The sequence below is a fragment of the Bos mutus genome, chromosome 3, assembly GCF_027580195.1.
Source record: "Bos mutus isolate GX-2022 chromosome 3, NWIPB_WYAK_1.1, whole genome shotgun sequence".
Taxonomy (NCBI): domain Eukaryota; kingdom Metazoa; phylum Chordata; class Mammalia; order Artiodactyla; family Bovidae; genus Bos; species Bos mutus.
In genome coordinates, this window is record NC_091619.1 from 15,468,972 (window position 1) to 15,613,150 (window position 144,179).

General features: G+C 41.9%; 1 protein-coding gene across 1 annotated transcript; it reads left to right on the forward strand.

Moving 5' to 3' along the window:
* Positions 1–9,769: 9,769 nt before the first annotated feature.
* On the forward strand, positions 9,770–85,318 carry LOC102285057 (hornerin). The gene is made up of 4 exons (XM_070368734.1): positions 9,770–9,907; positions 11,305–11,528; positions 12,156–15,136; positions 85,173–85,318. The coding sequence occupies exons 1-4, from the start codon at positions 9,770–9,772 to the stop codon at positions 85,316–85,318; spliced, it is 3,489 nt and encodes a 1,162-aa protein (XP_070224835.1).
* Positions 85,319–144,179: the final 58,861 nt, after the last annotated feature.

A 144,179-nucleotide genomic window follows, 5' to 3' on the forward strand; every position in this document is an offset into this window, starting at 1 on the left:
CAAGATATAAACTTAACTCACAAGATTTTTAAAAATAGAATTGCATTAAAAATTTGGTTGAAATATAACCACACCACATATTAATTACACACAGTTCAGTGATAGTTATCTTGAGTGATAGGGGTACATGGTGCATGGGTACTTAATGGGTCCCAAGAGAGGAAATGTAACATAATGGGAGAAGAGTTGGATCCCAGGGAATGAGGATGAAGAGTTTTGATGAAAGGAGAAAGATAGCCCCAAACCTCTTAAAGAATACCCCTGAGGGAAGAGAATTCACCCTGAAGTAGTGAAAGAGCCTGGGTTCCACATCACTTTCCTGGTATGCTCAACACCACTGGGGATACCACTAAAACATCTGATCCAGTGTGAAGGGCTTTATCCTCAGTTGATCAGAAAATCCTAAAGTAGAGCTGGGAAACTACAGGAAATGGTAAACACAGTTCAAAACTGAGATGCTGATGAAGGAATTAAAATGCTGATGGAGAGACTGAGCCAGACTTCACCATGAGATCAGCGCGGCTTGAGGACGCTATTCAACATAAAAGGGTGTCATTGGTGACACAAGGTCATACTTGAAGGACTTTTGGAACTGTATCTCAGTGATTATTCTGGTTTTATAGAGGTTCACAGCCCAAGATAATTTTTATACTATTGTTATTATCTGCTACCTTTTGAATAATCTCCCCCAATTTATGTGGGCAGAAAATTGCAAATAATATGCACTGTGGTGCACAGAGTCTTGTGCACAAAGCTAGGTCAATAATCTTGAAGATAGGGATGCTATTTTATTTCTAAACTCAGATTTTAACATGTATCACATTTAGCACTATTAGAATGACCTCTGCTAAATTTTTACACCATTTCTTTCTGAGTCTATATCTTCAGTGGTGTTGAATCTTACATACAACATATTGGCCATCTATTCACATTGTAGTTCAAGTTACTGATTAAAATGGAAACCTACTTACAAATCAGGGAAGCAGTTTTTCAGCACACCAGCTAACCACCCTGCAAACTGGTAGCAACCCATGAGTCAACAAGATTCAGATGCCCTTTCATCCATAAGGACAGAGCCTGCCACCATTCCCCTGAGGGCCTCAGCCACCTCATACATTTCCAGCAATGTGGCTAGAGTCATTAAGTGTCGAAAGCTTCTGAGAAGGGGCTTCCCAGGTGGCTCAATGGTAAAGAATTCACTTGCCAATGCAGAAGACATAGGAGATGTGAGTTCAATCCCTGGGCTAGAAGGAGCCCCTGCAGCAGGAAATGGCAACCTATTCCAATATTCTTACCTGGAAAATTCCATGGACAGAGGAGCCTGGCAGACTACAGCCCATGGGTTCACAAAAAGTTGACATAACTGAGCGCACACACACAAATTGAGGAGAAATTAAGAGGAGTGAATGATTTAAAAAAATGGATTTTTTTGTCTTTTTATTATGCTTCAGAGAGTGTTTAACATAGGGAAGCATTTCCCTTACTATCTTCCTAACTAATAATGCAATCTTCTTCAAAACAAGAATTCCAAAGTAAAAAAACATTTGGGAAATCCTGGTTAGACAAGGGTCTTAGGTGCAGCACCTCAGAGTCAGAGCCTTTCATAGTTTACTGCACATGGTCCCTCCAAGAGAACAATGTGTGCCTTCCCTAATGGTCCCAAATACTGTAGCTTAACTGGTGGCTCAGATGGTAAAGAATCTGCCTGCAATGCAGGAGACCCGGGTTCAATCCCTGGGTCAGGAAGACCCCTGGAGAAGGAATGGCAACCCACTTCATTATTATTGCCTTGGAAATTCCAAGGCAAGAGGAGCCTGGTGGGATTCATAGGATCGTAAAGTCCATGGCCTCAGAGGAAGTCACAGAAAGCATATAAGTGATGGCATTTCAGGCAGATCTTATAGTATATACAGGAAAACTTGTTGGACAGAGAATATATGCAGCAGAAAAAATAGCATAGGCAATGACATGAGATTAAGAGTGAGGGTATGATCAAGAATAGTTTTAACATTCAAAAGGACAATCCCATAAGAGACAGTGGTAGGAGAACAAGCTAAAAAAGTGGATTCCTATCCAATTTCAAGGAGGCTTGTGGGTCCAAATTTCAAATAATTTGAAAGTATTCTATAGGCAAAAGAGAGACACCATGAGCTTTAAAGCAGGAAAATGACATGATAAGGTTTGTTTATAGGAAGATGAACTGGGCAGCAATATAGAAGGGGTAGCAGGAAGATATCTGGGTGGCAGAGAAAGACTGATTGCAAAGCTGCTGTAAAGGTCAGGATGCAAGGTGACCAGGGTCAAAATAAAACCAGCAGTGCTGAAGACAGAGGAGAGCTGGGCCCAGGAGAAAAGTCTGAGGAAGGACTAACAGGATCACACACTAAAAGACAAAGGTTCTGGATCTCACTCCCAACATCCAAGGTCTCATCTTACCCCCTCCCACACAAGAAGTTTCAACAACCCCTCCACTGTCTCCCATGCTAGCAGGGTTTTTATGCCACCTCTGTAACACCTGGAGAATCCCTAGGGAGCACTCCCAATCACCCTCCTTCACCTGCCCACATTGACAGACCAGGAGTACATGCAGAAAGCCTCACATGGTTAGGAACTAAGGGTTTTTAGGCTATAAATGGCCATGTCAATAAGAGAATCAAATAGCAAGTTAAAGAGATAGAAAACACACTCGTGAAAGATATCGACAGAATAAATAAAAGGATACAAGTAAGAATGAGCACTGGATTCCCAGTATATGGGGTGTTTGTGAGCACTTCAAGGAGAAAAGTGAGAATCAGTTCAGTCGCTCAGTTGTGTCCAACTCTTTGCAACCCCATGGACTGCAGCACACCAGGCTTCCCTGTCCATCACGAACTCCCGGAGCTTGCTCAAATTCATGTCCATCAAGTCAGTGATGCCTTCCAACCATCTCATAATCTTTCCCAGCATCAGGGTCTTTTCCAATGAGTCAGGTCTTCACATCAGGTGGCCAAAAAGAGAGAGAATACTGAGACAGAATAGGAAAAGGAAGGCCAGTCTTCAAGCAGAGATATTCCAGGGCCTGGGACTGGAGCTTAAAGATAGATCAACATACCATACAAAGCTATAAAATTATATAAGATCCATTGTTTATTCTTTTGAGATAAGAGAACAAATTAACCCTGTACCTAGGGAGAATATGAGGAGAAAGCCTTCTTGGCCAGTTTTATATTACATCTGACTTCTTTTGATTCCATTTATCCCCTAATCATGACCAGAAACACTCTCTGCTGTTATTCCCCTGTTTTTACACAGTCTCCTCATTCAAAGACACTAAACTTTAAAGAATGCTCAGAAATTACTTAAGGATTTGAAGGTAAAAGAAAGGACGAGGCTTTCCCTAACATTTCCATCAGACTCAGCAGATGGCGCCATAGGAACAGCGCGCCTTTCAGACAAGGGTGAAAATGTGACTGAACAGGGGTGGAAAGAAAACTCACTGTTTATCCTCACCGGTCTTATTTGTGTATTTGTCGTTGTTGTTGTTGTTGTTGTTGTTTTTAAGTTAAAATTAGAGTCCTCATGAACTGCCCTTCACACCCTTTCTTTTCCAAGAAAAGAAAAGAAAAAAAAAATTTGACTTTGAATCTTCCTTCTCCACTTAATAACTGAGTGACTAGAAACAAGTTTTGTTTTTGAACTTCAGTTTTTTCATCTGAAAAATGGAGGTAATATTACCCACATCATATGGTTGTTGTGAGGATTGATAGAATGAAGTACATAAGGGCACGGCAGATAATAGGTCCGTGGCGGATTCATGTCAATGTATGGCAAAACCAATATAATATTGTAAGGTAATTAGCCTCCAGTTAAGATAAATAAATTTATATTTAAAAAAATAAAACAGTTCTAAAATTTTTTTGAAATGCAAAAAAAAAAAAAAAAAAAAAATGGAGAAATCTCTTCTCCTGAATCCTGTCACCTCCAAGGGGAAAACCAACAACCAAACTGATGGTGGATGGGGGAACAGGACTTCATGCCCACCCTGTTAATGTAAAGAACCTGCTCTGGTAAAATCACAAATCTCAGTTTTAGAAAGGACTTCTGTGACGATCATTCCAACTCTTACATTAGTAATTCTCAAAAGGTAGACAAGAGGCCAAAAGGCACACTCAACGTGCCTGTTTTCTCATGACAATAAATTGAGAAGTAAAGCTCATCAAATACCAGTTGTTGATTTTGGAGGAAAATCAGAAAATAAAGTACTGAAAGGATTAAAACTGCTACATGATACATGAAAGTTCCTTTAATACCCCTGACAATAAATACAATTACTTTGTAAAAAAACTCACTGCACTTTCAGCCAACACAGATGTTAAAAGTTTCTCCCTTATATCAAGTCAAAATTTACCACCCTTCAACAGTCGCTTGTTCCCCTTCCTGCCACCTCATGTATGCTGATTTTCACAGACATACACACTTTTCTTTCCCAACTGTTTGTGGTTCCAAGGTCCCACACTTCCCAGCCCTTCTCTTCCCTTTATTTTTTTTACTTTACAATATTGTATTGGTTTTGCCATACATCAATATGAATCTGCCATGGGTGTACACATGCTCCCCATCCTGAACCCCACTCCCACCTCCCTCCCCATACCATCCCTCTGGGTTATCCCAGTGCACCAGCCCCAAGCTTCCTGTATCCTGCATCAAACCTGGACTGGTGATTCCTTTCTTATACGATATTATACATGTTTCAATGCCATTCTCCCAAATCATCCCACCCTCTCCCTCTCCCACAGAGTCCAAAAGACTGTTCTATACATCAGTGTCTCTTTTGCTGTCTCACATACAGAGTTATCATTACCATCTTTCTAAATTCCATATATATGCATTAGTATACCGTATTGGTGTTTTTCTTTCTGGCTTACTTGACTCTGTATAATAGGCTCCAGTTTCATCCACCTCATTAGAACTGATTCAAATGTATTCTTTTTAATGGCTGAGTAATACTCCATTGTGTATATGTACCACACATTTCTTATCCATTCATCTGCTGATGGACATCTAGGTTGCTTCCATGTTCTGGCTATTATAAACAGTGCTGCGATGAACATTGGGTACACGTGTCTCTTTCAGTTCTGGTTTCCTCGGTGTGTATGCCCAGCAGTGGGATTGCTGGGTCATAAGGCAGTTCTATTTCCAGTTTTATAAGGAATCAGGCAATGGCACCCCACTCCAATACTCTTGCCTGGAAAATTTCATGGATGGAGGAGCCTGGTAGGCTACAATCCATGGGGTCGTGAAGAGTCGGACACTACTGAGCGACTTCACTTTCACTTTTCACTTCCATGCATTGGAGAAGGAAATGGCAACCCACTCCAGTGTTCTTGCCTGGAGAATCCCAGGGATGGGGGAGCCTGGTGGACTGCCATCTATGGGGTCGCACAGAGTCGGACACGACTGGAGCGACTTAGCAGCAGTAGCAGCAGCAAGGAATCTCCACACTGTTCTCCATAGTGGCTGTACTAGTTTGCATTCCCACCAACAGTGTAAGAGGGTTCCCTTTTCTCCACACCCTCTCCAGCATTTATTGCTTGTAGACTTTTGGATCGCAGCCATTCTGCATGGCGTGAAATGGTACCTCATTGTGGTTTTGATTTGCATTTCTCTGATTATGAGTGATGTTGAGCATCTTTTCATGTGTTTGTTAGCCATCTGTATGTCTTCTTTGGAGAAATGTCTATTTAGTTCTTTGGTCCATTTTTTTATTGGGTTGTTTATTTTTCTGGAATTGAGCTGCAGGAATTGCTTGTATATTTTTGAGATTAGTTGTTTGTCAGTTGCTTCATTTGCTATTATTTTCTCCCATTCTGAAGGCTGTTTTTCACCTTGCTTAGAGTGTCCTTTGTTGTGCAGAAGCTTTTAAGTTTAATTAGGTCCCATTTGTTTATTTTTGCTTTTATTTCTAATATTCTGGGAGATGGGTCATAGAGGATCCTGCTGTGATGTATGTCGGAGAGTGTTTTGCCTATGTTTTCCTCTAGGGGTTTTATAGTTTCTGGTCTTACATTTAGATCTTTAATCCATTTTGAGTTTATTTTTGTGTAAGGTGTTAGAAAGTGTTCTAGTTTCACTATTTTACAAGTGGTTGACCAGTTTTCCCAGCACCACTTGTTAAAGAGATTGTCTTTAATCCATTGTATATTCTTGTCTCCTTTGTCAAAGATAAGGTGTCCATAGGTGCATGGATTTATCTCTGGGCTTTCTATTTTGTTCCATTGATCTATATTTCTGTCTTTGTGCCAGTACTCTCTTCCCTTTAGATTCTCTTCTCCTGTGAATAATTCTCCTCTCCTTTCTTGGCAAGCAAATACAGAACAGGGCCAGTAGGAGGCAAACTACAGCCCACAGGCCATACATAGGGCATCACCAATTTGTTAAAAATGACACACAAGCTAAGAATGCTTTCTACACTCTTAAGAATTGGGGAAAAAAATATTTCACATGTGAAATTATGAAATTTAAGGGTCAAGTCAGTCAACAGGTTTTATTGAAACACAGCCATGCTGATGTGTTTACACATCGTCTATGAGGCTTTCACACTACAAGAACAGAGGTGAGTAGTTGCAACAAAGTCCACCTGGTCTACAAGCCTATAATATTTAACACCTGATCCTTTAAAGAAAAGCTTGCCAACCCCTCCTACAGGAGAGCACTGGCCCCAAAAACATGTTTCACCCACAATGCTTTCTTCCCTCTGTGGTGACAGCCAGCTCCTGCAGGAATTAACCTTCAACAAATTCCACCTCCCCTGCAATTCCACAGTCTCAGTCACACCTCTGATGAAGCGTGACAACCCGGCCCAAATCAGGCATCCAGAGGAAGCATGGCCACAGAATGGATACTGACTCTGTAGCCCTCTGAGTAACACCTAGAACAAAGCATGCAGCCTAATAATGGTTGAATTTGGAATCATATAATTTATCATTTCCCAATAGTTGCTACCACTCCTTCCCAATTCCTGATGATCATATTGTGTAAGTTGTAAGTCTATGTCACTTCACCCAACTTCAGTGAGACTTGTGCTATACATTTCCAACAGATGCAGTGTAGAGAAAAGTCTTCAGGGATGATTCCTAATGTAAAGGAAGATTCAGTTAAGATTTAGTTTATATCCAGGTAAAATCATGTTCTCTGAAGCGAACAGAGGAAGAGAGAGGGCAGACCCTAACCTGCGAAAAAACAGAAGTGATCAATGCAGATACTGCAGTCATGAGCCTTACTCCTCTTTCAATTCAATTTGACAGACATCTATGGGGACCTTTATGTGCCAACCAATGTGCTGTGTCTCCAAATGACACAGGGATTATATAAAGCCTGTTCTCTCTTCTAAGGTATTCATAGCCTGGAAGTGACAAAGGCACATGAACAAATACATACGTGTGTGTATGAATGGATATGCACCAAATAATTAACAGCAGCTATTTCTGGGCAATAAGAGTAGATGCATTTTCATTAGCCTTTCTATATTTATCTATATTTTCTAATTTTATTAAATATTAATTACATAGTAAGACAATTTTAAAAGGCTATGATAGTGTGTGATTAATGTTAAAATTATGAATAAGAGATAAAATTATATCTCTCTGTTAAGTAATTCAGGAAAGATTTCCTAGAGAATATGAAAGGTAGGGTTCAAAAATAAATAGCAGTTTGCCAAGCAGATAACAACAAAAGATATTCCAAAATATATATATGAAATAGTATGATATATTCAGAAATGTTTATGAAGTTAATTATTGGTTGAGCACAAAGAATAGGGGTAAACAGATGTGGTTGTAGAGTGGCCACAGTCCAGATTATGAGGAACCCTGGATACCATGCTAGGAAGAGCTTGGATTTCTTTCCAAGGTTAAATACTAGTTGAGTGAAAGCTGCATTTATGAATGGCCACCAAGGTTTCAGACAGTAAAGAATCCACCTGCAATGCAGGAAACCCAGGTTCGATCCCTAGGTCAGGAAGATCCCCTGGAGAAGGGCAAGGCAACCAACTCCAGTATCCTTTCCTGGAGAATTCCATGGACAGAGGAGACTGGTGGGCTACACTGCATGGGGTCACAAAGAGTTGGACAAAACTGAGCAGCTTAGCACACACACATGCACACACTAAGGTCTCATAAACAGACTTAAGTAAAGAGATAAAAGAGCCTCTGCAGTCATTATCCATTCCAAGAGGTAATAACATCATGGGTGACACCTTGACTGGAATCTTCAATAAGAAAACAAGTATAAAAAAGACAGTTTGACTAGATGATCATCGGGGTTCTTTCTAAAGATCTGATTTCATGATTTATCAACATTTGGTCTCTGATGTCCCTGCACACACTCCACTCAACTTCAATTAAAGTTGATAATTCATTATCAACACATTATGCTTCATACCTTGTTGAACATCAAAGAGGTCTCTGGCAGGTGGGGTTGATACTAGCCCAGATTTGGGAGCTGCTAACGCAATCTCAGGTGGGTGGGTAGGGAAGTGACAAGGTGGAGATGGAGGTGGAACTGGGCTTGTTTGGGAATGATGAATTGGGACATCTCAAAGAGAGCAGCTCCTCCCTAACATGGACCATTATTCCTTCTATAAAAAGGCTACTATTCCCACTAGCAGCACCCTGTAAGCTACTTCAGCCTCCATCCCACTTGTTCCTCTGGTGAACCAGGTAAGTGAGGAGCATTTAGGGGTATAAATTATGAGAATCCATGACACGCTCTAAGGCTCTGGGTACCAGGCTCCTTTTTAATATACGTACTTGGGGGAACTTTGGTATAAGTTTAACTTTGTTGAGGAGGAAAGTAAAGACTGAGACGAGTAGTACCTCCTTCTTTGTGGTCATTTCCTTAAAGATCACAAGGCTCAAGTTATCCACCAGGAAAGTTGCCTCCTTTGAGATTTTTCTCTCTGATGTAAAGCCTAAGAGTTGTGCTCATCATCCACAGTCACACTCAACTCTTTGCTACCCCATAGACTGTAGCCTGTCAGACTCCTCTGTCCATGGGATTCTCCAGGCAAGAATACTGGAGTGGATTGCCATTTCCTCCTCCAGGGGATCTTTCTGACCCAGGGATTGCACTCACATCTCCTCAGTCTCCTGCATTGGCAGGAGGATTCTTTACCACTCACTGGACCACTTGGGAAGCCCAAAGCCTGACGGTCAGTCCTGCTTAAAGAATAAAAACAGAAGCTGAGCCTCATAGCCAACAGCCCCTAGCTCCATATTGCCTAGGCTTATGCTTGGCTTTGCCTACTTTGTCTACTTCCTCTGGCCTAGAGTCTTGAGCATCCAAGTGAGTCCTGGTGCCTCTCAGCTAGAGTCAGGCACAAAGATGATGGGGCTGTCCCTCCCTAGAGTGAGGATTTGGATCCAGAGAGAAACTGAGGAAGTGGATAGACTAGAGCACCTAGGATTCCTATAGCTCCACAACAAAGCTCTTAAAACTACCCCTGGTAGAAAGAGAGAACCTGAAACAGAAAGTGATTGCTGCTGCATTTACTCAGGCATAGAACGAAGAGACACTGTTCCTAATTACATTACTTTCTTGCTACTTGGGTTGAACCAGTCATTCAACTCTGGATTGGTTCTTGATTGCGACAGGATGAAATTAATTATGGCTGACTAATGCTGCACAATTATTACAAATGACTCTACTTATCTATTTAAACATGAGAAAAGGATAATAGTAGGTGGATCTCTGTCCTTATTTTCCCTCTAGGTTAATTTGAATTTACAAAAGGATGCCAAAACTCCTACAAAGCATTGTTACTGTCATCGATATTTTCTACCAATATGCCAACCAGGCTGGGGAGTGTGACATGTTGAACAAGGCAGAACTGAAAGAACTTTTGGAAAATGAGTTTGGTCAAATTCTGAAGGTAAGAACTCCATGTCAGGACTGAACACAGCTGCAATTCTTTTCGTCACCCCTTCCTACCTTTTTGTCATACATGCCAAACTCATAGAGGACTTTTCCTACTTGGTGATAAAGAACAGAGTTTATCACAGGCTTGCAGTAAGGTCAAAAGTTGATCCATAATTTTTCCATAACATGTCCAAGGGAAGTGATCCTACTAAACAATAGGGGGAAAATCAATGGATTAAATAATGTCCTGTGTGAGTAATTCTTCTGGAAAGAAACTGAGCTGTTTCTCAGAAAAACTGCAAAATAGATGAAATTTATCTTCTTCCCTTTCTTTGCCTTTCTTCAGATATCCTGACCACTGTCCATTTCTGAGATTCTGGCATAATAATGCTTCTGAGTTCAGGAAATTAGCATGTTACTCCTAAATCATAAAATAAAGTAACGACTACCCTCTAATGTTAGCTAAGGAGTAAATATTTGTAAACTTTGATCTAGCTCTTGATCTTCAATTCATTAAATCAAGCTGTGTACTGAATAGTTTTTATTCCTATGGAGGTCTTAAATTTGATACCAGATGGAAAACTCAGCATCTTCCCCTCTAAACTCCTTACTCCTCTTCAACCAAGGCATAATCTGGTGCCATTCCTGGCTTTCCCTCTCAGCAGGATCCTCCACCCTCCAACCCCATAAAATTCACCAACAGTCTCTCAACAGCTCATTTCTCTCCATCACTATTGCTAGTCCTTGGGTTCAGACCACCTTCTACTTCCAAGCTCAACATTATATGCAAATCGAATCATTTCACAACTCAACTCAAAATCCTTCACAGTTTCCAGCTCTAAAATTCCAAATTTCCTTAACACAATTCAAAATGCATGATCTAGTCCTAATTTATCTCTCCAGCCATATCTCTTGACTGTTGAGACTCCACATTTAGCAATCCCGAATCTCTCAGTTCCTTGTATGAGCCATGCTTCTTTTCAACTCCAGCTCTCTGTTCATATTGTTCCCTCTGTCTGCAACAACCTTTCTCCCCTCCCCTTTCCCTACCTCTTCATTTGACTAATCCAACCCATCATTCAAAAGACATCACTTCCTCTCATTAACCATCCTTGAACCCCCCGTGGTTGTTATTATTTATACATTAGCTAATCATATTCATTTGACCCATTCCTTAAAAAATAATTCCCTGTTCCTTGTCATCCCCAGTTGCATCCTCTTCTAGGTCTTCACTGCATATTCCTTTCTCTCTTTCTGCCCAGAATAGGGCAGTCCAGCCTAAAGGACTATGAGATTGAGCTCCACTTAATTAAGCTAAGCACTCACATTTCTACAGTCTTCTTTCAATTGGTTAGCTCAGTGTGTGCTGCACACTCACAGAGCTTCCTTTTATACTTTGTTCCTATACAGAATCCAGATGATCCAGACACTGTAGATATCATCATGCAAAATCTAGATCACGACCATAACAAGAAAGTAGAATTTACTGAGTACCTTCTGATGATATTCAAGCTGGCTCAGGCCTGTAATAAAATCGTCAGCAAAGATTACTGCCAAGCTTCAGGGTCAAAGCAAAGGGATCACAGTCACCAGGACCAAGAGGAACAGAGTGAAACAGAAGAGGAGGATGAAGGGCAAAAATCGTCTTCCAGTAACTTAAGTTGGAGTGAAGGAGAGAACGATTCCCATTCCAGAGGCTCGGGAGGTAGCTTTAGACACAGGTCTGGGTCCAGCTCCAGAATAACTGGGCATCAAGGAGGCTTGTCTCATTCTAGGGACAGGCAAAGCTCTAGGGAAAGAAGGAGGGAGTCAAATTCAGGCCACTCCAAGGGTAGCAAGAAAAACAAGCATGGCTCTCATCAGCACAAAAGGTCTAGGAGTGAAGAAGTTGGTTATACTCATTCAAGCAACCACAGAACAAGATCAAACTCAGGAAATTGGTCAGGTACTTATGGAGAAGAAGGGCATGTGAGCCACTCAGAGGATCAGTCTTTCAGTTTTGCTCAAAACTGGTCTGACTCAAATGAATCTCTGGGGAATAGACAACATAAGAAAAAACCAAGCCAGTCACCTAGTAAGGAGCATCATGGATTCATCTCAGGGAGTTGTGGAGGACAAGACCACTGGTCAAATTCAAGTGAGCCTGCTGGTTATGGTCATGGCTATGGCTCAGGCCAGCCTTCTCAGCAGAGATGGCACGAATCAAATGAAGGATATCAATCAGGAAATTGTGAAGAACAAGGAAACTGTTCTACTTCTAGTTCGAGTGAGGTATCTAGTTATGGCCAACACAGGTCAGGCTCAGAACAGCCATCTAGCAGTATCCAACATGGGTTTGGATCAGGTCAATCCTCTGGCTATGGACAACATAGATCTAGCTCAGGTCAGTCTTCTGGCTTTAGTCACCATGGGACTGGCATAGGTCAATCCTCTAGCTATGAACATCATAGTGCTACTTCAAGACAGCCATCGAACTGTAGCCAACATGGACCTAGCTTAGGTCACTCTACTAGCTGTGGTCAATATGGATCTGGGTCAAGTCAGTCATCCAGCTGTGGCCAACACAGTACTGGATCAAGTCAATCTCTTAATCATGGCCAGCATAGGTCTGAATCAAGTCAGACATCTAGCTATGGCCAACAAAGGACTGTCTCAGGTCAGTCTTCTGGCTATAGACAACACAGGTCTGGCTCAGGAGAGTCTTCTGGATTTAATCAGCACAGAACTGGCTTAGGTCAATCCTCTAGCTATGAACAACATGGTTCTACCTCAGGACAGTCACAAAACTGTGGCCAACATGGATCTAACTTAGGTCAGTCCTCCAGCTATGGTCAACATGGCTCAAGTCAGTATTCTGGTCACAGTCAACACAGGTCTGGCTCAAGTCAGTCTTCTGGCCACAGCCGACATGGATCTGGCTCAGGTCAGTCTGCTAGCTTTGGTCAGCATGGTTCTAGCACAAGAGAGTCATCTGGCTTTGGTCAACATGGATCTGGCTTGAGTCAGTCCTCTAGCTATGGACAACACGGTTCTACTTCTAGACAGTCATCAAGTTGTGGCCAGCAGAGATCTAACTTAGGTCAGTCCTCTAGCTATGGTCAACATGGCTCAAGTCGATATGGCTCAAGTCAGTCTTATAGCCACAGCAGACACAGATCTGGCTCAAGTCAGTCTTCTGGCCGCAGCCAACATGGATCTGGCTCAGGTCAGTCTTCTAGCTGTGGTCAGCATGGTTCTAGCTCAAGAGAGTCATCTGGCTTTGGTCAACATGGATCTGGCTTAGGTCAGTCCTCTAGCTACGGACAACAAGGTTCTACTTCAGGACAGTCATCAAGCTGTGGCCAGGAGGGATCTAACTTAGGTCAGTCCTCCAGCTATGGTCAACATGGTTCAAGTCAACATGGCTCAAGTCAATCTTCTCGCAATAGCCAACACAGATCTCGCTCAAGTCAGTCTTCTAGATTTGGTCAGCATGGTTTTAGCTCAAGAGAGTCATCTGGCTTTGGTCAACATGGATCTGGCTTAGGTCAGTCCTCTAGCTATGGACAACACGGTTCTACTTCAGGACAGTCATCAAGCTGTGGCCAGCAGAGATCTAACTTAGGACAGTCCTCCAGCTATGGTCAACATGGTTCAAGTCAATATGGCTCAAGTCAATCTTACAGCCACAGCAGACACAGATCTGGCTCAAGTCAGTCTTCTGGCCACAGCCAACAAGGACTTGGCTCAAGTCAATCTTCCAGCTTTGGTCAGCATGGTTCTAGCTCAAGAGAGTCATCTGGCTTTGGTCAGCATGGCTCAGGCTTAGGTCAATCCTCTAGCTTTGGGCAACATGGTTCTACTTCAGGACAGTCATCAGGCTGTGGCCAGCAGAGATCTAACTTAGGTCAGTCCTCTAGCTATGGTCAACATGGCTCAAGTCAATATAGCTCCAGTCAGTACAGTCAGTATTCTGGTCACAGCCGACACAGGTCTGGCTCAAGTCAGTCTTCTAGCTGTGGTCAGCATGGTTTTAGCTCAAGAGAGTCATCTGGCTTTGGTCAACATGGATCTGGCTTAGGTCAGTCCTCTAGCTATGGACAACACGGTTCTACTTCAGGACAGTCATCAAGCTGTGGCCAGCAGAGATCTAACTTAGGACAGTCCTCCAGCTATGGTCAACATGGTTCAAGTCAATATGGCTCAAGTCAATCTTACAGCCACAGCAGACACAGATCTGGCTCAAGTCAGTCTTCTGGCCACAGCCAACAAGGACTTGGCTCAGGTCAATCTTCCAGCTTTGGTCAGCATGGTTCTAGCTCAAGAGAGTCATCTGGCTTTGGTCAGCATAGCTCTGGTTTAGGTCAGTCCTCTAGCTATGGACAACACGGTTCTACTTCAGGACAGTCATCAAGCTGTGGCCAGCAGGAATCTAACTTAGGTCAGTCCTCTAGCTATGGTCAACATGGCTCAAGTCAATCTTACAGCCACAGCAGACACAGATCTGGCTCAAGTCAGTCTTCTGGCCACAGGCGACATGGATCTGGCTCAGGTCGGTCTTCTAGTTTTGGTCAGCGTGGTTCTAGCTCGAGAGAGTCATCTGGCTTTGGTCAGCATGGCCCTGGTTTAGGTCAGTCCTCTAGCTATGGACAACATGGTTCTACTTCAGGACAGTCATCAAGCTGCAGCCAACAGGGGTCTAACTTAGGTCAGTCTTCCAGCTATGGTCAATGTGGCTCAAGTCAATATGGTTCAAGTCAGTCTTCTGGCCGCAGACAACATGGATCTGTCTCAGGTCAGTCTTCTAGTTTTGGTCAGCATGGTTCTAGCTCAAGAGAGTCATCTGGCTTTGGTCAACATGGATCTGGCTTAGGTCAGTCCTCTACATATGGACACCATGGGTCTACTTCAGGACAATCATCAAGCTGTGGTCAAAATATATCTGGATCAGGTCAGTCTTCTAGCTATGGCCAATGTGGGTCTGGATCAGACCAATCTTCTCGCTATAGTCAACAGAGGTCTGGATTAGGACAGTCTTCTGGCCATGTCCAGTGTGGCACTGGCCCAAGTCAGTCCTCTAGCTGCAGCCAATTTGGGTCTGGATGGAGTCAGTCTTCTAGCTATGGCCAACACAGATCTGGTTCAAGTCAGTGTTCTACCCAGAGTCAACATGGATCAGGCTTGGGTCAGTGTTCTACTTCTGAACAACATGGGCCTGGCTCATGTCACTCATCTAGCTCTGAACAATGTGGTTCTGGATCTGGTCAGTGTTCTAGCTATGATCAATATGAATTACAAGGGAGATGTAGGTCAAGTTCAAGTGGAACTCATGGTGGGTATAGTAGACCCCAAATAGGCTCAACTCCCAATCAATCAAGAAGAAACAGCCAGGAATGGTCAGGATACAGTCAAAAAGAAAGAAGTAGGAGTTGTAGCCCAACAAGTAACAAGTCTGATGGATATGAGAGTATTTGTGGACAATCAGAAACATGTAGGCAACAAAGCCAAGGATGCAGCCAGGGTCAAACAGAATCTGGCTACAGCTATTCAAATTGTAATGAAGGGAAACCAGGAGGTAGTTATAGACAAGAGGAAAGCTCCTCAAGTTGTGGCTTTAGACAGTTTACACCGTCCTATGGAGAATCTAGATCTAACACTAGCAATACATTGTTAATTTGCAAGGAGGATAACAGACAAGGTGGCTATTATTACCAGAGAGAAGGAGGTCACAATGGAGGGAGAGATACAAACTCAAGTTTCTACAAGTTACGGACCAGCACTCCACTCTATGAGTATGTTCAAGAGCAGAGGTGCTAATTCAAGTGATGAATAGTAAATAGAAGTGAAGTTAACTCAATTAGTAGTTTAAGAAATATGAAACTTACATACAAGCAATTCATTACAAAACTTCTTTCTAAAAGTAGATATATCTATTTCTGTCTTTTCCTTTTAAACATGTAACTGTACTTAATTCCTTATTACTGTGTTCCTTCCAAAGAATGTAGGGTATGGGGACTACTTTGTTAGGAAATACAGAGTTGAATAAATGATGTATGAAAATAAATTCAGAAGAATAATGCAAAACATTTAAGGAGCTTGGGGTTTAGTTGAAGTGTCTTTTTGACAGCTCCTTACTCACCATATGATGCCAAAACTAATCTTTCATCTCTAAAGAGCAAAAAATTATCAATGTGTTACCAGTTCTGGAGCCAAAGCTTCTCTTATAGCAACATGGACCATAATTTTCTGTATGCTCCACAATGGATGGTGGCAGAAAAGACCCTAAAAGCAAAGATGTAGCATCAATAGCGTCTTTGCTTATCAAAACCACCAAGCTCCTTTTCTTAGCTACATTTTTAATGAGTAAACTAACAAGAGGCATTGAACATTGGCACCAGGTGCTTCTTCAAGCATTTTTTTCTTAAAGGGCAGGGATGAATCAGTTCAGGATTGAAGGATCTAAATGTTAGCTCTGACTTGGTTTCAGCAAGAAAGATTTTGACTCCTACTACTAAGAATTTCCTCCAGGTTAAAAAACAAAAATTAGAAGAGCAAGAACATGAAAACGCAATGGCTTCAAACTACCTCTGTAGTTCACTGGCCTTCCTCAGAGGAAAATATCATTTATACAGCAATGGAACAAAATACTGTCAGCAACTACTTTTCAGTTTCTTAGTTTGACTGTAGTATATTTGTTTCAAGTCTCTGGATTCAAATAACTGACTGCATTAAAATTGACAATAAATAATGATGATGAAATACTGAGGTTTGTCTCATCTCTGCTTCAGTTCACTCTCACACACAGGTGGTCATACTAGAAACTAACTTAAATAGTTATTGTCCAAGACCCTGTCCTTCACAAATAACCCAGAATATACAAATATTTTTTAATTCAAAAACAAGACAAACAACTCAGTTTTAAAATGAACAGAAGATCTGATTCAACACTTACCAAACAAGATGACCAATAAGTACCTGAAAAGATGCTCAATGTCCTTAGTCATCAGAGAAATGCAAATTAAAACATAATAAGATACTACCACACAAACACTAGAATGGCCAAATTTTAAAATGTGGGCAATACCAAGAGCTGGTATTACTGGTGAAAAGTAAAATGACATATTCACTTTGAAAAATAATGTGGCAATTTCTTCAATTCAGTTCAGTCACTAAGTTGTGTCCGACTCTTTGGGACCCCATGGACTGCAGCACGCCAGGCCTCCTTGTCCATCGCCAACTCCCCGAGTTTACTCAAACTCATGTCCATTGAGTTGGTGATGCCATCTAACCATCTCAACCTCTGTCATCTCCTTATCATCCTGCCTTCAATCTTGCCCAGCATCATGGTCTTTTCAAATGAGTCAGTTCTTCCTCTAATTTGATATTTATAAGTTCTTTGTACGGTGATGGTTCATTATATGGTGGGGAAAAACAGGAAAATTTATAAAAAGAAAGTTCACCAAAATAGAAATTTTAACAGCCAAGTGGCATTTTTAAAACAATGCTCAGAGAAACAAAATTAAGATATAATGAAATATCATTTCATACCAATCAGATTACAAAAAAATTATTCTGGCATAGAACATTGGAGAGGATACTGAGCAATGAAGATCTACATTGGTAAGCACTTAGGAAGCAATTTGGCAATGACATGAGAGTCAGAAAATGTTGCAAATAACTTAAAAGTTCAAGAGAAGAATAGATAAATCAGTTGTGATATATCCATACACTAGAATGCTATACAACAGTTAAAAGTAATGAGATATACCTGAGGCAGTGGTGGGGGGAGTACAGAATACAACACCAAAAATAATGCTACATTGGCATATGGATTATTCTGAGCTGAAGGTAATCAAGGCCTAGCTGACTCAGGAAGAGCTTCTTTTCTGGAGTTTGTTTGTTTTTGCCTCTCTTTAACTGCCTAAAAGAGTTTAGGTACACGGCCTATTGGGGCTTCTTGAGTGGCTCAAATGGTGAAGAATCTTTCATAATACAGGAGAACTAGGTTTGATCCTTGGGTTGGGAAGATCCCCCGGAGAAGGGAACAGCAACCCACTCCAGTATTCTCACCTGGAGAATTCTATGGACAGAGGAGCCTGGTGGGCTACAGTCCATGGGGTCGAAAAGAGTCAGACACAACTGAGTGACTAACTCTTTCACTTTTCGCAAGGCCTATACTAGGATCAAAGCTATTAGCAAAGATAACTTTTTGTATCAGGAAGACTTATCTACACGGCCTGGAAAACATTTGTTTACCAAACATTTGCTCTTCTCATCTTCTTCCCTGATGGTTCAGACGGTAAAGCGTCTGCCTACAATGCAGGAGACCTGGGTTCAATCCCTGGGTCAGGAAGAAAATGGCACCCCACTCCAGTATTCTTGCCTGGAAAATCCCATGGACAGAGGAACCTGGTTAGGCTACAGTCCATGGGGTCGCAAAGAGTCCGACACGACTGAGCGACTTCACTCACTTTACTCATCTTCTTATGAATTGTCTTCCTCCCTTTGAAGTCCCCTACTGTCATCTCTGGGGTTCCCTGGTAACTCGACTGGTAAAGAATCTGCCGCAGTGCAGAAGACCCTGGTTCGATTCATGGCTCAGGAAGATCCCCTGGAGAAAGGAACAACTACCCACTCCAGCATTCTTGCCTGGAGAACTCCGTGGACAGAGGAGGCTGGCGGGCTACAGTCCATGGGGTAGCAAAGAGTTGGACACAACTGAGCGACTAAGCACAGCACAGCACAGCACCCTCTTCTCCTTTGCTCAGAACGGTTATGTAAGCCTCAACTGCCTGACTGCCTTTGAGTCTCATATTTTTATGGAACTCCCATATGTATGAAATTAAAATTGTTTTTCTCCAGTTAATCTATCTTATATCAACTTAATTATTAGGCTAGCCACAGAAACTAGAAGGGAAGAAGTTTTCTGCTCCTAAGTGTATTCAAATCTTCCTCAACTTACGATGGGAGCTACATCCCAATAAAATCATTGTAAGGTTAAACACATTACACTGAAAATGCATTTAATACATCTATTCTACCAAACATCATAGTTTAGTCTAGCCTACTTTAAATATGCTTAGAACACTTATATTAGTCTTTAGCTGGGCAAAATCATCTAAAACAAAGCCTATTTTATAACAAATTGTAGTACATGTAATTTATTGTACTACATGTGATTTATTGAATATTCTACTGAAAGAGAAAAACAGAATGGTTGTATCAGTTGTTTACCCTCGTGACTGCATAGCTTCCCAGGAGCTATGGCTCCTTGCCACTGACAAGCACCTAGAGAGAATTGTACCACATGTCACTAGCCTAGGGAAAGATCTAAATTCAAAATTCAAAGAACAGTTTCCACTGAAGGCTTATCATTTTCAAACCATCACAAAGCTGAAAAAAGTATAAGCCAAACCACTGTAAGTCAGAGACTATCTGTGTATCTCAATATGGAGAAGTCCCCAAAATATAAACATTACATGAAAAAAACTGTAAAACATCTATATACTGTGTGTTACCCTTTATAAAGTTTTACAATATACATCATAATATCTATATTATTATTTGTGGTGGTGGTTTAGTCGCTAAGTAGAGTCTGACTCTTGCAACCCATGGACTGTAGCCCACCAGGCTCCTCTGTCCATGAGATTCTCCAAGTAAGAATACTGGAGTGGGTTGTCATTTCTTTCTCCAGGGCATCTTCCCAACCGAGGAATCGAACCCAGGTCTCCTGCATTGCAGGCAGATTCTTTCCCAACTGAGCTATAAGGGAAGCCCATTATTATTTGTCAAATATGTGTTAATTATTATTTGTAGTTAACACATATTTGGTAAATATAAAAGTCTTTATGGGAATGTAAAACACCAGATTCAGAACCTCTGGAGGTTACCTCTGGAGAGAGGGAAGAAAATGGGACTGAACAAAAAAACAAGTCCAAAAGTTTTCTTAAGTAAGTTGATATTTATTCTTATATTACTCCCTACACTTATTTATAAGCCATAATTATTCAATATTTCACAAAAAGAAGGACACAAAGATCAACGTGAGCATGCCATCAAAGACCATTCAAGGAAGAAAGTGTTCTGACAAGCTACTCAACTGACATATGGTTGAAATAAATGAACCAGCACATCAACACCTAATGAGATTCACCATCCAAATCATACAAGCACCTGTGTGATTTAGACTTGAAACTCACCAGGGAGACTTCTGAAATGCTGGCTTCCTGTTATTTCCCCCAAAGGAGGAAGCATTGACTAATCAGATTAAAAAGGACACCTAGGGACTTCTCTGGTGGTCCAGTGGTTAAGACTCCATCTGCCAATGCAGAGGACACAGGTTTGATCCCTGGCCCAAGAAGATTCCACATACTGCGGGGCGACTAAGCCAGTGTACCGCAACTACTGAGGCCTGTGTGCCTAGAGCCTGTGCTCTGCAACAGGAGAGCCGTCACAATGGGAAGCCACCACAATAGGAAACCCATACACCACAACTAGAGAGGAGCCCTCACTCTACAACTAGAGAAAAGCCTGAGCAGCAAGAAAGACCCAGTGCAGTCAAAAATAAATAAATAATACATTTAAAAACTAAAGACAATCAGTGTTTCTGATAGAACATTTCTGATTGGAAATTAATAAGCTGGCATTCTAGTTTCATATTTCAGACCTGGTTAGGTTAGTTACAGAGAAACAGCTTTCCTGAATCTAAGTAACTCTTGAGACACCAACATCAATGAACATCTAAGTCTACAAGGATGAGGACCAAATCTGACCTTTTTACCAGGCAATATCTCAACCTCATTCTTTACCTCTTCTAAATTTCAGGGTTCAGGAGAAAGAAAATTAAGATAAAGCAAAATTTTTCAAATAAATACCTCCTTGTATACCTAAGTCAAATTTTTCATACTATTCCTCTTCTCCTTGTTATGACTCCAAAATCTAATGATTGTAATATTTCACCTAGGAAAAAAAAAGAAAAGGGAAAGCAGTAGACTAACTCTTGAGGGTAGAATCTTACAGGATCTCAGTAACTTATCCAGGGTCTGCATCCCAATTCAGAAAATAAAGTCAATTTTATTCTGTGCACTCATATGTAATCAATTTTTGGAAGACAGATTCATACTAAAGCAAAGTCTTAATGGTCCAGTTTTTTTTTTTTTTTTTTTTTAATGCAAGATAGATATGCATTGAGAACAGGAACCAGTTGTCTATCTTGGGAACTTCCATCCCACTGGGTGGGTTCATTTAAGAAACAGCAGAGATTCTTCAATGAGCTTTACAGCAAAGAAGCTTGATTCTCAAAGAGCTGGCCTACCATGATATGGTAAACTGATGATTTTAATAATCTGTCTTAAAAGGTAAAGAGTATGAAACTAACATTTTATGAACTGGGAATATGAAATCATGTGCTTTACATATATTATTAATATATTACTTATTGCTTAATTTCACTCTCATAGAAACCCTATGACTAGAGGAACTACAATCACTTTATTGAAGAGAAAACTGAAACCCTGAAAGGTTAAGTGACTTGCCTATATTAGTAGAGCCAAGATTTCTACCCAGTCTGACTCAAAAGCACATGTGTTGTTACCATATGTCGTCCACTCTAGTAATATTTTTTTTTAAGCAACTACAGTCAAACACCTAGGACTGGATCAGCCCCATGGTCTAGACACTGCTGGAGACACACCAACTGGTATTCATCCTCTGACTCTCTTTTTCCTACCCTCCATGCAAAGATACTTAATGTCCTTAAGGAACATTTGAGAAACACTCTTGCTCATCAGCAACACACCTAAGAACAATCCTAAGGGAGGATCCCTGCTGCACATAACTCATCTCCTCACATTTTATTTATCTCATCACAATTGATGGTTCTCATTAGCTTCAATTCCAGAGGGTGGCATTTCTGACCTAGTCCTCCCTAGTGCAAGCCTCATTTAAGGGGCCCATTAGTCATTAAGGGATTAATGATAAACAACCTCCCACACTCTAGCACTCTTTAAAAACAATGATCCAAGGTCAATACCCAGAATCCCCTGCCTCAGCCCTGCCACCATCACCCCCTCCTGTGTCCTCTGACTCCCCCACCCTGTATGCTCTATCCTATATATGAAAGATCCCTGAGCAGCCCTCCCAGCTCCTGCTTGGTCCTTGTCTACAACTCTTAGTCAGAACATTCCAGATGTTGAAGATATTAAACCATCAGGTACTCTGAGACACAGCTGTGACAATCTGCCATACAATATACTCTCAGATTGCATAGGCAGAGAACAAAACTCCATGTGCAAAGACATCAAAGAGGTAGTGTGTTCAGGGAACAAAGAGTAGATGTCTTTGACTGAAGCAGGCAGGCAAAAAGGATCAGGAACTGTGGCTGGAAATGCTAGTTAGGAAAGACTTAAGTGGACTATAAGGAACACAGAGAAGAAAACTCAGTGAAGAATGGTGATAAAGGTGAATAGAGGAAGAAGGGGAAAGGGCTGCTTTCAGAAGCCAAAATAGAGAACTCCAGTAAGTAACAGGCATGAATATAAAATGTATTTTATAAAGTTACAGTAAATAAAACCAGAGAGAACTAGGAAAAGATTAAACAAATAGATCAATATATCTGAATAAACAGTCCAGAAATATATATATACATGTATGTGTGTGTCTGTGTGTATATATATACACACACATATCGGAAAAGGCAATGGCAACCCACTCCAGTACTCTTGTCTGGAAAATCCCATGGATGGAGAAGTCTGGTAGGCTACAGTCTATGGGGTAGCAAAGTTGGACACAACTGAGCGACTTCACTTTCACTTTTCACTTTCATGCATTGGAGAAGGAAATGGCAACCCAATCCAGTGTTCTTACCTGGAGGATCCCAAGGATGGGGGAGCTGGGTGGGCTGCCGTCTATGGGGTCACACAGAGTCAGGTACGATTAAAGTGACTTAACAACAACAATACACACATCAGTTCAGTTCAGTGGCTCAGTCGTGTCCAATTCTTTGCGACCCCATGAACTGCAGCACGCCAGGCCTCCCTGTCCATCACCAACTCCCGGAGTTCACTCAGACTCACGTCCATCGAGTCAGTGATGCCATCCAGCCATCTCATCCTCTGTCGTCCCCTTCTCCTCCTGCCCCCAATCCCTCCCAGCATCAGAGTCTTTTCCAATGAGTCAACATTTAGCATGAGGTGGCCAAAGTACAGGAGTTTCAGCTTTAGCATTATTTCTTCCAAAGAAATCCCAGGGCTGATCTCCTTCAGAATGGACTGGTTGGATCTCCTTGCAGTCCAAGGGACTCTCAAGAGTCTTCTCCAACACCACAATTCAAAACCATCAATTCTTCGGTGCTCAGGCTTCTTCACAGTCCAACTCTCACATCCATACATGACCACTGGAAAAACCATAGCCTTATATACATACAAATATATGCATTTTTTAAAGGACACAGAGTATCTGCTACATAGTTAACATATGTAAAGCACTTAGAAAAGTGTCCGGTCCACAGTCATCCTCCAAGTGTTATTGTTAGGCTACCTTGTTACTATTTGTTGTTGCTGTTATGGTTATTACAAGTCAGTATGGAAAGGAAAGATTCTTTCAAGAAGTCTGACAGGAAAGAGAAGTACAAGAGTAGGCAAGGAAGAGAGAAGAAGCCTTTACAAAGAAGGAAATTAAAGTATGTGTTGAAAACCTAGGAGACATCCAATAAAGTTTACTAAATGAGTGAAAAATATTAATAACTGGAAATATTTGAAAAAATATTAATATTTGGAAGCCATATTTTCAGAAGGAGACTGAAAAGAAAGAGATAGTCGATGCCAGAAAGGGGTTTCATTGCTGGCTTAAGGACCTGGAAGAAATGACAGAAATGGAAACAAGAGCACATATACCGAAATCGGCCTTAGAAAAGGGTAGGTTTCCCTATACACTTGAGGCTCAGTTCAGTTCAGTTCAGTCGCTCAGTTGTGTCTGACTCTTTGCGACCTCATGAATCGCAGCACACCAGGCCTCCCTGTCCATCACCAACTCCTGGAGTTCACCCAAACTCATGTCCATCGAGTCTGTGATGCCATCCAGCCATCTCATCCTCTGTCGTCCCCTTCTCCTCCTGCCCCCAATCCCTAACAGCATCAGGGTCTTTTCCAATGAGTCAATTCTTCACAGGAGGTGGCCAAAGTATTGGAGTTTCAGCTTCAGCATCAATCCTTCCAAAGAACACCCAGGACTGATCTCCTTTAGAATGGACTGGTTGGATCTCCTTGCAGTCCAAGGGACTCTCAAGAGTACACTTGAGGCTAAAAGAAGGTAAAAATGAGTGAATACATTCTTACCTCGGTGTTACTAAAAGAGGTTCCTAGGATGAGAATAATCACCTGAGGTACTTATTCGAAAAGCCAATTCCTGGATTCTATCCCAGACCCATTGAGTCAGAATTTCTAGAAGACAGGATCCAGCAATCTGCATTTAAATGATCTGTGATCCAGTGGATTCCTTTGAGAAGAATGGAGGTTAGAAGAAATCACATCTATTGTCCCTATGGAGGGGCTTCCCAGGTGGCACTAGAGGTAAAGAACCCACCTGCCAATGCAGGAGACAAACAGATGCAAGTCAGGAAGATCCTCTGGAGGACAGCCTGACAACTCACTCCAGTATTCTTGCCTGGGGAATCCATGGACAGAGGAGCCTGGCAGGCTACAGTCCATAGGGTTGCAAAGAATTGGACACAACTGAAGCAACTTAGCAAGCATGCATGCTCCTATGGAGAAAACAAAACTCACCCCTTGTCCATCACTATTACAACCAAACATATTCAGATACCACTGTTGCAGATGGAAAAAAATCTTTATGCCCTGAGATAACCTGAAAATAAGGAACAAGATTCTACCTAGAATTAGTTTCTTCAAGTCAATGAAATCTTGAGCCCTTTCCTATAAACTGCAGACTCCCTAATGTAAAAATGTTTCTCCCTGACTTTCACAATACTGATATCTACAAGTATGATAATTAATCATGTGGGGAAATTGCTGTTTTACCCACAAGAAATGACCAACTGTAATCCTGGTAACCTCAGACCTTTTTTTTTTCCTTTAAATGTCTTCCATTCATTTATTCAAAGAAACATTCTTCTCAAGAATGGACCCCTAATGCTTTTTTAGGCATGTCTCCCTCTTAACAAAAAAGGATGTGAAATAATCTGCTCAAAGGAATATGGGGAGGGAGGGAAGGAAGTTTGAAACAAGTGGGAAAGGTGTGAAGCACTGGAGAGGTCTGGGAAGGGCATCAACTAGGAATGAGGAAAGAGATTGTCAGGGAGGATTCAGAACTGAAATAAGATGGAAAATCACAAATGTGTAGAGAACAGCGAATGCACCACAGTACATGATATTCACCAACATACAAAAACCTGGCAGCGCAAGCATAGAAAATAAAGTGAAGTTAACGGCAGGTATGGAATTGGCAGGGCAGGGGGAAGGATAAGAGAAGGGTCCCAGACACTGAATGAGCCCTAGAGAGGGTTACAGGAATGGGAAAAAGGGACAGGACCTCTTCTGGACCCAAACTGTGTACCTGTGAAGGTAGGGATAATTTTGCAATCAAATTTCCCCCTAATTCCATTACTGTGGTAAAGACAGGCCTTCCAAGCAGCAGCAGCAGCAGCTTTTCAGGTAAAGCTAAAGTAACAATATGGAATATACCAGGACTGATGTATCAATGCCGGGTCACTTATTCCTTTTTAACCTCACAACTCTTTGGAGCAGAGATCCTTAAGCTTTTCTGTGTGCTAACTGGGGTTCTCAGAAGTGAACTGTGAGTCCAGGGACACATAGCTCAGCCAGGATGGGTAGGTCAGATGTGACCTACAAAACAAAACTCATTCTCAATCCACCAGCCCACACTGCCTTCACTGGGAGCAGCAGGCTCCACTCCACAGAGTAAAGAGAAACAGCATCACAGAAAACCAGATGTCTCACAGAACATGGGGCTGCAGGGAGTTTCCAAAGGAAGAATTAAAGATATAGGGACCTTTCTTGGAAACAGAACTAAAGAAAATGAGACAAGCAAAATATAGAATTAACAGTGACAGGAAAGCAAGTAATAAGCAATATGCATTTGTAGATATTATATCAGATTGCTGATTGAAGGAATATGCTCATGGAGGACATGAGGGAGAGGACAGGGAGGAGAAGTAAATGAGAAGAAAACAAGCTCAGTGCATCACAGTCATTATCTGTGACATCTCTCAGTGGAGGTGGAAGCCCTGTCTAGATGAGGAGTCATCAAGCTTAGCAGGAGGAGCTGATCTCAATGCACCCTTAATCCAATCCTTCTCTTCTGCCCACTCTGGGAGCAACTGGGGTGATCAGATTTGCACCTCTTTGAGATGCTTACCCAATGCTGACAATACTCATAATGCATTATACCATGACTGAGACCCATACTTTCAAAAGTGTGATTATGGAATCCAACCCTTTCAATTACCCCATGAGAGATAATCCCATATATCCATTTTACTGATGAGGACAGTGAGGAACAGCAATTAAGTAATTGGATGTGGTCACCAGAGCTAGCATTTGAACACAAGTGGTGTATTCTGAAGTTTTTCTTCTTAACACAAGGCACCACCTACAGCTGTAAAATCTGTCCACTGTCCAGAAGTACCCACAGGGAGCAAGTCCAAGAAATCCAATCCATGTCCACTTAACAACCCATGTATCCTTAGCAAAAAACTATATATATCTGAGTACTTTTTTCTTTTCCCAGGGACCCCCTATTTGCCAAGTGATGTGTCCAGAGAACTAGATCCATGCAAAGAGGAAACTTTCTAACTCACAGAAAGATGCCAAAGTCTAGCTGTGGTCCTACCTACCTGCCACAGGCAGTAAAATACTCAGTCCTGGGAAATCAAGTTGGCACTGAAAGAGTGAAATGACAGGAGGAAGAAGACAGAGGTATTTCAGAATATTGTCAATAAAGAGATGACTCCAGTTTAGGAAGTGGTTCTGGCTCTGGAAACAGGTCTAGGAAAGTGTCAAAGGATGAATGGAGAGAGGGGTCACATATGAAGATATTTGAGGTTGAGTCTAAATGGACCCAAATGGACAAGGTGAAACCATATCCTAAGACTTCAATTTTTTTCAAAATAGAAAAGTGACACGGTCAGAATGGTGAAGAGGAAGACAGACAAGTATCCAGGAAAGGAAGAGGAATAACTGGATGGAACTTGCAGGTGTCCTTTGATGCCACTTTGGGGCTAGGAGAAACTCAGCCCCCTTGCTCATCCCAAGACATGTCAGGCCACATTTGTCCTCCACAGTCTGAAAGGACTGTCATCTTAGTAACACTAACAGAGGCATGTGTCCCCTCAGCTCTAAGATGCCCACAGTAGAGAGACAGGACTATGCACTGACACTGGAAATGTTTATTTAAAGAGATTCCTTTATTTCTGGGCAGAGTACAATGTGTTACACAAAGAACTGCTTACCCTGATCAAGGTCTTATTCAGAAAATACAATGATGCCTTTCTGTTAAAAAAAAAAAAAAAAAAACTCACCATCTTTCACACTAACTCTGGGGCAAAGAAAGAATACAGACCCACAAACTGTATCCTACTCTTTATTTTTCTCCAACTCCCCTCCATCTCTGTTTAGGCAGTCTTTTCTCTATTCTGTATAGAGGCAGAGTAGGAAAAAATAAAGGTTCCTTGCAATAGCAACATCTTTCAAATTTGAACATCTCACACCTACACCTTGCCTTCTGCATTCAGAAGAAAGGGATGCTGATATCTTCGTCCTCAGGTCCCTCAATATGGACTGTGTGGCCCTCAGAGCACACCTGTGTGAAGCCCACAGTGGGCTGGGAAAGACCTCATTAATATTGCACATGGCTGACCACAGATGTTTCTGTACCTAAAAAAAAAATCTTTCATTTCCAAGTATTCTAAAAGTCAGTACAATAAAACTCACTAGACAGTGAAAAATAACTGGTTAACAAATCCATCTTTGCTCTGTTTGTACGGGAAGTAGTAAGAGAATTAAATGCTTGATACTGCAGGGAACCAGTACTCAGTGGTGAAAAGTAACGTTTCACGGTTGACCAGTTTGGAAAAAGCACCAAGCCCTCTGGTCCACCTCAACACCACCACCACTCTTGGAATGAAGTGTCCAGCTAAGCTCACTGAACTGGAGAGTCACTTGAGGAAGGAGAGGATGGGGAAGTAGAGCAGGACTGCGATGAGCCCTAACACAGTCTTCAGAGGGGCTGCCTTCTCCTACTACAAAGCAAAACCAGGACAGACCAGAGATCTGTCCATCTCTGTGCAGCACTGTGTATACATGGCTAGGCAGTAACACTTCCTTCACTGTGTCAGGGAATTACATGCGCATTCCACCTGAAGTAATCCCGTCTGGACCTGGGACCTCCCTCTGTGCCCACTGTCATCTCCTGCAGGAAACCACTCCTCACTCAACAAATTCAAACATCTCTTCCTACCACACCCTTGGCCACATCTTAATGAGGCGAGGCCACTTGTCTCAGAGCAGCAGCCCAAAACGGCAAGAGACATAAGCTTGTCTCAATGGCCCATTAAATACCCAGAGCGAATAATTATAGTTAAACCTTGCTGAGCATTAATATGTGCCAGCACTGCTCTAAGAACTGGATCATGGCAACTGTGAGGGAAGTATTATTCACACCCATATTTCACACAGGAGAAAACTGAGCCATAGGGAGGTTACACAGCTTTCCCAAAGACACACAGCTGGTAAGTAGCACAACAAAGATTTGAGCCCAGGCAATTCAAGGCTATCAGAGAAGGCAATGGCACCCCACTCCAGTACTCTTGCCTGGAAAATCCCATGGACAGAGGAGCCTGGTAGGCTGCAGTCCATGAGGTTGCTAAGAGTTGGACTCGACTGAGCGACTTCACTTTCACTTTTCACTTTCATGAATTGGAGAAGGAAATGGCAAACCACTCCAGTGTTCTTGCCTGGAGAACCCCAGGGACAGAGGAGCCTGGTAGGAGGCCGTCTATGGGGTCGCACAGAGTCGGACACGACTGAAGCAACTTAGCAGCACAATTCAAGGCTATGGTTCTTCCAGTGGTCATGTATGGATGTGAAAGTTGGACTGAAAGAAAGCTGAGCGCCAAAGAATTGATGCTTTTGAACTGTGGTGTTGGAGAAGACTCTTGAGAGTCCCTTGGACTGCAAGGAGATCCAACCAGTCCATTCTAAAGGAGATCAGCCCTGGGTGTTCTTTGGAAGGACTGATGCTAAAGCTAAAACTCCAGTACTTTGGCCACCTCATGCGAAGAGTTGGCTCATTGGAAAAGACTCTGATTCTGGGAGGGATTGGGGGCAGGAGGAGAAGGGGACAACAGAGGATGAGATGGCTGGATGGTATCACCAACTCAATGGACGTGAGTTTGAGTGAACTCCGGGAGTTGGTGATGGACAGGGAGGCCTGGCATGTTGCAATTCATGGGGTCACAGTCAGACACGACTGAGTGACTGAACTGAACTGAATCTGATTCCAGAGCCCATACTCTTGACCACTGCCCTTTGGAAGAAATCACAACAGCTAACATGATGGTTACCTGTAGAAATATGTAATTTACAATTCACAGCCCTGCTTTCCAATGAGTTTTTACTCCTATCAATGTTTAAGTTTGAGGCTTTCAGCCTTCACATCTAAAATGCACTTGTCATAATGGAGTAAAAAAACAAGGTCTCAGTGGAATTACTGTCTCCATGTCAAGTTCAGGAGCAGCCAGGTCCTGTGCTCATGTCTTCACCAAGATTGACTCCAAGTTTCCAACTTTGCAGGCCGGATAGATTATGTCAGCACTAACAGATTTGAGCATTGAGAGGGCAGAGAAGCTTGGGTGCGTGTGTGCACACGTGCTAAGTCTCGTCAGTAGTGTCTGATTCTGTGCAATCCTTGGGAGAAACAGATATTTAGTTTCTTCACTCAATCAACAAGTATTTTCACAGCATTGAGTATCTGATACTGTGGGGGCCTCTGGGGACACAAAAGGAAACCAGAGTCTGGCAGCATTCATTCCAGGATACGCTAGAGGAGACTGAGAAGAAAACAAGCAAATAGGTAAGAAACAGGATGCCATGAACAAACAGCCCAGGAAACCTCTTTTATAAGCAGCATTTGGAAATGTTGTAAATTTGAGATCCTCAAAGATAGGCAGATGGATATATAGGTCCTAATGACATGCCCTTCTTATGACTTTATGTCAACTTCCCAGGAAAATCCCTATTTAGAATAGTTTGCTGCTACTGCTGTAATGCAAACTTCTTGACCCGTGCTCCAGGCCTGTTCCGGCCCTCCCCTACCTACCTACCTCTTCACACCACCACTTCCAAACACACCGTCTCCATTCCATTAGGCTAATGTCTCATTGTCCCACAAAACCTCATGTTCAACCCCCTCTGTTCTCTCACTAAACCTATTACTTCGACCCACCCTTCAAGACCAAGCTTCCTCATTTTTATCTACTGCAGGCTTACCAAGCTCCCTCTCCTCTACATTGATGCTGCTGCTGTTGCTAAGTCACTTCAGTCATGTCCGACTCTGTGCAACCCCATATACAGCAACCCACCAAGCTCTGCCATCCTTGGGATTCTCCAGGCAAGAACACTAGAGTGGGTTGTCATTTCCTTCTCCAATGCATGAAAGTGAAAAGTGAAAGTGAAGTCACTCAGTCGTGTCTGACTCTTTACGACCCAGCCTACCAGGCTCCTCTGTCCATGGGATTTTCCAGGCAAGAGTCCTCTACACTACTAGTTCTCAAACACTTAAATACCTCAAAGTTTGCTGAGTTTCACTGCTGTTTCACAAGAACCATACATAACCAAGGACTTTAACAAAGACAATCACAATCTCCTCACAGCACATGTGGGCAGGAAGGGAAGGGGATTCAGTATACGACCAGAGTTCTCAGGGTCAGAGGCTGAGAAAACTGACTCAGGCTCAGAGAAGCAGCTTGAAGGCACCAAGAACAGTGCACAAGCCCACAAACCAGTGTCCAAGAAGCACAATTTCCAAACAGGAATACACGAGTCTCCAATCAAGTGAAGAGATTTCTACAATTGTGAATAAAAGTGACAGACAGTTCTGGCGGGGAGATGGCAGTGGGGAAGAGGGATAAAAGCCCAGGTGGGGTATGTAATTACAGCCTAGCAGTAGAGGATAAAGCATAAGCCTTGTCTCATAGACCTGGTCCAACACAGGCTAGAGCGAGTGCACTCTCTGACCAGGGGATACACAGGGGCATCATTTATCAAGAGGCAACAAAAAGGATCTGGGGGAGAGTTAAGGAACCTAGACACCAAGGCTGGGGGACTAAGTTTGATCATCTGACTCAGTTCTAAGGTTAAGCTGTAGACAAAGATTATCAGTGGATTTTTGTGGAGAAAGTAGATGAAAGGGAAAAAATGAAGAGCAAAATGTTCATGGATAGATTATTAGGCCCTTGGGTGCTGGAACCATGCCTCAATTCTATCCTCCACAGCATGAAGCACATAATTATTTATTACATAAAAAAAATAAAGGTCACAGAGAGGTTCAGTTCAGTTCAGTTCAGTCCCTCAGTCATGTCCAACTCTTTGCAACCCCATGAACTGCAGCACGCCAGGCCTCCCTGTCCATCATCAATCCCCGGAGTTCACTCAGACTCACATCCATCAAGTTTGTGATGCCATCCAGCCATCTCATCCTCTGTCGTCCCCTTCTCCTCCTGCTCCCAATCCCTCCCAGCATCAGAGTCTTTTCCAATGAGTCAACTCTTCCCAGGAGGTGGCCAAAGTACTGGAGTTTCAGCTTTAGCATCATTCCCTTCAAAGAAATCCCAGGGCTGATCTCCTTCAGAATGGACTGGTTGGATCTCCTTGCAGTCCAAGGGACTCTCAAGAGTCTTCTCCAACACCACAGTTCAAAAGCATCAATTCTTCGGTGCTCAGCCTTCTTCACAGTCCAACTCTCACATCCATACATGACCACAGGAAAAACCATAGCCTTGACTAGATGGACCTTTGTTGGCAAAGGAATGTCTCTGCTTTTCAATATGCTATCTAGGTTGGTCATAACTTTTCTTCCAAGGAGTAAGCATCTTTTAATTTCATGGCTGCAGTCACCATCTGCAGTGATTTTGGAGGCCAAAAAAATAAAGTCTGACACTGTTTCCACTGTTTCCCCATCTATTTCCCATGAAGTGATGGGACCAGATGCCAGGATCTTTGTTTTCTGAATGTTGAGCTTTAAGTCAACTTTTTCACTCTCTTCTTTCACTTTCATCAAGAGGCTTTTTAGTTCCTCTTCACTTTCTGCCATAAGGGTGGTGTCATCTGCATATCTGAGGTTACTGATATTTCTCCTGGCAATCTTGATTCCAGCTTGTGCTTCTTCTAGCCCAGCATTTCTCATGATGTACTCTGCATAGAAGTTAAACAAGCAGGGTGACAATATACAGCCTTGACAGACTCCTTTTCCTATTTGGAACCAGTCTGTTGTTCAGTCCAGTTCTAACTGTTGCTTCCTGACCTGCATATAGGTTTCTCAAGTGGCAGGTCAGGTGGTCTGGTATTTCCATCTCTTTCAGAATTTTCCACAGTTTATTGTGATCCACACAGTCAAAGGTTTTGGCATAGTCAAGAAAGCAGAAATAGATGTTTTTCTGGAACTCTCTTGCTTTTTCAATGATCCAGCGGATGTTGGCAATTTGATCTCTGGTTCCTCTGCCTTTTCTAAAACCAGCTTTAACATCTGGAAGTTCATGGTTCACGTTAGTTTGGTATTACCCAATTGGGGAAATACGCCAAGCAAATGTGAGCCATAACTTAAGCAAGCTATGTATTACTGCAGATTTACAAGAAGCCTCCATCACCCTGGGAAACACAGAGTGGTAATGTCTGTGTGAGGTAATTCCTATCGTGAGGAAGATGGGGGTAGAAATGAGGAGGGGAAATTACACCAACTTTGCCAGCAACCTCCTATAAAACCTCAGACATGTCATTTCACTTCTCTAGCCTCAATCAGAGTAAATGTAACTGTTACAAATAAAAATACTCTTCACCCAGATCTCTGCTTGGCTAACTTCATTTCTTTCGAATCTTGCTCACATCCTGTCTCCCTAACTGGACCTAGCTATCATATTCAATACTACAGCCAGCCTATCCCAACAACCTCACTCCCACAGACTCTGGTTTATACTTTTCTTTTCTATAACACTTCTCTGTGTGTTGTCAGTCATGTCCAACTCTTTGAAACCCTTTGGACTGTAGCCTGCCAGGTTCTCTGTCCATGGGATTTTTCAAGCAAGAATACTGGAGCAGGTTGCTATTTTCTTCTCTGGGGGATCATCGTCATCCAGGGATCAAAAATGTATCTCCTATAAATCCACACACATATGGACACCTTATCTTTGACAAAGGAGGCAAGAATATACAATGGATTAAAGACAATCTCTTTAACAAGTGGTGCTGGGAAATCTGGTCAACCACTTGTAAAAGAATGAAACTAGAACACTTTCTAACACCATACACGAAAATAAACTCAAAATGGATTAAAGATCTAAACGTAAGACCAGAAACTATAAAACTCCTAGAGGAGAACATAGGCAAAACACTCTCTGACATACATCACAGCAGGATCCTCTATGACCCACCTCCCAGAATATTGGAAATAAAAGCAAAAATAAACAAATGGGACCTAATTAAACTTAAAAGCTTCTGCACAACAAAGGAAACTATTAGCAAGGTGAAAAGGCAGCTTTCAGAATGGGAGAAAATAATAGCAAATGAAGCAACTGACAAACAACTTCCTCAACTCCAGAAAAATAAATGCCCCAATCAAAAAATAGGCCAAAGAACTAAATAGACATTTCTCCAAAGAAGACATACAGATGGCTAACAAACACATGAAAAGATGCTCAACATCACTCATTATCAGAGAAATGCAAATCAAAACCACTATGAGGTACCATTTCACACCAGTCAGAATGGCTGCTATCCAAAAGTCTACAAGCAATAAATGCTGGAGAGGTGTGGAGAAAAGGGAACCCTCTTACACTGTTGGTGGGAATGCAAACTAGTACAGCCACTATGGAGAACAGTGTGGAGATTCCTTAAAAAACTGGAAATAGAACAGCCTTATGATCCAGCAGTCCCACTGCTGGGCATACACACTGAGGAAACCAGAAGGGAAAGAGATACGTGTACCCCAATTTTCATCACAGCACTGTTTATAATAGCCAGGACATGGAAACAACCTAGATGTCCATCAGCAGATGAATGGATAAGAAAGCTATGGTACATATACACAATGGAGTGTTACTCAGCCATTAAAAAGAATACATTTGAATCAGTTCTAATGAGGTGGATGAAACTGGAGCCTATTATACAGAGTGAAGTAAGCCAGAAAGAAAAGCACCAATACAGTATACTAACGCATATATATGGAATTTAGAAAGATGGTAACAATAACCCTGTGTACGAGACAGCAAAAGAGACACTGATGTATAGAACAGTCTTATGAACTCTGTTGGAGAGGGAGAGGGTGGGAAGATTTGGGAGAAGGGCATTGAAACATGTATAATATCATGTATGAAACGAACTGCCAGTCCAGGTTTGATGCACGATACTGGATGCTTGGGGCTGGTGCACTGGGACGGCCCAGAGGGATGGTATGGGGAGGGAGGAGGGAGAAGGGTTCAGGATGGGGAACACATGTATACCTGTGGCGGATTCATTTCGATATTTGGCAAAACTAATACAATATTGTAAAGTTTAAAAATAAAATAAAATTTTAAAAATAAATAAATAAAAAAAAGAAAATGCATCTCCTGTGTCTCCTGCATTACAGGTGGATTTTTTACACACTGAGCCATCAGAGAAGCCTATAACACTTCTAACACACTATGTAATTTATCTACTATCTTTATCACTACCTGCTAGAATGGAACCTCCATGACAGCAAGGATCTTTGTTTTAGTTCATTGATATCAAGTCTCTAAATGGCATCTGGAACAGAGTAGGCATCCAAAATAATATCTGAAGAATGACTATATGAACAAACCAAATAAAGGCCAAAATCTTGTGAAAGAGAAAAGAACAATCACAAATCTCTTGCCCAGGTTCTCAAGCATCCCTAAATGAACGCCCGCTTGTTATTGTTTAGTGCCTGAGTCATGTCTGACTGTTTGCTATCCCATGGACTAAGTCCACCAGGCTCCTCTCTCCATGGGATTTCCCAAGCAAGAATACTGGAATGGGTTGCCATTTCCTTCTCCAGGGGGTCTTCCCAACCCAGGGATCAAACTCATATCTCCTGCACAGGCAGGTGGATTCTATACCACTGAGCCCTAATACCCTCTTGATGGGACCCAAAGAGGCAAACACGACCACGGTGCTCTGGGGCCACCTGCTGGCAACTCTATTTAGTAGTTACCTCCACAATTAACCTGACAGGAATTTCCAGTGGGTAGTAGAGTTGCAGGGAACTTCTCCCTTTGGCCAGTGAAGACACTCTGGGCTACACATGTAAAAGGGAAAAGAAAGCTAGACTGCAAATCAGGAGCTTCCAAAAGTTTTTGGAAAAGAGAGCTAAAACCATCTCAGCAAGGAGATCCAACCAGTCCATCCTAAAGGAAATCAGTGCTGAATATTCATTGGAAGGACTGATGCTGAAGCTGAAACTCCAATACTTTGGCCACCTGATGTGAAGAACTGACTCATTTGAAAAGACTCTGATGCTGGGAAAGATTGAAGGTGGGAGGACAAGGGGACGACAGAGGATGAGATGGTTGGATGGCATCACCGACTCAACAGACATGAGTTTCACTAAATTCCAGAATTGGTGATGGACAGGGAGGCCTGGTGTGCTGCAGTTCATGGGGTAGCAAAGAGTCAGACAGAACTGAGCAACTGAATTGAACTGAACTGAAGGACGATATACCGCAGTGTTTCCCAGAACTCATTTCCACTTAGGATAATCACACTAAGTAACCAAATACTGAGATCTTACATGTCAGGCACTGTTTAAAGAACTTTCACGTACTTTGTTTAATCTTGTAAATCCATCCATTGGATTTAACACATACCATTATCACAATTTTATAAGAAAACGTCCTTTTAAAATAATTGTCTTCCATTATGTAAAGCAATGAAGCCATTTAAACACTGATTTAAAAGGGGCTTCCCTTGTCTAACTCAATGAAACTAAGCCATGCCCGTGGGGCAACCCAAGATGGGCGGGTCATGCTGGAGAGATCTGACAGAATGTGGTCCACTGGCCAAGGGAATGGCAAACCACTTCAGTATTCTTGCCTTGAGAACCCCATGAACAGTATGAAAAGGCAAAATGATAGGATACTGAAAGAGGAACTCCCCAGGTCAGTAGGTGCCCAATATGCTACTGGAGATCAGTGGAGAAATAACTCAAGAAAAGAATGAAGGGATGGAGCCAAAGCAAAAAGAATACCCAGCTGTGGATGTGACTGGTGATAGAAGCAAGGTCCGATACTGTAAAGAGCAATATTGCATAGGAACCTGGAATGTCAGGCCCATGAATCAAGGCAAATTGGAAGTGGTCAAACAGGAGATGGCAAGAGTGAATGTCGACATTCTAGGAATCAGCGAACTCAAATGGACTGGAATGGGTGAATTTAACTCAGATGACCATTATATCTACTACTGCGGGCAGGAATCCCTCAGAAGAAATGGAGTAGCCATCATGGTCAACAAAAGAGTCCGAAATGCAGTACTTGGATGCAATCTCAAAAATGACAGAATGATCTCTGTTCGTTTCCAAGGCAAACCATTCGATATCACAGTAATCCAAGTCTATGCCCCAACCAATAACGCTGAAGAAGCTGAAGTTGAATGGTTCTATGAAGACCTACAAGACCTTTCAGAACTAACACCCAAAAAAGATGTCCTTTTCATTATAGGGGACTGGAATGCAAAAGTAGGAAGTCAGGAAACACCTGGAGTAACAGGCAAATTTGGCCTTGGAATATGGAATGAAGCAGGGCAAAGACTAATAGAGTTTTGCCAAGAAAATGCACTGGTCATACAAACACCCACTTCCAACAACACAAGAGAAGACTCTATACATGGACATCACCAGATGGTCAACACCGAAATCAGATTGATTATACTCTTTGCAGCCAAAGATGGAGAAGCTCTATACAGTCAGCAAAAACAAGACCAGGAGCTGACTGTGGCTCAAATCATGAACTCCTTATTGCCAAATTGAGACTGAAATTGAAGAAAGTAGGGAAAACCACTAGACCATTCAGGTATGACCTAAATCAAATCCCTTATGATTATACAGTGGAAGTGAGAAATAGATTTAAGGGCCTAGATCTGACAGAGTGCCTGATGAACTATGGACTGAGGTTTGTGACACTGTACAGGAGACAGGGATCAAGACCATCCCCATGGAAAAGAAATGCAAAAAAGCAAAATGGCTGTCTGGGGAGGCCTTACAAATAGCTATGAAAAGAAGAGAAGCGAAAGGCAAAGGAGAAAAGGAAAGATATAAGCATCTGAATGCAGAGTTCCAAAGAATAGCAAGAAGAGATAAGAAAGCCCTCCTCAGTGATCAATGCAAAGAAATAGAGGAAAACAACAGAATGGGAAAGACTAGAGATCTCTTTAAGAAAATTAGAGATACCAAGGGAATATTTCATGCAAAGATGGGCTCGATAAAGGACAGAAATGGTATGGACCTAACAGAAGCAGAAGATACCAAGAAGAGGTGGCAAGAATACACAGAAGAACTGTACAAAAAAGATTTTCATGACCCAGATAATCACGATGGTGTGATCACTGACCTAGAGCCAGATATCCTGGAATGTGAAGTCAAGTGGGCCTTGGAAAGCATCACTACAAACAAAGCTAGTGGAGGTGATGGAATTCCAGTTGAGTTATTCCAAATCCTGAAAGATGATGCTGTGAAAGTGCTGCACTCAATATGCCAGCAAACTCACTGCTGGAAAACTCAGCGGTGGCCATAGGACTGGAAAAGGTCAGTTTTCATTCCAATCCCAAAGAAAGGCAATGCCAAAGAATGTTCAAACTAACACACAATTGCACTCATCTCACACACTAGCAAACTAATGCTCAAAATTCTCCTAGCCAGGCCTCAACAGTACATGAACCATAAACTTCAAGATATTCAAGCTGGTTTTAGAAAAGGCAGAGGAACCAGAGATCAAATTGCCAACATCCGCTGGATCATGGAAAAAGCAAGAGAGTTCCAGAAAAACATCTACTTCTGCTTTCTTGACTACGCCAAAACCTTTGACTGTGTGGATCACAATAAACTGTGGAAAATTCTGAAAGAGATGGGAATACCAGATCACCTGACCTGCCTCTTGAGAAACCTATATGCAGGTCAGGAAGCAACAGTTAGAACTGGACATGGAACAACAGACTGGTTCCAAATAGGAAAAGGAGTCTGTCAAGGCTGTATATTGTCACCCTGCTTATTTAACTTATATGTAGAGTACATCATGAGAAATGCTGGGCTGGAAGAAGCACAAGCTGGAATCAAGATTGCCAGGAGAAATATCAATAACCTCAGATATGCAGATGACACAACCCTTATGGCAGAAAGTGAAGAGGAACTAAAAAGCCTCTTGATGAAAGTGAAAGTGGAGAGTGAAAAGTTGGCTTAAAGCTCAACATTCAGAAAACAAAGATCATGGCATCTGGTCCCATCACTTCATGGGAAGTAGATGGGGAAACAGTGGAAACAGTGTCAGACTTTATTTTGGGGGCTCCAAAATCACTGCAGATGGTGACTGCAGCCATGAGATTAAAAGACGCTTACTCCTTGGAAGGAAAGTTATGACCAACCTAGATACATATTCAAAAGCAGAGACATTACTTTGCCAACAAAGGTTCGTCTAGTCAAGGCTATGGTTTTTCCAGTGGTCATGTATGGATGTGAGAGCTGGACTGTGAAGAAGGCTGAGTGCCGAAGAATTGATGCTTTTGAACTGTAGTGTTGGAGAAGACTCTTGAGAGTCCCTTGGACTGCAAGAAGATCCAACCAGTTCATTCTGAAGGAGATCAGCCCTGGGATTTCTTTGGAAGGAATGATGCTAAAGCTGAAACTCCAGTACTTTGGCCACCTCATACAAAGAGTTGACTCATTGGAAAAGACTCTGATGCTGGGAGAGATTGGGGGCAGGAGGAGAAGGGGACGACAGAGGATGAGATGGCTGGATGGCATCACTGACTCAATGGATGTGAGTCTGAGTGAACTCCGGGAATTGGTGATGGACAGGGAGGCTTGGTGTGCTGCGATTCATGGGGTTGCAAAGAGTCGGACACGACTGAGCGACTGAACTGAACTCCCAGGTAGCAATAATGGTAAATAATCTACCTGCCAATGCAGAAGACATAAGAGACACGGTTGGATTCCTGGGTCAGGAAGATCCCCTGGAAGAGGATATGGCAACCCACTCCAGTATTCTTGCCTGAGAATCCCATGGACAAAGGAATCTGGCAGGCTACAGTCCACAAGGTCTCAAAGAGTTGGATACGACTGAAGCATGAATGCACTGATTTTTTAAAAATCAAGACATGGTGTGCACGCTGTGCTTCCAGAGGCCAAGTGTACCTTCACAGTGTGACAGACCATCAGTTCAGTTCAGTTTAGTCGCTCAGTCGTGTCCGACTCTTTGCGACCCCATGAATCGCAGCACGCCAGGCCCCCCTGTCCATCACCAACTCCCAGAGTTCACTCAGACTCACGTCCATCGAGTCAGTGATGCCATCCAGCCATCTCATCCTCTGTCGTCCCCCTTCTCCTCCTGCCCCCAATCCCTCCCAGAATCAGAGTCTTTCCAGTGAGTCAACCCCTTCGCATGAGGTGGCCAAAGTACTGGAGTTTCAGCTTCAGCATCATTCCCTCCAAAGAAATCCCAGGGCTGATCTCCTTCAGAATGGAGTGGTTGGATCTCCTTGCAGTCCAAGGGACTCTCAAGAGTCTTCTCCAACATCACAGTTCAAAAGCATCAATTCTTCGGCGCTCAGCCTTCTTCACAGTCCAGCTCTCACATCCATACATGACCACCGGAAAAACCATAGCCTTGACTAGACGGACCTTTGTTGGCAAAACAGTCTCTCCCTTAAGCCAGGCACGACCTCAGTCCTGTTTCAGGATCCCAAGGCCTCCTGGTTCATTCTGGTCACCTCAGAAGAAAGAGAACACTCCCCAGAAGGCTATATAAGTCACGTTTCCAGGCCTCTGAAGTTCCTAACAGTCTCCCAGCTAAGTCAGCTGGGCCCTGCCCCCTCTTTCCGGAAACGTAACTCCTTTTCCCGAAAGTAATTTTTGCTAATTTCCCATTTGACAGGCAGACACCCCAGGGACCAGTGTTCTGAGGGCAGATGCCTGAAGCAAGCCACCTCGCAGTTTCCAAACACACAGTCGAGCAGTTGAGGGCCTACCCAAGAGGCCACCTTGCTACCTGGCCACCTCAGCTCCTCACAACTTCCTCAACGAGAAGGGCTCTGCTTCCACGTCTGGGAAGGCAATGCGACTGAGTCCCAGCCTTACCTTCTCTATGGGCTCCAGCAGGCCCTCCGAATGGAGAGGGCCTTGGCGCGCCAGGGTTCAAGGCTGGGCCTCCCATGGTGCCAGCGTCTGGGAGCTCCGTGGCAGACTCTCCAGGGAAGGGGCATAGCTCCTGGCGGGGTAGGCACCCCAGGGTAGGATAAAAGCCTGGGGCTTCCTGGACAGACGGAAAGTGCACCCCCTGGAGGTCAGGCGGGGCGACAGACTGGTTCCTTAATTGCAGCTCTGCTTACACTGTTTCCCAAAAAGAGGATGCAAGATGGTTTTAGGTGCCAAGTACGCTTTTCTGAATAGCTGTGAAAAGAAGAGAAGCGAAAGGCAAAGGAGAAAAGGAAATATATATCCATTTGAATGCAGAGTTCCAAAAAGAACAGCAAGGAGAGGTAAGAACGCCTTCCTCAGTGATCAGTGCAAAGAAATAGAGGAAAACAACAGAATGGGAAAAGACTAGAGATCTCTTTAAGAAAATCAGAGATACCAAGGAATACTTCATGCAAAGATGGGCTCGATAAAGGACAGAAATGGTATGGACCTAACAGAAGCAGAAGATACCAAGAAGAGGTGGCAAGAATACACAGAAGAACTATACAAAAAGATCTTCATGACCCAGATAATCATGATGGGTGATCACTCACCTAGAGCCAGACATCCTGGGATGTGAAATCAAGTGGACCTTAGGAAGCATCACTACAAACAAAGCTAGTGGAGGTGATGGAATTCCAGTTGAGTTATTTCAAATACTAAAAGATGATGCTGTGAAAGTGCTGCATTCAATATGCCAGCAAACTCATTGCTGGAAAACTCAGCAGTGGCCATAGGACTGGAAAAGGTCAGTTTTTCATTCCAATCCCAAAGAAAGGCAATGCCAAAGAATGTTCAAACTAACACACAATTGCACTCATCTCACACACTAGCAAACTAATGCTCAAAATTCTCTAGCCAGGCCTCAACAGTACATGAACCATAAACTTCAAGATATTCAAGCTGGTTTTAGAAAAGGCAGAGGAACCAGAGATCAAATTGCCAACATCCGCTGGATCATGGAAAAGCAAGAGAGTTCCAGAAAAACATCTACTTCTGCTTTCTTGACTACGCCAAAACCTTTGACTGTGTGGATCACAATAAACTGTGGAAAATTCTGAAAGAGATGGGAATACAGATCACCTGACCTGCCTCTTGAGAAACCTATATGCAGGTCAGGAAGCAACAGTTAGAACTGGACATGGAACAACAGACTGGTTCCAAATAGGAAAAGGAGTCTGTCAAGGCTGTATATTGTCACCCTGCTTATTTAACTTATATGTAGAGTACATCATGAGAAATGCTGGGCTGGAAGAAGCACAAGCTGGAATCAAGATTGCCAGGAGAAATATCAATAACCTCAGATATGCAGATGACACCAACCCTTATGGCAGAAAGTGAAGAGGAACTAAAAAGCCTCTTGATGAAAGTGAAAGTGGAGAGTGAAAAGTTGGCTTAAAGCTCAACATTCAGAAAACAAAGATCATGGCATCTGGTCCCATCACTTCATGGGGAAGTAGATGGGGAAACAGTGGAAACAGTGTCAGACTTTATTTTTGGGGCTCCAAAATCACTGCAGATGGTGATTGCAGCCATGAAATTAAAAGACGCTTACTCCTTGAAGGAAAGTTATGACCAACCTAGATACATATTCAAAAGCAGAGACATTACTTTGCCAACAAAGGTTCGTCTAGTCAAGGCTATGGTTTTTCCAGTGGTCATGTATGGATGTGAGAGCTGGACTGTGAAGAAGGCTGAGTGCCGAAGAATTGATGCTTTTGAACTGTAGTGTTGAGAAGACTCTTGAGAGTCCCTTGGACTGCAAGAAGATCCAACCAGTTCATTCTGAAGGAGATCAGCCTGGGATTTCTTTGGAAGGAATGATGCTAAAGCTGAAACTCCAGTACTTTGGCCACCTCATACAAAGAGTTGACTCATTGGAAAAGACTCTGATGCTGGGAGAGATTGGGGGCAGGAGGAGAAGGGGACGACAGAGGATGAGATGGCTGGATGGCATCACTGACTCAATGGATGTGAGTCTGAGTGAACTCCGGGAATTGGTGATGGACAGGGAGGCTTGGTGTGCTGCGATTCATGGGGTTGCAAAGAGTCGGACACGACTGAGCGACTGAACTGAACTCCCAGGTAGCAATAATGGTAAATAATCTACCTGCCAATGCAGAAGACATAAGAGACACGGTTGGATTCCTGGGTCAGGAAGATCCCCTGGAAGAGGATATGGCAACCCACTCCAGTATTCTTGCCTGGAGAATCCCATGGACAAAGGAATCTGGCAGGCTACAGTCCACAAGGTCTCAAAGAGTTGGATACGACTGAAGCATGAATGCACTGATTTTTAAAAATCAAGACATGGTGTGCACGCTGTGCTTCCAGAGGCCAAGTGTACCTTCACAGTGTGACAGACCATCAGTTCAGTTCAGTTTAGTCGCTCAGTCGTGTCCGACTCTTTGCGACCCCATGAATCGCAGCACGCCAGGCCCCCCTGTCCATCACCAACTCCCAGAGTTCACTCAGACTCACGTCCATCGAGTCAGTGATGCCATCCAGCCATCTCATCCTCTGTCGTCCCCTTCTCCTCCTGCCCCCAATCCCTCCCAGAATCAGAGTCTTTTCCAGTGAGTCAACCCTTCGCATGAGGTGGCCAAAGTACTGGAGTTTCAGCTTCAGCATCATTCCCTCCAAAGAAATCCCAGGGCTGATCTCCTTCAGAATGGAGTGGTTGGATCTCCTTGCAGTCCAAGGGACTCTCAAGAGTCTTCTCCAACATCACAGTTCAAAAGCATCAATTCTTCGGCGCTCAGCCTTCTTCACAGTCCAGCTCTCACATCCATACATGACCACCGGAAAAACCATAGCCTTGACTAGACGGACCTTTGTTGGCAAAACAGTCTCTCCCTTAAGCCAGGCACGACCTCAGTCCTGTTTCAGGATCCCAAGGCCTCCTGGTTCATTCTGGTCACCTCAGAAGAAAGAGAACACTCCCCAGAAGGCTATATAAGTCACGTTTCCAGGCCTCTGAAGTTCCTAACAGTCTCCCAGCTAAGTCAGCTGGGCCCTGCCCCCTCTTTCCGGAAACGTAACTCCTTTTCCCGAAAGTAATTTTTGCTAATTTCCCATTTGACAGGCAGACACCCCAGGGACCAGTGTTCTGAGGGCAGATGCCTGAAGCAAGCCACCTCGCAGTTTCCAAACACACAGTCGAGCAGTTGAGGGCCTACCCAAGAGGCCACCTTGCTACCTGGCCACCTCAGCTCCTCACAACTTCCTCAACGAGAAGGGCTCTGCTTCCACGTCTGGGAAGGCAATGCGACTGAGTCCCAGCCTTACCTTCTCTATGGGCTCCAGCAGGCCCTCCGAATGGAGAGGGCCTTGGCGCGCCAGGGTTCAAGGCTGGGCCTCCCATGGTGCCAGCGTCTGGGAGCTCCGTGGCAGACTCTCCAGGGAAGGGGCATAGCTCCTGGCGGGGTAGGCACCCCAGGGTAGGATAAAAGCCTGGGGCTTCCTGGACAGACGGAAAGTGCACCCCCTGGAGGTCAGGCGGGGCGACAGACTGGTTCCTTAATTGCAGCTCTGCTTACACTGTTTCCCAAAAAGAGGATGCAAGATGGTTTTAGGTGCCAAGTACGCTTTTCTGAATAGCTGTGAAAAGAAGAGAAGCGAAAGGCAAAGGAGAAAAGGAAATATATATCCATTTGAATGCAGAGTTCCAAAGAACAGCAAGGAGAGGTAAGAACGCCTTCCTCAGTGATCAGTGCAAAGAAATAGAGGAAAACAACAGAATGGGAAAGACTAGAGATCTCTTTAAGAAAATCAGAGATACCAAGGGAATACTTCATGCAAAGATGGGCTCGATAAAGGACAGAAATGGTATGGACCTAACAGAAGCAGAAGATACCAAGAAGAGGTGGCAAGAATACACAGAAGAACAATACAAAAAAGATCTTCATGACCCAGATAATCATGATGGGTGATCACTCACCTAGAGCCAGACATCCTGGGATGTGAAATCAAGTGGACCTTAGGAAGCATCACTACGAACAAAGCTAGTGGAGGTGATAGAATTCCAGTTGAGCTATTTCAAATACTAAAAGATGATGCTGTGAAAGTGCTGCATTCAATATGCCAGCAAACTCATTGCTGGAAAACTCAGCAGTAGCCATAGGACTGGAAAAGGTCAGTTTTCATTCCAATCCCAAAGAAAGGCAATGCCAAAGAATGCTCAAACTACCACACAATTGCACTCATCTCACACGCTAGCGAAGTAATGCTCAAAATTCTCCTAGCCAGGCCTCAACAGTACGTGAACCATGAACTTCGAGATATTCAAGCTGGATTTAGAAAAGGCAGAGGAACCAGAGATCAAATTGCCAACATCTTTTGGATCATCAAAAAAGCAAGAAAGTTCCAGAAAAAAATGTCTACTTCTCCTTTATTGACTATGCCAAAGCCTTTGACTGTGTGGATCACAATAAACTGTGGAAAATTCTTAAAGAGATGGGAACATCAGACCACCTGACCTGCATCCTGAGAAATCTGTATACAGGCTAGCAAGCAACAGTTAGAACTGGACACGGAACAACAGACTGGTTCCAAATTGGGAAAGGAGTACGTCAAGGCTGTATATTGTCACCCTGCTTATTTAACTTGTATGCAGAGTACTTCTGAGAAACGCTGGGCTGGATGAAACACAAGCTGGAATCAGGATTGCTGGGAGAAATATCAATAACCTCAGATATGCAGATGATACCACCCTTATGGCAGAAAGTTAAGAACTAAAGAGCCTCTTGATGCAAGTGAAAGAGGAGAGTGAAAAAATTGGCTTAAAACTCAACATTCAGAAAACAGAAGATCATGGCATCTGGTCCCATCACTTCATGGCAAATAGATGGGGAAACAGTGGAAACAGTGTCAGACTTTATTACCTTGGGTTCCAAATCACTGCAGATGGTGACGGAAGCCATGAAATTTAAAAATGCTTGCTCCTTGGAAGAAAAGTTATGACCAACCTAGACAGCATATTAAAAAGCAGAGACATTACTTTGCCACAAAGGTCCATCTAGTCAAAGCTATGGTTTTTCCAGTAGTCATGGATGTGAGAGTTGGACTATAAAGAAAGCTGAACGCCAAAGAATTGATGCTTTTGAACTGTGGTGTTGAAGAAGACTCTTGAGAGTCCCTTAGACAGCAAGGAGATCAAATCAGTCCATTCTAAAGGAAATCAGTCCTGAATATTCATTGGAAGGACTGATGCTGAAGCTGAAGCTTCAATACTTTGGCCACCTGATGCAAAGAATTGACTCATTTGAAAAGACCCTGATGCTGGGAAAGATTGCGAGCAGGAGGAGAAGGGGATGACAGAGGATGAGATGGTTGGATGGCATCACTAATCAATGGACATGAGTTTGAGTAAACTCCAGGAGCTGGAGATGGACAGGGAGGGCTGGTATGCTGCAGTCCATAGGGTCGCAAATAGTCAGAAATGACTAAGCGACTGAACTGATTCCTCTTCTGAAGTGCTTGGGTTATTTACTCTTGAGTGTTTTAGAAAGAAATTACTAGTACAACAATTCCTTTTCTCAAATATTATTTTGCCCTGAGGCTTTTTTTAAAGTGAGTGATTAACACTGGTTAAAGGAAATAAATAAATAATACATGGATTTTGCATTTAAAAATCATGGCAGTGGTTCTCAAATAACTAAAATCCAGGAAAACTATCAGACTTACAAGGAAATGAAGGGAATATGTGAGTATGATGGTTACTTTTATGTGTCAACTTGCAAGGTGTTTTTCCCTGACATTAACATTTAAATCAATGCAATTTGAGTACAGAGTATCCATATGACTTTCCATAACGTGAGTGGATCTTATCCATTCAGCTGAAGGTGTAAACAGAATAAAAACACCAACCTGAGCAAGAGGGAATTTTCCAGTGGAATGCCTTCAGACTTCATCTGTACTGTAGGATATCCTGCATTGCCAAGGTGCAGAAGTTGGACTTGCCTGGCTCCAATGAGCCAATTCCTTATAATAAACATTTTCTTACATATATACCTGTCGTATTGGCTCTGTTTCACTGAAGAATCCTAACTCATGGAGTACATGCATGCTAAATCACTTCACTTGTGTCCTGCTCTTTGTGACCCTATGGACTGCAGCCTGCAAGGCTCCTCTATCCAAGGGATTCTCCAGGCAAGAATGCCCTCCCCCAGGGGATCTTCCCAACCCAGGGATCAAATGTCTCTCATGCATTGTCATCTCCTGCATTGGCAGGCAGGTTCCTTACCACTAGCACCACCTGGGAAGCCCAGCTAATAGAATAGGTCATCTCGAATAGTCTTTCCAGCTTTCACATGAGGTAGAGCTGTGAGGCAGAGAAGGCGATGGCACCCCACTCCAGTACTCTTGCCTGGAAAACCCCATGGATGGAGGAGCCAGGTAGGCTGCAGTCCATGGGGTCTCGAAGAGTCAGACATGACTGAGCGACTTCACTTTCACTTTTCACTTTCATGCATTGGAGAAGGAAATGGCAACCCACTCCAGTGTTCTTGCCTGGAGAATCCCAGGGACGGGGAAGCCTGGTGGGCTGCCGTCCATGGGGTCACACAGAGTCAGACACTACTGAAGTGACTTAGCAGCAGCAGAGCTGTGAAGAGGACAGCAGGGGAAAGAAAGTTTGCCTGAAATATCAATACCTGATGCTCTGAAGTCCAGAGGGGATCACTCTATGTCCTGTTCAATAGGCACACTCACCCCGGTTTCACTGCTTCTGTCCTTCCCTTCCCACTAGAGCCCTTGCACACCAGGTTTTTTTTTTTTAACTTTACAATATTGTATTGGTTTTGCCATATATCAACATGAATCCGCCACAGGTATACATGTGTTCCCCATCCTGAACCCTCCCCCCTCCTCCCTCCCCATACCATCCCTCTGGGTCATCCCAGTGCACCAGCCCCAAGCATCCAGTAGGTTTTGGAGCACTCCCACTGCTCACTCTTCCTGGAGGAGAACGAAGTAGTGCAAAGTAGGTGGAGTCTGGACCCAGGTCAGGATATCTTAATTTCCTGGCTCTGCTCCCTGATGACCTTGCAACACTGGTTTATCAGAGTCCTGTCCCTCTCCAGAATTAGATTGTATCTGCAGATAAGAGGGCATGTCTACAAGATGTCTAAGGTCTCTGGAGGATATGAGTGCCTTTCCCCATGCCTGGCCTCTTTCCACCCCTTTCTTGATTTGCCTCTGAAATAGTAGAAAGACTTATCTGATTGATAAATTTAGTAAGGGTAATTGGCTCAGGTCTGCTCTCCTCCTGGGAGCTGCAGGGATCCTCCATGCCATAACAGGGTCCTACATCTGTGCAGGAAGGCCTGCCTCAGCCCAGGACTGCCATTAGGTGGGTAACTCTGCCTAACCATGGGGTCTACCATGAGCAGTGATCTACCTAACAACAGAACCTAGAGTTACGGTCTATAACTGCATGACCATCAGTAAGAAAATAACATTCTGGTTATCATATTTCCTCCTGTTTAATTTTCTAAACCTGTTCAGAAATACAGCAAGGGGCAGGATGTGATTTATGACATTCTTCGGCAAAGTGCAAAGATTCTTCAAGCCCTTCCACCACTTCAATTCAATAAGACAATGAAGACATCTAATGAGTAATTCTCTCTAATGGGTCAATGTGGAGAAGGAAATGGCACCCGCTCCACTATTCTTGCCTGGAAGATCCCATGAATAAAGGAGCCTTGCAGGCTACAGTCCATGGGTTGCAAAAGAGTCAGACATGCCTTAGCAACTAAACAACAACAACAACGAACTGATGTAATCTTTCATACATATTATAAGAAACTGAGAAAGGAAGTGCTCTATGGAAAACATCACACAACTATACAGCCTCAGCAGAAAACATATATTGGAGTAAGGCCTTTTTTAGGATCCCTCAAGTAACATACATGACTATCAATCAGCCAGTGGTTTATTCAAAGTTACAAGAGAATGAGAGTAGACTGTTTAGGTTCAAATACTTTCCCGCTCCATAACTAGCTGTATGAAATTAGTAGGTCATTCAACATCTCTGTGCATCAGTTTTTTCATCTATAGAATGGGGATAATAATGGGGACTTGAAAGACTTGCTAAGCATGATGGGGATTCCCTGATGTCTCCACAGTAAAGAATCCACCTACCAATGCAGGATTCGTGGGTTTGAGCCCTGCTTTGGGAGGATCCCCTGGAGAAGGAAATGGCAACCACCTCCGGTAGTATTTTCCCAGGAAATGCCATGAATAGAGGGTCCTTGTGGGCTACAGTACACGTGGTCCCAAAAGTAAGACACAATTTACTGGCTAAACAACAACAAACATGTTTCATATACTGTGTTAGTTCCAGATCCACAAGCATTTTACTTCTAGAACAAAATCTGTGGCATCTAGAAAAGAAACTTTTGGCAGAAGTCATGGGAATAGTCAAATTAAACCAAATGTGAACATTTGGGCCGGGAACAAGGATACATTTCTAGACAAACCTGGATTAGAAAACAGAACAATCTTCCCATAACGAAACCCTCAGACTGATATCAGATTGACTAACTTAGCTTCCAAACCCAGGCAGTGCTTTGGGACACACGACACACACCTGAGCAATGTACACAGGGCTCTGCTCTCTGATGACCTGGCTTTAATTCCTCTAAACTGCCACCAGGTCTACAGACACATACTTTCCCTTTTTGGCTCCTAAGTCAACAAAAGTGGAAGCTGGAACAGAGAGGGGAGTAACTAGCCCAAGGACACATGGTTTGGTAGTGGACAGTTGAGGACTCTGCACTAGAACTCAGGTTTGAGCAGCTGATTAGTGCTCAGCTCAGCTGCGAAGTGCTCCTTGGCTAGGAGGACAAACAGATTTCACAGCAGGGATCCAAGGCTTATCATATCACCATCCATCTGTCTTTTGTTCTCTTCCAAACTTTCTGTGTCTACTCATTTTGGCCTCAATCGTGAGCTCTTTCAACCTTATAACCCTTTTCCCTTTTAATAACCAGGTCACACTCCAAAGCCAGGTCTCCAGTCCCTCAGGCAGGAAGGAACACTGCAGGTGGGCCCCATGCTCCCCAGCCCATCAAGAGGGAGATGGGTGGAAATTCACCTCCTTCAACTGAGAGGCAACTGCAAAGTCAGAATCCTGCCCCCAGCCCCAGCTCCAGCTCTGTCACCTGGGGAAGGCCTTCCCCTTCAGGTCTGGCCCTTTCATAATGCCCTCTGGTTTCTTCTGAACTGAGTGAACTACTAGGCTCTGGGATGACTGTTAGAAATGAAACTCCTGTTTATATTTTGCATGATCAGAACAATCAGTTTACAGTAAAAAAAAAATAATAATAATAATAATGATGATGAAACATGAGCAACGAGAGTAAAAATAATACTGTTATCAATTGGTCTTTTTTTTATTTAAGAGCCCAGGGGAAGAGACCAAGATTCTACTTCACTATGACCATGCAGTCTGCACCTAGCTGTCATTGATCTAAGACTGGCAGGAAAAGCCATACTGACCTGCACCACCTCTGGCTATAAAGGACATCCAGAGTTCTGAGACTTCGCCAGTGGTCCAGGCTAGGACAACCAAGCTGGCTTTGGTTGAAACTGGTGCCTCAGGGCCAGGGAAGACATTAGAGGGAACCATAGTTTCACTGGTATGAGGCGAAGTCCTTGATATCTGTGAAAAATGGCCACCCAGATGTAGCATTCCCCAGAACTGGCTGAGCCAACAGAGCCCTGCCTCAAAACTCTTTCAGAGCCTTTCCCAACACTTTTTTGTGCAACTAACTTTGGCCTGTCTCTGCCTGTGTCTTTCTCAAAGAGAAGAAAAGGGGATGAGACAGACAGACTGTAGGTGAGAGAATGAGTCTGATTGTTTGATAATTAAATTAATCAACACCACAAAACCAGGAACTGAATCTGATCTTGCATCCCCCAGGCATGTGCTCAAGACTCAGCATAGAACAAGCTCACATAAATGTTTGTTGAATAAACTAACATGAATGAATGGAACCAATCAGTTCTGAGTGCCAACTTTATGAGAGGAGTTGACAAATTATAGTGTAACCAGAGCAGGCAGCCAGGACTGTGAATGTTCTGGAGACCCTGTCCTATACAAAAACTTTAAAAAACAGAAGAGATAGAGACAGATAAAGGGAGATGTGAGAAGAAGCCCAGACAATTGTTTTCTGAAATCATCTGAAGGAAGAAACTGAGGAGCCCTGATTTAACTTGTTCCAGAAGGCAAAATGGGAACCAGGGAACAGAGTTCCCAGGTAGCTTTATAGCTCCAAGCAGATGGATATTGCCCATGGCTGTAACTACCCAGGTGTGGGTATTCCCAGGGCCTCCTCCATCAGAGGGAAGGACCACACAGAGGCTGGACACCACCATGGAGAAGGGCACCAGGACAGGCCTGCATCTGGTGAGAGGTTCAGGCAACAGACCAACTGCTGAGATTACCTGGAAGAGTCCAGATTCATTCTTCTTCCCCTAGAAGAACAAGTTTTTGTGTGATATGAGTCCTATGAGGCCCTGAGCAAAACTATGAAAAGGGAAAACCTGATTTCAGCATCACATTCTTGTCTTGGATGTGAGTAAATGAAGAAAACCTACTTAAGAATGTTAATGCCTTAATATGCCAATCCACATTTTGAAAGAGAGTGCCTCAAGAAAGCAATGAGCAAATCTACTGCTGGGTTTGCAACACAGTACCATTTGGTGGCTCAGACAGTAAAGAATCTGCCTGCAATGCAGGAGACCTAGGTTTGATCCCTGGGTTGGAAAGATTCCCTGGAGAAGGGAACAGCTACCCATTCCAGTATTTTGGCCTGGAGAATTCCATGGACAGAGCAGCCTGGTGGGCTACAGTCCATGGGATCACAAAGAGTCGGACATGACTGAGCAACTTTCACTTTTGCTTTTCACCATTTGAATGGGGAAGTCCTCTTGAGATCCTCTGATCAATCAACCAACTGTGTCCAGCATAGTGCTAATCAGAGGGCAAGGGAACGGCATGGGGAGGCAGAGTCCTGGGTTTAAATCCTCACTCCACCTCATACTGAATATGTTAAGTTACTAATTAGTTACTTAGCTTCTCTGAGCCTCATTTTCCTTAGCTGTAAAATAGTGTTCCTGCCCTCCTTCTTGAACACAACCATACAAAGAGCAGCCCCACTCTCAATATCTCAATAGCAGAGGACAGTATTTAAAACAAGCCAGAAGAACCTCCCTGACAGCTGGTGAAAAGAATGAGATGCTACTTTACCAGTTGGACATTACTCTGCTCCAAAGTTGCTGCAGTTACGAGATCCTGGGATATCTGTCAAAAGCTGGCAGGAGAACATCAGGTACTGTATCACAGAAGGCACATGGATTCCCTTACCTACATCTATTAACACCTGCAGCTGGGACATTCCACTTGCTCCAGAGCCTAAAGAATCCTGGGAAAAACTGGCAGAAGACAGCAAAGGCCTGAGGAATGAAGACCACAAACACAGAAAGTTAGACAAAATAAGAAGGCAGAGAAATAGATCCCAGACAAAGGAATAAGATAAAACCCTCAAAGAACAGCTAAGTAAGATGGAAAAAGGCAATCCATCTGAAAAAGAATTTGGAATAATGATAGTAAAGATGATCCAAGATCTCAGAAAATTAATGGAGGCACACACTGAGAGGATACAAGAAATGTTTAATGAAGAGCTATAAGCTTTAAAGAACAAAAAGATATGAACAATACAATAACTTAAATGAAAAATACATTAGGAGGAATCAATAAATGAGGCAGGTGGATGAATAAGTGAGCTGGAAGACAGACTGTCATGGAACAGAATAAAGAAAAAAGAGTGAAAAGAAATGAGGACATTCTAAGAGACTGCTGGGACAACATTAAATGCACGAACATTCACATCATAGGGGTCCATGGAGGAGAAGAAAAGAGAAAATATTTGAAGAGATAATAGTCAAAAACTTCTCTAACATGAGAAAGGAAACACTCACTCAAGTCCAGAAAATGCAAAGAGTCCCATACAGGATAAACCCAAGGAAGACTACATCAAGACACATACTCATCAAATTGACAAAAATTAAAGACAAAGAGAAAATATTAAAAGCAACAGGGAAAAGTTATAAATAACATATAAGGAAATCACCATAAGGTTATCAGTTGATTTTTCAGCACAAGTTCTGCAGGTCAGAAGGGAGTGGCATAATATATTTAAAGTGGGGAAGGACATAGATGAAACACTGTTTGATATAAATCATAGTAATATTTTCTTGGATCAGCCTCCAACTCAAAAGAAAGTAAGTACAATAAACAAATGGGACCTAAGAAAGTTTTTGCACAGCAAAGGAAACCATTAACAAAATAAAAAGACAACCTACAGAATGAGAGAAAATATTTTCAAATAATGTGATGAACAAGAGGTTAATATTTAAAATATACAAACAGTTCATATACTTAACATCCAAAAAAAATGTAATAAATGGACAGAAGACTTGAATAGATATTTTTCAAAGAATACATCCAGGTGGCTAACAGGCACATGAAAGGATGCTCAGCACACTAATAATTAGAGAAATGCAAATCAAAACCACAGCGAGGTATCATCTCACACCTGTCACAATATCTACAAATAATAAATGTCAGAGGGGTTCTGGAGGAAAGGGAACACCCTCAAACACTGTTGGTGGCAATGTAAATTTGTGTAGACACTGGGGGAAAATGTATGGAAGTTCATTAAAAAAACTAAAAATATAACTACTATATGAACCAGCAATGCCACTCCTGGGTATATATCCAGAAAGTTCCAAAACACTAATTCAAATTACACATGCACACATATGTTCACAGCAGCACTACATACAATAGCCAAGACACGGAAGGAAACCGAGTGCCGAACAAGAGATAAGTAGGTCAGGAAGACGCGGTGGATATACTGTTGTTGTTGTTCTGTCACTGATCATGTCCAAGTGTTTGCAACCCCGTGGACTGCATGTATGGGTGTGTATACGTATATGTGTGTGTGTGTGTGTGTGTATGTATAAAAAACTCAGCTGTTAAAAGAATGAAATACTGCCATTTGCACCAACATGGATGGACCTAGAGAATATCATACTTCATGAATAAGTCAGACTGAGGAAAACAAACATGATATACTACCACTTATATGTGAAATTAAAAAAATACAAATGAATATAATACAAAACAGAAAAGGACTCCCATTCATAGAAAAGAAAATTGTGGTTACCAAAGGGGAAAAAGAAGAGGGAAGGGACAAACTGGGAGTTTGGGATTAACAGATACAAACTACTACATATAAAATAGTTATGCAGTAAGGATATACTGTTTAACACAGGGAATTATACCCACTATAAAGAATATAAAGGCATTATAAATATTACAGTAATAACCTTTAAAGGAATAGAATCTGCTAAAATACTAAATCACTATACTGTACAACTGAAACTAACATTTTAAATCAATATACCTCATTAAAATGTTTTTTTATTTAGGTCTCTAAGCAAATCACCCAATTTACATTTAACATTCATCTCTTACATAATATTTACACTCTTAGTAAATAATTTAATAATAAAACCACTTTGTAAAATTGAAAAAAAAAATAGTGATGAAAGGGAAAAACCTACAACCAAGAATACTCTACCCAGCAAGACTCTCATTCAGATTTAACTGAGAAATCAAAAGCTTTACAGATAAGTAAAAGCTAAGAGAATTAGCACCACCAAACCAACTTTACAACAAATGCTAAAGGAACTTCTCTAGATGGAAAAGAAAGCCCCATAACTAGAAATAAGAAAATTACAAACGGGAAATCCCACTGGTAACAGCAAATACATAGTAAACGTAGGAAATCATCCACACACAAATACATCAAAACCAACAATTGTGAGACGAAGAGAATACAAATGCAGGATATTGGCAATGTATTTGAAACATAAAAAATTCTAAAACAGTAGTTGAATACAGTTGTAATATAGGTCTACCAATGAGAAAAACTAAATTTCAAGGACCAACATTTAATTGAGGCTCAAAGTCATTTTTTCCTATCACCAAAATCCACTGCAAATGGTCATCTATTAATTACTGATGTGTAATGACATTTTACGTATTTCATATCTCACATGGTACATATTGCCAAGTACCAATATCAATCCACAAATACGAATTTAATCGAGCATATTCATTCCTTGAAGATATTAACAGAATTCTACTAATCTCTTGATATTTACTTTAAAACATGGCATTATATTAAAAAGTAATTCCTTCAAATTGAAGATTAAGGAGAAAGCTCTTCAATTATATGGATTTCGAAAAATAGAAATTTCCTTACACATGCATTTGAGGTCTAAAAAAATGCTGCTGGAACTGTAGTTTGAGCTCAGAATATACATCTGCTACAAACCTGTATGGCAATGAAGACCCCACTTCTTATTTTAACTCTGAACAACATGGAAGCCAATAAAAGTTTGTTATTATGTTATGATTCAAACAATGTTAGTTGTCTTTGAAATAACTTTACCACAGTATAACTTTCACACCTAAGCACTATTTTCCTTGTTACTTTAGATTAAATTAATTAAAAAACATTATCAAGTCTGTCACAAAAGCTAATTTCCAAAGCCATTCATGTTCAAAAACAGTGGCTGAAGATGATTCTTCTCATTCAATAAAAATTTCAATCTCAGCCTTGAACTCAAGACATCACAATGAAACATGTTCATTGCTAAGCCTTCAACTCTTGTGGGGTAGGGCAAATGAGGGTATTCAGCTTCTGCTTCTGACCTCAAAATCCCAGAAGTGAGCATGACTAAGTTCATAAGAGTGAAAGAATTTCACCACTGACACCACTGGTTTCATAACATCAAAGGCAAACATTTTCAGAGAATCTGCTGATGAATAACACCATAGTTAATCATAGGCTTTACCAATACATTTTCATGAGCTTGAACATTTTTCCAACTCAGCCTTTTTTTTCTCCACATGTATTTTTACCATCAGTTGTCACAAAGCTTAGCAGATTCTACTTCAGAAATTAGTATTTTCTCTACTTTGAAAATATCCTTGCAGGTAGTTGTTACACGCAGATTATTCGCAGAAACTAATTCTTGAGAAACTTCTAACTCAGCATTTACTCCTCAGATTAACAACTAAGCAGCCTGAAACCATCCATCAACTCTCAGGAACAACAGAAAATCATTCAGAATTATTTGCTTTGTTTTTAACTGAACATTGGGGACGTTTCTTCAGTCTTTTCCAAAAGCCCAGTCTTTTAGAGCAAGTTGATTTTCTCTGGACATATTTCATCACCTGCTGCAATTGAATATGATTTAATTAACTCAACATAGGCAAACAGCTTTCCTTGCTTGACTAGCAAATGAGTCACTCAGAAACTTCCCTTGGCTGTGGTCTTATTTTTATTTTTTTGTAAAGAAATTCTGCTGTGATAAAATATTTCATTTTAGGATTTCCCTGGTGGTCCAGTGGTTAAGAATCCACCTGCCAATGCTGGGGACACAAGTTTGATCCCTGGTCCAAGAAGATCCCACACGCCATGGGGCAACTAAGCCCATGCACCACTGAAGCCGGCTTGCTCTAGAGCCCATGCTCCACAATGAGAAGTTACAGCAATGAGAAGTGCACACACCTCAGAATTAGAGTAGCCCCACGCAACACAACCAGAGAAAGCCTCTGCACAGCAAGGCTCAGCCTAGCTGAAAATAAAAGCAAATAAATAAAACAATCCAGAGAATGTATTTGATGAACCTCAAAGCATATCAGAGATTAAAAACTCAAACTAGAAATAGATGGGAATGGAAAGCTTATTAAATTGGTAAAGTTTATATAGCAAAACCTTACACTGTACCTCACAATGTATGAAAAACATTAAAGCATTTCCTTCAGAAACAAAATCAGGGACAATATCACTGTTAGTATTTTTTAAAGCATGAGGTGCCCTGATGAATGCTAAAAAGAAGCATATTGATTGGGTGAGGGGGAGAGAAAAAGAAAATTATTATTTGCGGGTGATATAATCTTCAAGCTAGAAAAAAACACAATCAGAAAACTATTATAACTAGTATAATGATTCACAATTTTTCAGTAAGGTCAACATACAAATAATAAAAGCAATTTTTCTCACCAAAAATAACCAATTATAAAGTGTATTTTAAAAAAAAAACAAGATAGCATTCAGGCTACCAACAAAAACATAAGTTAATAACAATACATAAAACCTTCATAGAGAAAAATTTTAAATCTAACAAAGAACATAGAAGATCATCTGAATAAATGGAGAGACATTCCATCTCTTATTTGGGATATACCAAGTATTATAAATATATCAATTCATCCCTAATTAATCTAGCAAGTGAATCTATAAATTTAATATAATAACAAATATACCATAAAATTTTTAGAAAGATGATAACCTTAATCTAAAAAATTTTTGGAAGAATAAAGATACATGAATAGGTAAGTCAACAAAAGAAGAGCAAAGAGGAGGAATGTGCCCCACTAGGTATTAGATACTACATGAAGGTGAAAGAAAAGAGTAAAAAACCTGGCTTAAAACTCAACATTCAAAAAACTAAGCTCATGGCATCTGGTCCCCTCATTTCATGGCAAATAAATGCGGAAAAAATGGAAACAGTGACAGACTTTATTTCCTTGGGCTCCAATATCAGCAGATGATGACTGTAGCCATGAAATTAAAAGACTCTTGTTCCTTGGAAGAAAAACAATGATAAACCTAGACAGTGTGTTAAAAAGCAGAGACATCACTTTGCTTACAAAGGTCTGTATAGTCAAAGCTATTTTCCAGTAGTCATGTATGGATGTTGGAGTTGGACCATAAAGAAGGCTCAGCACTGAAGAACTGGTGCTTTTGAACTGTGGTATTGAGAAGACTCTTGAGAGTTCCTTGGACTGCAAGGAGATCAAACCAGTCAATCCCAAAGGAAATCAATCCTGAATATTCATTGAAAGGACTGATGCTAAAGCTGAAGTTCCAATACTTTGGCCACCTGATGCAAAGAACTGACTCACTGGAAAAGACTCTGATGTTGGAAAAGATTGAGCTCATGAGGAGAAGGCGGCAACAGAGGATGAGATGGCTGGATGGCATTGCCTACTCAATGGACATGAGTTTGCGCAAACTCCAGTAGATAGTGAGGGACAGGGAAGCCTGGTGTGCTCCAGTCCATGGGGTCACAAAGAGTCATACATGACCGAGTGACTGAACAAGTCATAATAATAAGTGAGATATTGCAACAACAAATAGATCAGTGAAACATAACGGAGAGCTTACAAATATAACCATTAGAATTTAATACACAATAAAGTGGGCACCACACATCAGTGGGAGAAAGACTGTTTCATCGATAGAGTTGCAAACCTAGCTCACACTATAAATTAAAATAAAATTTATCTAAAACTATTTCAAAGCTAGACTGCAAATACGATAAAGATGTAAATGTGAAACATAAAACAATAAAGTAAATAGAAGAAAACATAGGAAGATATTTTCATAATCACAGGGCAGGAAAAGACATTTTAGATAAAACTTTACAAGCACACAACATAAAACAAAAATAATGATCACTTTAATTACATCATAATTAAAGACTTCTGTTCAGTGAAAGGCCGGAGAAGGCAATGGCACCCCACTCCAGTACTCTTGCCTGGAAAATCCCATGGATGGAGGAGCCTGGTGGGCTGCAGTCCATGGGGTTGCTAGGAGTCAGACACGACTGAGCGACTTCCCTTTCACTTTTCACTTTCATGCATTGGAGAAGGAAATGGCAACCCACTCCAGTGTTCTTGCCTGGAGAATCCCAGGGACGGGGAGCCTGGTGGGCTGCCGTCTCTGGGGTCGCACAGAGTAGGACACAACTGAAGCGACTTAGCAGCAGCAGCAGCGGTCAGTGAAAGGCAGCATGGACAGGTAACAGATTGGGAGAAATTATTTGCAGTGTCTAAATCCAACAATGGAGTAGCATCTAGAACATAAAAGGAACTCCTTCAAATCAAAAAAATTAACTGAAAAATGAGAAATGTATTTGAACGGGCAATTTATGGAATAGATAACCAAAGTGGTTTTAAAATATTCATAGAGATACTCAAACTTATTATTAATTAGGGAAACACATAGTGAGACACTAATGAAACAGACTAGATAGTGCTAGGAGTTGGCTGGGACAGACGTGTGTTCAGGAAACCTCAACCACTTCTGATAGGGAAGTAAAACGGTGCAGCTGCTGTAGCGCCATCTCAGTATTTTGTCAGATTGAGCACAGACATACCCTACCACCAGGCAACTCTACTCCCGTATTTAGAGCCTGAGAGAAACACTTCTCAGATATCCCTAATGGACATAAGAAGATATTCACCATGACATTGTTTTTTAGTGCTGAGAAATTAGAAGCAAATGAATGTCCATTACTAGGGGACCTCACAGGGATACAGAGTAGGTACATGACGATGGCAAGTTATAAGCAATGGGCTAGATATACAATAGAGCAGGATGGATGCTAAGTGAAAAAGGTAAGAAACAGAACGAGATCTACCATATAATAGCACTACATAAAAGAAAAGTACACACATACACAGAAATAACAACGCATATTTTAAAGAACCGAAACAAATTAAGAAATATGTGACACATGCACCCCGGTGTTCATTGCAGCACTATTTACAATAACTAGGACATGGAAGAAACCTAGATGTCCATCAGCAGGTGAATGGATAAGGAAGTTGCGGTACATATACACAATGGAATATTACTCAGCTATAAAAAGGAATGCGTTTAAATTCAGTTCTAATGAGGTGGATGAACCTTGGTGTCCTGGGTGTTGATGGTCTCAAGTCAGCAAAAAGCCTGAGGTCAAGGTCTATCAAATGTAATATTATAAGATCACAAAACTGTCTGTGAGAAGGGCTGGCAGGGTGAAGGCACAGGAAAGAATAGAAGACCTAAGAACAAATGGATTCTGGATCTCTGACTTCAGAAGACAAAAGGGAAGTTGGACAAAGGAAAATTAAATCATTTTCTAAATAGAAACTATGCTTAGACTGCCAGGTAGCTTCTAACATTGAACAGGGCAGAGGTCACAGACACACACTTCTCTTTCTGCAGAGGTTCCAACATCCAAACAGGCTTCCAACGTCCTCAGGCAGGCCCTTACTCTTTCTCATAAAAGAATGTATCCTTTAAAAAAAAATCATAATGTGATGAATATTGGTTCAGTCTTCGGTTTAGAGGGAAAAGGAAGCCATTAAAAAATTTGGAGGGAAGCTTGATTTTCCTCTTCCTCCCTTTCTCTATTAACACCCTTTCCTTAAGGTATCCTGGTTACCTTACTATGCTTTTCTATATTTATTGAAAAGTCCTGCATGAGTCTGGCAGATAGTAGTACTCAATCCAAGGTTCAAAGGGTATCATCAGGATTGAGAGCATCTCTTAATTTCTAGCTCTGCTTTACTCTCTGCTGACTCCATTTTTGGTATCCTATTATTGTAAGATTGCTGCAGCAAAATGGCTACCATCAAAAGTCTACAAATAAAAAAATGTTGGTGAGGATGTGAAGAAAAGGGAATGCTTGTCCAGTGTTGGGAATGTAAATTGTTGCAGCCACTATGGAAAACAGTGTGGAGGCTCCTCAAAAACTGAAAACAGAACTATCATATGATCCAGCAATTGTACTCCTGGGTATATATCCAAAACTAAGGAAAACACTAATTTGGAAAGATTCATGCACGCCAATGTTCATAGCAGCACAATTTACAATAGCTCAGATATGGAAGTAACCCAAGTGCACATCAGTAAATGAATGGATAAAGAAGACGTGATACATATAAACAATTAAATATTACTCAGCCATTAAAAAATGAAATAATGTCATCTGAATCAACATGGATGGACCTGGAGATTCCAAAACTGAGTGAAGTGAGAAAGACAAATATCACATAATATCACTTATATGTGGAATCTAAAAAAATAATATGAATGAACTTATTTACAAACCAAAAACAGAGTCACAGACTTAGAGAATGAATTTATGGTTACCAGAGAGAAAGGGGTAGGGAAGAATAGATTAAGAGTTTGGGATTGACATGATGTGCACACCACTATGATGCTTAAAATATATATCCAACAAGAACATACTGTATAGCAGAGGGAACTCTGTTCAATACTTTGTAATAACCTAAATGGGAAAATAATCTGCAAGAGAACAGATAGATAAAAAAATATATATATATATATGTGCAACTGAATCTCTCTGCTATACACCTGAAACTAACACATTATTAAACAAGTATACTCCAAAATAAAATAAAACTAGAAAAAAGATGTGATATCTATATCTATATATGTATACACACACAATGAAATGGTTGTTGTTGTTTAGTTGCTAAGTTGTGTCTGACTCCTTTGCAACCCCATGGGCCATAGTCCACCAGGCTCCTCTGTCCATGGAATTTCCCAGGCAAGAGTACTGGAGTGGGTTGCTACTTCCTTCTCTAGGGGATCTGCCCAACCCAAAGATCAAACCCACATCTCTTGCACTGGCAGGTGGATTCTTTACCAATGAGCCACCAGGGAAATAGTACTCAGTCAAAAAAAAAAAAAAAAAGAATGAAATTCTGTGATTTTCAGCAAATGTGCATGGACCTAGAAAATATTATCATTAGTGAAATAATAGAGAAAGACAAACACTGTTTACATCTTATATGTGGAATCTAAAATATAAAACAAACAAATGTATATAGCAAAACAGAAACAGACTGACAGATATAGAAAACATCTAGTAGTTACCAGTGGGAGAGTGACGAGAGAGGGGCAAGAAAGAGGCATGAGATTAAGAGGTATAAACTACCATATATAAAATAGATAAACAACAAAGGTATATTGTTACAGCTCAGAGAATTATGGTCATTATCTTTCAATAACTTTTTATGGAGTACAATCTGTGAAAATATCAAATTGCCAACATCAGCTGGATCATGGAAAAAGCAAGAGAGTTCCAGAAAAACATCTAGTTCTGCTTTATTGACTATGCCAAAGCCTTTGACTGTGTGGATCACAATAACTGTGGAAAATTCTGAAAGAGATGGGAATACCAGACCACCTGACCTGCCTCTTGAGAAACCTATATGCAGGTCAGGAAGCAACAGTTAGAACTGGACATGGAACAACAGACTGGTTCCAAATAGGAAAAGGAGTTCATCAAGGCTGTATATTGTCACCCTGCTTATTTAACTTATATGCAGAGTACATCATGAGAAACGCTGGACTGGAAGAAACACAAGCTGGAATCAAGATTGCCGGGAGAAATATCAATAACGTCAGATATGCAGATGACACCACCCTTATGGCAGAAAGTGAAGAGGAACTCAAAAGCCTCTTGATGAAAGTGAAAGTGGAGAGTGAAAAAGTTGGCTTAAAAAAAAAAAAAAGTTGGCTTAAAGCTCAACATTCAGAAAACGAAGATCATGGCATCTGGTCCCACCACTTCATGGGAAATAGATGGGGAAACAGTGGAAACAGTGTCAGACTTTATTTTTGGGGGCTCCAAAATCACTACAGATGGTGACTGCAGCCATGAGATTAAAAGACGCTTACTCCTTGGAAGAAAAGTTATGACCAACCTAGACAGCATATTCAAAAGCAGAGACATTACTTTGCCAACAAAGGTTTGTCTAGTCAAGGCTATGGTTTTTCCTGTGGTCATGTATGGATGTGAGAGTTGGACTGTGAAGAAGGCTGAGCGCCGAAGAATTGAGGCTTTTGAACTGTGGTGTTGGAGAAGACTCTTGAGAGTCCCTTGAACTTCAAGGAGATCCAACCAGTCCATTCTAAAGGAGATCAGCCCTGGGATTTCTTTGGAAGGAATGATGCTAAAGCTGAAACTCCAGTACTTTGGCCACCTCATGCGAAGTGTTGACTCATTGGAAAAGACTCTGATGCTGGGAGGAATTGGGGGCAGGAGGAGAAGGGGACGACAGAGGATGAGATGGCTGGATGGCATCACTGACTCGATGGCCGTGAGTCTGAGTGAACTCCGGGAGTTGGTGATGGACAGGAAGGCCTAGCGTGCTGCGATTCATGGGGTCGCAAAGAGTTGGACACGACTGAGCGGCTGATCTGATCTGATGCTGTACACTTGAAACTAATATAATATTATAAATCAACTATACTTCAAAATAAGGAAAAGATAAATACTTCCTACTCTTCTCTCTTGATGGAAATACAAACACATGTAACAATCAAATCAAAATAAGTGTCCCTCACATTGAGTTACCAATTCTGTAAGATTTTATAATAACACTAAGTACTAAGAACTGCCATTTATTGAACACCTGCTAATAATATCAGGCAAAGTGTCAAATCATTTACATATAACTCCTTTAATACCATCAACAACCAGGCAAAGTATGTACAGTTATTCTTACTTTAAACCCTCACGGAGTTAGCAATTTGTTCAAAATCACAGAGCTGGTAACAAGAGGAGCTAAAAGTCTAAGGCAATCTGTAGGACTTGTGAAACTGAGCTCTCAACCCTAAATCATGGATTTGGGGATCCAGGCACCAGTGAGACACCAACATTGTGACCACAGAGTTATTTCAGTTCAATCATTTAGTGTACTTAATCTTAAAAGTTAATTAGTAATTTCATGGGAAAATAAAATAGTTGAGGATTATTAAATTCATACTGTAAAAAGAACTGCAAATAGTTTTCTATGAATTGCTTATATGAATTCCTACCAGAGTATACTTTGTAAGAGTAACTAATGACCAAGTCAATAAAAACTATATGCGTTAAAGAGGTTGAATCTGGGAATATGGATTTAAATTATTTTTTTTTAAATTGAGGACAAAAACTATTTCAGTTTCTCAAAGGTTGTCACAGAAGAGCGAAGTCATTCTGACAAAAGCCAAAGACAGAATATCTGGGTTCCAGACTAACACACTGGTTTGATAATCAACACTGTGAAATGTCAAGAAAAGGTGAATGATGCAGCCCTGGGGGACTTTGTCCCAGGTTGTCAGGATATCCTAAAATAAGAAAAATTCCTCAAAATCAATGCTCTTAGAAATTGAGACAATCTGGGATGTAACTAAATATCCAATGATATTCAGGACAGCCCCTCACAACAAAGAATTATCCAGCCCACAAGATCAACAGTGATGGGGTTGAGAAACCCTGTCCTGAATCACTATGGTCTCAGAATGTAGAATTCTTGGGCTTACTCAGAAAAGTACCATTTATGGTGATTTTGTGTTGCCTATTCGTTTTGTAGATTTTTGTTTTAGTGAACTCGATTAATTCCCATCATCTAACTTTGAAGATAACCACCATGGCATTTTTAGCAAAATTAGCTCAAAATATTCTCTATGAAAAGAGCAGGCTCTGACTTCTCTAAACTAATAGATGCTGGGCTGCTGAGAAGTACCACAGGCTGTGACTTTGGCCACTGGAAATACTAGACTCTCCCTAAGGTGGGCAGAAGGTCCCTGAATCATGGTGACTCTTTCTAAGGGGCATTTTTGTTCCTTGCTACTTCACTGACTGGTCAATTGTCTGGAGTCAACTGTTACAACTTAAAAGTCAGAGAGATTTTTCCATCTAGTTACAACCATGCTACATGACCATCCATTTTCAAACTCACTAAAACAGATACTTTGTAATCAGAAATTATTTCTTTATTTGTCCTGGGTTAATTAGGAATTGTTATTTACACTTCCCAAAAACAAGATGGAATTACATAGAAATTCCAGTGGAAACACATGAGATGTCACTGACTCCTTTATTGGGCAGTTCTGATGTACACTCGTGGTGGATTCATGTCAATGTATGGCAAAACTACTACAATATTGTAAAGTAATTATCCTCCAATTAAAATAAATAAATTTATAATTAAATTAAAAAAAATATAAAAAGTGCAAATGCAAAAGTAAAAAACAAAAACAATAGTAAAATAAAATAAATAAATTTATATGTTTTAAAAAAGTATACTCGTGAAAGTCGCTCAGTCATGTCCAACTCTTTGCAACTCCATGGACTGTCCATGGAATTCTCCAGGCCAGAATACTGGAGTGGGTAGCCTTTCCCTTCTCCAGGGGATCTTCCCAATCCAGGGATAGAATCCAGGTCTCCTGCATTGCAGACAGATTCTTTACCAGCTAAGCCACAAGAATTATACTTCAGTCAGTTCAGTCACTCAGTCGTGTCTGAGTCTTTGCGACCCCATGAATCGCAGCACGCCAGGTCTCCCTGTCCATCACCACCTCCCAGAGTTCACTCAGACTCACGTCCATCGAGTCAGTGATGCCATCCAGCCATCTCATCCTCTGTCGTCCCCTTCTCCTTCTGCCCCCAATCCCTCCCAGCATCAGAGTCTTTTCCAATGAGTCAACTCTTGGCATGAGGTGGAAAGTACTGGAGTTTCAGCTTTAGCATCATTCCTTCCAAAGAACACCCAGGACCGATCTCCTTCAGAATGGACTGGTTGGATGTTGCAGTCCAAGGGACTCTCAGGAGTCTTCTCCAGCACGACAGTTTAAAAGCATCAATTCTTCCGTGCTCAGCTTTCTTCACAGTCCAACTCTCACATCCATACATGACCACAGGAAAAACCATAGCCTTGACTAGACGGACTTTTGTTGGCAAAGTAATGTCTCTGCTTTTCAATATGCTATCTACGTTGGTCATAACTTTTCTTCCAAGGAGTAAGCGTCTTTTAATTTCATGGCTGCAGTCACCATCTGCAGTGATTTTGGAGGCCAAAAAAATAAAAGTCTGACACTGTTTCCACTGTTTCCCCATCTATTTCCCATGAAGTGATGGGACCGGATGCCATGATCTTCGTTTTCTGAATGTTGAGCTTTAAGCCAACTTTTTCATTCTCCTCTTTCACTTTCATCAAGAGGCTTTTGAGTTCCTCTTCACTTTCTGTCATAAGGGTGGTGTCATCTGCATATCTGAGGTTATTGATATTTCTTCCAGCAATCTTGATTCCAGCTTGTGCTTCTTCCAGCCCAGCATTTCTCATGATGTACTCTGCATAGAAGTTAAATAAGCAGGGTGACAATATACAGCCTTGACATACTCCTTTTCCTGTTTGGAACCAGTTTGTTGTTCCATGTCCAGTTCTAACTGTTGCTTCCTGACCTGCATACAAATTTCTCAAGAGGCAGGTCATAATTTAGGCAACTCTGAAAAATCAAGTGGAAATGTTGGTGTGCCGAGAGTTCACCTCTACTTCAATCTACTTCAACAAGATCACCACTGATGAGGAAATCTACGTGGTTAACAACAATAGAATAGAACAACAACCAATATTGTGGTTAACAATAATAGAATCATTTATCTCATGAAGTCACACTTTAAGGACTTTGTAGCCTTCAGTTTCAGCAATTCTTTTGGACATATAGTAGTTTAGAGTCATAAATGACTTTTTTATATTTGCTATAAGCAGAAATTATAAAAAATATGCCAGAGTGGTTCACCTTCTGCACCCATCAGTCCCCAGACTATTAGACTACACAAAACTTCTGGCCCCACAGCTAAGTCACATACATTATTCTGGGCCCTCCCCCAGCTACACCTAGGTGAGAAGGGTGTGATGTAGCTGGAGCTACTCAACACCTATAATTATGAAGATTATCAGCCAAACATCTGCCTAGTCTACTGTGTGTAGGTGGTGGATTATGATGGATGAATAACCAGGAAATTTACAAGGGGGAACTAAGGTCCAAGTTGGTAAAAAGTGGATGCAGAGCAGGTAGAGGGGTCTTCAGGTGCTGGAAGTTCAATGAGATTCCTCATTACCCAGAACAAGTATTGACCTTCAGGAGAAGGATGTTAAGAATGGAAGTTGCCCAAAGTTCAGGAATCAGCATTAGGTCACCTGTTCTGCTAGTCTGGCTTTGATCCCTCTCAGTAGTGATAATCAGGTCTCTGCCTGATTCCTGGTCCTTCGGTGTCCTGTGTGAGGACATTGTTTTTCTGCCTTTCCTGCTTCCAAAATTAAAATCTTGGTCTGAAAGAGGAGCCCTAAAATCCTGCTACCCACTAACTGATATTGTTAATTGCAATTCCCCATCACTTACCCATCTAAGTCTCCTGTTCCTAGGTTCTCCATCACTGAGTTCTGTCCACCACTCAGACCCTACTGTATTGAGCCTGCCCCTCTTCCTCTCTAACCTGTCTGCCCACAACTGCAAAACTCAAACCTATTGCCTCTTGTTCTTTGCCCTCCCTCAACCTCTGTATCCAATGCATTGTCAAGCTCTAATTCTGAAATGTCTCCTCCCTTCAATCCTACTGCCAACACCTTAGTTTGAAATATAATTTTCACAATTTTCACAATAACCATTTTCACAAAATGGTTGCATCCTTGCCTATATCAAACTCAACTTACCATCCATAATCTTAGTAGAGTTTTTACTAAATAAGAATTAGATCTTGACACATTTTTAGTTAAAAACTCTCCAGTTGCTATCCAATGTAAGATAACATCACATGACTTACTGTGACTTTTGAGGTCTTTCCATACAGACTTTCAAGGTTCATCTCCCCCTGCTCTTTTCCAAAAATATACATTCTTTAAAACTCAGCTCAAGTATCAAATCTTCATCTCTCTAAAAGAGGATAAGCTAAAATGAACAAGAGGGACTACATCAAACTAAGTGTCTTCTGCCCAGTTAAGGAAACAGTCAGTAAATTGCAAAGGTAACCTATAGAATGAGAGAAAATATTTGTAAAACATTTATCTGACAAGGGGCTCGTATCAAAAATAAAGAACTCATACAATTTTATAGCAAAAATAGCAAATAATCCAATTTAAAATTGGCAAAGGGACTAATAGAAATTTTTGTGAAAAAAGACAGGCAATGGCCAATATATACATGAAAAGGTGTTTAACCTCACTAACCATCAGCAAAATGTAAACCAAAACCACAATGAGCTATATCACTTCACATCTGCTAGGACGGCTATTTTCAGAAACAGATAACAAATGCTGGAGAAGTTGTAGAGAAAAGAGAAACCTTATACACTGCTGGTAGGAATGGAAATTGGTACAATCACTATAGAAAAAAGTACAGTGATATCTCAAAAAAACGAAAAATAGAGCTATCAGCAATCCCACTTTGGGGTATATATCTAAGAAAAGAAAATCAGAATCTGAGAGATATTTACAGCATTATTCATAACACCAAAATATGGAAACACTCTAAATGTTCTTCAACAGATGAATGGATAAAGACATTTTTATACATATATAGATATATAACACATATATTAAAATGTACATTCATATACATATATGAATATATATCATGCTGTTCACATGTCTGTTTTTAGATTATGAATTCTTTGAGGATGACAAGGATAACTGCTTCATTGATGCTGCCATGGTAGGCATGACTGGTGAATAGTCAGCTGGTAACATGTGTTTGTTGAATGAATGAATGATCCCTGAATGCTGTGACCTGTTCTTCATCTGAACTTCCCTCTGACATCTGCAAAAATATTCCCTCCAGAATACATTCCAATCTATCTCTGCCTATAATATCCCTACATATAAAAGGAGCAGGTAAGAAGGGGAGTGGGAGTTTATTCCAAGTTCCAGTCCCTCCTATTCTTCCACAGTCTCCTGAAATCACTGGTCTATGCTAGTCTCCATCTGAACAGGTGACACTGGTGAAGTCTGGTCATAATAGCTATAATGTCTCTGTCCTAGCTTGCTCCTAGATCCCTCTTTTCCAGTTTCCTAATGCTATACCACTTTGTCACCCAAACACACTGTTTTTATGGAACATGGAATGGAGACTGGTCAATCCTTTAGTGCTGATACTAGTCATTGCCAATGTGACCATTCTAAAGATCTTACAATCCCTCTGTTCATAACCATTCAAAAGCTAAGTCATGAAGCCTTTTTCCTTAACCACAATGAGGTAATCAGTTGCATTTTCTATCATCCTTTCTATTACTTTTTCTCTTCTTGCTTTTGTCCATAATTGTTAGAGAAAACTTTCATATAACACAGTACTGCATAGATGCTACTCCCTTCTCATCCAAGAAAGCTTATGGCCTTCTCTGGAGCTGTACATGAGGAATTTATTAAACCATTATGCTTTTCAGAAAAATCATGTCTTACTGATATAAGTGCTCCTGGGAAATATTTCCCCACTGTTCCAAAGATCTGGCTTCCCAGGTGGTGTTAGTGGTAAAGTTGTTAGTGCCTGCTAATGCAGGAGACATAAGAGACACAGGTTTGACCCCTGTATTGGGAAGATCCCCTGGAGAAGGAAATGGCAACCCACTCTAGTATTCTTGCCTGGAGAATTCCATGGACAGAAAAGTCTGGTAGACTATAGTCCACGGGGTCACAAAGAGTCAGACACGACTAAGTGACTTAGCACATTCAAAGGATTTGTCTTCAATCATTTCCACTGTATCTGTTTGTCTCATACATATTCAAATTGTGTGTGTACATGTGTTTATGTGTGTGACCTGTATCTTTAGTAGCTGGAATCACATGAATTACACACACACACCACACTTTTGCAATAGGATTGCAAAATTATTTGTTCAATTATTGATTTCCAACTTGTCGACTGGGCGTGTAAAAAAACTAAAAGGCAATCCAGATTGGCATAAAATGGCTTGTGTACATCTAGAAAAAACTCTTTGTTACTCTCATCCCCCTTCTCTCCTTTCTCTCCCTCTTTCTCTCTCTGTCTCACACACACACACACACACACACACACACACACATATACACACAATTGAAGAAGAACCTGAAGTCATGGAAGACCACTTGACTTTTTCCTTGTGATCAGCACTACTTTTTTTCACTATTGTCCTGGTAACTACCAGCTATGAATAGAGGTGTTCCTGCCAGATATTTCTCTACCACCAGATAGCTAAGTAGGAACATCACCTACAATATGCCAAGGAACCCAAGAGAATATTCAACCTGGAAAAATTCCACCCCAAAACAGCACCTCCCAGGAGATGACTACAACTCCAATAGGAAATCATTTAACCACAAATTCCTCCCCTTCACTCCTACAGCCTCAGTCACACATCTCAAAGGACTGCTCCCTTGAATCGTGACAGCTTGACCCACATCAGCAGCCTACAGGCCATATGGCAGCATTATGCCCTTCTAGCCCATTGGATAGGAAAAGGGAGGGACAACCACAAATGAACGATTGCAACTGAAATCCTATAATTTCTGATTTGTCAATAATGCTTGACATTTGGGGAGCTTTCGTTACAACTTAGGCTTCCCAGGTGGCTCAACGGTAAAGAATCTGCCTGCCAAGGCAGGAAACACTCAAGATGCAGATTCAGTCCCTGGGTTAGGAATATCCCCTGGAGGAGGAAATGGCACCCCACTGCAGTATTCTTGCCTGGAGAATTCCTGGGACAGAGGAGCCTAGTGGGCTACAGTCCATGGGGTCACAAAGTGTTGGACATGACTCAGACTTAGCACTTCACACCTTAACAAATCCTGGAAGCCATGAGATGTAACTGTGGACACCTAAAATGCCTCTGAAACCATTTCACTGTCTGGTTAACACTGAGGTGAAGAGTAAGGTCTCTCTGAGGATAGAGAAGACACCTTACATATTAAAGTTTACTATTCCATGGTCAGTGATTTTAAAGGTTTAAAAGGAAAATTCTTTGGGATTACTAAAATTAAAAAGCTAACATGTAAGAGAGATCAGGTGTGTTAGTAGGAAGCAGAATATGGAAGCATATTCCATATATATAGAGTGTAGTGGAAATTCCACTATAAAGTGGAATTGATTGTTCTGTTACCCCTGCAGTGGTAAACCGCACTGATCAGTAGTAACCTGCACTCAGGCCATCTGAGCTGAGCTGAATCAAGTCAGGCAAAGCAATTTACCTGAATCATAGAATCACAGCTCTCAGTTTGAAAGAGGGATTTATCAAACATCCACCCAAATGTTCCTCTACTCAACAACCCTCAAAATTAACCCTATCTCCAGTAATAGATGCAGACACAAAGTGCATTTGGAGTGAAAAATCTGAGTTGGAGGCCCAAGTCCTGAATTGTTGATTTATAAGTCATGTAGCATTGGACCTCCTAATGGTTAACCACAGTACAAAGAGCCTAGACTAACTGAATGCGAACAACTCATCCAATTCAACACTCTCTAGGCAGTGAGAGGGAACTGTCTCCAAACCATCTTATTCTCATGCTTGGACAATTCTGACTACTAAAATGTCCTTTCTTATTTAAAGCCAAAATATGCTTTCCTATGTTTTCTACCCATTTATCTGAGCTTTTATACAACCCAATTATAAGAGCTTCCCATATATTTGAAAGAAAATATTCTATTTCCACCACTTGCATCTCATGCCATTCCCTTTACCACCCATCTGGTCAATCACCCTACTTACTTGACTCAGAATACATAACAAGTTGACAACATCCCTGTTGAGAAGTTGGGGTCAGAACTAAATAAAAAGCTATAGAAACAATCTGAAAAGTACCAAGTGAAGAACACCACCACTTATTTTGCTCCAGTTAATGTGCTTCTTTTAATGTAGCCTGAAATAGCATTACATTTGGGGCCACTACATCACACTGCCACTGCCACAATCAGTTCAGTTCAGTTCAGTTGCTCAGTCGTGTCCGACTCTTGGCAATCCCATGAATCGCAGCACACCAGGCCTCCCTGTCCATCACCATCTCCCTGAGTTCACTCAGACTCACGTCCATCGAGTCAGTGATGCCATCCAGCCATCTCATCCTCTGTCGTCCCCTTCTCCTCCTGCCCCCAATCCCTCCCAGCATCAGAGTCTTTTCCAATGAGTCAACTCTTCGCATGAGGTGGCCAAAATACTGGAGTTTCAGCTTTAGCATCATTCCTTCCAAAGAAATCCCAGGGCTGATCTCCTTCAGAATGGGCTGGTTGGATCTCCTTGCAGTCCAAGGGACTCTATCCCCTCTTTTACTCATGGCTTATACCCTGTCCTTGTCAAGTTTAATTTAGAACCAAAGTCAGAATTTTACTTACTGTGCTGCTAGCATCTCCAGCCTTTGGCCTGCAGGAGCAGAACTAAACCCACCCAGGACCCTGTAGTTGAAATCTTGGCTCATCAGCTGAAAGATGGTGGGATTTGTCTTGTACAAAGGCATTTGCTGCTTCCTTTTTTTCTCCATACAACCTACTCTGGTCAGTTGTAGTATTAACTCTGTCCTCAGTTTGAAGCTCAGTCCTTAGTTTGTCTCTTTCTGGGCTTCCTTGGTGGCTCAGTGGTAAAGAATTTGCCTGCCAATGCAGGAGATGCAGGATCAATCCCTGGTCCAGGAAGATTCCCTTGGAGAAGGAAATGGCAACCTACTGCAGTATTCTTGCCTGGGAAATCCCATGGACCAAGCAGCCTCACAGGCTATCATCCATGGGGTCACAAAGAGTTGGATATAACTTAGTGACTAAACAACAAAACATTTTTATTAGATTTGCGCTATTGGTGCAACACAATACAATGTCCTTGAAACTTCACTCTGTCTTAAAAATATTTGCCATTTGCACATATTTTCATCCAAGTTATTGATAAGAATATAATTATCATAACAGAGTCAAGAAAACAGTGCAGGAGCTGACTACCAGGTCTGCCCTCTATGGATAGGAAATTGAAAGATTTATGTCCTCTGGTCACTAAAACATCAGAGCCCAGATTGCCCCAGTCTTGCCACTCTCCTGATTCCACTTTCCTCAGCTCACTCACACTGCTGCCCCTGCAATGATTTCCATAGTTGAGTTCACCCAGGATGTAGGGCACTTTGAGAGAAACACTGTTTAAAACACCAAAATACAAAAATGACTTTGTGGGGGGAAGTTCACACACCCAGAGCAATGTGTTACACTGAAAATAATGTGGGAGTTGGAGTCTGAATGACCTGGGATTGAATCTTGGTTCTGTAACCTACTCACTGGGTAATCTTGGGCGCTGCATTACTATCAGTTCTTGCATCTCAAAATTACAGATAATAATAATGACCTCACAGGATTGTTCTGAGGATTAGGAGGAATGCGTGTAAAACCTTAGCACATTCTTGGCACATAATGAATGGCCATGCAATATAGATTTTGACTATTATTATAGCCTGGTAAGAGAGAGAGGAAAAGTCCTTGACAAAAAGACAATTGAGCCCAAAAGAAAAGAGGAGAAAATGAAGACTTGTGTTCGGTGGATATTAACTAAATGTTCCACAAAAGAAAAGAAAGAATTGGTGGTCTCATAAGGTTAAAAATGAGGTCACTGAACAAAGTATTAAAACTCAGGCATATTTCTACCTCCTTGACAAGATCAACTTCACCCTATCCCCAACCCACCCCGCACTTCTGTTTTGATCATGTCTTAGGAACTCTATGGGTCCAAGAACACAAAACGTGAGTCAAGATCCAGTCAACCGTGTGAGAAGAGACACAAAATTGGGAAGCTGAGGGCTGCTGCAGACACAAAAATAAATCATTAAAATATCACCAGTGGTATAAGAGAGAGAAATACAGAGTATGTGAAGGAACAACGATCTATCTGGAGATGTAAGGTGAGGCTTTATAAAGGAGGTGGTGATTCTGGAGAAGCTTAAAGGATGAAAAGAAGCTAAGGCTGGGGGACTCCCCAGTAATAAGGACAGCATGTGGAGAATCTGAATAGTGCTGGACAATTAAAAGGTCATGCAAGGAATCTGGATCAGTCTAGAGTGACTTTCCCATAAAATAAGGTGATCAGAGAAGCTGCTAAAAAGATACAGATTCATTCCTACTGTGAGGAGGCTTATATGTCAAGTAAAGAAATTTGGAATTCTCTAGGCAACTAGCACTCCAGTGTTCTTGCCTGGAGAATCCCAGGACGGGGAGCCTGGTGGGCTGCCGTCTATGGGGTCGCACAGAGACGGACAGGACTGAAGTGACTTAGCAGTAGCAGGCAACTAGCAGCCACCAGAAGGAGTGAAAAGGGTAAAAGATGAATCCAGCAGGCTATTAGTAGAGGGGCTGGTTATGATACTTTTTACTAATGTCAAACCGAAAGATGGTGAGATCCAGAACTAAAATTGCCATGCTGGAGATAGAGGATAGGCCTGTATATTAAGAACATAATACAAGTCTAGGGAGAAATGATATGTCAAGTACGACGTGAGCATAGGGCTAAAGAGAGACAGAAACAGAAAAAGACTTTATGTGGCTTTAGACACTCATGGATGGACCAATATACGGACCTCTGGAGGATGGTATATTTTGGCATAAGGCATGAAAATGAATTCAGTTTTGAACAGTATGGACTGAGGTTAACTAGGTGGCACCCAAGCGGAAATGTAACCTGACATACAGTTTAGAAATTAAGGGAGACCAAGGATAGGCATCTCCTGTATATTTATGAGGTCAATGAGAAAAGCCACAGTTTATCCCACAGGAAGAGTAAGTAGAACATGTCTCTGGTACCCCAATTAACAACCTTGAAAAGAATACTAATGATTCTTACCTGATAAGTTCATGTCAGCTCCTAGTGATCACTGCTTCTAACTCAAGAGCCCACTTTCTTGCTTTTTTGAAAAATCAAAATTAAATATGCCTGTCTTCTCTGTGTTCACTATACTTTGTAGAAGATCAACATTCATCATGGCAAGTTCTCTCAGGATTCAGAGATGGAATTTATTAACAAAAGGGACCTGTAGATAGGTGCTTGTAACATTGGCTTAAATATAACCCAAATTTAATTTTTTCAAAAATGTATACTCTAGATCATGACTTCCTCTAGAGACAAGGATAAGGAAGCACACTTATCAGTAGATATCTATCAAGCATCTACCATTCAAAGTGGGGGTAACAACAACAGCAACAAAACCCACAAGGTGTGGACCCTGCACACAAAGAGCCTATGCTAGCCAAAGGGAATCTTCCATGAAAGCTACAACATGCACGAGAATGATGTAAACCTAAACTGTAATTTGGTAAAACAAGTACAGATGAGTACGTGAGCAAGTTTGGAAGTAAACAGGTCTCTGGAGAAATAGAGGTGGAGATATGGGTGGATCAGAGTTTGGTTAGGAATGAATCAGACAGTTCTACAGAGGATGGCTCCTCCCTGGATGGACCTGCTATAAAAAGGCCATGATCCCAGACTTCAGCACCCAGCAAGCTCCTCCAGGCTACAATCTCCTTGCTCCTCTGTTGAAGGAAGGAAGTAAGTAAGATGGACTAAATCTCACCTTGTCTACTTATTCTTAAGCAAAGTGGAGATCTTGATGTATGTGTGGTCTGAGGCCAAAAGTTCTGGATGTTTGGGGTTCTCTATTTTTAGTGGCAATGTTACTAAAAGTTCACTTTGATATAGAACAAAAACGAGGGCATAAATTTGCTTTTCACGAGGCTACTCTCTTGATATTGCTGGATTATCTATTCATCCATTCATTGAACAAATACATCTTAACTACCTTCTATTTGTCACATGCTGCTCTTGGCTGATTATGTGGCAGTGAACAATGTAAACTTAGTAGGGAGATACATTCAGTAAACAAGAAATGAATGAAAATTTCGAACAGAGATAAGTACAATGAAGAAAATAAGACAGTGATATAGTAATGTAATAGGACAGTACTTGAGATTGGAGGGTTAGAAAAGGCCTCTCTGGGGAATTATCTTTTGAGCAGAGATCTTAATGACAGAAGAAACTAGTCAAGCAAATAAGAGGATTCTAAAGCAAGAGTAAACTTGCTTTAAAAGAAAAAAGAAGATAGTGTGCCTAGAGCATGCGTAAAAGAGGAACAGTGGTCTATGGTGAGTCACAGAGCTAGATGGGTAGGCCATGTAAAGAGGGGCATAGTAGAGTCTGCACATTATCTGAAGTAGATGAGAAGCCACTGGAGAGTATTAAGCAGGAAGAATAACAAGATCATTCTGAGCACCTATGTGGAAAATAGGATCATAGGCAATGGTGGGAGCAAGGAGATTGGACTGAAGTTTCAATCAGAGATGAAGGGGTAATGAAATAGTGAGACATCACTCTTTGTTCAAACCCAAATCTAGAAGCTATGCATGTCTCCATTCTCTCCTTTACACCATACTGATTCACCACCCTGACCAGCTAACTCTGACTGTTATACATGCCAATCCATCTGTCTTCCTGTCTACCACTTCCATCCTAGTCTAGGCTATCCTTCACTCTCACCTCTATTATATGAAAATACCACAATGTACTTAGTCATTTTTTATTGATAGTTATTGGGTCGTTTCCATTTGCAGAGGTATTATAAATAATACAGCTATGAACATTTTTGTACATGATTTTTGGTTACAAATGCATATCGATTTCTACTGGGAATATTCTTAGGAGTAAACTGCTGATCTTGCATGCTAAGTTGCTGCAGTCATGTCTGACTCTTTGCAACCCTATGGACTGTAGCCTGCCAGGCTCCTCTGTCCTTGGAATTCTCCAGGCAGGAATAATGGAGTGGATTGCCATGCCGTTCTCCAGGCGTCTTCCCAACCCAGGGATCAAACCTGCATCTTCTGTGGCTCCTGCATTGCAGGTGGATTCTTTACCACTGAGCCACCAGTGAAGTCCAAATTGCTGATCTTAGGTATTAGCAAACAGTTTTTGAAAGTACTTCTGCAAGTTTACGCTCCTTCTAGCAGTGTATCCAGTTTCTCCATGTCCTCACCAATATGTAGAATTAGGATTCTTTTTCGTTTTTTGTCTTTTCAGTCATTTTGGTGGGGTTACCATAGCCTCACACTGTAATTTTAATTTGTATTTATCTGATGATTAATGAGGTTAAAATCTTTTTGTGCATTTATTAGCCATTTAGATATCCTCTTATAGTTCTGTTCTCTATCCATTTTTCTTTCATTTTATTTTTGTATTGATTTATAGGAGTTGTGTTTATACTCAGGAGAGATCCTTGTATTGGTTAAATGTGTTACATATATCCTCCCTCTCAGTGGCTTCCCTTCTCTCCTTTAATAGAGTTTAAAAGAACATATTCCTATTTTTCAGTTCAGTTCAGTTCAGTTCAGTTGCTCAGTTGTGTCCGACTCTTTGCGACCCCATGAATCGCAGCACGCCAGGCCTCCCTGTCCATCACCAACTCCCGGAGTTCACTCAAACTCACGGCCATTGAGTCGATGATGCCATCCAGCCATCTCATCCTCTATCATCCCCTTTTCCTCCTGCCCCCAATCCCTCCCAGCATCAGAGTCTTTTCCAATGAGGACTCTTCGCATGAGGTGGCCAAAGTATTGGAGTTTCAGCTTTACCATCATTCCTTCCAAAGAACACCCAGGGTTGATCTCCTTCAGAAAGGACTGGTTGGATCTCCTTGCATTCCAAGGGACTCTCAAGAGTCTTCTCCAACACCACAGTTCAAAAGCATCAATTCTTTGGCGCTCAGCTTTCTTCACAGTCCAACTCTCACATCCATACATGACCACAGGAAAAACCATAGCCTTGACTAGACGGACCTTTGTTGGCAAAGTAATGTCTCTGTTTTTGAATATGCTATCTAGGTTGGTCATAACTTTCCTTCCAAGAAGTAAGCGTCTTTTAATTTCATGGCTGCAATCACCATCTGCAGTGATTTTGGAGCCCCAAAAAATAAAGTCTGACACTTTTAATGCAGTCCAATTTGTAAATCTTTTTATTCATGATTAATACTTTTTGAATTCTTTTTAAGAGGTATTTCTCTACCTCAAGTTCTTGAATTTATTCTCCTATATTGTCTTCTTTTTTCTTCTTCTTCTACCTTTTACATGTAAAAACTTCCTGGGAACAAATTCATTTTTCCATACAGGAATTCAACTAACCCAACACCATTTACTCAAAAGACTACCCTTTCCTAACAGACTTGCTCCACCATCATTATCATAAATCAAATATCCATTGTGATATAGGTCTGATTTGGGGATGTTACCTTTCAATGATCTATTTGCTTAGCGTTTCACCAATGTCAGATTGTCTTCTTCTATAACGCACTTTACTGTATGTGGTATGTTCTCAAACTTTGTCTTCTTCAAGATTGTCTTGGCTAATCTTGTCCCTCCACATTTTCATATAAATTTTAGACATTATTTTATCAATCTTTATTTTTAAAAACTTCATGGGTTTTGAATGGAATTTTTACTGCATGTAAAAATGAATTTGGTGAGATTTGATATCTAAATATTGCCATCTTAATAACTTTCAACCCATGAACAAAGCATATTCCTCCATTTATCTAACTCTTCTTTAATCTCAATAATATTCATAACTTTCTAAGGACAAATACTTCATATCTTTCATTAGATTTATTACTAGGAATTTATACTTTTGTAGATAGCATCATTGCTAATTTCATTTTCTAATACTTCACTGATTTGATATAAAAGTACAGTTGGCTTTATATGTTTATCTTATACCAAGCAACATTGTTAGTATTATTTATTCTAATAGTTTAGCTGCACATTTAATTTTCCACATAAAAAAATCACATCATCCTCTGAATAATGACAGTTTTATTACTTCCTTTCCAATTATTGGAGAAGGAAATGGCAACCCACTCCAGTATTCTTGCCTGGAGAATCCCATGTACGGAGGAGCCTGGTAGGCTACAGTCCCCTGGGTCGCAAAGAGTCCGACACGACTGAGCGATTTCACTTCATTTCACTTTCCAATTATTCTGTTTTTAATTCTTTGTCTTAACTATTGCTCTAACCAGGACCTTCAATACAGTGTCAAATAGGATATTAGTAGGTGTACTGATCTCATCCCCAAACTCAGATAGAAAAGCTTTCAGTATTTAACTATTAAGTGTGATGTTTGCTATAGCATCTTCATAGATATAATTGATCTCTTTTATTGACAAATAAGAATTATGGTTGATTTTATCAAAATGGTTTTTTACATCTCTTGAGAGGTTCATAAAAACTTCCCCCATTTGATTAAGTACTATTAGAGTACTTAATCAATCCGTTCTCAAACATTAAACCAAACTTGAGTCTGGGGATTAAAACTTAATTAGGTATGATGTATATTCTTTTTATACAACACTGGATTCAGCTTACTATTCTTTTCCTTCAGATTTTTGCATCTATATTTACAAAAGAAATTGTCCTGAAAAGTTTGTTTCTAGTAATATCTTTGTCAACTTATGGGTACTTAAGTTATACTAGATTTGTAAAATGTGTCTTTCCCCTTTTTCATTTCTCTGAAATAATACATGAGATGTTACTGTTATTTGGGATGGGCTTCCCTGATAGCTCAGTTGGTAAAGAATCCACCTGCAATGCAGGAGATCCCAGTTCGATTCCTGGTTTAAGATCTGCTAGAGAAAGGATAGTCTACCCACTCCACTATTTCTGGGCTTCCCTTGTGGCTCAGCTGGTAAAGAATCCACCCAGGTTCAAGCCCTGGGTTGGGAAGATCCCCTGCAGAACCAAAAGGCTACCCACTCCAGTATTCTGACCTGGAGAATTCCATGGACTACAGTCCACGGGGTCCCAAAGAGTCAGACACAACTGAACGACTTTCAGTTAAGTAAAATTCACAAGTATTTTCATCTAACCTGAAGTTCCCACCTTCCTTCACTGGAAATGTATTCAGTTAACGTTCAATTTCTTTTAAAAATCGAATTTTTAAATTCTATTAGGTTTTAAATTCTATTTAGGTTTTAAATTCTATTTAGGTTTTCTATTCTTCTTGCTTTCATTTTGATGTGAAGTGTTTTTCTGAAAATATATCCATTTCATTTGAATTTGCACTTTTTTCATATAAAGTGTTTTTTTTTATATTACACACTTACCTTTCTACTGTCTGAAAAATCTATAGCAATGTCCCCTTTTACCTTCCCAATATTTATTAATTATGCCTTTACTCTTTCCTTGATTAATCTTTCAGGGTTTCTCATTTTTATTAGAGTTTTGCAAAAATCTTGGCTTTGTTGATTCTCGACATTTGTTTTCTCTTTCACTAATATCAGTTCTTATTATAATTGACTTCCCTGGTGGCTCAGACAGTAGTCTGCCTATAATGCAGGAGACCTGGGTTCGATCCCTGGGTTGGGAAGATCCTCTGGAGAATGAAATGGCAACCCACTCCAGTACTCTTGCCTGGAAAATCACATGGATGGAGGGCCATGGTAGTCTACAGTCCATGGGGTTGCAAAGAGTCAGACACGACTGAGCAACTTCACTTCACTTTCATTATACTATCTTTAAGCTGACTTTCAGGGTTTTTCCAAACTTCTTGAGACATATGCTAAAGTTATTGATTTTCCAGCCTTTTTTTCTTGTTTTTTAATATATGCATTTAAACTATGCATTTCTCATTAGTTGTGGAATTAATATATCCCATAAGTTTTGCAATTTCATATTTTTCTCACTGTCATTTAGCTTAACCTATTTTCTAATTTACATTGTAATTTATTCTATACACATTTCTTATTTAGAAGCTATTTATTACTTTCTAAACATTTGGAGATTCTTCTCAGTGTCTTTCCATTATTGAATTCTAGCTTCATTTCACTGTGGTAGAAAATTCTGTATGATTCAATCCTTTAAAAATTGTTGAAATTTGCTTTATAACCCAGCATATAGGAAAATTTAAATGTTTCATGTTCATTTCAAAAGGATGTGTAATTTGAAGTCCTTGGATATAATGTTCAATATATGTTAGGTGATGCTTTTATTAAAGATTTTGTGGAAGCTTTTATATCCTTACAATTTGTTTGTCTATTTGTTCCATCGGTTGTTAACAGCAGTATGCAACCCACTAAGATTATACATTTGCCTATTTCTCCTCATACTGTTATAAATTTTTGTTTTATGTATTTTGAGTCTATGTTATTAGGTATATATAAATTTAGGTTTTTTATATCTTCCTGGTGAATTTTTTATTATTATGAAATATTCCTCTAGTAATTCCTTTTGTTTTAAAGTCTATTATACAGATATTAATACAGCAAAAAATAGCTTTCTTTTAGTTTTTGAATAGTATATATTTCCTCCTTTAACTTTCAACCATTTTTATCATATTTAATGTATGTTTCTTGTAAGCAACACATAGTTGTTTTTTTTTTTTTTGAAATCTGACAACCATTATTTTTAAATTATTTAGCCCACTTGTTAGTCAGTGGATTTGGATTATTGTTTTAAATCTACCATGTTACTATTTGTTTTCTAGTTTCCCATTTTTTCATTTTGTTCCCTCTTCTTGACTTTTTTGAATGAATTAAATATTTATCAGCTAATTTTCCTCATAGAAAAGAAAATGTTAGCACTCAATCATGTCCAACTCTTTGTGACTCCATGGACTGGGGCCCACCAGGCTCCTCGGTCTGTGGGATTCTCCAGGCAAGAATACTGGAGTGGGTTGCCATCCCCTTCTCCAGGGGATCTTTCTGACCCAGGAATCAAACCCAGGTCTCCTGCATTGTAGGCAGATTCTTTACCATCTGAGCTATCAGGGAAGCCCAACTAGTTTATTAATTATACATTCTACTACTCTTTTCATGCTCACTCTAAAGATAACAGTATGTATTCTTGACTTATTAGAGAATATCATAAAAAATATTTTAACCACTACCCCCAAAATTCAAGCATTCTATAATACTTGAATTCCACTTGATCCTTATGTAGTATTATCTAATATTGTTATACATTTTAATTCTTTCCATCTCATATCCTGAAGATACCATTATTGTTATTATTTTTATGCAATCAGTCTCCATTTAGATTTCCCCTCACATTTACTCTTTTAATTATTCTTCATTCTTTCCCACTTCCTGTGCTTCCAACTAGGATCACATTTTAACATTTCCTTCATAGCAGATCTATTTGCTTGAAAATATCCCTACTTATGCTTTCTTTTTTCATGAATACTCTCACTGGGTATAGAATTCTAGATTAGAACTTACTTTCTTACAGAAAGATGATGAGAATATTTTCTGGTTTCTATTGTTTCTTTTGAAAATTCATCTGTCAGACTTATACTACTAGATGATCCTCTGAGGGACTATAAAGATAAAAGAAGCTTAGGAGTGAATCTCAAGAAATATCAACATCAGGGGCCAAAAGAGGAGACTAAGAGAAAGTGAGTAGTAAGGCTGAAGGAGAAACAAGAAAATGTCAGGTCTTTTTAAAGGAGGGTGTAGCAAGAGGCATCAAATGATACTGATATGTCAAGCAACTTGTGAAATGAAAATGGATAGGTGGATTCGGTAAGGTGAAGGGAATTTTTTCACTTCATGAAAAGTTTTGGTGAATTTTTGAGAGAGAAAGAAAACTTGAGTTAAAAAAAATAAGAAGTGAAGAAAGAAACTATGGGCATATATTTTGAGTGATTTTGCTATAAAAGAGAATATATAAATCAGGTGGTGCCTCAAGGACTATGTGGGACAGCAGGAGAGGGTGTCAATAAGAGACATACCAGCATGAATATATGCTGAAGGGAATTATTCAGTAGAGAAAGATAAATTGATGATGCATGGAAATGGATAACTGAAAAAAGAGTTTGAACAGTCAAGAGAGAGTCAGGTCCAGTGCCAAAATAAAGGACAGAAGTACAAACAGTTAATCTATCTGTGTAACAGCAGTGAAGGTTAAGCTATATGGATACAAATGCAATAAGTTGGATGATCAGACATTGCCAAAAATGAGGAAATTATTTTGTCACAGATCCAAAGTTCTCAGTATATAAAATGGAATTCTGCAGGCAAGAATATTGGAAGGGGTAGCCACTCCCTTCTACATGGAATCTTCCTGACCCCAGAGACTGAACCTGGGTCTCCCGAATTACAGGCAGACTCTTACTGTCTGAGCCACCAGAGAAGCCCCCCAAATCAAAGATATATCCTCCAATAAAGGAAAATAAGAAGCTATTGGAGCTTCCACAGTGTGTATAACAAAAAGTAGGTTAAGGAATAGAAGGAGTGGCAAAGGAACACTGAGGGAGATTAAACATAATTGCTAACCAAGGAAAAAAGTAAAGTGAGTACATAAAACATAAACAGACAGTGAGATCAAAGAATTATTCAAGTCAGAGTGTAAGAGGAAGTCAGTATGCAATTCTCAAGACTAAGATTTTGGTGATACTGTAATTACAATCAAGTTCAAGGTTGAATACTAGCATAAATAACGAAGAATGAAAAAATCTTAAATCCTAGGTATGTTATTTTGTAAGAAGTATGTAACTTTATTTTAATTCAATGTTTAGAATCTACTTTTTGATCTTCAATCTTATTCCTACTATAGGTACTGTAATTAATGATAAAATTATATGTAATTTTACTCATTTTTTACTTTGCTTACCCTGCCTTTACTGTGCCAGGTCTTTCCTGGCATGAAAATTGTAGTTTTTATTCCACTTTTGCCTCTAATGCTTAAAAAGTTATAAATTCTACTCTGTTAGGGTTTCCAATAAACTTACCAAAATTACATGTGTAACCATGTTGAAGACTGATCAACACCTATTTCTTTTTATCAAACAAAGCAAGGTTCATAAACGCTTTTGCTGTGACTAATATGGCTATGACTTACACATTGTTTCCTATACTATTTTAGTTTGTCTTCATAAAATAACATAATTGTCATTTTATAATAAACTTTATGTAGTATTATTATACGTTAAATGCTTATTTAGATTTACTGATAATGCTTGGGAGCTTCTTTGCTTCTCAAAGAGACAAAATGACATTGCTTATATGCTATTACTTAAGAGGCAAAAAAAAAAAAGTTTACTCTAATCCTGAAAATAAAAATCATGCTATACAATGAAAATGCTGAAAAACTCATGAATTATTCAGGAAAAAAGAAAAACTAGGCCGACACTGAGTTTTGGGCCATTTGGCAAACTGACTTACAGCAAATGGTCTCTAAACACACTAATCATTTTGGAAAGCAGCTTTTAGAAAACTGATTTTTACCAAATTCGCGTCAACAAATTTTCTGTTAGCTGATGTTGCTGCTGCTGCTGCTGCTAAGTCACTTCAGTTGTGCCCAACTCTGTGCGACCCCATAGACGGAGCCCACCAGGCTCCGCTGTCCCTGGGATTCTCCAGGCAAGAACACTGGAGTGGGTTGCCATTTCTTCTCCAGTGCATGAAAGTGAAAAGTGAAAGTGAAGTCCCTCAGTCGTGTCCGACTCTTAGCAACCCCATGGACTGCAACCTACCAGGCTCCTCCATCCATGGGATTTTCCAGGCAAGAGTACTGGAGTCAAGTGCCACTGCCTTCTCCAAGCTGACGTTACGGTCCTTCTATAAACTTCTTATAAGAAATTTCCAGATGAGATCACACTGAGGTCTGTGACAATATACTGATCCTGCCACTAGAGTATTCAGGGACAAGCAATTGGCAGGCTTAGTAATTCAATAAAAACCATACTAATTTTACAATGCAAAAGATAGAACTGTTTCCTCTTTTTTCTTTTTCTCAATACTAAATCTGTCCAACTAGGCGGAGATCTTAAAATGTGGAAATTAATTATAATACGAGTAACAACACAGAAAAAGGAAAGAACTGGATTAAATTATATTTTCTTTTCTTTTACACAGGTTCAAAAACACACAAAAATGGCTACTCTGGAAAGAAATACCTTTCCCAACACCGAAACACAACCAAGCACTACACAAAGGAATGGACTCCACCATGCAATATCAGAAGACAGCTCCAGACGCTCTGGGACCGGTCACGGAAAAACCTCCAATGCATCTGGACAGAGTAGACACAGAGATTCCACTGTTAGTGACGCCAGTGACAGCAAAGGATATACAGGAGACGTAGGGAGGCATTCGTGACCAGACAAGGAAGGTCCAGATCCTCTTCAAGGAACCAACATGGGTCTTCCCATGGCCAGTCAGGAGACACATCTCGGCGATCAGAGTCACAACAAGGGCAGACAAACACACATAGGCAGAGAGAATCTGTCCACGGAGACTCTGGATCCGGAACTTCCCACAGACAGGAGTCGTGATGAACAATCGAGGGACAGCTCCAGACGCTCTGGGACTGGCCATGGACAAACCTCCACTGGATCTGGCCAGCAGTAGAGACAGGGAATCCAGTGTTAGTCAGGCCAGTGACAGTGAAGGATATTCAGGAGACAGGAGGCATTCCGTGACCAGCCAAGGAAGGTCTGGATCCACTTCAAGAAACCAGCATGACTCTGGCACCTCTAGGCGCTCAGAGTCACGTCATGGGCAGGCAGACTCACAGGCAGAGAGAATCTGTCCACGGAGACTCTGGATCCCGGAACTTCCCACAGACACAGACAGGACAGCTCCAGACAGCTCGCTCTGGGACTGGCCATGGACAAACCTCCACTGGATCTGGAAGCAGTAGACACAGGGAATCCAGTGTTAGTCAGGCCAGTGACAGTGAAGGATATTCAGGAGATGTAGGGAGGCATTCCGAGACCAGACAAGGAAGGTCTGGATCCACTTCAAGAAACCAGCATGGGTCTTCCCATGGCCAGTCAAGAGACACCTCTAGGCGCTCAGAGTCACGTCATGGGCAGGCAGACAGACACACATAGAGCAGAGAGAATCTGTCCACGGAGACTCTGGATCCGGAACTTCCACACAGACAGAGTCACCATGAACAATCAAGAGACAGCTCCAGACGCTCTGGGACTGGCCATGGACAAACCTCCACTGGATCTGGAAGCAGTAGACACAGGGAATCCAGTGTTAGTCAGGCCAGTGACAGTGAAGGATATTCAGGAGATGTAGGGAGGCATTCCGTGACCAGCCAAGGAAGGTCTGGATCCACTTCAAGAAACCAGCATGGGTCTTCCCATGGCCAGTCAGAGACACCTCTAGGCGCTCAGAGTCACGTCATGGGCAGGCAGACTCACATAGGCAGAGAGAATCTGTCCACGGAGACTCTGGATCTGGAACTTCCCACAGACAGGGGAGTCACCATGAACAATCAAGAGACAGCTCCAGACGCTCTGGGACTGGCCATGGACAAACCTCCACTGGATCTGGAAGCAGTAGACACAGGGAATCCAGTGTTAGTCAGGCCAGTGACAGTGAAGGATATTCAGGAGATGTAGGGAGGCATTCCGTGACCAGCCAAGGAAGGTCTGGATCCACTTCAAGAAACCAGCATGGGTCTTCCTACGGCCAGAGCACCTCTAGGCGCTCAGAGTCACGTCATGGGCAGGCAGACTCACATAGGCAGAGAGAATCTGTCCACGGAGACTCTGGATCTGGAACTTCCCACAGACAGGGGAGTCACCATGAACAATCAAGAGACAGCTCCAGACGCTCTGGGACTGGCCATGGACAAACCTCCACTGGATCTGGAAGCAGTAGACACAGGGAATCCAGTGTTAGTCAGGCCAGTGACAGTGAAGGATATTCAGGAGATGTAGGGAGGCATTCCGTGACCAGACAAGGAAGGTCTGGATCCACTCAGAGTCAAGAAACCAGCATGGGTCTTCCACGGAGACTCTGGCCCAAGAGACACCTCTCCAGGCGCTCAGAGTCACGTCATGGGCAGGCAGACTCACATAGGCAGAGAGAATCTGTCCACGGAGACTCTGGATCCGGAACTTCCCACAGACAGGGAGTCACCATGAACAATCAAGAGACAGCTCAGAGACAGCCAGACGCTCTGGGACTGGCCATGGACAAACCTCCACTGGATCTGGAAGCAGTAGACACAGGGAATCCAGTGTTAGTCAGGCCAGTGACAGTGAAGGATATTCAGGAGATGTAGGGAGGCATTCCGTGACCAGCCAAGGAAGGTCTGGATCCACTTCAAGAAACCAGCATGGGTCTTCCCATGGCCAGTCAAGAGACACCTCTAGGCGCTCAGAGTCACGTCATGGGCAGGCAGACTCACATAGGCAGAGAGAATCTGTCCACGGAGACTCTGGATCCGGAACTTCCCACAGACAGGGGAGTCACCATGAACAATCAAGAGACAGCTCCAGACGCTCTGGGACTGGCCATGGACAAACCTCCACTGGATCTGGAAGCAGTAGACACAGGGAATCCAGTGTTAGTCAGGCCAGTGACAGTGAAGGATATTCAGGAGATGTAGGGAGGCATTCCGTGACCAGCCAAGGAAGGTCTGGATCCACTTCAAGAAACCAGCATGGGTCTTCCTACGGCCAGAGCACCTCTAGGCGCTCAGAGTCACGTCATGGGCAGGCAGACTCACATAGGCAGAGAGAATCTGTCCACGGAGACTCTGGATCCGGAACTTCCCACAGACAGGGGAGTCACCATGAACAATCAAGAGACAGACAGCTCCAGGCGGCTCTGGGACTGGCCATGGACAAACCTCCACTGGATCTGGAAGCAGTAGACACAGGGAATCCAGTGTTAGTCAGGCCAGTGACAGTGAAGGATATTCAGGAGGTAGATGAGGCATTCCGTGACCAGCCAAGGAAGGTCTGGATCCACTTCAAGAAACCAGCATGGGTCTTCCTGGGCCAGTCAACAACACCTCTAGGCGCTCAGAGTCACGTCATGGGCAGGCAGACACACACATAGGCAGAGAGAATCTGTCCACGGAGACTCTGGATCCAGAACTTCCCACAGACAGGGGAGTCACCATGAACAAATCAAGAGACAGCTCCAGGCGCTCTGGGACTGGCCATGGACAAACCTCCACTGGATCTGGAAGCAGTAGACACAGGGAATCCAGTGTTAGTCAGGCCAGTGACAGTGAAGGATATTCAGGAGATGTAGGGAGGCATTCCGTGACCAGCCAAGGAAGGTCTGGATCCACTTCAAGAAACCAGCATGGGTCTTCCCATGGCCAGTCAGGCAAGAGACACCTCTAGGCGGACAGCTCAGAGTCACGACAAACCTCATGGGCAGGCAGACACACATAGGCAGAGAGAATCTGTCCACGGAGACTCTGGATCCGGAACTTCCCACAGACAGGGGAGTCACCATGAACAATCGAGAGACAGCTCCAGACGCTCTGGGACTGGCCATGGACAAACCTCCACTGGATCTGGAAGCAGTAGACACAGGGAATCCAGTGTTAGTCAGGCCAGTGACAGTGAAGGATATTCAGGAGATGTAGGGAGGCATTCCGTGACCAGCCAAGGAAGGTCTGGATCCACTTCAAGAAACCAGCAAGCTCAGAGTCAAACCAGCAGAGAATCTGTCCACGGAGACTCTGGATCCGGAACTTCCCACAGACAGGGGAGTCACCATGAACAATCAAGAGACAGCTCCAGACGCTCTGGGACTGGCCATGGACAAACCTCCACTGGATCTGGAAGCAGTAGACACAGGAATCCAGTGAGTCAGGCCAGTGACAGTGAAGGATATTCAGGAGATGTAGGAGGCATTCAGGCAGAAGGTCTGGATCCACTTCAAGAAACCAGCATGGGTAGGCCAGAGACAATCTAGGCGCTCAGAGTCCATGGGCGGCAGACTAGGCAGAGAGAATCTGTCCACGGAGACTCTGATCCGGAACTTCCCACAGACAGGGGAGTCACCATGAACAATCGAGAGACAGCTCCAGACGCTCTGGGACTGGCCATGGACAAACCTCCACTGGATCTGGAAGCAGTAGACACAGGGAATCCAGTGTTAGTCAGGCCAGTGACAGTGAAGGATATTCAGGAGATAGGGAGGCATTCCGTGACCAGCCAAGGAGGTCTGGCACTTCAAGAAACCAGCATGGGTCTTCCCCAGTCCAGAGACACCTCTAGGCGCTCAGAGTCACGTCATGGGCAGGCAGACCATAGGCAAGAGAAGAGACTCTGGATCCACTTCCCACAGACAAACCAGAACAATCAAGGACAGCTCAGGCGCTCTGGGACTGGCCATGGACAAACCTCCACTGGATCTGGCAGTAGACACAGGGAATCCAGTGTTAGTCAGGCCAGTGACAGTGAAGGATATTCAGGAGATGTCAGCAGTGACCAGCCAAGGAAGGTCTGGATCCACTTCAAGAAACCAGCATGGGGCAGGCAGACACTCTAGGCGCTCAGAGTCACGTCATGGGCAGCAGACTCACATAGGCAGAGAATCTGTCCACGGAGACTCTGGATCCGGAACTTCCCACAGACAGGGGAGTCACCATGAACAATCAAGAGACAGCTCCAGACGCTCTGGGACTGGCCATGGACAAACCTCCACTGGATCTGGAAGCAGTAGACACAGGGAATCCAGTGTTAGTCAGGCCAGTGACAGTGAAGGATATTCAGGAGATGTAGGGAGGCATTCCGTGACCAGCCAAGGAAGGTCTGGATCCACTTCAAGAAACCAGCATGGGTCTTCCTACGGCCAGAGCACCTCTAGGCGCTCAGAGTCACGTCATGGGCAGGCAGACACATAGGCAGAGAGAGAATCTGTCCACGGAGACTCTGGATCCGGAACTTCCCACAGACAGGGAGTCACCATGAACAATCGAGAGACAGCTCCTCTGGGACTGGCCATGGACAAACCTCCACTGGATCTGGAAGCAGTAGACACAGGAATCCAGTCAGGCCAGTGACAGCAAAGGATATTCAGGAGATGTAGGGAGGCATTCCGTGACCAGACAAGGAAGGTCTGGATCCACTTCAAGAAACCAGCATGGGTCTTCCCATGGCCAGGCAGACACCTCTAGGCGCTCAGAGTCACGTCATGGGCAGGCAGACACACATAGGCAGAGAGAATCTGTCCACGGAGACTCTGGATCCGGAACTTCCCACAGACAGGGAGTCACCATGAACAATCAAGAAAGACAGCTCCAGGCGCTCTGGGACTGGCCATGGACACAAAGGCAGAGAATCCTCCACTGGATCTGGAAGCAGACAGGGACACAGGGAATCCAGTGTTGGGTCAGGCCAGTGACAGTGAAGGATATTCAGGAGATGTAGGGAGGCATTCCGTGACCAGCCAAGGAAGGTCTGGATCCACTTCAAGAAACCAGCATGGGTCTTCCTACGGCCAGAGCACCTCTAGGCGCTCAGAGTCACGTCATGGGCAGGCAGACTCACATAGGCAGAGAGAATCTGTCCACGGAGACTCTGGATCTGGAACTTCCCACAGACAGGGGAGTCACCATGAACAATCGAGGGACAGCTCCAGACGCTCTGGGACTGGCCATGGACAAACCTCCACTGGATCTGGAAGCAGTAGACACAGGGAATCCAGTGTTAGTCAGGCCAGTGACAGTGAAGGATATTCAGGAGATGTAGGGAGGCATTCCGTGACCAGCCAAGGAAGGTCTGGATCCACTTCAAGAAACCAGCATGGGTCTTCCCATGGCCAGTCAAGAGACACCTCTAGGCGCTCAGAGTCACGTCATGGGCAGGCAGACACACATAGGCAGAGAGAATCTGTCCACGGAGACTCTGGATCCGGAACTTCCCACAGACAGGGGAGTCACCATGAACAATCAAGAGACAGCTCCAGACGCTCTGGGACTGGCCATGGACAAACCTCCACTGGATCTGGAAGCAGTAGACACAGGGAATCCAGTGTTAGTCAGGCCAGTGACAGTGAAGGATATTCAGGAGATGTAGGGAGGCATTCCGTGACCAGCCAAGGAAGGTCTGATCCACTTCAAGAAACCAGCATGGGTCTTCCCATGGCCAGGAGACACCTCTAGGCGCTCAGAGTCACGTCATGGGCAGGCAGACACACATAGGCAGAGAGAATCTGTCCACGGAGACTCTGGATCCGGAACTTCCCACAGACAGGGGAGTCACCATGAACAATCGAGAGACAGCTCCAGACGCTCTGGGACTGGCCATGGACAAACCTCCACTGGATCTGGAAGCAGAGACACAGGGAATCCAGTGTTAGTCAGGCCAGTGACAGTGAAGGATATTCAGGAGATGTAGGAGGCATTCCGTGACCAGCCAGGAAGGTCTGGATCCACTTCAAGAAACCAGCATGGGTCTTCCTACGGCCAGAGCACCTCTAGGCGCTCAGAGTCACGTCATGGGCAGGCAGACTCACATAGGCAGAGAGAATCTGTCCACGGAGACTCTGGATCCGGAACTTCCCACAGACAGGGGAGTCACCATGAACAATCAAGAGACAGCTCCAGACGCTCTGGGACTGGCCATGGACAAACCTCCACTGGATCTGGAAGCAGTAGACACAGGGAATCCAGTGTTAGTCAGGCCAGTGACAGTGAAGGATATTCAGGAGATGTAGGGAGGCATTCCGTGACCAGCCAAGGAAGGTCTGGATCCACTTCAAGAAACCAGCATGGATCTTCCCATGGCCAGTCAAGAGACACCTCTAGGCGCTCAGAGTCACATCATGGGCAGGCAGACTCACATAGGCAGAGAGAATCTGTCCACGGAGACTCTGGATCCGGAACTTCCCACAGACAGGGGAGTCACCATGAACAATCGAGGGACAGCTCCAGACGCTCTGGGACTGGCCATGGACAAACCTCCACTGGATCTGGAAGCAGTAGACACAGGGAATCCAGTGTTAGTCAGGCCAGTGACAGTGAAGGATATTCAGGAGATGTAGGGAGGCATTCCGTGACCAGCCAAGGAAGGTCTGGATCCACTTCAAGAAACCAGCATGGGTCTTCCCATGGCCAGTCAAGAGACACCTCTAGGCGCTCAGAGTCACATCATGGGCAGGCAGACTCACATAGGCAGAGAGAATCTGTCCACGGAGACTCTGGATCCGGAACTTCCCACAGACAGGGGAGTTACCATGAACAATCAAGAGACAGCTCCAGACGCTCTGGGACTGGCCATGGACAAACCTCCACTGGATCTGGACACAGGGAATCCAGTGTAGACACAGGGAATCCAGTGTTAGAAACCAGTCTCTAGGCCAGTGATCATGGGAGGATATTCAGGAGATGTCCACGGGAGGCATTCAGACGTGACCAGCCAAGGAAGGTCCGGAGTCAGGCCAGTGACAGGGAGGATATTCAGGAGAAGAAACCAGCAGGAAGGTCTTCCCACTTCAAGAAACCAGCATGGGTCTTCCCATGGCCAGTTAGGAGACACCTACAGGAGCTCAGAGTCACATCAAAAGTTGACAGACAATTATAGGCAGAGGGAACCTGTCCATGGAGACTCAGGTCCCAGCACTTTCCCAGAACAGGTGGGCCACTATGAGCAATCAGGAAACCCTTATTAGAGAGAAGCTAACTTAAAAAAAAAAAAAAAAATAATATTTTAAAGAGTAGCAGAATGTCACTGCTTTGAATCAAGTAATTTTTCATTAATCTTTCTTGAAACTTGTATTTTTTTCTCTTTATTTTGGACTTAGTAGACCATTTTCTTAGCTTGGTTGTTTCTTTTTCTTTTTTGGAACAGGTGAATATGATAGTCAGAAACTGGTTTTGGATTAAATCTATATCATAGATGCTCTAATTTCTAAAGTGAATATTTAGATTTTGGCATTCAAGTAAGCATTTTTCTCTTGAGAGGTTAAATTTCAGAATCTCTCCAGATTGGTTCTTCAATATATTCAATAATATCAAAGGAAATAATATATAGTCACCTTCCATTTATCAAAGCTGCTTTATATTGTAATGGGTTTGCACATGTGCTTGTATTATCCTCCTACTAGAACTCTGTATTATTCTGCATTCATTAATCACCTTGGGCATGTAGAATCCAGTAAAATCATCACACGAAAACTGAAAATAAATAATTGACCATATATTATAGTATGTCTCTTCCATGCTTATTTTTCATATACCCTAAAAGACTTATTTCCCCAACGTAAGAATAACACCTTTTTCTTCTTTCACTGAAAACTATTTGCATTTGGCAGATGATCATACCAAAAATAAATAAATAAACAAGGAATACAAGGAAGAAGTAATTTAATCAAATCCTGTATTTTTCTCCAACATAGTCATTGTTCCATGTATTCATCTTCAGGATGAATAAAACAAGCTCAGTTCTTCTAATTAGACTCAAATAATATTATGCCTATGCTTGCCCTCCAAAAGCAACACAAAAGGGGCACTACCCACAGTGAGTATCCTTCTTCCTTGCTTGAGGTGCTGTCCCCAAATACTCCTACAAAGCTACAAAGCTACAAAGTTGGCAGCACCAAATATGCAGGTCTCATGGATTTGCCACAGACACAGATATGGAAAAAGTGCTTCTTTCCATTTTTGTGACACATTTGCCACTTTAGCCTCAAAAGCACCTAATTGAACTCCCACTTGAGGCCCTTCTCTAGAGAAGTCAGGACTAACTAACATTCTGAATAATTTAAATTATAACAAAGGAAACATTGCTGACCTAGCCTCACTAAGGGGGAGGTTGATAGAAGGACAGTGATGCGTATTACACCAGAGATAGCCAGATACATATCAGTTCAGTCAGTTCAGTTCAGTCGCTCAGTCATGTCCGACTCTGCGACCCCATGAACTGCAGCACTCCAGGCCTCCCTGTCCATCACCAACTCCCGGAGTTCACTCAAACTCACGTCCATCGAGTCAGTGATGTCATCCACTCATCTCATCCTCTACCATCCCCTTCTCCTCCTGCCCCCAATCCCTCCCAGCATCAGAGTCTTTTCCAATGAGGACTCTTCACATGAGGTGGCCAAAGTATTGAGTTTCAGCTTTACCATCATACCTTCCAAAGAACACCCAGGGTTGATCTCCTTTAGAATGGACTGGTTGGATCTCCTTGCATTCCAAGGGACTCTCAAGAGTCTTCTCCAACACCACAGTTCAAAAGCATCAATTCTTTGGTGCTCAGCTTTCTTCACAGTCCAACTCTCACATCCATACATGACCACTGGAAAAACCATAGCCTTGACTAGATGGACCTTTGTTGGCAAAGTAATGTCTCTGCTTTTGAATATGCTATCCAGGTTGGTCATAACTTTCCTTCCAAGGAGTAAGCGTCTTTTAATTTCATGGCTGCAATCACCATCTGAAGTGATTTTGGAGCCCCAAAAAACCAGTTTTGGGGCTCTGACACTATTTCCACTGTTTCCCCATCTATTTCCCATGAAGTGATGGGACCAGAGGCCATAATCCTAGTTTTCTGAATGTTGAGCTTTAAGCCAACTTTTTCAGTCTCCACTTTCACTTTCATCAAGAGGCTTTTTAGTTCCTCTTCACTTTCTCCCATAAGCGTGGTATCATCTGCATATCTGAGGTTATTGATATTTCTCCTGGCAATCTTAATTCCAGCTTGTCCTTCTTCCAGCCCAGCATTTCTCATGATGTACTCTGCATAGAAGTTAAATAAGCAGGGTGACAATATACAGCCTTGACGTACTCCTTTTCTTATTTGGAACCAGTCTGTTGTTCCATGTCCAGTTCTAACTGTTGCTTCCTGACCTGCATATAGGTTTCTCAAGAGGCAAGTCAGGTGGTCTGGTATTCCCATCTCTTTCAGAATTTTCCACAGTTCATTGTGATCCACACAGTCCAAGGCTTTGGCATGGTCAATAAAGCAGAACTAGATGTTTTTCTGGAAATCTCTTGCTTTTTCCATGATCCAGCGGATGCTGGCAATTTGATCTCTGGTTCCTCTGCCTTTTCTAAAACCAGCTTGAACATCTGGAAGTTCACAGTTCACGTATTGCTGAAGCCTGGCTTGGAGAATTTTGAGCATTACTTTACTAGCGTGTGAGATGAGTGCAATTGTGCGGTAGTTTGAGCATTCTTTGGCATTGCCTTTCTTTGGGACTGGAATGAAAACTGACCTATTCCAGTCCTGTGGCCACTGCTGAGTTGTCCAAATTTGCTGGCAGCAAAATTGAGTGCAGCACTTTCACAGCATCATCTTTTAGGATGTGAAATAGCTCAACTGGAATTCCATCACCTCCACTAGCTCTGTCGTAGTGATGCTTTCTAAGGCCCACTTGACTTCACATTCCAGGATGTCTGGCTCTAGGTCAGTGATCACACCATCGTGATTATCTTGATTGTGAAGATCTTTTTTGTATAGTTCTATGTATTCTTGCCACCTCTTCTTGGTATCTTCTGCTTCTGTTAGGTCCATACCATTTCTGTCCTTTATTGAGCCCATCTTTGCATGAAATGTTCCCTTGGTATCTCTAATTTTCTTGAAGAGATCTCTAGTCTTTCCCATTCTGTTGTTTTCCTCTATTTCTTTGCATTGATCACTGAGGAAGGCTTTCTTATCTCTTCTTGCTATTCTTTGGAACTCTGCATTCAGATGCTTATATCTTTCCTTTTCTCCTTTGCTTTTCACTTCTCTTCTTTTCACAGTTATTTGTAAGGCCTCCCCAGACAGCCATTTTGCTTTTTTGCATGTCTTTTCCATGGGAATGGTCTTGATCCCTGTCTCCTGTACAATGTCACAAACCTCATTCCGTAGCTCATCAGGCACTCTCTCTATCAGATCTAGGCCCTTAAATCTGTTTCTCACTTCCACTGTATAATCATAAGGGATTTGATTTAGGTCATACCTGAATGGTCTAGTGGTTTTCCCTACTTTCTTCAATTTAAGTCTGAATTTGGCAATAAGGAGTTCATGATCTGAGCCACAGTCAGCTCCTGGTCTTGTTTTTGCTGACTGTATAGAGCTTCTCCATCTTTGGCTGCAAAGAATATAATCAATCTGATTTCGGTGTTGACTATCTGGTGATTCCATATGTAGAGTCTTCTCTTGTGTTGTTGGAAGTGGGTGTTTGCTATGACCAGTGCGTTCTCTTGGTAAAACTCGATTAGCCTTTGCTCTGCTTCATTCCATATTCCAAGGCCAAATTTCCCTGTTACTCCAGGTGTTTCTTCCTGCTTTTGCATTCCAGTCCCCTATAATGAAAGGACATCTTTTTGGGGTGTTAGTTCTAAAAGGTCTTGTAGGTCTTCATAGAACCGTTCAACTTCAGCTTCATCAGCGTTATTGGTTGGGGCATAGACTTGGGATTACTGTGATATTGAATGGTTTGCCTTGGAAACGAACACAGATCATTCTGTCGTTTTTGAGATTGCATCCAAGTACTGCATTACGGACTCTTTTGTTGACCATGATGGCTACTCCATTTCTTCTGAGGGATTCCTGCCCGCAGTAGTAGATATAATGGTCATCTGAGTTAAATTCACCCATTCCAGTCCATTTGAGTTCGCTGATTCCTAGAATGTCGACATTCACTCTTGCCATCTCCTGTTTCACCACTTCCAATTTGCCTTGATTCATGGGCCTGACATTCCAGGTTCCTATGCAATATTGCTCTTTACAGCATCGGACCTTGCTTCTATCACCAGTCACATCCACAGCTGGGTATTGTTTTTGCTTTGGCTCCATCCCTTCATTCTTTCTGGAATTATTTCTCCACTGATCTCCAGTAGCATATTGGGCACCTACTGACCTGGGGAGTTCCTCTTTCAGTATCCTATCATTTTGCCTTTTCATACTGTTCATGGGGTTCTCAAGGCAAGAATACTGAAGTGGTTTGCCATTCCCTTCTCCAGTGGACCACATTCTGTCAGACCTCTCCACCATGACTCGCTGGTCTTGGGTGGCCCCACAGGGCATGGCTTAGTTTCATTGAGTCAGACAAGGCTGTGGTCCTAGTGTGACCAGATTGACTAGTTTTCTGTGATTATGGTTTCAGTGTGTCTGCCCTCTGATGCCCTCTTGCAACACCCACCGTCTTACTTGGGTTTCTCTTACCTTTGACGTGGTGTATCTCTTCAAGGCTGGTCCAGCAAAGTGCAGCCGCTGCTCCTTACCTTGGACGAGGGGTATCTCCTCACCGTCGCCCCTCCTGACCTTGAACGTGGAGTATCTCCTCTCAGCCCTCCTGCACCTGCTCAGCCCTACCCTAGAGCTAAACTCTCATCCTTTTCTTACGATGCCATAAACAACAGAAATTGCTTTATTTCATATTTCTATCCCCCCAAGGACAGAATTACCAGACATTCCTCTTTAATAGCTGACAGAAAATCATCTACCTCAAAAGGTGCAAACAAGATTCACTGGGAACATTCTAGACTTCAGTATTTCTCTATGCTCTCCTTCGCTGGTGGAATTTATCTTTGACGTTGTTCCTTAACTCAGTCAACCAACTCCTTCACACGTGAATCAAAACTCTTCTTACCAAATAACTAAATATCTGTAAGTTTTTCTTTGACCAGGACAATCTTACAGGGCAAACTCCATCTTCCCTTACCTGCAGGAAAACTCTCTCCAAAGCACATCAATCCAAGGGAGAGATAAAACAAGAATCTGAACCAGTTTAGTGGTCATGGAATATCTGAACAATAAGGTCAACAGAATTTGATTACTGGTCAAATCTAGAGGTAAAGAAGAGGAAGAAATATAAAATTATTTAGAGGATTGTTACTTGAGCAACTGAATGAAGAATGAGGCCATTCAGTGAGGTAAGGAATAAGATTAGAGACAGAAAAACAGTAATATCAGTTTTGAACATCATGAGCTTGAGAATCCCAGGAGAGATTCTAGTGGAGCTTCCTTATGAGCAAATGGATATAAATATCTCTATTTCAAACAAAAGACCAGACCTCAGCCATCCATATATAGGTAGTTTACTAAATTGGTTTAATGTTCTGAAGCCAGATGCTGTCTAGGCATAGTCAGAGTTTTATCATTAATTTGCTGTGTACCTTAGGCAACTTACTCAGGATCTCGATTTCTCATCTGAAGAGTACAAATAGAGACCATACATACCTACTTAACATTGTTGTGAAGACTGTGTCAATACATGAAATGTTGCCTAGAACATAACAAGCATTCAGTAAATGTTTACAATTATGGATGGAGCTACAGGTATGATTGAATGAGAGGGTACAAAGTGAAAACCAAGAATAGAATATTGAGAAAGCCCACTATTAAAAGTTCAGCCCACAGTCACATGACAACTAGGTGATGGAAATAAGATTTGAAACCGAATTTTGTCTTCCAAGTCCAAGAAGAATTTTGCCTTTTTACTGAAAAGGAGACAAGTTTCATCAAAGTTTCAACAGTTCAACTGCCAAGAATGGTCAACTAAAATGAGGAATGAAGTATGTCCACTGATTTGGTAACCTGACATCTGAGACTCGAAAACAGCTATTTCCGTGGAGAGGTGACGATATATAAACTTTGTTGGAAAACAGGAATGAATGATTTGGGGAGAGTTGGACATAATAAAGGAAGTTCAGAGTAGTGAACTAGCCTCATTACTTCTGTGAGAAAGTCAAAAATTAATTTCTAACCAAATCCCTTAGGGTTTTCCCATTCCTAAGTGCTCTGGAATACATGGATTCTGGGCAGAGAGCTGGAAAAACAGTCAGCATAATTTTTTTAGAATTAAGCAGAAACAAGATCATGTAGCATCTTGGAAGTCACAGTAAAGACAATGGATTTTTATATGTGGTTAAAAAAATACACAACATGAAATTTATCATCTCATCAATTTTTAAGTATACAATTCAGTGATGATGTAAACAGCCAAACAATGTAAAGAGCCAAAAATTCTCTTCCTCTTACCAGATCTCTTATGTATTCCTTTGTTCTGAGATACTTGGTGGGATTAAATATCAAGAGGGAATCAGAGCGGGATTAGGAGGAAGAAACCTAAAACAAGCTTCTAGGACTAACCACTCTTACAGGTCTTAAACTAAAGGACTACAATAAATTCAAGAAATTCTCCTTGGTCACAAAGTTCACCTGGCTGAGAGAGGTGTGGAGTTGAACCTTGGGAAACATGCATTCATCTTGTGTGTACCCTTGGGTAGCTATCTCCCTGGAAAAGAGTTCATAAGCTGTCACCTGTGTGAGAAGAGTAAATTTTCACATTAAATTCTTTATGAAGAATTCTCAAAAGAAAGGCAATTAGAGTAAGAAAAGAACTATTAATACCTTTTTTAAAAAAAGTTGATAAATTTTATTTATTTTTTTAATTTAAATTTATTTTAATTGGAGGCTAATTAATTTACAATATTGTATTGGTTTTGCCATACATCAACATGAATCCACCATGGGTGTACACGAGAGAAACTGCATGCTCCTTGTTGTTGTTCAGTCACTCAGTCATGTCTGACTCTTTGCAACCCCAGGGACTGCAGCACACCAGGTTTCCCTGTCCTTCACTATCTCCCAGAGTTTGCTCAAACTCATGTTCATTGAGTTGGTGATGCCATCCAACCATCTCATCCTCTGTTGTCCCCTTCTCCTCTTGCCTTCATCTTTCCCAAAATCAGGGTCTTTTCCGATGAGTCAGTTCTTCACAGCAGGTGGGCAAAGTACTGAAGCTTCAGCTTCAACATCAGTCCTTCCAATGAACATTCAGGATTGATTTCCTTTAGGATTGACTGGTTTGATTTCCTTGTAGTCCAAGGGATTCTCAAGAGTATTCTCCAACACCACAGTTCAAAAGCATCAATTATTCGATGCTCAGCCTTCTTTACAGTCCAACTCTCATGACTCCTGGAAAGACCATAGCTTTGACTATACGGACCTTTGTCAGCAAAGTAATGTTTCTGCTTTTTAATACACTGTCTAGATTTGTCATAGTGTTACAAATTCTTTGTCACTCTTGGCATCAAGAGAGAAAGTCTATGTCCACTCCTCTTCAATCTGTCCCATGTCCTGTGACTGATTGGGCCAACAGAGTTAAAATGGAAGTGACCTATGTCATTTTCAGGCCTAGTCTTCAAGGACTGGCAGTTTCTATTCTGGCCCTAAGAGACGGAACATATAAACAAAGGCCAGACCATGCATAAAAATAGAACTCTGATCCACACCTGCAGAAACCAGCCCAGGAAACCAACCCCTTATCTACAATAAACCCTGGGAAACCACAGGAAAATGTGACAGCATTTCATTACTGAGGGAGGCTGATAAACTAATTTAAATGTTAATGGAGAAACTACCACAAGCATTGCTTGAAGAATCTATAGCTTCAACGTAGAAATGCATCATTGGTGACACAAGACCATACTTGAAGGACTTCTGAAGCTAACTCAGTGATTATTCTGGTCTTACAGAGATTCACAGCTCAGGATACTTATTTATATTATTGTTATTATCTCCTACTTCTTGAATATCCTCCCGTAAGCTACCAATAGGTGAGAAATTACAAATAATATGCTGGTAACTCTAATCCTCTTTGCTCCACAAACAAGTCCCTGAGCACACCATCATGTCTAGTTTTAGCTGTTGCTTCTTGATCCGCATACAGGTTTCTGCTATAAGGTAAGGTGGTCTGGTATTCCTATCTCTTGAAGAATTTTCCACAGTTTGTTGTGATCCACACAATCAAAGGCTTTAGCATAGTCACTGTAGCAGAAGTAAATGTGTTTCTGGAATTCCCTTGCTTTCTCTATAAGCCAATGAGTGTTGGCAATTTAATCTCTGGTTCCTCTGACTTTTCTATATCCTGTTTCTACACCCAGAAGTTCACAGTTCATGTACTGTTGAAGCCTAACTTGAAAGATTTTGAGCATTACCTTGCCAGCATTTGAAATGAGCACATTGTATGTTAGTTTGAACATTCTTTGGCATTGCCCTTCTATGGGATTGGAATGAAACTGATCTTTTCCAGTCCTATGGCCACTGCTGAGTTTTCCAAATTTGCTGACATACTGAGTGCAGCACTTTAACTGCATCATCTTCTAGGATTTTAAATAGCTAAGCTGGAATTCCATTACCTTCACTAGCTTTGTTCATAGTAATGCTTCCTAAGGCCCACTTAACTTCACATCCCAGGATATCTGGTTCTAGGTGAGTGACCACACCATCGAGGTTATCTGGATCATTAAGACCTTTTTTGTATAGTTCTTCTGTGTATTCTTGCCACCTCTTCTTCATCTCGTCTACTTCTGTTGGGTCCTTACTGTTTCTGTCCTTTATCTTGCCCATCCTTACATGAAATGTTCCTTTAATATCTCCAATTTTCTTGAAGAGATCTCTAGTCTTTCCCATTCTATTTTTCCCTTCAATTTATTTGTATCATTCCTTTGAGAAGGCCCTCTTACCTCTCCTTGCTATTCTCTGGAACTCTGCATTCAGTTGGAGATATCTTTCCCTTTCTCCCTTGCCTGTCAATTCTCTTCTTTCCTCAGCTATTTGTAAAGCCTCCTCAGACAACCACTTTGCCTTCTTGCACTTCTTTTCTTTGGGATGGTTTTGGTCACTGCCTCCTGTACAATGTTACAAACCTCCATCCACAGTTCTTCAGGCGCTCTATCAGATCTAATCCCTTGAATCTATTTGTCACTTCCACTGTATAATCATAAGGGATTTCATTTAGGTCATACCTGAGTGGCCTAGTGGCTTTCCGTATTTTCTTTAAGCCTGAATTTTGCAAAAAGGGCTCATGAACTGAGCCACAGTCAACTCCAGGTCTTGTTTTTGCTGATTATATAGAGCTTCTCCATCTTCAGCTGCAAAAATTATAATCAATCTGATTTCAGTATTGGCCACCTGGTGATATTCATATGTAGAGTTGTCTCTTGTGTTGTTGGAAACAGACATTTGTTTTGACCAGTGTGTTTTCTCAGCAAAACTGTTAGCCGTTTCCCTGCTTCATTTTGTATTCCAAGGCCAAATTTGCCTATTACTCCAGGTATCTCTTGACTTCCTACTTTGCATTCAAATCCCGTATGATGAAGAGATCTTTTTTTGTTGTTAGTTCTAGAAGGTTTTGTAGGTCTTGTAGGTCTTCATAGAACCAGTCAACTTCAGCTTCTCCAGCATTAGTCATTGAGGCACAGTGATGTTCAATGGTTTGCCTTGGAAATGAACCAAGATCATTCTGCTGTTTTTGAGATTGCACCCAAGCACTACATTTCAGACTGTTATTGATTGTGAGGGCCACTCCATTTCTTCTAAGTGATTCTTGGCCCACAGTAGTTGCCTATTATCATGAGATTCTGTACAGAGAGGAAACTGAGGAGAGAAATGTACCTTTTCTGAGTCACTCAGTACTCTCTTTGCAGAGCTGAACTGTACAGCTATAAGACAAGGGAGGCCAAAAGAGGTTCTGCATCATTGATAGACTCTACTGTCTTCAGACAGCTTTATCTAAATAACATACAAGTCTAACTGTGGACCAGATGATTCAAAGTGCCTCCTGTACTGCTGAATCTAAAGATGTAGGAAACTCCTATGTCCTCCTGCAACCTTTGTGATATATGAAAATTTAGACAAGTCTTCAGTGAAATAGAAGCTGATCTCAGGAAACCAATCCTGTGATTCCCTATTATCTAGACAAACGATGGCAAAATTCTAGTTTAATAATTCATCTGATTATAATTCAATGACTCCATTTATTCAGGTAACATTTACTGAGTTCTACTATCAAACAGGTACTCTATATATGCTAGAGATACAAAGATGAATCAGCTCTTAAGATACAAAAATCAATAAACCACAAAGATTACTTATCACATGAGACAATTTCATAATTTAGTATATTATGCCAACTATAATTTAGTATATTACATACTAGATGTAGAACAGTGTGCTAAGTGTGCAAAGGACACAATGTGAACAATGTGCTAAGGAAGGACACCCTACATGGATGAATATATTCATTTGTTCATAAGTGCCTACTCTGAGCTAGTCTCTGTTCCGGGTTCTAAGTTTACTGCAGATGGCAAGACTGACAAAATCATCCCCTCAAAGAGCTCACATATTCTTTCTTTAATTAATTAATTTATGTATTTGGCTGTGTCTGGTCTTAGTTGCAGTATGCAGGCTCTCTAGTTGTGATGCATGGGCTTAGTTGCCCCATGGCATGTGGGATCTTAGTTCTCTGACTAGGGATCAAATCTGTGTCCCCTGTATTGCAAGGTGGATCCTTAACCACTGGTCGACCAGGAAAGTCCCAGGAGCCTATACATTCTATAGCAGGAAGAGAGACACCACACAACTTTTAAATAATGTATCAACCTGCCTGACTTCAGGCTATACTACAAAGCTACAGTCATAAAGACAGTATGCTACTGGCACAAAGACAGAAATATAGATCAGTGGAACAAAGTAGAAAGCCCAGAGATAAATCCACGTACCTATGGACACCTTATCTTTGACAAAGGAGGCAAGAATATACAATGGAGGAAAGACAATCTCTTTAACAAGTGGTGCTGGGAAAACTGGTCAACCACTTGTAAAAGAATGAAACTAAAACACTTTCTAACACCATACACAAAAACAAACTCAAAATGGATTAAGCATCTAAGCATAAGACCAGAAACTATAAACCTCCTAGAGGAAAACATAGGCAAAACACTCTCCGACATAAATCACAGCAGGATCCTCTATGACCCACCTCCTAGAGTAATGGAAAAGAAAGCAAAAATAAACAAATGGGACCTAATTAAACTTAAAAGTTTTTGCACAACAAAGGAAACTATAAGCAAGATGAAAAGACTGCCTTTAGAATGGGAGAAAATAATAGCAAATGAAGCAACTGACAAAGAATTAATCTCAAAAATATACAAGCAACTCCCGCAGCTCAATTCCAGGAAAATGAATGACCCAATCAAAAACAAAGAACAAAACAGATATTTCTCTAAAGAAGAAATACAGATGGCTAACAAACACATGAAAAGATGTTCAACATCACTCATTATCAGAAAAATGCAAATCAAAACCACAATGAGGTACCATTTCATGCCAGTCAGAATGGCTGCGATCCAAAAGTCTACAAACAATAAATGCTGGAGAGGATGTGGAGAAAAGGGAACCCTCTTACACTGTTGGTAGGAATGCAAACTAGTACAGCCACTATGGAGAACAGTGTGGAGATTCCTTAAAAAACTGGAAATAGAACTGCCATATGACACAGCAATCCCACTGCTGGGCATACACACCGAGGAAACCAGAAATGAAAGAGACACGTATAGCCCAATGTTCATCACAGCACTGTTTATAATAGCCAGGACATGGAAGCAACCTAGATGTCCATCAGCAGGTGAATGGATAAGAAAGCTGTGGTACATACACACAATGGAGTATTACTCAGCCATTAAAAAGAATACATTTGAATCAGTTCTAATGAGGTGGATGAAACTAGAGCCTATTATACAGAGTGAAGTAAGCCAGAAAGAAAAACAGCAATACAGTATACTAATGCCTATATATAGAATTTCGAAAGATGGTAACAATAACCCTATATGTGAGACAGGAAAAGAGACACAGATGTATAGAACAGTCTTTTGGACTCTGTGAGAGAAGGTGAGGGTGAGATGATTTGAGAGAACAGCATTGAAACATGTATATTATCATATGTGAAACAGATGGCCAGTCCAAGTTCGATGCATGAGATAGGATGCTCAGGGCCGGTGCACTGGAATGACCCAGAGGGATGGGATGGGGAGGGAGGTGGGAGGGGGCTTCAGGATGGGGAACACATGTACATTCATGGCTGATTCATGTCAATGTATGGCAAAACCACTACAATATTATAAAGTAATTAGCCTCCAATTAAAATAAATTAATAAATAAATAATGTAAAGAAAGTAAATATGTAAGAGTATCTAGGCAGGAAGGAGAGTTACTCTGAAGTGAAGTGAAGTCGCTCAGTTGTGTCCAACTCTTTGCAACCCCATGGACTGTAGCCCACCAGGCTCCTCCATCTATGGAATTTTCTAGGCAAGAGTACTGGAGTGGATTGCCATTTCCTTCTCCAGGGGATCTTCCCAACCCAGGGATCGAACCCAGGTCTCCCACATTGTGGGCAGACGCTTTACTGTCTGAGCCACCAGGGAGTATACTCTGAGGAGACATCAATTGAGCAGAAACCAGAATTACAAACAGAAGTCAGCTATGCATAAAACAAAGAATCAGTAACCATGTAATTACCATCAGTAATCATGTTAGAAAACAAGGTCTTTGGGAAGGTACAGGCTGAACAGACACAATATCCCAAGCTGAAAAATTCAGTATGTCTTCAACCTGATGAAAAAACAAAAAGGAGGGAAGAGAGGTACAAAATGAGATCAGGAAAACAAATGGGGATCCAACCACAAAGAGTAGTAGTAAGTTATCTACTATTCTAAATATTATGGAAAGCCCTTGGAGAGCTGTAAGGCAGTAACACCCTGATTTACATTTTTTTTTAACTTTAAGCTGATTGCTGTATAGAGTAGATTGTGCAATGAAGCAAGAAGAAAGAGGGAGACTAACTGCAATAATATAGCTGAGATGCTGGTGGCATTGACTAGGTTGGTAGCAGAGAAAATGGAAAAAAGATGAATGGAAGATATTTTGAAGAGAAAGTCAATATGACTTGTTAATGGATTATATACTGAAGATGAGGAAATGGGGAATGAAGAATGATTTCCAACAATACAGTCTGACCAAGTTGATAGATGATGGTGCCTTTTATGGTTCCATTTATATTGGTCATATTAGGTTTGAATGCCGACACACATCCTGAAATACAAAAAGGCAGCTGAATAACATCCATGTGCCAATGTTCATTTTTACTGCTTGATATCTTAGCATTTAGCACAATTGACCTCTTCCTCCTTATTCCTCTTGGCTCCCACAATACCATATTCTCATGGAGTCCTCCGCCCTCAGTGGCCATTACTTCTGGTCTGCTTAGCTGGCTCTGCTTGATCTAAGGTTGAACAATTCTATCCTTTTTTTTCCATATATCTCTCAGAGAGTCACTTTCTAGGCAGGTTGATAAGAAGTCTAGGGGTCCCCAAGGAGACAGGGGTCTGGAATTCTCAAGGAGGAAGAAAGAACAAACTTTTTTTTTTCCTCTACATTCCTTAGGATTATATAACAATAATGTACCCTGAAGGTCCGTCTAGTCAAGGCTATGGTTTTTCCAGTGGTCATGTATGGATGTGAGAGTTGGACTGTGAAGAAAGCTGAGCATCGAAGAATTGATGCTTTTGAACTGTGGTGTTGGAGAAGACTCTTGAGAGTCCCTTGGACTGCAAGGAGATCCAACCAGTCCATTCTAAAGGAGATCAGCCCTGGGTGTTCTTTGGAAGGAATGATGCTAAAGCTGAAACTCCAGTACTTTGGCCACCTCATGCGAAGAGTTGACTCACTGGAAAAGACCCTGATGCTGGGAGGGATTGGGGGCAGGAGGAGAAGGGGACGACAGAGGATGAGATGGCTGGATGGCATCACCAACTTGACGGACGTGAGTTTGAGTGAACTCCGGGAGATGGTGATGGACAGGGAGGCCTGGTGTGCTGTGATTCATGGAATCACAAAGAGTCGGATCCTGCCTGAGGACAGTCTCTGAATTAAACCTTCTGGCTAATCCTGTTATTTTAAAATGTAAATTATGGGAGTAGGTCTGGTCTTTACAAGGATTATATAACAATAATGTATCCTGCCTGAGGACAGTCTCTGGATTAAACCTTCTGGTTAATCCTGTTATCTTAAAATGTAAATTATGGGAGTAGGTCTGGTGAGATCTTTACAACCTCCAGACATTCTTTGGATTCATTGGAGAGTATATAACTCCATTGCTAACACTAGCAAGGGGGTACTCTTTCTGCCCCTTTCTGCCTATGTCAGAAGCTTTCTCTATCTCCTTTATACTTTAATAAAACTTTATTACACAAAAGCTCTGAGCGATCAAGCCTCATCTCTGGCCCCGGATTGAATTCTTCTCCTCCAGAGGCCAAGAATCCCGGCGTCTTTGTGTGGTTCAGCAACAACCTTTCATCTCTACACATCTACTAGGTAATCACAATCCAGTCCTGTGGCATGCCTTCGGTGTCAGTAGGTACAGGTAGATTCATCCCAGTGACATGAGGAAAACAAAACTCTAACCATGGCCAAAGAAGGAACAACTTTAGATAGTCAAGATCTCAACAGGCCAAAATAACTAGTTCTGGATTAGCTGGTTCTATGCAAGAAAATCTGGGTCAGTGATAAGAGGACATGTATCCAATCATGGACAATCAAGAAAGTTCCAGACATTCAGGATCATCTCATAGCCAATCATTACCTACAGACTCTGGAGTCAATACAAGCAGACAATGGTGCCCAGGTATAGCCAACCTAGTTATAGTGAAAGACAATCAGAAAACTCAGATACAGTCAGCATCAAGACATGAATAATCTGGATATAGCCATAAATAATCAAAATCTGACAAATTAAGAAACAAGACGCTAGCCACAGACAATCACAAGATAGTGCAAGATTCTCAAGACAAACATTTGCCCATGGACAGTCTGGATCTACATATGGTGAATCTGGACCCAATATAAGAAGACATGGATTCAGCCACAATCAGTTTAATAGAGAGCTCTGGACACTTCTCACAGTCAGTCCTTGACCTCTGCAATCTAGATTCAGTACAAACAAACAGCTGAGATCTAATTTTACTCATTCCAGTGATAATGAAGGACAATAAAGAGACTGGATAGACTATTCCCAAAGCCCACCTGAATATAGGCATGTACAGTCTGGATATAGCACAAGAAAAAGATGGCTCTAGCCATGGACAGTTAAAAGATAGGCCAGGAACTAATCAAAGATGGTTATCCACTCAACCACTCAAACTTTGTTCAACATATGGGAAAGAAATGGATCCACTTGTGGACAATCAACAGGTAGCACCAGAACTTCATGGTCAACTCACAGACAGGCACCATTAACATATCCTATATCCACTTGATGCATACATCAACAGACACAGTTATACTCAGACCAATGATGATGAAATACAATCTGAAAATACAGTAAAAGTCAGAATAAACCCACTGGCAGTCAGTATAGACAAAGATAGTAAGACTCAAACATAAGAGAAAAACTAGGATTCAGTCTTAGAAACTGAAGAGATAACACTATAAACCCTATAGACTCTAGGGCTAGACAGACATCCATTAGTGGTCAATCTGAATATACAAGTGGATAGTCAGGATCCAACACTAGAAAGAAAAAACAGGTTAAATAGACATGAGACAGCTCTGGGCAATCAGTATCTCCTCATGCTGCTGCTGCTGCTGCTAAGTCGCTTCAGTCGTGTCTGACTCTGTGCGACCCCAGAGACGGCAGCCCACCAGGCTCCCCCATCCCTGGGATTCTCCAGGCAAGAACACTGGAGTGGGTTGCCATTTCCTTCTCCAACGCATGAAAATGAAAAGTGAAAGTGAAGTCACTCAGTCGTGTCTGACTCTTCGCAACCCCATGGGCTGCAACCTACCAGGATCCTCCACCCATGGGATTGTCCAGGTAAGAGTACTAGAGTGGGTTGCCATTGCCTTCTCCATATCTTCTCATAGCCACACATAAATTCATGGACAGTTTAGGTCTAATCATGGAGAAGCTAAATCCAGCAAAACAGAAAGACACAGAAACACCCATGAACACCTGGAAGATAGTGCTAAATGTTTAGAGTCAGCTCCTAGACAATCACCACTAACACAGTCTGGAACTAATACAAATAGACAAGAATCTGATTATTAGTCACCTTCACCTGGTGGAGGTGAATGATAATCAGGAGACTCAGATGGAGAACCAGCATTAATCCCTGAAAAATCGAGATCCGGCAGAAAAAAAGAGACAATAACCTAGCCACAGACAGTCAAGAGAATGCAATGGACATTCAAGGTCTACATTCACACAGCCTGCTATCAGTGTCAGCAGAAAATAGGCATCCAGTTATAGTCAATTTAGTGATAGTGGTGGACAATCAGGAGATCGACTAGACAGCTCCCACTTGTGGTCAGTCTGAGTGTAGTCATGAGCAATCTTGGTCCAACACAAGAGGAAGACAAGGTTCCGGCCATGGAGAATTAGAAGACAAGTCTAGACATTCAGGATATCAACATGGCCAGACAGCAATTCAAGGACATTCTGGGTCCACCCAAGGATAATATGGTGTAGTATAACAGAAAGACATGGCTATGGACAATCAGGAGGTATCTCTAGAGACTCTTAAAGACAATCTGCACATACAAGGTATGGATCAAGTTAAGGCAATGTCTACTGAGGGTCCAGTTACAGTACTCATAACACACTACCAGGAGACATACAGAAAGTCAACATCAGTCTGTGCATGGTCTGAGTATGATTATGAACAGTTGAGAAACAGGAAGTCAGAAGACTAGAGATCTAGACACTCAGAGTCTCACCAAGAACATAAAAGCACCCGAAGTCAGTCTGGACTTACTCATGAACAGCCCACATCCCAAAGTAAACAATTTATCCATGGGCAAACAAGACATAGCTGTGGACATTCAAGATATATTCATATACAATCATCATTTACTCAGTCTTAATAATTAAATCATCAATTATTGAGTCCATTATCAATAGACAAGGAGCATCCAGTTATAGTCAGAGATACTGAAGGACAGTCAGAAAACAGGGAAAGACACTATTCCTCTTCCCATGATGTGTCTGAGAAATGGCCATAGGAATCTGAGTCTAGCACAAGAGAAAGAGATCACTCTAGCTGTAGGAAATCTGGAAATAGGTGTGTATTTTATCAAGAGTGGACATTTATTCATAGGTGAGCAAGGTCTACCAAGGTAATTAGGTTTCATCACAAGATAAAGACATGGATCTATTTATGGACAAATTGGGTCATATCATAGGCAATCATCATTTATACAGATTAGATTCAGAACAAGAAAACATCAGGGATCCAGTATTGGTCAGGCCAGTGATAATGAAGGGCAATCATAAGATTCAGAGATGCAGTTAGAATAAACCCATGGATGGTCCATATCCAGTTTAAGAAATGAATATGAATCTACTTATGGCCAGTCACTCAGCAGTTTATACATTCAGGGTCTCATCAAGGTCAGACACCTCAATGGATGGCATAGACAAGTATCTGGGCAAAGTCAACTTAGGGACAGTGCAAGGCACAGATGAAAATATTCATCAAAATGGCAGCTCTGAGACAACAAGTAACAGTGGAAGCAAGCAAACAAAAAGTTTTTATTATAGCCACACTCCAGTCTATACATAGAGCCATGTGCAAAGGAACCATTATCATCATGACGAAGAAAAGACCTAACTCTAAAACAAAAAAAGAGAAGACATGAGAAGAACAAAAATCATGGAATTTTATTGTGAAAAACTTCTTTTTGAGGACATAGCTATATAGCTCTATCCTTTTCTTTAATAGTGCAATTCCACTTTAATCCTTCGACTAAGTGTTCATCTTATTTAAAAGGATAGTATATATTTGTCTTCCTTGGTTAGCATCTGATAATAGTATAGGTTTAAATTTTAATGATTTTATTTAAATTTTTTTATTTGTGGGGTTAACTAGAGTTAAATATGAGCACTCATTTTGATATCTGTGCCAAATCTGACATTACACGTGACTCTTAAAGGTGATGTATTAGTTCTTACAGCATCACCAGATCACTGTGACTGCAATACCTTGAATTTATAGACAGAGCCTTCAAGTGTTTGGTTAGAAGGTCAGAGAGGAAACTGAGACCCAATCAGCTTTACACTCATTGCATTCATTACATTCCCTCTTTTCCCAGTCCCTCTTTCCTCCTGCCTGCCCCCTCCTTTCATTCTATCTCTCTCTCTCCCTCTCTCTCACACACACACATACACACACACAAACACTAAAATTTAAAGGTTCTGGATCTGACTCTCAGCAACCATTGTCTCAGCTTACCTCTCCCATATCTGAAGCTCCAACATCCTTTCTGCTCTTTCCCATACTAGTAGGTCTTTTGTGCCACCTCTGTAACACCTGGAGGATCCCTAAGGAGGACTCCCATCTGCTCATTTTGACAGACCAGGTCTGCATGCAGAAAGCCTAATGTAGTTGCTCAGTCATGTCTGACTCTTCACAACCCCATTGACTATAGCCTTCCAGGATCCTCTGTCCATGGGAATTCTCCAAGCAAGAATACTGGAGTGGGTTGCCATGCCCTCCTGCAAGGGATCTCCCCAAACCAGGAATTGAACCGGGGTCTCCTGCATTGCAGGAAGATTCTTTACCAGATGAGCCACAAGGGAAGCCAGGCACTAAGGGACACAGGCTATAAATGGTCATGTCAGTAAGAGAATCATACAGCAAGTTAAGGAGATGGAAACACACTAGTGAAAGACATTGACAGAATAAGAGGATACAAATAAGGATGAGCTCTGGAGTCCAACTAACTAGGGCATTTGTGAGAACTTGAAGGAAAAAAAGAGAGAACACTGAGACAAAGAAGCAACTGAATAGGAAGGTCAGTCCTTAAGCAGTTATTCCAGGGCCTGAGTCTGGAGCTGAAAGATAGATCATGCTGCCTGGCCCAACTCCCAAATAAACCATGATAAACTACAAAGTTATATCAGATCCATTTTTATTATTTTGAGATATAAAAAATGACCCTTACACCTGAAGAGAAGGATATGAGGAGAAAGGCTTCTTGGCTAGTTTTATATTACAGCTGACTTCTTTTGACTCCATTTATATTTTTCCAGTAGTCATGTATGGATGTGAGAGTTGGACTACAAAGAAAGCTGAGCACCAAAGAATTGATGCTTTTGAACTGTGGTGTTGGAGAAGACTCTTGAGAGTCCCTTGGACTGCAAGGAGATCCAACCAGTCCATCCTAAAGGAGATCAGTCCTGGGTGTTCACTGGAAGGACTGATGTTGAAGCTGAAACTCCAATACTTTGGCCACCTGATGCAAAGAGCTGACTCATTGGAAAAGACCCTGATGCTGGAAAAGATTGAGGGCAGGAGGATAAGGGGATGACTGAGGATGAGATGGTTGGATGGCATCACCAACTCAACGGACATGAGTTTGGGTAAACTCCGGGAGTTGGTGATAGACAGGGAGGCCTGGTGTGCTGTGGTTCATGGGGTCGCAAAGAGTCAGACACAACTGAGTGACTGAACTGAACTGAATACCCCAATCATGACCAGCAACACTCTCTGCTTGTTCTGTCCCTATTTTTACAGTTTCCTCATTCATAGATTCTAAACTACAAAGAGCTCTCAGAAACTTTATGGGGAGATGGGGGGAAAAGAGAGGAAAGGACAAGCAGAGAGACTTTCCCTAGCATATTTCAGACCCAGTTGATGGCGAAACAGTGTACCTTGCAGACAAGAGTGAATATGTGAACAGGGGTGGGAAGAAAACTCACTGTTCATCCTCATCAGTCTTATTTGTTTCTTGGTTCATTTTTTTTTTTTTAAGTCAAAATTAGATTCCTCATGAACTGTCCCCCAAATCCTTCCTTACCCAAGACAGGAAGAGTTCCACATCCCCTAGTTATTCTTAGAAAGAAATAGATGTGAGTCTTTCTTCTCCACTTAATAACTGAGTGACTAAAAACAAGTTTCATATTTTCTTTAATTGTGAGGATTAATAGAATGATGCACATAAGGGCACAGAGCACTGTGCCTGGCATAAAGGGGAACATAATTTCCTTTCTTCTACCAACATATAAGGCACTGAAAAACCTAGAACATGTCACATATCTTAAGAAATCTCTTCTCCTGAACCCTGTCACCTCCAAGGAGAAAACCAACAACCAAACCAATGGCAGACTGGGGAGGGGGATTTCATGCCCACCCTGTTAATGTGGAGAACTTACTCTGATAAAATCATGAATCTCGGTTTTCAAAAGGACTGCTGTGACAATCTGCTACAATTCTTACATTAGTAATTCTCAAAAAGTAGACAAGAGGCCAAAAGGCACACTCAACATACCTGTTTTTTCATGACACAAACTGAGAAATAAAGCTCAGCAAACACTGGTTGTTGATTTTGGAGGAAAATCAGAAAACAAAACACTGAAAGGATTAAAACTGCTTACATAATACACGAAAGTTCCTTTAATACACCCTGACAAAAAATTCAACTACTATGCAAAGACTTCATTGAATTTTCAGCCAACTTCCCAAACAGCTCACTGCATTTTCAGCTAACACAAATATTAAAAGTTTCTTCCTTTAACCAAGTCAAACTTTACCTCCCTTTCATGGTCACTTGTTCACTTTCCTGTAACCTCACATACACCAACTCTCACAGACACCCATGCATTTCTCTCCCAACAATTAGTGCCTGATGTCCCACACATTCCAGCCCTTCTCTTCCCTCTAGATTCTCCTCACCTGTGAATCTTCCTGACAAGCAAATAAAGAGAGCCAGCAGATGGCAAACTACATCCCATAGGCCCTATCTAGGGCATCATTGTGGAGAAGGCAATGGCACCCCACTCCAGTACTTTTGCCTGGAAAATCCCATGGATGGAGGAGCCTGGTAGGCTGCAGTCCATGGGGTCGCTAGAGTCGGACACGACTGGGTGACTTCACTTTCACTTTTCCCTTTCATGCACTGGAGAAGGAAATGGTAACCCACTCCAGTGTTCTTGCCTGGAGAATCCCAGGGATGGGGAAACCTGGTGGGCTCCCGTCTCTGGGGTCACACAGAGTCAGACACGACTGAAGCGACTTAGCAACAGCAGGGCATCACTGGAGAAGGCAATGGCAACCCACTCCAGTACTCTTGCCTGGAAAATCCCATGGATGGAGGAGCCTGGTAGGCTGCAGTCCATGGGGTCGCTAGGAGTCGGACACGACTGAGTGACTTCACTTTCACTTTTCACTTTCATGCATTGGAGAAGGAAATGGCAACCCACTCCAGTGTTCTTGCCTGGAGAATCCCAGGGACGGGGGAGCCTGGTGGGCTCCCCCGTCTCTGGGGTCACACAGAGTCGGACACGACTGAAGCGACTTAGCAGCAGCAGCAGCAGGGTATCATTAGTTTTTATATGACTCACAAGCTAAAAATGCTTTCCACATTTTAAGTTGAAAAAAACTTGTGACATGAAATCATGAAATTTAAGGCTCAGGTCAATCAGTAGGTTTTATTGAAACACGGCAGTGCTCATCTGTTTATACAGTCCTTTAATGCTGTAAGAGCAGAGGTGAGTAGCCCATCTGGTCTACAAGCCTATAATATTTAACACCTGATCCTTTACAGAAAAGCTTGCCAACTCCTCCTGCAGGAGAGCACTGGCCCCAAAAACATGTTTCACCCACAATGCTTTCTTCCCTCTGTGGTGACAGCCAGCTCCTGCAGGAAATTAGCCCTCAACAAATTCCACCTCCCCTGCAATTCCATAGTCTCAGTCACACCTCTGATGAAGCGAGATAACCTGGCCCAAATCAGGCATCCAGAGGAAGCATGGCCACAGAATGGATGCTGACTCTGCAGCCCTCTGAGTAACACCTAGAACAAAGCATGCAGCGTAATAACGGTTGAATTTGGAATCATATAATTTATCATTTCCCAATAGTTGCTACCACTCCTTCCCAATCCCTGATGATCATATTGTATAAGTTGTAAGCCTATGTGACTTCACCCAGCTTCAGTGAGACTTGTGCTATACATTTACAACAGATGGTGTGTAGAGCAAGGTCCTCAAGGACGACCCCTAACATATGATTCAGTTTATATCCATGTGAAATCACGTCCTCTGAGGTAAACACGGGAAGAGAAAGGACAGATCCTAATCCTGTGAAAAAATAGAAGTGGTCAATGCAGATCACTGCAGTCATGATCCTTACTCCTCTTTCAATTCAATTTGGCAAACACTTAGGGGGACCTTAATGTGACAGCCAATGTGCTATGTCTATAAGCAACATAGGGATCATATGAGTGAAACTGTTAGTCACTCAGTTGTGTCTGACTCTTTGAGATTCCATGAACTGTAGCCCGCCAGGCTCCTCTGTCCATGGAATTCTCCAGGCAAGAATACTGGAATGGATATCCATTCCCTTCTCCAGGGGATCTTCCTGACCCAGGGATCAAACCCAGGTCTCCTGCATTGCAGGCAGATTCTTTACTGTCTGAGCCACCTGGGAAGTCCAGGGATTATATAAAGCCTGTTCTCTATTCTAAGGAGCTCATAGTCTGGAAGTGACATAGGCACAAGGACAAATATACGTGTGTGTGTATGAAAGGAAACACAGGTTTGATCCCTGAGTGGGGAAGATACCTTGGAGGAGGGCATGGCAACCCACTCCAGTATTCTTGCCTGGGAAATCCCATGGACAGAGGAGCCTGGCTGGCTACAGTTCATGTTGTCACAAAGAGTCGGACATGACTGAAGCAACTTAGCATGCATGAAAGGATATGCACCAAATAATCAACAGCAGCTATCTCTGGGTATTAGGATTACAGGTAATATTTTCATTTTCTTTGATTGTCTATATTCTCTAAATTTTATATTAAATATTAATTACCTACACGACTGAAGCGACTTAGCAGCAGCAGCAGCAACACAATTTTAAGAGAGTATAATATAGTGTGATTGATCTTACAATATAATAATTGGGACACAATTATACTCTTTCAAGCATCTCAAGTAAGATTACCTACAGGATATCAAAGATAGGTCTGAAAAATGAATAGGAGTTTGCCAGGCAGATAATGAGGGGAATATATATATATATGAAATAGTTTGGTATATTCAGGAAGGTTTATGAAATTAATTACTGGTGGAACACAAAGAGAAATAGGGAATGAGGAGAGGTGGCTGTTGACAGGCCACGACTCAGATCATGAGGAACCCTGGATATCATTCTAAAGAGCATGGATTTCTTCCCAAGGTTACATGCTGGTTGAGTGAAAGCTGCATTTATGAGTGCCCACTAAGGTTTCATCAGAGAAGGTGGTGGCACCCCACTCCAGTACTCTTGCCTGGAAAATCCCATGGACAGAGAAGCCTGGTAGGCTGCAGTTCATGGGGTCGCAGAGTCAGACATGACTGAGTGACTTCACTCACTGAGGTTTCATAAACAGACAGGTAAAGAGACAAGAGGGCCTCTGCAGACATTATCCATTCCAGGAGGTAATAATATCATGGGTGACACCTTGACTAGAATTTTGTTTAAATTCTAAAGTTTAAAAAAGTTTGACTAGATGCCTTCAGGGTTCTTTCTGAAGATCAGATTCCATGATTCATTGACATTTTGTCCCTGATGTCAACTCAACTTTGATTAAAAGCCCACAAAATTCATTATCAATGCATAATGCTTTACTCTTTATTGAACAGCAAAGAGATCTTTCTTTGCAGTGTCCAGAGACTCTGGCAAGTGGGGTTGAGACTAATCCAGATTTGGGAACTGCTAACACAATCTCAGGTGGACAGGCAAGGAAGTGAGAAGGTAAACACCTGGGAGGTAGAGATGGAGGTGGAGTTGGGCTTGTCTGGGAATGAATTAGGACATCTCAGAGAAGGCAGTTCCTCCCTAAGATAGACCATTATTCCTTCTATAAAAAGGCCACTATCCCCAACTAGCAGCACCCTGTAAGCTGCTTCAGTCTCTATCCTACTTATTCCTCTGGTGAACCACGTAAGTGAGCAGGAGTAGAAATACTCCCAAAGGCTATCAATTATGAGAATGTGCTCTAAGGCAAACAGGCTCTGGGTACCAGGCTCCTTTTTAATATACATACTCTGGGATTTCAAGTCAGTGTTCTACTCAGAGTCAACATGGATCTGGCTTGGGTCAATGTTCTAGTTCTGAACAATATGGGTCTGGTTTGTGTCACTCATCTTGCTCTGAATAAGGTGGTTCTAGATCTGGTCAGTATTCAAGCCATGAACAAGTTGAAATGCAAAGGAGAGGTAGGCCAGGCTCAAGTGGAACTCATGATGGGCATAGTAAACCCCAAATAGACTCAAACCCCAGTGGCGCTAGTGATAAAGAACTTGCCTGCCAATGCAGGAGTCCTAAAAGATGTGGGTTTGAGCCCTGGGTCAGGAGGATCCCCTGGAGGAGGGCAGACATGGAAACCTACTCCAGTATTCATGCTTGGAGAATTCCATGGACAGAGGAGCCTGGCAGGCTACGGTTCATAGGGTCGCAAAAAGCTGGACATGACTGAAGCAACTTAGCACACACACACCAACTGATCAAGAAGAAACAGCCAGGAATGGTCAGAGTAGAAAGTCAAAAAGAAGTAGAAGTTGTAGCTCATCAAGTAGCAAGTTTGATGGATATGAGAGTATTCATAGATAATCAGGGACATGTAGGCAACAAAGCCAAGGATGCAGCCAAGGTCAAAGGGAATCTGGTTGTAACCATCAAATTATAATGACGGGCAAAAGAAAAATTATAATGACGGGCAACCAGGAAGCAGTTATAGACAAGTAGAAAGCTCCTCAAGTTGTGGCTTTAGACAGTTTACACCCTTCTATGGACAGTCTAAATCCAATACTACCAATACCTTATACTCAATTCCTTGTTTACGGTTCCTTTCAAAGAATGTAAGGCTATGGGGACCACTGTTTTAGGAAATAAATAAGGTGTGGGAATAAATTTGGAAGAATAATGCAAAACATTTTAGGAACTTGAGGCTTAGCTGTCTTTTTGACAGCTCCTTACTCATTACAGGATGCCAAAGCTAAGCTTTCATCTCTAAAGAGTAAAAAATTTACATTACCAATTCTGGAACCAAAGCTTCCCTTATAGCAATATGAACCACAATTCTTGGTGTGCCCCATACTGGATGGTGGCAGAAAGGAGAAGGCCCTAAAAGTAAAGATAAGCCCTGGAGGTTTCTTTGCTTATCAAACCACCACGCCTTTATTCTTAGGTGCATCTTTAATCAGTAAGCTAACAAGAGACATTAAAACAGATGGTGCTTCTTCACAGCCAGTGTCTTAGAGCATATTTCTTAAAGAGCAGGGAAGAGTCAGTTCAAGATGAAAGGATCCAAATGTGGGCTCTGACTTGGTTTCATCAAGAAAGACCTCCCTCCTCCACCCCCACCAACTCAAAAGAATTTGTTTCAGGTTTAAAAATTCTGGAAAAGCAATAGCAAGGAAATACAATGGTTTCAAAGTATTGCTATATTTCACTGGCTTTTCCACATAGGAAAATATCATTTATACTCATATGGAAAGGAAGACTATGTGCCATGGCTATGTAATTTCTTGCTTTGATTGTAACATATTTGTTTCAACCCTTTGGGTTCAAATAACTGAACTGTATTAAAACTAACAATAAATAATGGTGATCAAATACTGAGATTTGTCTCATTTCTGTTTCATTCCATTCTCACTCACAAGTAGTCAGACAAGGAACTAACTCAAATAGTTATTTTCCAAGGTCCAATCCTTCACAAACAAGTCAGAATATATAAAGAAATTTTTAAACCAAATAATGAGTCAAACAATTCAATTTAAAAATGAGCAAAAGTTTGAACGGACACTTAGAGGACAAGATGCACAAATGGGGGAGGAGCTAAGATGGCGGAGGAGTAGGACGGGGAGAACACTTTCTCCCCCACAAATTCATCAAAAGAACATTTAAACGCCGAGTAAATTCCACAAAACAACTTCTGAAAGCCGGCAGAGGACATCAGGCACCCAGGAAAGCAACCCAAGTCTTCGAAAGGAGGTAGGGAAAAATATAAAAGACGAAAAAAGGGACAAAAGAAGGAGGGATGGAGTTCCGTCCCGGGAAGGGAGTCTTAAAAAGAGAGAAGTTTCCAAACACCAGGAAACCTTTTCACTCCCGAATCTGCGCCGAGCCTTGGAAGCACAGAGGGCAACATAACAGGGAGGAAAAATAAATAATTAAAACCCGCACATTGCGAGCCCTACGGTAACTCCCCCAGCGGAGAAGCAGCGCAGACGCCTGCATACGCCATTAGCAAGCGGGGGCTGGGCAGGGAGGTGCGGCGCAGGCTGCATCACAAGAATCTGGCCTGAATACCCCGAGCACTATCTGAGCGAAACAATTTGGGCTAGCAAACCAGACTGTGGGATATCTACCACGCGAAAAGCCAGCCCTAACCTATGACACCGCCAGGCCCGCGCACGGAATAAAGGACTGAACAGAGATAGCCGGCGGCAGACCATCCCCCTCCGGTGATAGGCAGCCAGAGCCGGAAGGGGACAATCACAGCCCCAGAGAGACATTATCTATAAAACTGTAAGCAGGCTTCTTTGCTAACTAAAACTTCTTGGGGGTCTGGATGGTCAACATCTGCCTGAGAAGGTGTGCCGGTACACAACTAGATAACCGAGCAGTGGGGAGGCGATAAGTCGCAGCAATCGCGTGCGCAAAACACCTCATCACCTGAGCTGCTCGGTGATAGGCACAAAACGCAGGCCCAACTGAGAGTCTGCGCCTCTGAGGACTACCCGAGTGCCTGAACCTGAGCGGCTTGGACCTGGGAAGTACAGGCAGCCCAGGGCGGGCCGCGGATGGTTCGCGGTGGAGCAACCTAGAGCCTGAGCAGCGTGGGCAGAGAGGCTACACGCGCCGTGAACTGGGGGCAGACCCAGTGTGACTGAGGCACTGCGAGCACACGCCAGTGTTATTTTTTTGCAGCATCCCTCCCTACCTCCCCTCAGTGCAACTGAACAAGTGAGCCTATAAAAAAAAAAAAATTTAAGTCCTCTATTATTCCTTTAATTTCCACTTTTATAACTGATTACTTTGCAAAAAAAAAAAGAAGACCCTATTTTTTTTAAAGCAAACTTCATATATATATATTTTTTTAATAATTTTTTTGACCTTTTTTTTTCTTTTTCCTTCTTTTCTTTAACATTGTATTTTTGAAATTCCAAACTCTACTCTAGATTTTTAATTTTAGCTTTTTAGTATTTGTTATCAATTTTGTACCTATAGGTTTTTTTGTTTTTGTTTTTATATAATTTCTGTGACCCTTTTTTTTTTTTTTTTTTTTTCTCTGTTTCTTTCTCTTCTTCTTTTAAATAACATTGTATATCTGAAATTCCAAACTCTATTCTAGATTTTTAATTTATGCTTTTTGGTATTTGTTATCAATTTTGTACCTGTATTTTTTTTTTTTTTATAATTTATGCGATTTTGTTTGTTTGTTCTTTTTTTTTTCCCTCTCTTTCTTTTTCTTCTTCTTTTTAACATTGTATTTTTGAAATTCCAAACTCTACTCTAGATTTTTAACTTTTGCTTTTTGGTATTAGTTATCAATTTTGTACCTATATTTTCTTTATAATTTTTTCGACCTTGTTTGTTTTTGTTTGTTCATTTTTTCTCTCTTTCTTTTCCTTCTTCTTTTCTTTAACATCGTATTTTTGAAATTCCAAACTCTACTCTAGATTTTAAATTTTTGCTTTTATGTATTTGTTACCAATTTTGTACCTTTAAGAACCCAATCTTCAGTACCCATTTTTCACTAGGGAGCGAGATTACTGGCTTAACTGCTCTCTCTCCCTTTGGACTCTCCTTTTTCTCCACTAGATCGCCTGTGTCTCCTCCCTAAACCCTCTCTACTCTACCCAACTCTGTGAATTTCTGTGTGTTCCAGACGGTGGAGAACACTTAGGGAACTGATTACTGGCTGGATCTGTCTCCCTCCTTTTCATTCCCCCCATTTATCCTCCTGGCCACCTATGCCACCTTCTTCCTTCTTCTCTTCTCTGTATTACTCTGCGAACAACTCTGAGCGGTCCAGTTGTGGAGTGCACATAAGGAAGAGATTACTGAATAGCCCACTCTCTCCTCTATTGACTCCACCTCATCTCATTCGGGTCACCTCTAACTCCCTCCTCACTCTTCTCTTCTCCATATAACGCTGTAAACCTCTCTGGGTGAAACAAGTTTCAGGGCAAGACATACCAAGCAAATTCTCCAGCAGCAAGGAACACAGCCCTGAGCTCCAAGATACAAGCAGCCCAAAGTCTCCCCAAAACCATAGACATCCCATAACTCATTACTGGACATTTCATTGCACTCCAGAGAGAAGAAATACAGCTCCACTCACCAGAACACCGACACAAGCTTCCCTAACCAAGAAACCTTGACAAGCCACCTGTACAAACCCACACAGAGCAAGGAAACGCCACAATAAAGAGAACTCCACAAACTGCCAGAATACAGAAAGGACACCCCAAACTCAGCAATTTAAACAAGATGAAGAGACAGAGGAATACCCAGCAGATAAAGGAACAGGATAAAAGCCCACCAAACCAAACAAAAGAGGAAGAGATAGGCAATCTACCTGATAAAGAATTCCGAATAATGATAGTGAAATTGATCCAAAATCTTGAAATCAAAATGGAATCACAGATAAATAGCTTGGAGACTAAGATTGAGAAGATGCAAGAAAGGTTTAACAAGGACCTAGAAGAAATAAAAGAGAGTCAATATAAAATGAATAATGCAATAAATGAAATTAAAAACACTCTGGAGGCAACAAATAGTAGAATAACAGAGGCAGAAGATAGGATTAGTGAATTAGAAGATAGAATGGTAGAAATAAATGAATCAGAGAGGATAAAAGAAAAACGAATTAAAAGAAATGAGGACAATTTCAGAGACCTCCAGGACAATATTAAACGCTACAACATTCGAATCATAGGGGTCCCAGAAGAAGAAGACAAAAAGAAAGACCATGAGAAAATACTTGAGGAGATAATAGTTGAAAATTTCCCTAAAATGGGGAAAGAAATAATCACCCAAGTCCAAGAAACCCAGAGAGTCCCAAACAGGATAAACCCAAGGCGAAACACCCCAAGACACATATTAATCAAATTAACAAAGATCAAACACAAAGAACAAATATTAAAAGCAGCAAGGGAAAAACAACAAATAACACACAAGGGAATTCCCATTAGGATAACAGCTGATCTTTCAATAGAAACTCTTCAAGCCAGGAGGGAATGGCAAGACATACTTAAAGTGATGAAAGAAAATAACCTACAGCCCAGATTATTGTACCCAGCAAGGATCTCATTCAAATATGAAGGAGAAATCAAAAGCTTCTCAGACAAGCAAAAGTTAAGAGAATTCAGCACCACCAAACCAGCTCTCCAACAAATACTAAAGGATATTCTCTAGACAAGAAACACAAAAACAGTGTATAAACTCGAACCCAAAACAATAAAGTAAATGGCAACGGGATCATACTTATCAGTAATTACCTTAAATGTAAATGGGTTGAATGCCCCAACCAAAAGACAAAGACTGGCTGAATGGATACAAAAACAAGACCCCTACATATGTTGTCTACAGGAGACCCACCTCAAAACAGGGGACACATACAGACTGAAAGTGAAGGGCTGGAAAAAGATTTTCCATGCAAATAGGGACCAAAAGAAAGCAGGAGTAGCAATACTTATATCAGATAAAATAGACTTTAAAACAAAGGCTGTGAAAAGAGACAAAGATGGTCACTACCTAATGATCAAAGGATCAATCCAAGAAGAAGATATAACAATTATAAATATATATGCACCCAACACGGGAGTGCCGCAATATGTAAGACAAATGCTAACAAGTATGAAAGGAGAAATTAACAATAACACAATAATAGTGGGAGACTTTAATACCCCACTCACACCTATGGATAGATCAACTAAACAGAAAATTAACAAGGAAACAGAAACGTTAAACGATACAATAGACCAGTTAGACCTAATTGATATCTATAGGACATTTCATCCCAAAACAATGAATTACACCTTTTTCTCAAGCGCACATGGAACCTTCTCCAGGATAGATCACATCCTGGGCCATAAATCTAGCCTTGGTAAATTCAAAAAAATAGAAATCATTCCAAGCATCTTTTCTGACCACAATGCAGTAAGATTAGATCTCAATTACAGGAGAAAAACTATTAAAAATTCCAACATATGGAGGCTGAACAACACCCTGCTGAATAACCAACAAATCACAGAAGAAATCAAAAAAGAAATCAAAATTTGCATTGAAATGAATGAAAATGAAAACACAACAACCCAAAACCTGTGGGACACTTTAAAAGCAGTCCTAAGGGGAAAGTTCATAGCAATACAGGCATACCTAAAGAAACAAGAAAAAAGTCAAATAAATAACCTAACCCTACACCTAAAGCAACTAGAAAAGGAAGAAATGAAGAACCCCAGGGTTAGTAGAAGGAAAGAAATCTTAAAAAATTAGGCAGAAATAAATGCAAAAGAAACAAAAGAGACCATAGCAAAAATCAACAAAGCCAAAAGCTGGTTCTTTGAAAGGATAAATAAAACTGACAAACCATTAGCCAGACTCATCAAGAAACAAAGGGAGAAAAATCAAATCAATAAAATTAGAAATGAAAATGGAGAGATCACAACAGACAACACAGAAATACAAAGGATCATAAGAGACTACTATCAACAATTATATGCCAATAAAATGGACAAAGTGGAAGAAATGGACAAATTCTTAGAAAAGTACAACTTTCCAAAACTGGACCAGGAAGAAATAGAAAATCTTAACAGACCCATCACAAGCACAGAAATTGAAACTGTAATCAAAAATCTTCCAGCAAACAAAAGCCCAGGTCCAGACGGCTTCACAGCTGAATTCTACCAAAAATTTAGAGAAGAGCTAACACCTATCCTGCTCAAACTCTTCCAGAAAATTGCAGAGGAAGGTAAACTTCCAAACTCATTCTATGAGGCCACCATCACCCAAAACCTGACAAAGATGCCACAAAAAAAGAAAACTACAGGCCAATATCACTGATGAACATAGATGCAAAAATCCTTAACAAAATTCTAGCAATCAGAATCCAACAACACATTAAAAAGATCATACACCATGACCAAGTGGGCTTTATCCCAGGGATGCAAGGATTCTTCAATATCTGCAAATCAATCAATGTTATACACCACATTAACAAATTGAAAAAACAAAAACCATATGATTATCTCAATAGATGCAGAGAAAGCCTTTGACAAAATTCAACATCCATTTATGATAAGAACTCTCCAGAAAGCAGGAATAGAAGGAACATACCTCAACATAATAAAAGCTATATATGACAAACCCACAGCAAACATTATCCTCAATGGTGAAAAATTGAAAGTATTTCCTCTAAAGTCAGGAACAAGACAAGGGTGCCCACTTTCACCATTACTATTCAACATAGTTTTGGAAGTTTTGGCCACAGCAATCAGAGCAGAAAAAGAAATAAAAGGAATCCAAATTGGAAAAGAAGAAGTAAAACTCTCACTGTTTGCAGATGACATGATCCTTTACATAGAAAACCCTAAAGACTCCACCAGAAAATTACTAGAACTAATCAATGATTATAGTAAAGTTGCAGGATATAAAATCAACACACAAAAATCCCTTGCATTCCTATACACTAATAATGAGAAAACTGAAAGAGAAATTAAGGAAACAATTCCATTCACCATTGCAACAGAAAGAATAAAATACTTAGGAATATATCTACCTAAAGAAACTAAAGACCTTTATACAGAAAACTATAAAACACTGGTGAAAGAAATCAAAGAGGACACTAATAGATGGAGAAATATACTATGTTCATGGATTGAAAGAATAAATATAGTGAAAATGAGTATACTACCCAAAGCAATTTATAGATTCAATGCAATCTCTATCAAGCTACCAACGGTATTCTTCACAGAGCTAGAACAAATAATTTCACAATTTGTATGGAAATACAAAAAACCTCGAATAGCCAAAGCTATCTTGAGAAAGAAGAATGGAACTGGAGGAATCAACCTACCTGACTTCAGGCTCTATTACAAAGCCACAGTTATCAAGACAGTATGGTACTGGCACAAAGACAGAAATATTGATCAATGGAACAAAACAGATAGCCCAGAGATAAATCCACGCACCTATGGACACCTCATCTTTGACAAAGGAGGCAAAAATATACAATGGATTAAAGACAATCTCTTTAACAAGTGGTGCTGGGAAAACTGGTCAACCACTTGTAAAAGAATGAAACTAGAACACTTTCTAACACCTTACACAAAAATAAACTCAAAATGGATTAAAGATCTAAAGGTAAGACCAGAAACTATAAAACTCCTAGAGGAGAACATAGGCAAAACACTCTCCGACATACATCACAGCAGGATCCTCTATGACCCACCTCCCAGAATATTGGAAATAAAAGCAAAAATAAACAAATGGGACCTAATTAAACTTAAAAGCTTCTGCACAACAAAGGAAACTATTAGCAAGGTGAAAAGGCAGCCTTCAGAATGGGAGAAAATAATAGCAAATGAAGCAACGGACAAACAACTAATCTCAAAAACATACAAGCAACTCCTACAGCTCAACTCCAGAAAAATAAATGACCCAATCAAAAAATGGGCCAAAGAACTAAATAGACATTTCTCCAAAGAAGACATACAGATGGCTAACAAACACATGAAAAGATGCTCAACATCACTCATTATCAGAGAAATGCAAATCAAAACCACTATGAGGTACCATTTCACGCCAGTCAGAATGGCTGTGATCCAAAAGTCTACAAGCAATAAATGCTGGAGAGGGTGTGGAGAAAAGGGAACTCTCTTACACTGTTGGTGGGAATGCAAACTAGTACAGCCACTATGGAGAACAGTGTGGAGATTCCTTAAAAAACTGGAAATAGAACTGCCTTATGATCCAGCAATCCCACTGCTGGGCATACACACTGAGGAAACCAGAAGGGAAAGAGACACATGTACCCCAATGTTCATCACAGCACTGTTTATAATAGCCAGGACATGGAAGCAACCTAGATGCCCATCAGCAGATGAATGGATAAGAAAGCTGTGGTACCTATACACAATGGAGTATTACTCAGCCATTAAAAAGAATACATTTGAATCAGTTCTAATGAGATGGATGAAACTGGAACCTATTATACAGAGTGAAGTAAGCCAGAAAGAAAAACACCAATACAGTATACTAACGCATACATATGGAATTTAGAAAGATGGTAACAATAACCCTGTGTACGAGACTGCAAAAGAGACACCAATGTATAGATCAGTCTTATGGACTCTGTGGGAGAGGGAGAGGGTGGGGAGATTTGAGAGAATAGCATTGAAACATGTATAATATCGTGTATGACACGAGTCGCCAGTCCAGGTTCGATGCACGGTACTGGATGCTTGGGGCTGGTGCACTGGGACGACCCAGAGGGAGGGTAGGGGAGGGAGGAGGGAGGAGGGTTCAGGATGGGGAACGCGGGTATACCTGTGGTGGATTCATTTCGATATTTGGCAAAACTAATACAATATTGTAAAGTTTAAAAATAAAATAAAGATGCACAAATGGCTAATAACCACAAGAAAAGATGCTTAATGTCATTAGTTATCTAAAAATGCAAATGAAAACATAATGAGTACTATTACAAACCCCTTAGAACAGCCAAAATTTAAAATACTGACAACACCAAGTGTTTTCCTGTGGGTAAGTGAAAAAATACAGTCACTCGGGAATAATGTGGCAATTTTTTATAAAGCACTACACTGACTATCTTGTGTGAGAAGATATTTATGAGACTGATGCAGCACTGCTTGTAATGAAGAATGTGTAAATGGATAAATAAACTACACAAAATCCTCATATTGCAATGCTATGGAATACTTAAAAAGAATGAACTATTATGTACATATTGATTATTTAAACATAACAATGAGTGAAGAAGTTGTAAATAAGGTAGAGTAATGGTTTAACCATGTGAGTTTAAAAAAAAAAAATTACATTTTACACATACACACACACACACCCAAGGGAGCAGATAGAGGTATTTCAGAATATTGTCAACAAAGAGATGACTCTGGTTTAGGAAGTGGTTTTAGCTCTGGAAACACCTGTGGGAAAGTGTCAAAGGATGAATGGAGACAGAGGTCATATATGAAGAGATTTGAGGTGAGTCCAAATGAACCCAAATGCACAAGGTAAAATCATATCCTAAGACTTCACTCTTCAAGACAGAATAGAGAAGTGACAAGTCAAAATGGTAAAGAGGAAGACCAGCAGGTATCCAGGAAAGGAAGAGGAATAATTGGATGGAATTTGCAAATGCCACTTTGGGGGTAGGAGAATTCAGCCCACTCACTCATGCCAAGACATGCCAACCATATTTAACCTCCATAGAATGAAAGGGCCTCTCTACAAGGGTTGCAATCACCTTAGTGACACAAACAAAGGCACATGTCACCTAGCTCTAGGATGCCCACATTAGAGACAGAACTATTTGCTGACACTGGAAACATGCATTTAAAGGGACTCCTTTAATTCTGGGGTGAGTACCATGTGCTACACAAAGAACTGCTTACCCTGATCAAGGTCTTATTCAGAAAACACACTGATGCCTTTCTTTTCAGAAGAAAAAAAAATCCTCACACTCACTCTGGGGCAAAGGAAGAGCACAGATTCATATGCTGCATCATAGTCTTTATTTTCCTCCAACTCTTCTCTATCCCTGTCTGGCAGTCTTTTCCATATTCTGTATAAAAGCAGATTAGAAAAAAAAAAAAAAAAGAAAGAAAGAAAGAAAGATCCTGTGCAGTTTGTGTCTTCTTTCAAACTTGAATTCAGTATACGTCCAGAGGTCTCAGGGCCAAAGGCTGAGAGAAATAACTCGGGCTCAGAGAGGCAGTTCAAGGGAACCAAGAATAGTCTCCAAGTCCACAAGTCTACATATCAGTGTCCAAGAAGCATAATATCCAAACAGGAAGACGTAAAATCTCCAATCAAGAGATTGGAGAGATTTTTTAAATTGTGAATATAGGTGGCAAGGAGACAGTTCTGGGTGAGAGACTAAAAGTCTATGTGGGGTATGTAACGTAATCAAAGCCAAGGAGTAGAGGATAAAGCATAAGCCTGGTCTGGAAACAGGCTACAGGGAGTGCAGACTTGTGACTGGGGGATAACCAGGGACATCATGCATCAACTGGCAACAAAAGGAATCTAGAGGAGAGTTCAGGAACCTATATACCAAGACGGAGTGACTAAGTCTGATAACCTGACTCAATTCTAAGGTTAAGTGGACTTGTTTGGGGAAAGTATCTATACTACAGAAGAAATAAAGGTCAAAAATGTTTATGGATAGGTTATTAGTCCCTTAAGTGCAGGGACCATGCCTCAGTTCTATCCTCCACAGCATGAAGCAAATACATAGTTACTGATTACATAAAAAAGAAAGATCACAGAGAAGTTTGGTATTACCCAATTGTGGAAATATGCCAAGCCAACCTAAGTCCTCACTTAAGCAAGCTATGCTTGCTTTAAAAAAAAAATCTACTTTTATACAAAGTATGGAAAAGACTGACAAACAGGGATAGAGAGGAGTTGGAGGAAAGACATAATTGCAGGTTACAGGAAATATCCAACACCCTGGAAAACAAAGAGTGGTAAAGGAAGATGGAGCTAGAAATTTGGAGGGGCAACTATACCACCTTTGTAAGCAACCTCAGCTTTGTACAACCTCAGCCATGTCATTTCACTTCTCTGAGCCTCAATTAGGGTAAATGTCACTGCTCCAGGGAATTTCCAAGTGGTAAAGAACATTTCAGCCAGTGCGAAAGATGCAAGATGGTTTGATCCCTGGGTTGGGAAGATTCCCAGAGGAAGGCATGGCAACCCACTCCAGTATTCCTGCCTGGAGAATCCCATGGACAGAGGAGCCTAGTGGGCTATAGTCCATAGGGTCTCAGAGTCGGACTCAACGGAAGTGACTTAGCATGCACACACGTAACTGCTTCAAATAAAAATATACTTACTTTTTACCCAGATCTCTGCTTGGCTAACTTCATTTCTTTTGACTCTGATCAAATCTCACCGCCCCAATGAGCCCTATCCTAGACACCCTATTCAATACTGCAACCAGCCTATTTCAACAACCTCACCCACACACATTCTGATTTACACTTTTCCATAACATTTCTAACATACTGTATCATTTATCTATTACCTTTACTGCTGCCTGCTAGAATGTAAGTTCCATGACAGCAAGGCTCTTTCTCTGTTCAAGTTCATTGATATATATCAAGTCTATGAATAACATCTGGAAAAGAATAAGCATCCAATAAATATTTGAATAATGAATCCAATAAAGGCCAAAATTTGATGAAAGGAAAAAACTACAGTAAGAAATCTCCTGCCCACACCCTCAAACATCCCTAAATTAAACCTCAAAAGGCAAACGCAACCGCAGTGCACTAGGGCCATCTGCTGGCAATCCTACTTAGTAGCTACCTCAGCAATTAACCTGATGAATTTCCAGTGGGGAATGGAGTTGCAGGGAACTTCTTTCAGCAAGTGAGGACACTCAGGCTACCCATTAAAAAAGAAGAAAGCTAGACTGCAAATCAGCAGCTTCCAAAAGTTTCTGGAATGGTGGTGAAAGTCACTCAGTCATGTCCAACTTTCTGTGACCCCATGGGCTGTAGCCTGCCAGGTTCCTCTGTCCATGGAATTCTCCAGACAAGAATACTGGAGTGGGTTGCCATTCCCTTCTCCAGGGTATCTTCCCAACCCAGGGATCAAACCCAGGTCTCCCTCATTGCAGGCAGATCCTTTACAGTCTGAGCCATCAGGAAAGTTTCTGGAAGAGAGTTAAAACCTCCTCTGAAGGACTATATGTCCCAATGTTTCCTAGTCAGTTCCACATGGACGGAGGAGCCTGATAGGCTACAGTCCATGGGGTCGCAAAGAGTCGGACACGACTGAGCGACTTCACTCACTCACCACATACTGAGTTGTTAAGTGTCTGGTACTGTTTAAAGAACTTTCATGTATTAATTTGTTTTATCTGTACATCAATCCGTTGACACACATACCATGACTACCATTTTATAGATGAAGAAAGTTTCCTTTTAAAATAAATGTTTTCGCTTAAGTAGTGAAACCATTTAAATTAAAATACTTATAAGAGAAATCAAGGCACGGTGTAGCCTCCCCTCAAGCCAGGCACGACCTCAGACCTGGGCTCTGGATCCCAGCGCCGCCCAGTTCATCCTGGCCACCTCAGAAGAAGGTGGACGTTCCCCTGAAGGCCATGTGACCTTAGGATGCTCCCAACAGCCTCACTTGGCTGAGTCAGCCAGACCCTGACATTCTTACCGGAAGTAGCCTTCTCTACTTTTCCCGGGGTCAGACAAAGCGCACCAGTGTCTCTGAGGCAGATACCTGAAGCAGGGCCTCTCGCACTTTCCAAGCACACCCCCAGCGCAAGAGGCAGCTGGGCTGCCTGACCACCCCGGCTCGCTCCCACCTCCTCCTCGGTGAAGACGGCTCTGCTTCTAGGATCCTCCGCATCTGGGAAGGCGCCGTGCCAGAGTCCCGGCCTACCTCCCCTACAAACCCCAGCAGCCCTTTGAGAATAGCGAGAGGCCTTGGCACCCCAGGGCTCAGCTCTGGGCCTCTCATGGCGCCCGGGTCTGGGAGCACCGTGGCAGCCCTCCAGTGGAAGGGGCGCAGCATCTCACGATAGGATAAAAGCCCGGGCTTCTGGGACGGCGGGCAAGTATGCCCCCTAGTGGTCAGGCGGGGCGTCAGGCTCGTCCCTTAATTGCAGCTCTATTGACAGTTTTCCAAAAGGAGGATGGATGCAAGATGGTTTTAGGTGACACGTAAGCTTTTTTTTTTTTTTTTTTTTGGCGGGGGGGGGGGAGGTCCAAAATCACTGAAGATGGTGAATGCAGCCCTGAAATTAAAAGACGCTTACTCCTTGGAAGGAAAGTTATGACCAACCTAGATAGCATATTCAAAAGCAGAGACATTACTTTGCCAACAAAGGTCCGTCTAGTCAAGGCTATGGTTTTTCCAGTGGTCATGTATGGATGTGAGAGCTGGACTATGAAGAAAGCTGAGCGCCGAGGGATTGACGCTTTTGAACTGTGGTATTGGAGAAGACTCTTGAGAATCCCTTGGACTGCAGGGAGATCCAACCAGTCCATTCTGAAGGAGATCAGCCCTGGGATTTCTTTGGAAGGAATGATGCTAAAGCTGAAACTCCAGTACTTTGGCCACCTCATGAGAAGAGTTGACTCATTGGAAAAGACTCTGATGCTGGGAGGGATTGGGGGCAGGAGGAGAAGGGGACAACAGAGGATAAGATGGCTGGATGGCATCACTGACTCGATGGACGTGAGTCTGAGTGAACTCCGGGAGTTGGTGATGGACAGGGAGGCCTGGCGTGCTGCGATTCATGGGGTCGCAAAGAGTCGGACATGACTGAGCGACTGAACTGAACTGAACTGAAGCTTTTTGAAATTATTGAATTATTTACTCTTGAGTGTTTTAAAAAGAAATTACTAGTATAACAACCCCTTTTCTGGAATATTATTTTGCTCTGAAACTAACTTTTTTAAGAGAGAGATTAACATTGGTTTAAAGGAAATAATTGAATAAATACTACATGGATGTTTCATTAAAGGGCTTCCCTGATAGCTCAGTTGGTAAAGAATCTGCCTGCAATGCAGGAGACCCCGGTTTGATCCTTGGGTTTGAAAGATCCCCTGGAGAAGAGAAAAGCTACCCACTCCAGTATTCTGGCCTGGAGAATTCCACGGACTGTATAGTCCATGGGGTCGCAGAATCAGACTCAACTGAGCAACTTTCACTTTCAACATTTAAATCAGTGCACTGTGAATAAAGCAGGTTGCTGTGCATAACATCAGTAGATCTTATCCAATCAACTGAAGGTGTAAATAGAATAAAAACACCCACCAACCTGAGTCAAAGAGCCAACTCATTGGAAAAGACCCTGATGCTGGGGAAGATTGAGGGCAGAAGGAGAAGGGGGTAACAGAAGATGAGATGGTTGGATGGCATCACCAACTCAATGGACATAAGTTTAAGAAAACTCTGGGAGATAGTGAAGTACAGGGAAGCCTGGCATGTTGCAGTTTGTATGGTCCCAAAGAGTCAGCCATGACTTAATGACTGAACAACGACGATGATCTGAGCAAGAGGGAATTCTCCAGGGGAATGCCTTCAGACTTCATCTGTACCATGGGATCTCCTGGGTCTCCAAGCTGAAGATGCTGGACTTGCCTGCCTCCATAGTTGCCTGAGCCAATACCTTACAATAAAACTTTCCCCACATATACATAAATCTTATTGGCTCTGTTTCACTGAAGAATCCTAATGGAGTTCAGTTCAGTTCAGTTGTCCAGTAGGGTCCATCCAGCTCTTTACCACCCCATGGACTGCAGCATGTCAGGCTTCCCTGTCCATCACCACGTCTGTCACTGTTTCCATTGCTTCCCCATCTTTTTGCCATGAAGTGATGGGACCAGATGCCATAATCTTAGGTTTTTGAATGTTGAGTTTTAAGCCAGCTTTTTCACTCTCCTCTTTCACTTTCATCAAGAGGCTCTTTAGTTCTTCTTCACTTTCTGCCATAAGGGTGGTGTCATCTGCATATCTGAGGTTATTGATATTTCTCCTGGCAATCCTGATTCCAGCTTGTGCTTCATCTAGCCTGGCATTTCACATGATGTACTCTGCATAGAAGTTAAATAAGCAGGGTGACAATATACAGCCTTGACATACTCTTTTCCCAATTTGGAACCTAATAGAGTGAGTCATCTCAAATAGTCTTTCCAGCATCCACCTAGGTGGAACTGTGAGGAGGACAGCAGGGGAAAGAAAGTTTGACTCCAATATTTGATGCTCTGAAGTGCTGAGGGGGTCACCCTATTCTCTGCTCACAAGGCACCCTGGCTTCACCGCTTCCGTCCTCCTTCCCTTCCCACCAGGCCCCTTGCACACCAGGTCTTAGAGCACTCCCACTGCTCACTCTTCCTGGAGGAGAACTAAATAGTGCAAAGTAGGTGGAGTCTGGACCCAGGTCAGGATATATAGTTTCCTGGCTTTGCTCCCTGATGACCTTGCAACGCTTGTTTATCAGAGTCCTTTCCCTCCATGGAATTCTGTTGTATCTGTAGGATAAGAGGGCAAGACAACAAGTGTCTAAGGTCTCTGGAGGATGTGAGTGCCTTTCCCCATGTCTGGCCTCTTTCCACATCTTTTTGTCTCTGCCCTTGAAATGGCAGAAAGACTTATCTGATTGGTAAAATTTAGTAAGGGTAATTGGCTCAGGTCTGCCATCCTTCTACTAGGAGCTACAGAGATCCTCCATGGCATAGCAGGGGCCTACATAAATTCAAGGAAGCCTGCCCAAGCCTAGGACTGCCATTAGGTGGGTAACTGCCTAACCATGGGGTCTACCATGAGTCATGAGTAATCCCCAGCAACAGATCTAGAGCCATGGCCTATAACTGAATGACTATCAGTAAGAAAGTAGCATTCTGGCTACTGTATTTTCTTTCTGCTTAATATTCCAACACTGTTCAGAAATAGAGCAGGAGGTAGGATGTGATTTATTGACATTCTGCAGCAGAATGCAACAATTCCTTCTAGCCTCTCTACCACTTTTATTCAATAAGACAATGAAAATATCCAGTGAATAAATTCTCTCTAATGTCACCCTTCATAGGCACTATAAGAAATTGGAAATGCTTGATGGTAAACATTATACAACTATACACCCTCAATGGGAAACATATATTGGAGTAAGACAGAGTGCCTGAAGAACTATGGACGGAGGTTCATGACATTGTACAGAAGGCAGTGATCAATATCATCCCCAAGAAAAAGAAATCCAAAAAGGCAAAATGGCTGTCTGATGAGGCTTTACAAGTAGCTGAGAAAAGAAGAGAAGCTAAAGGCAAAGGAGAAAAGGAAAGATATACCCATTCGAATGCAGAGTTCCAAAAAATAGCAAGGAGAGATAAGAAAGCCTTCCTCAGTGATCAGTGCAAAGAAATAGAGGAAAACAATAGAATGGGAAAGACTAGAGATCTCTTCAAGAAAATTAGACATACCAAGGGAACTTTTCATGCCAAGATGGGCACAATAAAAGACAGAAATGGTATGGACCTAACAGAAGCAGAAGATATCAAGAAGAGGTGGCAACAATACACAGAAGAACTATACAAAAAAGATCTTCATGACCCAGATCATCACGATGGTGTGATTACTCAGCTAGAGCCAGACATCCTGGAACGCAAAGTCAAGTGGGACTGAGGAAGCATCACTATGAACAAAGCTAGTGGAGGTAATGGAATTTCATTGAGCTATTTAAAATCCTAAAAGATGATGCTGTGAAAGTGCTGCACTCAATATGCCAACAAATTTGGAAAACTCAGCAGTGGCCACAGGACTGGAAAAGGTCAGTTTTCATTCCAATCCCAAAGAAACTAAAAGTGAAGTCACTCAGTCGTGTCCCACTCTTTTCGATCCCATGGATTATAGCCTACCAGGCTCCTCCCTCCATGGGATTCTCAAGGCAAGAGTACTGGAGTGGGTTGCCATTTCCTTCTCCAGGGGATCTTCCCTGACCCAGGGATCGAACCCGGGTCTCCCACATTCCAGGCAGACACTTTAACCTCTGAGCCACCAGGGAGCCCCAATCCCAAAGAAGCAATGCCAAAGAATGCTTAAACTACCACACAATTTCACTCATCTCACACGCTAGCAAAGTAATGCTCAAAATTCTCCTAGCCAGGCCTCAACAGTACATGAACCGTGAACTTCCAGATATTCAAGCTGGATTTAGAAAGGGCAGAGGAACCAGAGATCAAATTGCCAGCATCCGTTGGATCATCAAAAATGGAAGAGAGTTCCAGAAAAAACATTTACTTCTGTTTTACTGACTATGCCAAAGCCTTTGACTGTGTGGATCACAACAAACTGTGGAAAATTCTTCAAGAGATAGGAATACCAGACCACCTGACCTGCCTCCTGAGAAATCTGTATGCAGGTCGAGAAGCAACAATTAGAACTGGACATGGAACAACAGACCAGTTCCAGTTTGGGAAAGGAGTATTTCAAAGCTGTATACTGTCACCCTGCTTATTTAACTTCTATGCAGAGTACATCATGAGAGAATGCTGGGCTGAAAGAAGCACAAGCTGGAATCAAGATTGCCAGGAGAAATATCAATAACCTCAGATATGCAGACAACACCACCCTTATGGCAGAAAGTGAAGAACTAAAGAGCCTCTTGATGAAAGTGAAAGAGGAGAGTGAAAAAGCTGGCTTAAAACCCAACATTCAGAAAACTAGGATCATAATATCTGGTCCCATCACTTCATGGCAAATAGATGGGGAAACAATGGAAATAGTGACAGACTATTTTGGGGGGCTCCAAATCACTGCAGATGGTGACTGCAGCCATGAAATTAAAGACGCTTGCTCCTTGGAAGAAAAGTTATGACCAACCTAGATAGCATATTAAAAAGCAGAGACATTACTTTGCCAACAAACTAGCCTAGTCAAAGCTATGTTTTTTCCAGTAGTCATGTATGGATGTGAGAGTTGTACTATAAAGAATGCTGAGCACCAAAGAATTGATGCTTTTGAACTACGGTGTTGGAGAACACTCTTGAGAGTCCCTTGGACGGCAAGGAGATCCAACCAGTCCATCCTAAAGGAAATCAGTCCTGAATATTCATTCATCAAAAGGACTGATGCTGAAGCTGAAACTCCAATACTTTAGCCACCTGATGTGAAGAACTGACTCACTGGAAAAGACCCTGATGCTGGGAAAGATTGAAGGCAGGAGGAGAAGGAGACAACAGAGGATGAGATGGTTGGATGGCATCACCGACTCAATGGACATGAGTTTGAGTAAACTCCAGGAGTTGGTGATGGACAAGGAAGCCTGGCGTGCTGCAGTCCATGGGGTCACAAAGAGTCGGACATGACTGAGCGACTGAAGTGACTGACTGACTGAAGAGCTTTTTCAGGATCCCTCAAGAAACGTACATGAATGTCAAACCATCGGTGGTTTATTCAAACTTAAAGGTATAGATCTGTAGTAGACCATTTTGGTTCAAACCTACTCCCTCTCTTTGACTAGCTATGTGACTTCAGGTAGGTAATTTAACCTCTCTCCATGCCTCAAATTTTTATCTATAAAATGAGGATGATAATAGGAACTTGAAAGTCTTGCTAAGCACCATAATACTTCTGGTATATTTCACACGCTGAGTTAGTCCCAGATCCACAAGCGTTTTACGTCTAGAATAAAATCTGTGTCCAACTCTTTGTGGTCTCATGGACTGTAGCCCACAAGGCCCCTCTGCCCATGGAATTTTCTAGGCAAGAATACTGGAGAGTAGGGTGCCATTTCCTACTCTGGGGGATCTTCCTGACCCAGGAATCAAACCTGTGTCTCTTGTGCCTCCTGCATTGGCAGGCAGATTCTTTACCACTAGCCCTACCTGGGAAGAAGTCATGGGAATGAATAGTCAAACTAAACCAAATGTGAGCATTTTGGCAAGCAACAAGAATAAATTTCTAGGCAAATCTGAACTATAAAACAGGACCATCTTCCCAGGATGAAACCCTCGGACTGATATCAGATTGACTAACTTAGCTTCCAAACCCAGGCAGTGCCTTGGGACACATGACACATACCTGTGCAATGTATACAGAGTTCCACTCTCTGATGACATGGCTTTAATTCCTCTAAACTGCCACCAGGTGTCCACAGACACTCATACATCCCCTCTTTGGCTCATAAGTCAACAAAAGTGGAAGCTGGAACAGAAAGGGGAGTACTTAGCCCAAGGACGCATGGTTTGGCAGTGGACAGTAGAAGACTCTCTAGTGGAACCGAGGTTTGAGTGGCTGGTTAGTGCTCAGCCCAGCTCCAAAGTGCTCCATAGCCTTGACTAGATGTTGGCAAAGTAAAGTCTCTGCTTTTGAATATGCTATCTAGGTTGGTCATAACTTTCCTTCCAAAGAGTAAGCGTCTTTTAATTTCATGGCTGCAGTCACCATCTATAGTGATTCTGGAGCCCAGAAAAATAAAGTCTGACACTGTTTCCACTGTTTCCCCATCTATTTCCCATGAAGTGGTGGGACCGGATGCCATGATCTTCATTTTCTGAATGTTGAGCTTAAAGCCAATTTTTTCACTCTCCACTTTTACTTTCATCAAGATAGCATATTCAAAAGCAGAGACATTACTTTGCCAACAAAGGTTCGTCTAGTCAAGGCTATGGTTTTTCCTGTGGTCATGTATGGATGTGAGATTTGGACTGTGAAGAAGGCTGAGCTCGGAAGAATTGATGCTTTTGAACTGTGGTGTTGGAGAAGACTCTTGAGAGTCCCTTGGACTGCAAGGAGATCCAACCAGTCCATTCTGAAGGAGATCAGCTGGGAGGGATTGGGGGCAGGAGGAGAAGGGGATGACAGAGGATGAGATGGCTGGATGGCATCACTGACTCGATGGACGTGAGTCTCAGTGAACTCCTGGAGGCCTGGCGTGCTGCAATTCATGGGGTCGCAAAGAGTCAGACACGACTGAGCGACTGATCTGATCTGATCTGATCTGAATAGACTTCTGCTAGATTCATTTCTTGATATTTGCCTTAAAACACAGCATCATATTAAAGAGTAACTCCTATCAGTTGAAGATTAAGGAGAAAGCTTTTGAATTGCACAGTTAAATGGATTTTGAAAAACAAAAATTTCCTTTGCACTGAGGTCCAGGAAAACACTACTGAAAATGTAGTTTGAACTCAGAAAATATCTGTTACTAATATGTGTGGCAATGAAAATGCAATTTCTTATTTAAACTTCGGGAAGAACAGAAAGCCCACAAAACAGTATGACAGTACTTATGATTCAAACAATGTTAGTTGTCTTTGAATAACTTTGCTGCAGCATAAGTTTCATCGCTAAGCACTGTTTTCCCTTGTAACTTTAGATTAAATTCACTAAGAAACATTATCAAGTCTGCCAGAAAAGCTAATTTCCAAAACCATTTGTGTTCAAGAACAGTGGATGAAGATGATTCTTCTCATTCAATAAAAATTTCAATCTCAGCCTGAACCCAAAACATCACAATGAAATATGGCCACTGCTAAGCCATTGGCCTGTTGGGTGGTAGGCAAGTGAAGGTATTCAGCTTCGGTTTCTGACCCCAAAATCCCAGAAGTGAGCATGACTAACCTTGTAAGAGCAAGTGAAGTTCACCATTGACACCAGTGGTTTCATAACGTGAAAGATTTAAAGTTTTCAGAGTATCTGCTGATGAATAACACCATAATTAATCACAGGCTTTAACAATACATTTTCACAAGCTTGAAAATTTTTCTAACGCAGCCCTTTTCTTCTCCACATGTATTTTTACCATCAGTTGTCACATAGTTCAGCAGATTCCACTTTAGGAATTAGTATTTCATTTACTTTGGAAAGATCCTTGCAGGTAGTTGTTCCACAGACTATTCACAGGGGCTAATTCTTGAGTCACTTCAAACTCAGTATTTACTCCTCAAATAAGCAACTGAGCAGCATCAGAAACATCCCTCAACTCTCAGGAACAACAGAAAAGCATTCAAAATTATTTGCTTTGTTTTTAACTGAATATTAATGTTATTTCCTCAATCTTTTTCAAAAGCCTACTCTTCTTAAGCAAGTTTATATTCTCTGAATATATTTCTTTACCTGCTTCAATTGAACATGATTTAATTAGCTCAACATGGGTAAACAGCTTTCCTCACTTGACTAACAGATGAGCCACTCAGAAACTTACTTTGGATTCTGTTTCTCTTTCATTTTTTGTTGAGAAATTCTGCTGTGAAAAAATATTTCCTTTTAAATCCTAATTTTTCTACTTGCTGTCTCCTATAAGTTAGGAACACTGTGATGAGTATTCAGTCTGATCACGTCAAAATATATCGTATTGTTTTAGCATAGCTATTGTGTCACTGCATAATAAACGTACTGCTTTACCCTCTAATCCTATAGCAAGTCCAAAAGTAAAACCCTGCCCTTCACTTAGGTGCGTGCATGCTCAGTTGTGTCCGACTCTTTGCAACCCTGTGGACTGTAGCACACCAGGTTCCTCTGTCCGTGGGATTTTCCAAACAAGAATATGGGAGTGGGTTGCCATTTCCTCCTGCAGGGGATCTTCCAAACCTAGTGATGAACTCACGTCTCCTGTGTTTCCTGCATTGGCAGGCTGATTCTTTACCACCGAGCCACTGGGGAAGCTTAAAAGTGCCTGAAAAATGTGACATTTGAAGTCTACTTTTCTCTCCCTTTTTACTTTAACATGATGGGTGTGCATTGGTAATAAAAAATAAAATAAAATGTTACAGTACAATGGTAAGTGTGGCACTGGAGACCCTGTCAAGTTGCAACTGCACGACTGTAATTGGTAGCATATCCAGCAAGGGTGTGAGGCTGCCACAGCACAACTGCAACCATAAACAATATGTAACAAATGAGCGTCACTATGTTCCAATAAGCTATTTATGTACCTAAAACTTAATTTCACATGATTTTTATGTGTTACAAAATAGTATTCTACTTTTGATTGTTTTGTAATGAGTAATATAAAAATCAGTTTTGGGTCCTGGGTCTTACAGAAATAGGCAGCAGTAATTGACTGACCCACTACTACAGTTTTCCAACCCCTAAATGAGATGATGGTATTTCCTAGAATGCTATCATTGTAGGCAGGGCTGCTTGGGGTCAGGTAAAATGGACCTGAAAATGTCTAACCTCCCCACTGATCTGAGGATGCACCACGTGTGTCCAAGACTGTGGACGCTGTAAGGAAATCAAGTTCATGAATTAGGCAAGCATCTGAAACCCAGAGCCCTGCTAAGCATGTGAATGAGGTAGGGGAGGAAGGTGGGAATAGAAGAGACGCAGGAAATGGGAGCTGCTCTCAAGGGGGTGCAGTCAAATTTTGAGGATTATACTGGCACATACAGACACTGAGAGGATGAGGACTGTTAACATATGCTCTGAACAGTAACAAAGGTCTTTTGAATGTAGTCAGTGCCTAATAAATATTTGGAGAAGGCATCAATGAGTAAATAATACATAATATGACCAGCTCTAAACTAATCAGAGCTCACTGTGGTTGCAATGTTAATCCCATAGGTTCTGGGGTCTGACTGCCTGGGTTTAAATCTTGCTCTGGTTCTTTACTACCTCTACAACTTCATACATATTATTCAACAACATTTAGCCTTACTTCCCTGTAATAATATTATCTATCTCATAAGCTTGTTGTGAGCATCAAATGAGATAATGGATATAAAGCACTTGGTGTGGAGTCTAAAAAGCTCAATAAATAATAGCTTAAAGTATTATTAGAGAAGGAAGATTACTTGGAGGCTTAAGGAATTAGAGCAGCTACCTGGAAGAGGTGGATGTTAAAAGAACATGGATGGGGAAGAGGAGAAAGGTAACTACAGGCATGGGGTCAAGGACACAGCTTGGAAGCTGGGTTTGTCAGGCAGTGTTTGAGAACCTCGGGTTGCCTGTTGAGTCACTTTCAGGCCAGTGCTCAAAGGAGGAGGAATAAGGGCAGAGTTGCTCATGTTTACCCAGTAGACAACCAAAAGCACAGCTTGGGGAGCAATAACACTCCTTTGAGATGCACTGCCTGGACTTATGGCCCATTGACTTCCAAAAGCACAGTGCTAGAGAGGCCAGAGCCAGGGAAGCCAGCGAGTGGCTCTCAGGAGCTCTCTGCAGGTACGCCTCATCTTTATCATCACCATGGCGGCAGTGGCCAGTATTTGTTGAGCATCTGTGAACAGGGCATGGTGCCAGAGAACAAGGAGGTAAAAGACATTTTATGATTTCAAAGAGACTATAACTTACTTTAGACAGTATAGCAGAGCACAACATACTCCAATAATACTCTCTGGTAATAGGAAGCATAGGCCTCAGGGGCCCAGGGTTCTGACACCAGCACTGCCAAGCTGTGCGTCATCTTGTACACGATGGGCCTCCATTTCCACACTATAAACAAATCAAATCTGATGCTGTGGTTTTCAGACCGACTTCAGAATCCCTTCCTCAAAGCAAAGCTTGTGTGCGCGCATGCAAACTCACTTCAGTTGTGTCCAACTCCTTGCAACTGTATGGACTATAAACCGCCAGGCTCCTCTGTCCAAGGGACTTTCCAGGCAAGAATACTGGAGTGGATTGCCATGCCCTCTTCCAGCGGATCTTCCCAACCCATGGATCAAAGCTGGGTCTCCTGAATTGGAAGCGGATTCTTTACTGCTGAGTCATTGGGGAAGCCCAAAAGCAAAGCTTAGGATGTGTTAAAGATAAAAGAAGTTTGTTGGATGGGTATAAGCTGAAGGGTCTTTCCCATCAGGCCCCCTCACCTTAGCCCATGACAGGTTCTAGTACACAATTTGAAAACCACTGCATTCAAGGTAGGCAATGCTGGTCTGTCACAGCTTGAAGATTCTCTCCAGTGGTAGATGGTGCTCTGAACCAAAGGGCTATGCAAAGGTGTGCCTCCCCCTGTGACCTCAGGGAGAGGTCAAAGAAGGATTCAAATGGTGTTTCCTTGAGTGTGGATATTGAAGGATATGCACATTTCAAGAGACTGAGAAGAGAACAAAACAAAACAGGGCATCAGAATCCTGACCCCCTGAGGCCTATGCTTCCTATTACCAGAAAATATTACTGAAGTATTACTGGAAATACAGAAATTACAGAAAGTGTTACTGGAGTGACAGACTTTATTTATTTTGGCTCCAAAATCACTGCAGATGGTGACTGCAGCCATGAAATTAAAAGACGCTTGCTCCTTGGAAGAAAAGTTATGACCAACCTAGACAACATATTAAAAAGCAGAGACATTACTTTGCCAACAAAGGTCCATCTAGTCAAAGCTATGGTTTTTCCAGTAGTCACGTATGGATGTGAGAGTTGGACTATAAGGAAAGCTGAGCACTGAAGAATTGATGCTTTTGAACTGTGGTGTTGGATAAGACTCTTAAGAGCCCCTTGGACTGCAAGGAGATCCAACCAGTACATCCTGAAGGACATCAGTCCTGAATATTTATTGGAAGGACTGATGCTGAAGCTCAAACTCCGATGGTGAAGCTGAAACTCCAATACTTTGGCCACCTGATGCAAAGAACTGACTCATTTGAAAAGACCCTGATGCTGGGAAAGATTGAAGGCAGGAGGAGAAGGGGACGACAGAGGATGAGATGGTTGGATAGCATCACCAACTCAATGGACATGAGTTTGAGTAAACTCCAGGAGTTGGTGATGGGCAGGGAGGCCTGGCACGCTGCAGTCCATGGGGTCGCAGAGTTGGGCACAACTGACTGAACTGAACTGAATTACTGGAGTATGTCATGCTCTGCTGTACTATCTAAAGTAAGTTATAATCTCTTTGAAATCATAAAATGTCGTTTACCTCCTTGTTCTCCGGCACCATGCCCTGCTCACAGATGCTCAACAAATAATGGCCACTGCCGCCATGGTGATGATAAAGATGAGGTACACCTGCAGAGAGCTCCTGAGAGCCACTCGCTGGCTTCCTTGGCTCTTCTCTCAGGACTCACAACTGAGAAAAGGTGTGGAGATGGGCCCAGGGCTCAGCAAAAACACTTAACTACAGCAGGAGAGTTTTAAAGGGGAAAATGGAGTCAGAAATAGAAACTAGGTCAGATTAAGAAGACCCATACCTAGGAAGGCCCCCTGTGCAAGGCTTCAGGCCATCTGACCAGTGAGAACCATGGTCAGGGGACACAGCAGCTATTGAGGCACCTGCACTGCGTCTGCTGTGGCTGTGGGTGGCCCTCAGCAAACCTCCTTGACACCTGCCACACCCCTTGCCACATACCTGAACTCTGTAGTTACGAGGCCCTATAAGGGGGTGGGGCCCAGGGAAGGGACTTCACACCCCAAGCAATTATGCCCAGATTTCCCAAATATGCCCAGCTTGAGCCTACAGAGAAACAGAAGTATGACCATAGGGAAATCTGTGAGACTTAACAATGCATTGTGTCAGGTAGATGCCCTAATTCAGGAGCTAAAAGCTTTTAAACTATCATCTAGTGTCTTTAATCCCCAAATGCTCTTAATCTTCTGAAACACCTTTGCATTCTTGGGAGCATAAGGGTGGCAACAGCTATTATCCTCATTTAACTGGGAAATAGAGGCCAAGAAAGAATCAGTCATGAAGCCTAAGACAACAAGAAAGGTGAGATGGGGAGGAACTTGAAATCTGGGGAGACATTCAACAAAGAAAGGAACTGGCAGAAGGCCAGGATAGAGGACTGGAAGTGAAGAGAGGGCACGCTGACTCAGCCTCCCATCTCATCTGGAAAGGCTTCTCTGACACCCTCCAGAGAGGATGGTTCCCTGCTCCATGCTGCCTCAGGGCCCTGAGTGTCCTAACACAGCATCCCTCACGTTGTTGGGACTGAAAGGTCCACCAAGGCATCCATCTCATTCACGGTGTGTCCCCAGTGCCTAAGCTTTACTGAATAAACTGGAAGGACTTGGATGGGAAAGGAAACACTAGTGACTGATGCACAGAGAAAAGAGACTGAGAAGTATGTGGCTAAATGTCTGGCCTCTGGCTGGGGCCAGACCAAAAACTTCAGGCCACCATCAAATGCAGCCTTCCCCAGCCACCTGATTACAAACCATAACCTGTCCCTGCCCCCACTCCACCATCCCAGCACGTCCCATCCCTTCCCTTTTTTTATTTCTGTCCATAGTGTTGTTGTGGTTCAGTCGCCAAGTCATGTCCAACTCTTTGCCACCCCGTGGACTGCAGCACGTCAGGCCTCCCTGTCCCCCACCATCTCCCAGAGTTGTACTTGCCGTAGTACTTGGCACCAACCAACATACTACATATGTTATTTATGTGTTTATTATATTTCTTCCCATCCTAGAATGTACTAGCTGTATGAGGACAGGAACTCACTGATGTAACCCTCATTTCTAGAACAGTGTCTGATGCACAGTAGGTTATCAATAAATGTTGATTCAGTGAAAGAATCATGGAACAAATGAACTGCTCTCCAACCTATGGTTCACAGTCATCCCCAAGCTTTCCAAATGCAAACACTTCCTCCATGGTTTCTTCCCTGTGTCTCCCATTCCAAAGGACCCACAGGCAATGTAGATCTGGTGTTCCCCACTCTGTCTCTTTCTGACCCTCCCTCCATCCTTTTTGCTCTCGACAACACTTACTCCTTGCCTACTGCTTCTCCCTTTCATTGCACGGGCACACAGAATCATCTACAACAGTCAATCAGAAACCAGCCCTGTGTGCATTTGCCCAAGATCCTACTTCTAACAGAGGCAGCAGGAGTGAAATGAAGCAAAAGTATAGAAACTTCTGCTGCCAGATGGCTAAGGACAGTACCAGAGCTTCCAGAAATCCATGAATGGATTCTTATTCTTCAGCTAGCATCATTTGTTGGAGCAAGGAGCCGCCTGGAATTTGTCTGTTGTATAAAGCAGAACTTCTTTTTCTTTCTCTCACCTTTCTCAAGCCTTCAGGTATGGGGACTTCCTTATTCTATTAGGTGTTTGTGGAATGGCTATATTCATGTAATATCGGCCTTTCTTAACCTACGGTCTTCCATGTAACCCCTTCCTTGCTGTTATCCTCTCTAAATGAGGAGACTTAATTTTGTCATTCAATTATGTTAACAATGATTTAGGGAACCCACCATATGACTGACACTTTTCTAGACCCTGGGATGATAAGGTTCTTACTTTCTAGTAAGGAGAAAAGACAATAAATGAGAAAATATGCAATAAACCAGGTGATACTTGCTAAGAAGAAAAATAAATCAGAGCAATGAAATAGAATTAGAAGATGATGAGTAGCAGGGTAGGGGCGGGGAGGGGGTCTACCATGCAACCAGGAAGCCTCCTTTGATAAGGTGACATTTGAGCAGAGACCTGAAAAAATGAAGAATCATACCATATGACTATCTGTGGGAACAGGATTCCAACCAGTGGGAACAGCAAGTACAGATGCCATGAGGTAGGAGGTTCTTTATCATCACCTCCTAGTTACCTTTTCTAAAATTTTGAAATTATTTCTCAGTTAAGGTATGCAGGTAACACCAGTGGTAGAGAATCTGCCTGCCAATGCAGGAGACATGAGACGTGGGTTCAATCCCTGGGAAGATTCCCTGACAGAGGAAATGGCCACACACTCCAGTATTCTTGCCTGGA

What these genes read in the sequence shown, in the direction of transcription:
- LOC102285057 (XM_070368734.1), top strand. Translation starts at nt 9,770, where the DNA reads ATGCCAAAACTCCTACAAAGCATTGTTACTGTCATCGATATTTTCTAC. An exon ending in ACAGAAGAGGAGGATGAAGG is followed by an intron (nt 11,529 to 12,155) that starts GCAAAAATCGTC and finishes TTCTACTTCTAG; the next exon opens with TTCGAGTGAGGTATCTAGTT. An exon ending in ACAATGTGGTTCTGGATCTG is followed by an intron (nt 15,137 to 85,172) that starts GTCAGTGTTCTA and finishes ACTTCCACACAG; the next exon opens with ACAGAGTCACCATGAACAAT.